Source organism: Hypanus sabinus, chromosome 13, assembly GCF_030144855.1.
Source record: "Hypanus sabinus isolate sHypSab1 chromosome 13, sHypSab1.hap1, whole genome shotgun sequence".
Taxonomy (NCBI): domain Eukaryota; kingdom Metazoa; phylum Chordata; class Chondrichthyes; order Myliobatiformes; family Dasyatidae; genus Hypanus; species Hypanus sabinus.
The window spans coordinates 49,309,330-49,453,508 of record NC_082718.1 but is presented as its reverse complement, the minus strand read 5'-3'; positions in this window follow the sequence as shown (position 1 = coordinate 49,453,508).

Here is a 144,179-nt window from a genome sequence, read left to right as displayed (position 1 = left end):
GACCCTCAGTGGCACTGAAACATTGGGGACACTAAACATTTGGTTTTCATCAGACTCTATTTTTGTTCAGGACAAGTTCCAAACTTCCCTTCCATTAAAGAAAATTTCTGCAGTTTGATCCAACAATATAAACAAAGCTGTAATTAGACTTTGGAATTTGAAGCCACTTCATTTTACTGTTTAGAAGAAAAAGCTCCAAATTTATTTCATAGAACAATTCACTAAAATATTATATTAGTGATATTTTTAGGCTATGTACCCATTTAAAAATACTTAATTTTTTAGAATTCTAAGACCATAAATCATATGGTCATAAAACATTTTTCAGCTTTTTATTCCCTTCTATCATTTCCTTTTTCTCCTTCGCCCACTCCTTCCTCTCCCTCTTTCTATGTTTACGTCAATCCATCGTCAATAGGACCACTTTGCATAGTAATGGACAGTTTTTCTTTTTAGTTGTATTCTTGTAACAATTGTGCATAGTCTATTACTAATTTTTGTTTTTCTATGAATGCTGCTTACCTGATGCTAAGTGACTGTGATGCTGCTGCTAGTAAGCTCTTCTTTCATCTGTGCATACATGGACTTGTGCAAATGACAATAAACTTGACCTTTTTTCTCAATCTTTCATTGACAAATGATAAATAAGTCAAGACAACAGGAGTCAGGAGGCATTTAATAGTGCTGTTAACTGTGCTGTTAACCATAGTCCACTGAACACTTCTTGTAGTAGGATACATTCAACAGCCAAAAGCACTAAAACAGTTTTAGAGCCCAATTGTGTTCACACATATGTATCTTTCTGTCTTTCGTGAAACTTCAGTTTTGAAGCTATTTGCTTACTTCTATTGTTTGTACAATTAGTTTTTTTCCTCTCTCCGTGCATTGGGTGTTTGACATCTTTTTTTAAATGTCTTCTTTTGGGTTTCTTTATTTAGTGGCTGCCTGTAAGGAGATGAATCTCAGGGTTGTATAATGTATGCATACTTTGATAATAAATGTACTTTGAACTTTGAACGTATCTAAGAATGTGGCAAGAAAAATGCGGATACAAAGGCCTGAAAAATATACCACCAACTTCTAAATGATAGAAGTCTGAAATAAAAACAGAACCTGCTGCAAACCCTCAGCAAGTCAGGCAGCATCTACAGAAAGAGAAGCTGAATTAAATGTTTATTGTTCCCCAAACACTGCTGTTAAGCAGAAGTAAAAGAGAGGTAACAATAATTTTTCAGTTTGAAGCCCTTCCATTAGAACAGAGGAAAATCTAAAGCAAGTTAGGTTTAGGTTCAGTGAAAACCTAAATGCTCTGTGGGTTGATAAATCTCCTGGACCTGATGAAATGCATACTCATGTTCTGAAGGAAGCTGCTGGAGAGGTTGCAGAGACATTAACGATGATCTTTCAAGAATCGATAGATTCTGGCATTGTACCAGATGACTGCAAAATTGAAAATGTTACTCTGCTATTTAAGAAGGGTGGAAGGTAGCAGAAAGGAAACTATAGACCTATTAGCCTGACATCAGTGGTTGGGAAGATGTTGGAACCGTTCGTTAGGGATGAGGCACATGACAAGATAGGCCAAAGCCAGCATGGTTTCCTGAAAGGAAAATCCTGCCTGACAAACCTATTGCAATTCTTTGAGGAAATTACAAGCGGGGTAAACAAAGAAGATGCATTAGACGTGGTGTAATTGGATTTTCAGAAGACCTTTGACAAGGTGCTGCACATGAGGCTGCTTAGCAAGATAAGAGCCCATGGAATTACAGGGGAGTTACTAGCACGGGTGGAGCATTGGCTGATCAGCAGAAAACAGAGAGTGGGAATAAAGGGATCCAATTCTGGCTGACTGCTGGTTACCAGTGGAGTTCCACAGGGGTTTGTGTTGGGACCGCTGCTTTTTAGTGTCGATGATTTCGACCATGGTATTAATGAATTTGTGGATAAGTTTGCCAATGATACAAAGATAGGTGGAGGAGTGGGTAGTGTTGAGGAAACAGAGCACCTGCAGAGAGACTTAGATAGTTTAGGGGAATGGGAAAAGAAGTGACAAATGAAATGAAATGTTGGAAAGTATATGGTCATGCACTTCGTTGGGAGAAATAAATGGAGAGAAAATTCAAAATGCAGAGGTGCAAAGAGACTTGGGAGTCCATGCCCAAGACACACTAAAGGTTAACCTCCAGCTTGAGTTGGTTGTGAAGAAGGCAAATGCAATGTTGGCATTCATTTCTAGAGATATAGAATATAAGAGCAGGGATGTGATGTTGAGGCTCTATAAGGCACTCATGAGACCACACTTGGAGTATTGTGTGCAACTTTGGGCTCTTTATTTTAGAAAGGATATTCTGACATTAGAGAGGGTTCAGAGAAGATCCACGCGAATGATTCCAGGAATGAAAGGGTTACTGTATGAGGAACGTCTGGCAGCTCTTGGGCTGTATTCCCTGGAGTTCAGGAGAATGAGGGGGGATCTCATAGAAATATTCCGAATGTAAAAAGGCCTGAACGGATTAAATATGGCAAAGTTATTTCCCATGCTAGGGGATTCTAGGACAATAGGGCATTAATTCAGGACTGAAGGACATCTTTTTAGAACAGAGATGTGGGGAAATTACTTTAGCCGGAGGGTGGTAAATCTGTGGAATTTGTTGCCATGAGCAGCTGTGGAGGCCGAGTCCTTGGGTGTATTTAAGGCAGAGTTAGATATGTTCTTGATTAGCCAGGGCATCAAAGGGTATGGGGAGAAGGTGGGGGAGTGGGGATGATTGGAAGAACTGAATCAGCCCATGATTGAATGGCAGAACAGACCCGATGGGCTGAATGGCCTACGTCTGCTCCTATATCTTATGTTCTATGGTGTTATGGGAGAGGTGGATAGAGCAAAAGGAAAATTTCTATTAGAGTGAGACTTGCCTACAAAACTGTCCAGTGAATAGATTAATGAGGAAAGTTAGAGAGAAAAATAGACAAAGCTGTGAGTTCAGCTCTGATCTATTACTAAATAAATGAGCTTGGAGCAAAATAAGAATTTTTCACATTTTACATCTGTGTAGGAGGTAGACTCAATGTAGTTATCAATGTACTGGAGAAAGAGATGAGGAGGGGCCTGGATAGAACCGAAACAAAGACTGTTCCTCACATCCCATGAAGAAATGGGCATTGCTTCATCCATGTAAATATCCATGGCTATACCTTTGGTTTGGAGAAAATAAGTGCAGTTGAAGTAAGTATAGTATGGCAAATGAGCCTGCTAAAAGAGAAGAAGTGGTTGGCCCTATTGTTCCGGAAAAGAATGGAGGGTCCTCAGATCACCCTGGTATGGAATGGAGGTGTACTCTTTACACATTTGTGGTGAAGATGAGCCAGGAAACTAGAAACTGCTAACGTGGCACAAGGCATCAACAATCAGAGGTATTGTTGAAGTATGTGTTAATGGATTGGACCAGGGCAGAATGGGTGGTGTCAGGACAAAAAGAAATTAGCTCAGTGGAGCAGGTGCTGGTTGAAGCAATGAGTCAGCCTGGATATTCCTGGTTTCTAATCTTGGACAGGAAGTGTAAGGAAGCTGTGCAAAACTGGGAGATTACAAAGCTAGAACACGAAGAAGGGAGATCTCTGAACATTTGAGGTCAGTGATTATCTGTTGACAAAAGCCTGGCATCTACTGGGAAAGTCATGGTCCAGCAGAGTGTCTGAGAGCTGATCCTTGGCCTTTGCAAGACAGAAGTCAGGTCACAAACTATAACAATGCTGCCCTTATCAGCCAACATCAGTGGTCCTTGGTGACTGCCTCCACCCTTCCTATTTGTATCATAGCCAGACCTGCTGCACACTTATCCATCAGAACTATTTCTTTCATTCCATGGGAACTGTCTAACAGACCTTTACTGTATACTCCTTTTTTTCTGAAAAGACCCAGCCCTGCATTTCATAGCTTTAATAGCCCCTTTGTATGTTTTCCCTCTCTAACCACCCTAAGTAATCCATCAACCAGAATTCACTCTAAAATAGGCAATCCTGACCTCATTCTATTAGTGATACTCCCTCCATTTGCACTGTCCCTCCCACTACCCTCTCTGCAATATAAAACCCATTTACTCTATCCCTCCTGGTACCCTCTCTGCAATATAAAACCCATTTACTCTATCCCTCCTGGTACCCTCTCTGCAATATAAAACCCATTTACTCTATCCCTCCTGGTACCCTCTCTGCAATATAAAACCCATTTACTCTATCCCTCCTGGTACCCTCTCTGCAATATAAAACCCATTTACTCTATCCCTCCTGGTACCCTCTCTGCAATATAAAACCCATTTACTCTATCCCTCCTGGTACCCTCTCTGCAATATAAAGCAATTGACTCCACCCCTCCTGCTACCCTCTCTGCAATATAAAACCCATTTACTCTGACCCTCCTGGTACCCTCTCTGCAATATAAAGCAATTGACTCCACCCCTCCTGCTACCCTCTCTGCAATATAAAACCCATTTACTCTGACCCTCTTCTACCCTCTCTGCAATAGTTTTCTTTCCTTGAAACATCACCTCTCATTCTTTCTCCGTGACTGCTGCCTGACTGCTGAGTGTTTCCAGCAACTCCTTTTCATACTGCTAAAAGTCAGTGGTAAATACATCAGTGTGCAGGATAATTTGAAAGCCATTCTATCTATTGCTTAATTTATTGCTTGTTTTTGGCCATAAGATGTAAAACCAGAATTAGGCTATTTAGCCCATGGTGTCTGCTCCGCCTTTTCATCATGGCTGATCCATTTTCCCTCTCAGTCCCAATCTCCTGTTTTCTCCCCATCTCGCTTCATGCCTGACTAGTCAAGAATCTATGAACCTCTTCCTTAAATAATTACTCCACAGCCACCTGCATCAATGACTTCCACGGATTCACCACTGACTGGCTAAAGAAATTCATCCCTCATCTCTCTTCTAAATGGACATCTCTCTATTCTGAGATTGTTTCCTCTGGTCTTAGACTCCTCCACCATAGGAAACTACTCCACATCCACTCAATTGAGGCCTTTCAACATTCAGCAGGTTTCAATGAGGTCACTGTAATGTGTGGATCTATTTCTTTTAGAACAATGACTCCTCTTAGCATTACATATGGACTGATAACTTAATGATTCAACAGAATGGAGTACACAGTTCACTTTTGCCTAAAAGGGGTATGTGGTAACATGATATAAACCTTATTATTATGTGATATATTATGATATAAACTTATGTGTGCTTTTATTTAATTGATATGTAGTTGCAATTTTACAAAATCACTTGAGCCCTGAACTGCTGGTAATAGCTGAGGAATTTACATTTTACAAAGTGAACCAAAGGACGAAAGCATTTCTGAATTCATTACAGAACTGTACAAACTTCCCCAGTACTGTGACTTTAGACATGGACTTTCTGATGCATAAAGGGACAGGCTTGTATGTGGCATGCATAGTCAAAGCACTTAAAAAAGGCTACTGGCAGAAAGAGACCTAACCTTAGTACGGGCATTGATCATTGCAATATCATTAGAGACTGGAGCGAAGAATGTAGAAGAGCTACAGAAAAAGAGGTTAGAATGTGAAACACATAAAATATCCCTGAATGGTGCAAAAAGCCAAAGACATTATCAATGTGGCAATTCTGCTCATGATGCAAATGACTGTTGGTTCAAAGGAAAAGTTTGCAGGAAGTATCCAAGACAGGGTCACATAGAAATAGTGTACAAGGTAGACAAAAAGCCCAACTAAACAGAACAACAACATGGAGTGAAAGTTTCAAACACAACGCTAAGCAAATACATAAAGTGACTGAATGTGAAACAGAAACAGACAATACAGAGTATGACAAAAGTGAACTGTCATGCCTAGAACTGTATTAGTATTACTGAAACAGATCAGAAAATCATTTGTATCACAGCAGATGTGTTTGGAGTAAAACTGAAAGAGGAGCTGGATATGCAGCTTTGTCTATAATTTCAGAGGCTGACTATAACAGACTGTTTTCTAAGCTACCATTAGAGAAGACCTCAGTGATGCTAAGGACCTACACAGGCAACAAAGTGTCCCCCAAGGCAAACAGAAAGTGAATGAATTGATTTGTGATGAATGGAGGCCAAATACAGTATTTAGGTTTTATGTGTTGAAAAGTGGAAGGCCAGCACTTTTCGGATGTGAATCCAACTAGACTGGTACAGAATCAAAACTCTCAATGTGTCATCAACAGGCAACTGCAGCCCAAACAGTTGCACTAACCAGGGATTGTCACAGTTGCTTAATGCTAATTGGAAGGTGATTGAGAAGGATATTGGTAAACTCAAAGGCTAGAATTGAACTGGATGAAAGAGTAACACTAAGATTCCACAAAGCACGTCCAGTGCCTTACAAACTATGTCCTAAACTTCTGAGCTTGGAGGCATCTGGAATTCTCTCCAAGGCTGAGTGGAGTGATTTTGCCATGCCCATTGTACCAGTGATCAAGAAAGTGAAGGCTGGAGCTGTTGCATATGTGGGGATTTCAAGGTGAGCATTCCACCAGTGCTACATACTGTGCAGAATCCTCTGCCATGAATAGAAGACAATTTTGCATCTTTGGAAGGTGGGAGAAGTTTACAAAGATTGACATGTCACAAGCCTATCTGCAAATGGAGATTGAGGAATCAAGCAGTAAGTTCCTCACAATCAACACTTACAAGGGGGGACTGTTCCAGTATAATCATCTTGTCTTTGGCATTGCATCAGCTCCAGCAATTTGGGAAGGAGCAATGGACCAACTACTCCAAGATATCCCAGGAACACAATGTTACCATGATCACATCACCATGATTGGCAAGAATGATGAAGAGCACCTCCAGAACCTTGGTAAAGTGCTTACCAGGCTGAGTGAGTATGGTCTGCGCGCAAAGAGAAAGAAATGTGAGATTTTCAGGACGAAATCTCATATTGTGGACATGTCATTGACAAGCATAGCTTACTTAAATGGCAAGAGAAGACTGAAGCAGCACTACAAGCATCCTAACCAGAAACTGTATCGCAACTCAAGTCATACTTGGGCCTTGTAACTGCTACCTCTGATTTCCCCCAAACATTGCTATGGTGCCACACCCATTGAGTGCACTGTTCAAGGTGGACAGCTTCCTTTTTGTGTATCAGAAGTCTGTTCATGCAATGACAAATCAAGCTCCTGCAACGCTGTTCATGAGCAGGAATCAGAGATCTCACATTGTCCTCTGGAAACCAGATCTATGGAGGAAAGTACAGAATAGATAGTTCAGCCAGTTGCCAAGTGAAGCAGCAAGGAGCTTCGAGATTGGGCAGGAAGTCCTAGCACGTGATTACCAAGAAGACAAGTGGAGACTCAGTAGGATAGCTACAAGAACTGGATCATTGATGTACACAGTGGATATTAGTGTCTATTGTCTATTAGAGATCAGACGTGGAGACATCATATGGACCAGATACTGGATGCACAACCAAAGAACACACCTGAGTCGATTACACCCAACAAGACGGAAACATCACAGCCACCAGACTTACCTCTCAGTGAAGATCATGTCACTGACAGCAACGTGATACCAGTAACCGAGAACGTTGTCTTACTCAAGACACCTGCCAAACCTGATGCCACTCCACAGGTCTGGAGGCGCTATCCTGAAAGAAACAGAACGTTGCCCAAAAGACTGAACCTTTATACCATGAAGTTAGTTATGGACTGTTATTGTCAAAGCATGTTTATTTGGAATATGGGTTTATGAAAAGGAAATTGAATGTTTTGTATATATACAGTTTTATGTTGCAGTAATCTAAAAGGGAGGAATTGTTATGGATGGATCTATTTCTTTTGGAGCAATGACCTCTCCTTAGCTCTATGTATTAATTTGTTGTCTGCGGTTGTGCTGTTGTCTACATATGCACATTGTTCTCTCTTTCTCTATCCCACTGTAATGTGATACACCAGTTTAAACCAATTCCTGTAGGCATACTTTTATTTATTTGATATGTAGTTGTGCACAGACACAACAATCCTGCTGTATCTCAGCTCCAGAATTAGGTTCAATTCTGACCGCGCTCCTTTGTCTAGAGTTTGTATGTTCTCTCTGTGACCACAAGAGTGTTTCCCGTGTCTGCTCTACTCTTTCCACATACCAAAGATGTGCAGATTGGTGGGTTAATTGGCTATTGTAAATTATCCTTGTTGTTGTTAACTGGGTGGTGTTGATGGAAATGTGGGGGGGGGAATAAAATGGGATTAACATAAAATGAGAAGCCCTTAGTCTAGTATGGGGAATAAAGAAGTTCCATCTCTACCTCTATGGACAAAAGTTTATGCTAGTCACGGATCACCAGCCCCTTGTGTCCAATTTCATTCCCAGGAAGGGAATTCCAGTAATGTCTACTACCCCGTTACAGCATTGGGAACTGTTCCTAGGGATTCACTCTTATGATTTCAAGGGTACCAAACAACACAGCAATGTTGTCACATCTTCCACTGCTGTTGGCAATTGAAGAAGAAAAGTCTTCATACTGTGACCCAGCACACAGCACACACTGTGTGTTCCACACAGCACTGGTGGAACAGCTACAGGTAAAAAATTCTGAAATACAAAGAGAAACCCGGAATGACCTGACATCATCAAAAGTCAATGACATCACCACGCAAGGATGGCCAGCTCATGGTAATGATTTGTTTCCAGAGTTCTCAGTGAGATGAGACCATCTGTCGGCATGTCAAAGAATGCTGATGGGTGGATCTCATGTTGTGGCGCCCTCTGAACTGTGCACCAGAGTGTTAGAGAATCTGCATGAGGGACATGAGGGATGAAGAGTCTCATCCAGAACTATGTGTGGTGGCCAGGATAGACAGACAGATTGAAGACATAACCTGAAAGCGTTTGGGATGCCAAAAAGTTTGTACTGCACCTCCACAGGCACAATCACACCCATGCGAGAGCCATTGTCACCATGGAGAAGAGTATATATTGACTTTGCTGGGCTACTCATGGACTCCAAGTTCCTGATTGCTGTGGACGCTCATTTAAAATGGCCAGAGGTCATACCCGAGAAGTCAACCACATCTGAAAAGACTGTTTCTGCTTTGAGGACTACCTTTGTCGGAAGTGTCTTACTTGAACAAATTGTGAGTGACAACCGACCACAATACCTATCAGAGTAGTTTAGACTCTATTCATGAAGAAATATGACATCAGATATTTCAAGTCTGCTCCTCACCACCCAGTAACAAAATGGGTTATCTGAAAGGTTTATTCAAACATTCAAGAAGTCTATTAAAGCTACGATCAAGGTGGGTATTTCTCTACAGCACAAGGTGGAGAATTGCCTTTTTGTGTTTCGGAACTCTGTTCATGCAATGACAACTCAAATACCTGCAATGTTGTTCATGAGCAGGGATCTGAGATCACATATAGTCCTCCTGAAACCAGATCTATGGAGTGAAGAGCAGAATAAACAGTTCAGCCAGTTGCCAATTGAAGCAGCAAGAAGCTTCAAGATTGGACAGGAAGTCCTAGTGTGTGATTACCAAGAAAACAAGTGGATAACCAGTAGGATAGTTACAAGAACTGGAATACCGATGTATACAGTGGATGTTGGAGCTCATACATGGAGACGTCATGTGGAGAAGCTACTGGATTCTCAACCAAAGAACACACCTGAGATGTCTCATCCAACAAAAAGGACACATTATAGCCACCAGTCTTAGTAATGGTCATGTCACTGACAACAACATGACACTGGCAACCAAAAATGTTGTCTTTGACAAGACACCTGCCAAAATGATGCAACTCCACAGGTCCAGAAGCACTATCTTGAAAGAAACAGAGCGCCACCCAAAAGACTGAATCTTTAGTATAGTGAAGTTAGTTATGGACCATTATTGAGAAAGCATGTTTATTTGAATATGGTTTGTGAAAGGGAAATGGAATGTTTTGTACATACAGTGACATGCAAAAGTTTGGGCACCCTGGACAAAATTTCTGTTACTATGAATAGTTAAGTGAGTAGAAGATGAACTGATCCCAACAGTCATAAAGTTAAAGGTGAAACATTCTTTTCAACATTTTAAGCAAGTTTAGTGTATTATTTTTGTTTTGTACAATTTTAGAGTCAAAAAAAGGAAAGGAGCACCATGCAAAAGTTTGGGCACCCCAAGAGATTTGAGCTCTCAGGTAACTTTTACCAAGGTCTTAGACCTTAATTAGCTTGTTAGGGCTATGGCTTGTTTACAGTCATTGTTAGGAAAGGCCAGGTAATGCAAATTTCAAAGCTTTATAAATACCCTGACTCCTCAAACAATCAGCAGCCGTGGTCACCTCTAAGCAGCTGCCTAGCTCTCTGAAAATTAAAATAAATGATGCCCACAAAGCAGGAAAAGGCTATAAGAAGATAGCAAAGAGTTTTCAGGAAACTGTTTCCTCAGTTCGTAATGTAATTAAGAAATGGCAATTAACAGGAATGGTGGAGGTCAAGTTGAGGTCTGGAAGACTAAGAAAACATTCCAAGAGAACTGCTCGTAGGATTACTAGAAAGGCAAATCAAAACCCCCATTTGACTGCAGACGACCTTCGGGAAGATTTAGCAGACTCTGGGGTGGTGGTGCACTGTTCTACTGTGCAGCAACACCTGCACAAATATGACCGTCATGGAAGAGTCATCAGAAGAAAACCTTTCCTGCATCCTCACCACAAAATTCAGCATCAGAAGTTTGCAAAGGAACATCTAAACAAGTCTGATGCACTTTGGAAACAAGTCCTGTGGACTGATGAAGTTAAAATAGAACTTTTTGGCCACAATGAGCAAAAGTATGTTTGGAGAAAAAAGGGTGCGGAATTTCATGAAAACAACACCTCTCCAACTGTTAAGCATGGGGATGGATCGATCATGCTTTGGGCTTGTGTTACAGCCAGTGGCACGGGGAATATTTCACTGGTAGCGGGAAGAATTAATTCAATTAAATACCAACAAATTGTGAAAGCAAACTTCACACCGTCTGTAAAAAAGCTGAAGATGAAAAGAGGATGGCTTCTACAACAGGATAATGACTCAAACACACCTCAAAATCCACAATGGACTAACTCAAGAGGCACAAGCTGAAGGTTTTGCCATGGCCCTCAAGGTCCCCTAACCTAATATCATCAAAAACCTGTAGATAGACCTCAAAAGAACAGTGCATGCAAGACGGCCCAAGAATCTCACAGAACTAGAAGGCTTTTGCAAGGAAGAATGGGTGAAAATCCCCCAAACAAGAATTGAAAGACTCTTAGCTGGCTACAGAAAGCGTTTACAAGCTGTGATACTTGCCAAAGGGGTGTTACTAAGTACTGACAATGCAGGGTGCCCAAACTTTTGCTTCGGGCCCTTTTCCTTTTTTGTTATTTTGGAACTGTAAAAGATGGAAATAGAAAAGTAATATTGCTTAAAATACTAAAGAAATGTGTCATCTTTAACTTTATGCCTTTTGGAAATCAGGTCATCCTTTACTCGCTTAGCTATTCACAGTAACAGAAATTTTGACCAGGGGTGCCCAAACTTTTGTGTGCCACTGCATACATTTTATGTTGCACACATCTAAAAAGGGAGAAAGTGTTATGTATGGATCTATTACTTTTGGAGCAATGTTGTCCATTTGCAATATGAATGGACTGATAACTTACTGTTATCTGTTGTCTATACATGTGTATTGATCTGCTCGCTCTTCCCCTGCAATGTGAATACACCAATTAGTGCCACTTCCTGTGTGCGTGCTTTTATTTAATTGATATAGCATTACATAGACACAACAGTCACCCTCATTCTTTTGAATTCCAGTGAGTAGAGGTCCAGAGCCATCACATGCTTCTCATGTGTTAAGCCTTTCAATTCTGGAACCATTCTTGCTTTCCTGCTTTGAACCCTTTCCAATGTCAGCATATCCTTTCTTAGACGGGGGCCCAAAACTGCTCACAGTACTCCAAATGAGGTCTCACCAGTGCTTTACATCCTTGCTTTTATGTTCTAATCCACTCAAAATGAATGCTAACATTACCTTTTATGGAATCTTGCATCAGAACTCCCAAGTCCCCATGCATTCAGGTTTTTTTTAAATTTCTGTCCATTTAGAAAATAGTCTTTGCTTTTATTTCTTCTACCAAAGTGCTTGACCATGCACTTCTTGACACTGTATTCCAACTGCCACTTCTTTGCCCATTCTTCTAATCTGTCTATGTCCTTCTGTAGCCTTTCTACTTTCTCAAAACTACCTCTCCCTTTGCCTATCTTCATATTGTCCACAAACTTGGCCATAAAGCCATCAATTCCATTATCCAGATCATTGACATGTAATGTAAATGTTGCAGACCTCTGTGGAAAACCATTAGTCACCAACAGCCAATCAGAAAAGGCTCCCCTTATCCGCACTCTTTCCCTCCTGCCAATCAACCAATCACTACCCATGCTAGCATCATTCCTGTACTGTAATTCCCTGAACTCTTAATTTGTTAAGCAGCATCATGTGTGGAACCTTGTCAAAGGCCTTCTGAAAATCCAAGTACACAACTTCCACCAATTTCCTTTTGTTGATTCTACTTGTTATTTCTTCAAAAAATTCTAACAGATTTGTCAAGCAAGATTTTCCCGTAAGAAAACAATGCTGACTATGTCCTATTTCATCATGTGCCTCCTAGTATCCCAAAACCACATCCTTAACAATTGACTCTAACATCCTCATAACCACTGAGGTCAGACTAACAGACCTACAATTTCTTTTCTTCTGTGTCTCTCCCTTCTTGAAGAGTGGAGTGACATATCCAGTCTTCCAGAACCAATTGATTCTTCTAAGATTAATACTAATGCCTCCATAATCTCTTCAGCCACCTCTTTCAGAACCCTGGGGTATAGACTTTCAGGTCGAGGTGGCTTATCTACCTCCAGACCTTTCAGTTTCCCAACAACCTTTCCCTGGTAATGGCAACATCACACACTTACCTCCTGTGATAAACACAAAGTGCACTGCAGATGCTGTGGTCAAATCAAGACGTACAAAAAAGCTGGATGAACTCAGCAGGTCGGGCAGCATCCGTTGAAAGAAGCAGTCAACGTTTCGCATCAAAACCCTTCATCAGGACTAAAGAAGGAGGGGGCAGGGGCCCTATAAAGAAGATGGGGGGAGGGTGGAAAACCAATCAGAGGAAAGATCAAGGGGTCGGGGAGGGGATAAGCAGGAGAGGTGAAGAAGGAATCTAAGGGGAAAGCACTATGGGTAGTAGAGGAAGGCAGAGTCATGAGAGGTGATAGGCAACTAGAAGAGGAGACAGAGTAGAGGTGGGGAAGGGAGAGGGAGGGAATTACTGGAAGTTGGAGAATTCGATGTTCATACCAAGGGGCTGGAGACCACCCAGACAGTATATGAGATGTTGTTCCTCCAACCGAAGTTTGGCCTCATCATGGCAGAAGAGGAGGCCATGTATGGACATATCCGAATGGGAATGAGAGGAAGAGTTGAAGTGAGTGGCAACCGGGAGATCCTTGTTGTAGGTGCTCGACGAAGTGGTCCCCCAACCTGCGTTGGGTATTGCTGGTCTTGAATGCCATAGACCTAGCAGCAAACTACAAATGGCCTTGTTTATCCATGACTTCAGGTTTGAAAGAACTTGATATGTTCTCAAAGGTACATACTCTATCATGCAGGTCTTGAAATCAATGTTAACTGTGGGATATTCCCAGTCCTCTGATTTAGAACATTCCTGTAAGTACTTCTCTGTCTCCCTTGACTATACTTCTGTTGTCTTCACTGGCACTGTGGTGTTAGGTCTCTGCCAATAGACCAGGAGTAGAAGTATCACCTTTCTCATTACCTGGTGTTGGGTGTGATGGAAGCTGCAGTCTAATCTCTCTTTGTCTGGCTGCTCACCTCTTCCTGTGGTAGTGAGTTCTCTTGGTAACCTGCTCAGCAGAGATTGCTGACTGGAGTAAGGTTAATTCATCTTCCTAGTACCTGATCTTCTCACAGAGCAATTGGGAGGGCAGGGATTCATATAGTTCTGAGCCCCACATTTCAGTTGCTGCTGTTACCCTGGCCCTCCCAACCACCCAGATCACACTGAGAACTAAACTCATGAGCAAGGCATTGAGTCCAGAGGGGTTTATTGAGCTCTGAGTAACTTGTTGCTTTGGAAGCACCAACTTTGGACCATGTCCCTGATGTCCAATCCTCTTCAGCAGTGGTGGAGGAAAGAGTTCACTCCTGGTTCAGTACAGCAAACGGCAGAACAAAATGCAAGTGGATGTGTAATAAATATACAGGAGAAGCAGGTATATTATCTGTGACTGTTTGAACTGGAGTGTTATAACAAACCAGTGATGTGTAATCACTAAGTGGTTATAAGTGTACCCTCAAGTGCAGTGAAGATTCAGCAGGGATGGCGCATCTGTCATATGAGACCATAAGACTTGGGAGTAGAACAAAGCCATTCAGCCCATCCAATCTGCCCTGCCATTTGATCATGACTGATTTATTTTCCCTCTGAACCCCATTCTCTTGGCTGTAAACTGTTGTAGTCATGCACAATGCGTTACTGAAGAAACACACGGAGGCAGAGAGAACTGAACTCAGAATGCCTTTATTGATCCAAAATCGCGCACTTACATCTCCCCTCCCATGGGCCCCTGCGACGCCAGACTGTCCTCAGAAGGTCCGCCCCAAGCGCGCTACCGCATGTCTGCCCGCGACTCCCAATGACGGTTTGAGCCCTGCCTGTGCGGGCCGACACACTGTGATGCTATTACAAATTGAGAACGTATCAACCTCCACTTTAAATATACCCAATAACTTAGCCTCTACAGCCATCTGTGGCAATAAATTCATAGACTCACCACTCTGGTTGAAGAAATTCTTCCTCATCTCTGTTCTTCCGATCTTTAGGCCCTCTGGTCCTAAATCCCCCCACTACTGGAAACATCTCCAAGTACACTCTATCTAGGACAAGATGTGGATATCTTGTTGGCTGCAATCAATAATGATGAGAGAATGGGCAGGATAACCCTCTTTAGTCTTAGAATAAGAGTCAAATATCAGAAATTCTTACACGGTTTTGACAGAAACAAAAATAAAAATCTTCCCACTTCAAGAGGAATCTGGAACACATTCAGAATCAGGGATGGATCATTTAGGACCAAATAAGGAGGTATTTCTTCAGAAGGTGGGAAATCTTCAGAATCCTTTAAATCAGAGGATCTCAACCTTTTTTTTTATGCCGTAGACCAACACCGTTAAGCAAGAGGTCCATGGACTCCAGGTTGGGAAACCCTGCTCTGAAAAATCTAAATGTTAGTGGAAGCTTTGTAGTTGATTGTGTAAAAAAAGACAGAGCTTGACAGATTGCTTAATATTAAGGAAATCAGTGGATATATAGAAGTATCGTAAGGAAATAATGTTTGAGGTTGAAGACCAACTACAATCTTTTTGAAAGGCAAGCCACGGCAGTGGGGATGAATGGCCCACTCCAATTTGTATTTATTATTATTTATTACTTTTATTTGCTAATGTCATGGTCAAATTATGATCTTTGAAGGTTGTATTATTTTGTATAAAATGTTGCAATTCACTTGTTCCCATTCCTTCCTTTGTATATTAGGGATTAGACTTTGATTTTATATCATTGTGAATTGGGAACGGAATTTATATTGTGTAAAATGTGATGTTTAGTTAATGCTATGCATTTTACCTAATCTCACAGCTCTTCACAAAGTTATAGAGTGGAGTAAGCTAGTTAGCCCATCATGTCCACACTTTTTCAAAACTCCCATCTGTTCCCTTCTACATTCCTTAAGTTATGAATAAGACTGAGATGATTATGTTGATAGTTTTGTCTATTATAGAACAGGCTGCTGTGCTGAGCTAAAGAGTGAACAAATGTTCTAAGAAATTATTTCCTACAATAATTTCTGTAAAAGTTCTTAAAATGGCAACCTTGATACCTCTGACCTCATGAACTACCACCTCATTCACCTCCTTATATTTTCATTGATGCTGCATCTCCCAGATACCCCCTTACCATTAACCCCTGTGTGCTATTTCCCCTTCTCACTCAGATATACACAGCTGCCTCAGCTGATCTGAACAAATTACAACATAAACAACAAGATTTCAGACATAAAAGTTCATTTGTCACATTCTAATTGCTCTAGCTAAGCTAATTAAATGCAGACTACCCAAAAGTATAGGTCGTTATGGTATGTATGCCATTGCCAGATCAAGCCCAGCCATCAGAGAACATGAAATCTCCATTTAATGATGTAAAGGGTATTTTATTTGTGTAGACGTGTGCAGTCCATTTCCTACAAACTGTGCATACTTGATTACTTTTAGGGCAGTTGTAACTTCAGTTGAACTCTGTTGTGAAACAGCTGTTCACAAAATGAAACAAGCTGAAGGTTGTGGAGCTACATCCAATGATGGGTGATATTACTCCGTTTTCTGAACATGTCCTTAATTGAGTGTAACCCTGACTTTTGTTTACTTTGACACATATGAAAATTTAAAGTGGAGTTTTAGAAGATCTTACTGTGTTCATAGAAACATAGACGTAGAAAACTTATAGCACAATACAGGCCCTTTGGCCCACAAAGCTGTGCCAAACATGTCCCTACCTTAGAAATTACCTAGGCTTACCCATAAGCCCTCTATTTTTCTGAGCTCCAAGCACCTGTCCAGGAGTCTCTTAAAAGACCCTATTGTATCCGCCTCCACCACCGTTGCCGGCGGCCCATTCCACGGACTCACCACTTTCTGCATAAAAAACTTTCCCCTGACATCTCCTGTGTACCTACTTCCAAGCACCTTAACACTGTGTCCTCTTGTGCTAGCCATTTCAGCCCTGGGAAAAAGCCTCTGACTATCCACACGATCAATGCCTCTCATCATTTTGTACACCTCTATCAGGTCACCTCTCATCCTCCGTCGCTCCAAGAAGAAAAGGCCGAGTTCACTCAACTTGTTTTCATAGGCATGCTCCCCAATCTAGGCAACATCCTTGTAAATCTCCTCTGCACTCTTTCTATGTCTTCCACGTCCTTTCTGTAGTGAGGCAACCAGAACTGAGCACAGTACTCCAAATGGGGTCTGACCAGGGTCCTATATAGTTGCAACATCACCTCTCAGCTGCTAAATTCAATTCCACAATCGATGAAGGCCAAGACACTGTATGCCTTCTTAACCAATGAGTCAAACTGCGCAGCTGCTTTGAGCATCCTATGGACTTGGACCCCAAGATCCCTCTAATCCTCCACACTGCCAAGAGTCTTACCATTAATACTATATTCTGCCATCATATTTGACCTACCAAAATGAACCACTTCACACTTATCTGGGTTGAACTCCACCTGCCACTTCTCAGCCCAGTTTTGCATCCTGTCAATGTTCTGTTGTAACCTTTGACAGCCCTCCACACAATCCACAACACCACCAACTTTTGTATCATCAGCAAATTTACTAACCCATCCCTCCACTTCTTCATCCAGGTCATTTATAAAAATCATGAAGAGTAAGGGTCCCAGAACAGATCCCTGAGGCACTCCACAGATGACCATCTGACATGCAGAATATGACCCGTCAACAACCACTCTTTGCCTTCTGTAGGCAAGCCAGTTCTGGATCCACAACGCAATATCCCCTTGGATCCCATGCCTCCTTACTTTCTCAATATGCCTTGTATGGGGTACCTTGTAAAATGCCTTGCTGAAATCCAAATACACTACATCTACTCCTCTACCTTCATCAACTTGTTTAGTTAAAACCTCAAAAAATTCAGTCAGGCTCGTAAGGCACGACCTGCCTTTGACAAAGCCATGCTGACTATTCCTAATCATATCCTGCCTCTCCAAGTGTTCATAAATCCTGCTTCTCAGGATCTTCTCCATCAACTTACCAACCACTGAAGTAACATTCATTGGTCAATAATTTCCTGGGCTATCTCTACTCCCTTTCTTGAATAATGGAACGATATCTGCAATCTTCCAATCCTCTGGGACTTCTCCCGTCCCCATTGATGATACAAAGATCATCGCCAGAGGCTTAGCAATCTCCTCCCTTACCTCCCACAGTAGCCTGGGCTACATCTCGTCTGGTCCCAGTGACTTATCCAATTTGATGCTTTCCACAAATTCCAGCACATCTTCTTTCTTAATATCTGCATGCTCAAGCTTTTCAGTCCACTGTAAGTCATCCCTACAATTGCTGAGAACCTTTTCTGTAGTGAATACTGAAGCAAAGCACTCATTAAGTACCTCTGCTATCTCCTCTGGTTCTATACACGTTTTTCTACTGTCATACTTGATTGGTCCTATTCTCACATATCTTATACTTTTGCTCTTCATATATTTGTAGAATGCCTTGGAGTTATCCTTAATCCTGCCTACCAAGGCCTTCTCATGGCTCCTTCTGGCTCTTCTAATTTCTTTCTTAGGCTCCTTTCTGTTAGCCTTATAATCTTCCAGATCACTATCATTATCTAGTTTTTTGAACCTTTCGTAAGCTCTTCTTTTCTTCTAGACTAGATTTACAAAAGCCTTTGTACACCACGGTTCCTGTACCATACCATCCTTTCCCTGTATCATTGGAACGTACCTATGCAGAACTCCACATAAATATCTCCTGAACATTTACCATATTTCTTCCATACATTTCCCTGAGAACATCTGTTCCTAATTTATGCTTCCAAGTTCCTGCCTGATAGACTCATATTTTCCCTTACTCCAATTAAACAATTTCCTAACTTGTCTGTTCCTATCCCTCTTCAATGCTATGGTAAAGGAGATAAAATTATGATCACTATCTCCAAAATGCTCTCCCACTGAGAGATCTGACACCTGATGAGGTTCATTTCCCAATACCAGATCAAGTACAGCCTCTCCTCTTGTAGGCTTATCTACATATTGTGTCAAGAAACCTTCCTAAACACACCTAACAAACTCCACCCCATCTAAACCCTTCGCTCTAGGGACATGCCAATCGATATTTTGGAAATTAAAATTTCCCCCCTTGACAACCCTGTTATTATTACTCCTTTGCAGAATCTGTTTCCCTATCTGCTCCTCGATGTCCCTGTAACTATTGAGTGGTCTATAAAAAACACCCAGTAGAGTTATTGACCCTTTCCTGTTTTAACTTCCACCCAAAGAGACTCCGTAGACAATTCTCCATGTCTTCCTCCTTTTCTGCAGTCATGACACTATCTCCAATCAACAGTGCCATGCACCCACCTCTTTTGTCTCCCTCCCTGTCCTTTCTGAAACATCTAAAGCCTGGTACTCAAAGTAACCATTCCTGCCCCTGAGCCATCCAAGTCTTTAATGGCCACAACATCATAGCTCCGAGTACTGATCCACACTCTAAGCTCATCTGCTTTGTTCATAATACTTCCTGCATTAAAATAGACACATCTCAAACCATCGGTCTGAGCGCGTCCCTTCTCAATCACCTGCCTTTCCTCCCTCTTGCACTGTCTCCAAGCTTCCTCTATTTGTGAGACAACGGCCCCTTCCTCCATCTCTTCAGTTTTGGTTCTCATCCCCTAGCAATCCTAGTTTAAACTCTCCCCAGTAGCCTTAGCAAACCTCCCCGCCAGGATATTGGTCCCTCTGGGATTCAAGTGCAACTCGTCCTTTTTGTACAGGTCACCCCAGCCCCAAAAGAGGTCCCAATAATCCAGAAATCAGAATCCCTGCCTCCTGCTCCAATCCCTCAGCCATGCATTGATCCTCCACCTCACTGAGCACTGTCACATGGCACAGGCAATAATCCAGAGGTAACTACCTTTGTGGTCCTGCTTCACAACTTCCTTCCTAACTCCCTGTAGTCTGCTTTCAAGACCTCCTCCCTTTTCCTGTTGATGTCATTGGTACCAATATTTATCACAACCTCTGGCTGTTCTCCTTTCCACTTCAGGATATCATGGACGCAATCAGAAACATCCCAGACCCTGGCATCTGGGAGGCAAAACTACCATCCGTGCTTTTTTCCTACATCCACAGAATCACCTGTCTGACCCCCTAACTGTAGAGACCCCTTCCCTATATCCCTAACGGTCTTGAATAGAAAACACCCTTTATTACTCATGTATTATTAACACCATTAAAGCTATTTAAAACTCGGGAAAAAGTCCTGTTGAGGCAAGAGTACAGTATTATTTATTTACTACTATTACTACTATACTACTACTACTACTACTACTAATAATAATAATAATAATAGTAATAATATTTGTGTTATTTATATTTGCACAATTTTACTCCATATCAGCAAGGGAAAGATCTGATAATTGACTCATAAGCAGGAAACCAGAGGTCCATGACCGAGTCCTCATCAGAGGTGGGGAGAGTCGACAACTGTAAATTCCATGGTGTTCTTATTTCAGAGGATCTGGCCTGGGCCCAGCACATAAGTACAATTATGAAGAAAGCACAGCACCACCTCTACTTCCTTAGGAGCTTGTGGAGATTCAGCATGACATCAGAAATGTTGGCTAATTTCTATAGATGTGTGCTGGAGAGTATATTGTCTGTCTGCATCATAACCGGGTATGGAAATACGAATGCACCTGAATGTAAAATCCTACAAAAAGTAGTGAATATGGCCAAGTCCATCAGGAGTAAAGACCTCCCCGCCATTCAGTACATGTACGCGAAAAGCTGTCACAGGAAAGCAGCCCCCTTCTTCAGGCACTCGTCTTGTGGCTACCATCAGGAAGAAGGTACATGAGTGTCAGGACTCACACCACCAGTTATTACCCCTCATCTAACAGGCTCATGGACCAAAGTGGATAACTTCACTCATCTTCACTTGCCCCATCACTGAACTGTTCCCACAACCTGTGGACTCACTTTCACGGACTCTTCCTCTCATGTTATCAATATTTATTGTTTATTTATTTATTATTATCACTTCTTCCTAATTGAATTTGCAATGTTTGGTGTCTTTTGCACACTGGTTGAACGCCCAAGTTGGTGTGGTCTTTCACTAATTGTTTTATGGTTATTACTCTATAGATTTACTGAGTATGCTCACAAGTAAATGAATCTCAGGGTTACATATAGTGACATATATGCACTTTGATAATAAATTTGCTTTGAACTTTGAACTTTGAAGTTTTGTCTTCTTTGCACCTTGGCTGTTTGTCAGTTTTAGTTTTCATTGACCTTGTTGTATTGCTTTGTTTTATTTTGAATGCCCCCAAGAAAATGAACCTCAAGGTGATATATGGTGGCATAAACATATTTTAATAACATATTTACATACGTTGAACCTGAAGAGCTGGAATGAAGATATTAATGGTGGAATAAAGATATAAAATTAGAGCACATGTTTTAAGATCACACAACCTTAGCACAATAACTAGCCCTTCAGCACAATAAGTCCACACCAACCCATGGAGAATCCATCCCACACAGGAAAAATGCTTCAAACTTGGGTTTAGTGACATTGTGAAGAAAATGGGAAGACTACTTCTGATTGTTACTAAAAGCAAGATCATAGCAGAGATTTAAATGAAAAAAAGCATGGAGAATCCATGGCCAAATTTTAAAGGTGGCGGTGGGCAAGGATTTGCATAGAACTGTGACTTTGAAAGACCTGTTCGAACATAGGCACGCACGTCACCAAGCCGTAGAAGTGTCCATTGTGTGTCAGTTGAATTGTACTGCAAAAATGAAATGCCACATCTGCTGGAGAGCTGCAATGAAAGAACTCCAATGAAATCTCATCACTCTCAAACACTAGCGCCATTTCTCCCTCCATAGCTGCTGTCTGACATGATTCTGATTTCAAGCATTCTGTGATTCTTTTGAAATTCTGGTCTTGGACAGTAGAGTGGAAGTGACTGAAAGAAACAGTAATGGCACATAGCCACTCAGACATTCAGTGTAGGACACTGCCTGATTGGCTTGTGATCAGTAGAAACATTTGTATGAGGGACTGGGACACAGCAAGGTCCAAATGAATGGATATCATACAGCAAAGACATCAACCCCATCCTTTGCAATGCTCAGGACAGTTAGAAGCCCAGCCTATCATGAAACCTGGTGTTTGCATGCGCAAAATTTATGTATTGGTGCAGCTACCCAGTAAGGGGGCCATCAGGACAAAGATTTTCATTGGTTCTCTTTATCCTCCCTTTCTCTAGAAACTTGTATGTGACATCACCCCTAGATACAATCCAAGTAGGGTCTCCAGATGAACTGGAAGATGGTTTGGGTGACTGCTGCATGCAGGAGCAGGATTGAGCGACATTAAAGGCACCTCACACCTACAAGTCACGTGGCCGATGATGATGTCAGAATAAAAGGGGCCTGATGTAAAAAGTCCAACAGCACAAGCTGTAGTCATAGTGCAGGAGGATAAAACTATTTGTAGGGAGCAACCACAATCAGTTTAAATTGTGTTTTATATACAATTTCAATGTTCTTCAAATCAACTTCCTATAATGGATGGGGAGGAGATAGGATCAAGACTTAAATGCAAGGAATGCAGTTCTCAATACACCTGCACATACACCCCTGCCTTCTTAACAGAAGGGAGCAAGGGTGTGCTGAGAACTCCAAAATCACTTAGTGTCCTTTCAGTGGCAGCAAAGAGTATTGTGGCTCACCCTAATTTAGTCTATAAAGACTGAGATTATTAATTGTGCAGTTTCCCTGTATAAGGCCATGTTTCATCAAATGCCAAATGTGTACAACTGTAAAAGGGTGTACTACAATTCTGTGGCAGAATGGCATAGCTGGTAGAGTTGTAGTACACAAGACCTTGGTTCAAAAATGGCCTCGGATGCCATCTATGTGGAGTTTTCATGTTCCCCTTATGGGTTTCCTCTAGCAGGTCCAGTTTCCTTGTACATCCCAAAGACATGCAGGATGGTACATTATCTGCCCTCTGTGAATTGTCTGTAGTGTATAGGTGAGTGGTAGAACCTGGGGAGAGTTAATAAGTATAACTGATGGGATTAATTTAGGATTTCTATAAATGCCATCTATAAAAAATGATGATATAACCATTGTTGTTAGAATCTCAGATGGAAATGATAGGGCATGCAGGAGCGAGATATACCAGCTAATTGAGTGGTGTCACAGTAACAACCCTGCACTCAATGTGAGTAAGATGAAAGAGTTGTTTGTGGGCTTTAGGAAGGGTAACGTGACGGAATATGAACCAATTCTCATAGAGGGATCAGAAGTGGAGAGAGTGAGCAACTTCAAGTTCCTGGGTGCCTAGATCTCTGAAGATCTAACCTGGTCCCAACATTTCGATGCAGCGTTGTTACCGTCAACAAGGAGCTACAGAAGCCTGAAGGCACACAATCAATGATTCAGAAACAGCTTCTTCCTTTCTGTTATCCGATTCCTTAATGGACATTGAACCCATGAACACTACCTCACTTTTTAAATATTATCTTTGTTTTGCACTATTTTAATTATCTATTCAATATATAAGCTTAATACAATTGATGCACTTATTTCTTTCCTTTCTATATTATAATGTATTGCATTGAACTGCTGCTGCTAAGTTAACAAATTTCATGACGATGCCGTTGATAATAAACCTGATTCTGATTCTGAAATGCCCACCCGATGGCCAGCATGAGCTCAGTGGCTAAGGGGTCTGTCTCTCTGCATGGTGACTCTTTGGGCTCATCTGAGACTGGATAATCTGACACCAGGTCAGAAGCCATTATTAAATGGATAACCAGATTAAGACAAAAAACTTTATTACTCTGTACACAATTACTAAGTCACTGCAACATTAAAATGCAGAACGACCAAGAAATACTTCTGTCTTCTCCTATCAGATTTCCTCTTCTCCAGCCCTTTACCCCTTTCAACAATCAAATTCCCAGCTCGTTACTTCACCCCTCCACCTCTCCCAGTGTCACCTATCGCTTGCCACCTTGTACTTCTTCCTCCCCTCCCCTACCTTCTTATTTCAATTTCTCCCCTTCCTTTCCAGTCCCAAAGAAGGATTTTGGCCTGAAACATTGACTGTTTATTCATTTCCATAGATGCTGCCTGGCCTGCTGAGTTCCTCCAGTATTTTGTGTGTGTGGCTTTGGATTTACAGCAGCTGCAGATTTTCTTGTATAAGAAATACTTCTACAAATATCACTATTTTTCAAAAGGACACTGAATGGTAATCCCTTCTGAATACCAGATTAAGATACAACCTTGAAGTTTTCCTTTTTTTGGTGCATAGTTACTCACTGGCTCTTATTTACATTGTGCATCATGTTGCTGAGAGTTTTCAAGACAGTTGTAGTAGCAAGGATGACAATAAAATTAGTTCTGCTTCTGACATACTGTAGGATGCCCTGAGTCATTCTCCTCACTCTCATTCCCCAACATTAGCTCTGTCCCCGATTAATGACTTCATGCATTGATTTCTGCTATTATCTATTAATTCAGAGATTATACATATAAAAATAATGTGCTCCTCAAGGCATCCAATCTACAATTATCTGATTGACAAATATTCTAAACTATCTACATAGGTCCAACCACTAAATTAGTACAGTAGTTTTAAGATTTCCTACACAAAGTTATAACTTCACTTTGTTACCAGCACAATCAACAGGACCACTCGACAATGGTGCAATGTGGTGCAGAAAGTACTGCCAGTGGTACAGAGCAAGGAGGCAAATGCTGGAACAACATTCAAGTAAAACTTTTATCAGGAACGGCATTATTCCCAGCTCCATTCATCGATATTATTGAGATTAACTCCCACACCCCTTAATAACAATACTATTTCTCTCCACACCACCAAGATGTTTGCTACAATGCATTGCAATATAACAGCATTTGGCCCATTTCCCAAACTTCACGTCTAAGCAAGCATATTCTCAAATTTAATTCACAGCATGTTAAAGGCCATTTTGAGTGGGAAAATGTTAAGTTCACAGACACTGAGTTTGTGCAGGCCTGATTAGAGAATAACTAATTATACCATTGTTTGTATTTCTCCTTTTACAAATAATATGCTGAAATTGTAAAATCTAAGCAAAATACTTTATTTTTACCAATCCTGAATAAATCATGTTCAAATTCAAATTCTTCCAAATGAAGTAAACAAATTGGAGGATAAATTACAACTGATTTAGCATCATAAATTTTCCATTTGTTTGAATAAATTTCTCCTTTCTTTCTGCTTTTGCATCCAATTTCACTGCAGTTAAGCGTGGTTTAAAAATCAATGCGCCCATGCCAGGCTCTGTTGGAAAGAATGTACAAGGACAAAATGCTTTATTGTCACATAAAAATTGTGGAATGCAAATTTGGGATTAAAAATAAATCATCAGTATGAGAACTATTGTAGAAAGCTAAAGAAAATTGAGTTTAGTTAACTTGAATTGATCAACCCCATGAATTTCAAAACAATTAGTCACTGAGAGGAAGTTTCCAATATTATTGATTTCTGCGCTAGCTCAATGGAAGGAGGTGCAGTATAACAATCACAGTACGGAAACAGGCCATCTCGACCCTTCTAGTTCGTGCCAAACGCTTACTCTCACCTAATCTCACCTACCTGCACTCAGCCCTTAACCCTCCATTCCCTTCCTGTCCATATACCTATCCAATTTTTTTGTAAATGACAGAATTGAACCTGCCTCCACCATTTCTATTAGAAGCTCATTCCACACAACTACCACTCTCTGAGTAAAGAAGTTAGGATGTGGTTGTCTTTCAACTACCTCCTCAGAGACAATGAGGGATGGAGAAATGCTGACATTTCTAATTGTGTCCACATCCTGTAAAGGAATAAAAGAAAAATGCAGGTGCCAATATTGTGATCTCAGCATAATGATTATTGTTATATCATCCCTTGGTTAATGATACCCTTGGTTTCTGTGCTTTTGGGTAGTCCAGAGAATTGAACTCCCAGCTGTGGGATGCACTCAATATATTCACAGAGCCAGATGAAGGATTCCTATTCACCACAGACAATCCTTGGAGAGATAGTCTGCAGATGTGAGCCCTTGATCCCTTCTTCTTTTAGGGCTTTGGAGCAGGTGTGCCCTGGTACCTATCCCACAAGACAGCTACGGAAGCATCTACTGCCAGGAGTATTGAGTAAATAAAGATCAGTGCACCTCAGCTAGTCTCTCTGTGTCAGCCTGCAGCAAGCCGAGAACTGCTCTGCAGTAACAACAGAAATGAAGACCAGGTGAGCAGCCTTTGAAATAGCACAGAAACTGTGAATCCAAGTTCAGTTGGTGGTGCTTAAAGCATGTGTTGTGCATAGATGATGCCATTTATAGTTTTGCAAACATGAGGAAATCTGCAGATGCTGGAAATTCAAGCAACACACACAAAATGCTGGTGGAACACAGCAGGCCAGGCAGCATCTATAGGGAGAAGCACAGTCGACGTTTCGGGCCAAGACCCTTCGTCCGATGTTTGCGTTCCACCATCATTTTGTGTGTGTTGCTATTTATAGTATGTTCTTTATGAACAATCTCTACCATATAGAAGAATTTGATCATATTTTAATGAATTACATGATTCTCATAGTATTTATTTTTCACAGTTTATTCACAAGTACACTGCTATCTGATTACATATCACTTAAAACACAATGGTATGTTTTGAGATCTAATTTCTGATAAGCAAATTAACAGTACTCAGAAGTGCAGATAACTTAGCAATTGGTTCATATATCCTCCTGCCACTGGGGCCTTGGTCACCTCCTGTGTGACAACTCGAATCAGAATCAGAATCAGAACCAGGTTTAATATCACCACGCTAGTGCCGCTGCCTGAGGAACATCAGGATTTTGCAGCAGCGGATGCTGTGGACAGAGGTCTCTGTACTCAAGCAACTGCTCCCTCCCTCTCTTTTCTCTCAATGGCAGGGAGAGTTTGCGACTGACTCTTAAGACAGAGAATCTTGGAATAAAAAATGACTCATCAGACTGTAACATCATAACCACGACTGTTTGTTAGTCTCCCTCTTTCACTGTGAAATGAGTGACATCTCCCTGTCCCTTGTCAGTGAGAGAAAGCGCCTGTGGCATGTCGAACTGTTGGGGAAATAATAGTTTTTGTTGACTGCAGATCATGGTCTCTCTGTGGGGGCTTTGCTGTTTCCTGGTGGGTGCTGCACGTTGATGCTTTCTGCTGAAGTGGGTGTGGGAGGGGGAGGTTGATGCTTTGCTGCTGCTTGTGAATGGGAGGGGGAAGAGGGTTATAACATCTTTTTGTCATTCATTCTTTTGGGATTCTGTTTTTTGTGGATGTCTGTGAATAGTAAGAATTTCAGGTTGTATATTGTTTACGTTCTCTGATAATAGATGCAACCATTTGAATCATTTGAAAATGCTGGAGGAATGAAGCAGGTCAGGAAGCATCTATGAAGGGAATAGACAGTCAACGTTTTGGGCAGAGACCTTTCATCAGGACTGGTAAGGAAGGGGGAAGATGTCAGAATGAGAAGTTGGGAAGAGGAGAAGGAAGATAAGCTAGAAGTTGATAGGTGAAGCCAGGTGGGTGGGTGAAATAAGAAGCCGGAAGGTGACGTAGAAAAGGCAAAGAGCTGGAAAACAGGAAGCTGATAGGAGAGGAGAGTGGGTCATGGGAGAAAGGGAAGAAAGAAGCACCAGACGGAAGTGAGGGGGAATTTACCAGAGTTTGGAGAAATCAATGTTTATGCCATCAGCTTGGAGGCTACCTGGATAGATATGAGGTGTTGCTCCCTTAACCTGGGAGTGGCCTCATCGTAACAGACATGCCAGAATGGGAATGGGGATAGGAATCGAAATGGTTGGCCACCAGAAAATTCCATTTATTGTGGGTGGAGCTAAGGTCCTCAACAAAGAGGACTACAATCTATGCCAGGTCTCATCAATGTGGAGGAGGCTACATCAAAAATACCAGATACAATAGGCAATATAACCACTATAAGCACAGCGAACGTCACGCTTGTGGGTGTAGTGTGAGAGTGGCTGAAATACACCTATCATGGATTAAGGGAGTTATCTGTGGCAGAATCCAATAAAACTCATTGGCTCAGAAATTCCATTATTACATTGGCCCACATACTACAACATGACATAGAGCCTTAGAGCACTACAGCGCAGAAACAGGCCTTTCAGCCCATCTTGTCCATGCTGATGAACTTCCTTTCAATTGTGCCTGACAACTCTGACTATGATGGACACATCACATCCATTGCAAAGAGACTCGTAAGGCAAAGGGGAAAATGAAGTAGCGGTCTTCCATAAAACAATCAAATTGTAAGGTATTTGGAGTATTGTGAGCAGTTTGGGCCCCTTATATAAGAAAGGATTTGCTGGCATTGGAGAGACTCCAGAGGAATTTCACAAGCATGATCCCAGAAATGAAAGGGTTAATATGCAAGGAACATTTGATGGCTTTGGCCAGTACTCACTTGAGTTTACAAGACTAAGAGGGGACTTTCACTGAAACACATCGAATGTTAAAAGATCTAGATATAGTGGGTGTGGTGAGGATGTTTCCTATACTGGAGGAGTCTAGGACCAGAGGGCCATTCTCAGAATGCAAGGGCGTTGCTTTAGAACAAAGAAAAGAAGTAATTTCTTTAGTTTGAGGATGGGGAATCTGTGGAATTCATTGCCACAGACAGCTGTGGAGGTCAAGTGAATGGCTATACTTAAGGCAGAGGCTGAAAGGTTTTTGATCATTAAGAGTGACAAGGGTTACAGGAAGAAGGTAGGAGAATGGGTTTGAGATGGATGATAAATCAGCCATGATTGAATGGCAGAGAAGACTTGATGGGCTGAATGGCCGTACCCTGCTTATGTATGTCTCATGGTCTTATGTCACCAGCCTACAGTATTTACCAAAAAATATATAGTAGAGTTGTTTCATTTTCCTTTACATTTCCTTTCCTCCATTGTCCTCAGACCAAAAAAGAAACCATTTTTATTTCTAGTACAGAGTTGTTCTTCAAGTCACAGTGTAGATTCCATCCAATCAAAGAGCCAGTATAGACAAGCCATTCAAAATGAAATAACTTCAACAAATGGAGAGAGCAGTACCAATTAGAATATGTGCCTTTTTTGATCTCACTGAAACTTTTGACTTCATCAACTGGGAGGAACAGTGGAGCAAACTCCAGCCCGTAGGAATTCATCTCTGTCTTATATGTGCATCATGTTGCATACAAAGTCATGACCTTAATCAATGTATCTACAGAAGAACAAATCTCAGTGAAGATCAGTGTCAAAAGCCTCCTTTCAGTCTTCCTTATTGCAAAGCTGTGCTTCACCTCCAAAAAAAATTCCATGGGATATTATTCAACCTATGGTAATAACAAGCCAGAACTAAGGTCACCCTGACTTCAGTAGCTGAGCCATAGCATGTGCTGGTGTGCTCTCATATTCTATGTTCCAAGTCATTGTAAACTGGTTTACAAAGTGTGCAAGAAAGTAGGCCTTAAGTAAGTTCAACATCTGAAGACAAAGGCAAGGGGTCACTGTGGGGAGAACCACAGTATAGGGTTCTTCCATTATTGGACAGGGAGGAGACACATTATGTGAGGAAGCCCCTCAATTATTGCAGTACCTCCCCAGAGAGCTACATGAAATGTAATTGAACTCAACGTAATGCATTGACTTTGAATGTAAGGATGAAAGTAATTGCACACTATTCTTGTAAATATTTTTTTCTATGATTAAAGTTTATTTCGATATAAACAAAAACCTGAAGGCAAAGGTCTTTTACTAACCTACCCTTGATGTACAAAATTAATGTTCATGCAAAAGCCTGGAAAATATGGATTAGATAGATATATAGATACTTTATTGATTCCAAAGGTAATTACGGTGTCATTACAAGTGCACAGATATACAAATATTAGAAGTAAGAAAGAATTTTAAAAAGTTACTTCAGTCTAACAGGAGGGGGTCTTCACCTCCCTGGCAATAGGCTATATAGAGCCTAATGGCCGAGGGTAAGAATGACCATATAGCACTCTCCGGAGCAGTGCAGTTGTTTTAGTCTATTACTAAAAGTGCTCCCCTGCTCAACTAAGGTGGCATGCAGAGTGAGAAACGCTGTCCAGAATTACCAGAATTTTCTATAGGGTCTTTTGTACTACCACAGCCTCCAGTGTGTCCAGTTTGACTCCTATAACAGAGTCAGCCTTTCTAATCAGTTTATTGAGCCTGTTGGCATCACCCATGTTGATGCCATTGCCCCAGCACACCACCACATAGAAGATTGTGCTAGCAACAACAGACTGGTAGAACATGTGAAGGAGAGGCCTGTCTACTCCAAAGGACCTCTGTCTCCCCAGGAAGTAGAGGCGACTCTGGTCCTTCTTGTACTCAGCCTCTGTGTCGGTTCTCCACTCAACTCACCACATCCACATCCTCACCATCAATAGTAACAGGGAACAATGCAGGCTTAGTTTTCCTAAAGTTCATCAACATCTCCTTTCTTTCATTATCTCTCATTTATTCACCGAAGACAGACTTTAATAATGAAATTCATCATGGATTTTAACAGTTGAGGCCCAAAGCTTGAGGCCTCTGGTTGGCAGGTCCAGAAGTTGGAGGCCCAGTGTCTGCCTGCCTTTGAGTCCGGGGCCAGGGACTGGAGGTCGTAGGTTTAGAGGTGGTTTGTCCTGGGTTTGGAGGCCTGAACGGTGTGTGTGTGTGTGTGGTGTTGGGTGGAAGCAAGGAAAGGGGCTCTTTTCAGTTGTTTTGTTTCATCATTGTTGTTGTGTTTTTCTGTTATTGTTGCTTATTTTGTTCCACTGAACACTATGGGCAAGCTATTTTGCTGCCAGAATATATGGTGACACTGCCAAGCTGCCACGAGCAGATCCTTTGTTTCAAGATTCAAGAACATTTACTATCAAAGAATGTATAAACTATACAACCTTGAGATTTCCTTGCTCACAAAGCAAGAAACCCAAAAGAACCCAATTAAAAAAAAACATAAAAATAAAAATAAAAGACCATCACCTGATGAGCAAGAGAAAGAAAAAAATACAAATCATTCAAACAATTGAAACAAACAACAGCATTTCGAACCAAAATTGAGTCTTCAGATCTGAACACTGGAGCAGCCCAGAGTAGGCCCAAAGCCTTGCTTATCAGTTCATTATATTAGTGGGCATGGAGCACAGTAGCAGGGACAGTCTTCATGGCATCAGTGCCGTGGAGATGACCACCACAGAGAACGAGTGAAATCGGCCGACACCCTGTCTTTTCAGTCTATCTGGGCTGGCAGTTAAATTGACCCAGCCATGAAAGGCTCTGGCACCCTGGAGAGAGGAGTGAAGGTCGCGGAGAGTGAAAAAAATCAGCTCTCGCCTTCAGTCTGGGCCAGTCTAACTGGCGCATTGTACCTCAGATGAGGACCCAGACACTGCTGCTGTGAAAGTCTCCTTACACTAGGACTCATGCATCACTGCTATGAAAGGCTCTGGACCCAGATTTCACTGCCCAGCGACTTGCTCTGGGCTCAGATTTTGCCACCCAGGCCAAAGCTGCTCTCAAGCTCTTCAAACCAGTTTGGTGCCCAGAGCAATCCAACCTTGCTCCTGGGCCAGTTGAACGAGCACCAACTGTCCTCTGTTCAGGCCCTGACTTCTCTTTTCAGTGCCCAGAGTGATCCAACCTTGCTCGCAGGCCAGCTGTACATGCATCAGAACTCCATCTGCATTGATTCCCTGATCTCGCCTCGCCATCTTTATTGTTTGCATCAATAATGCAACCTCAATTTACCTCAGAGAAAGGTATTTTTATTGATGCTTTTAGCCAGATCTCTTAGTTTTTTTTACTACTAGAAGACATTGCAAGTGCTCGGTAGTGCCATCTTAACTGAAAGTTAAATTATGTTGGTTGTTAAAGCAAATGATACATTTCACTGTATATTTTGATATACATGTGACAAGTAGGTGATCTGAATCGGAAACTAATACACTAGCACAGATTTTGGTCATCTGTAGAAAAGGATCCTTGAACATTCTCTAACCAATCTCAAATTCATGATCAACTAGGTAGTGGAGATCACTGTCCCATACAGCAATCACCAATCAGGTATCAATTCCCACCAGTTTGTAAGGAGTTTCTATGTTCTTCCCATCATCACATGGGGTTCCTCTGAATGCTCTGCTTTCCTTCCACATTCCAAAGAACTATGGTTAGGATTAATGAATTGTGGGCTTGCTGTCCGGGCAACATTTACACGCTATCCAGCACAATCCTTGTTGATTAGATTTAATGCAAATAACGCATTTCGCTATATGTTTCAATGATTCTACGTACATGTGACAAATAAAGCTAATCATTCTCTTTTCAGTATGTCTATGAGACCAGGAATTACCTAGACAAGCACCTGAGAGAACTAGTACAATATTAAAACAGCCTCCTCCACAAAATCCTCCAAATCCAGTGAAAGGTCAAATGAATTTCAGTGTCTTTTTCTAGGCTGTCATCCTTAGCATTGATGCCTTTTCAATTTGATGCCAGTCAATTTCAAAAAGCAGGTCACATCCCTGATACACTGTGTACCTCATACACCAGGTTCCGGAAACAGAAAGACAGAGGCAAGTACTCAAAGTTCAAAGTACATTTATTATCGAAGTAATATATGTTACCATGTACAACAATGAGATCCATTTCCTTGCAGGCATTTACGGTAAGTTTCCCTTAAAAAAAGTGACTTTTGGGAATCTCTGGTCTATGACAACTCAAAGTGGGAAAAGAATATTCGGGAGGCATATATAAAGATCACACAGAAGCACCATGAAAAAGACAGAAGGAGCACCCCATCTTGGAAGCTACCAACTACTTGCCCCATCTGTGGATGTATCTACCATTCCTTCAGTGGCATCACTAAATACTTCAGAACCCAACCTCTTCGCCCCATGCTTTTTATCATATTGTTTGGAAGAAACTGAACAGGGTCATCATCAGATACCAAAGGTTAACCGACCACAGCAACCAAACACCTCTCTTTCAAGAAGGAGCTAGATAGATATCTGATGGATAGGGGAATTAAGGGATATGGGGACAAGGCAGGGACTGGGTATTGATAGTGAATGATCAGCCATGATCTCAGAATGGCGGTGCAGACTCGAGGGGCCGAATGGTCTACTTCTGCACCTATTGTCTATTGTCTATTATTAATGTTGAGCATTTGTGGTCTGATCAGGAGCTGACTGGGGGAAGGCAGAGCTCTGAGGATCCTTCAACTGCTATTGTTGCAGGTCTAATCAAAATTTGTTGACAAATCTGAAATAGGAGAGAGATTGAAAAGTTGGCTGTGTGATGCCACAGCAACAACCCTTTACTCAATGTCAGCAAGGCTAAGGAACAGATTACTGACTTCAGGAGAACGAAAGCACAGGACCATAAAAAAGTGAATTTTTGGAGGATCAGTGACTTTAAATTCCTCAGTATTATTATTTCAGAGGGCCTGTCCTAGTCCCTATAAGTGCAATTATGAAGAAAGCATGGTAGCATCTCTTCTTCCTTAGGAGCTGCGAAGATTTGGAATGACATTTTGACAAACTTCTATAAATCTGTGGTGGAGAGTATATCGACTGGCTGCAACACTGCCTGGCATGGAAACACCAATGCACTTGAATGGAAATTCCTACAAAAAGTAGTAGATTTGGCCCAATCCATCATGGGTAAAGCCCTGCCAACCATTCAGTACATTTACACGAAGTGTTGTCACAGGAAAGCAGCATCCCATCATCAGGGATGCCCCCCACTCAGGACATGCTCTCACTTCTGCTGTCAGGAAGTAGGTACAGGAATCTTGGGACCCACACCATCAGCCTCTTGAACCAAAGGGGATAACCACTCAACTTCACTTGCCCCATCATTGAAAAGTTCCCACAACATAAGGACTCTTTATCTCATGTTCCTAATATTTATTGTCGATTTATTATTATTATTATTATTATTATTATTATTATTATTATTATTATTATTATTATTATTATTATTATTATTATTATTATTATTATTATTATTATTATTATTATTATTATTATTATTATTATTTCTTTATGTATTTGCACAGTTTGTTGTCTTTTGTACACAGGGTGAATGGCCAAATTGGTGCGCTCTTTCGTTGGTTATAATTCAGTTATGGATTTATTGTGTATGCCTGCAAGAGCATGAACCTTGAAATGAAGGAAAATGTATTTTATTCAAGATTGGATACCAAATGAGCCACTTAGCAACCCAGAGACAATGGAAACATTGAGAGAGTAACAGCAATTTGTAACAGTGTGTCCAAGTCCAGCATACCCCACCCCACCCCACACACACACACACACACACACACACACACACATTGAGTAGCTGATGTTATGGAGTCTAATGCTGAGCTGGCTGCAGGTCTTTATAGACATGCAGAGGTAATACTGGGTTGCTGCAATTGGATAAATTACAGTGGAAGCAAGTAAGGGAGCACTCACTGCATTAAACATCAAAATTATGGGGAAGATAATTTGGGATTTGAGAGGTGATATAAATCAAAGACGATAAACTCATTGAAAAGAGACTTAATAGTGAACAAAAGCCCGATTTTTCAAAAACATAATTCATCAAAAATTGCTCTAAATTTTCAGTTCAATTTCAGGATGAAGACAAACAATCTATAAAATGTACAAAAACTTTCCCACCATTACCCATATGTTTATTAAAAGTTTGTTCAATAGTTTTTGCTCACATAAATTGTCTTTGCCGGGATCTGCATGGGAGGCTTGAAGAATGTTAATGTATCTTTTCTTGAGCTCCCACTTCAGACCCTCTCAACCAATCCTTTCTGGTTTTTATTCCCACACACAAATCCAGTACCAACAGTGTCAATAAATTGGGTCATTTTAGCTATTCTTATTTAAGTATGTCTCAAACCACAGAGTCGGTAGTCATTAGTGGACTGCTAAAGGCATTGACAAGTAATTCAAAACCCTCTCAAATATCCCTTAATTCAACTACATTATTATAGTTATTTCAAATCAAAGGTGTCATCTATCTTATCTTTTAAAGAACTGGGCTTACTTATCTCACTCCCTTTATGTTTCCATCTTCCTTCACCACTCTAGTTAACCCCCAGATTTCCAACAGTCCAAAAGTGAATTATCTCTATTTTCTGTTAGGAATGACACTTCTGTGCTCCTCCGTGGTAGCGCTGCTATCTCACAGCTCCAGTAACCTAGGGTCAATCCTGGGCGCTGGTGCTCTCTGTGTGGAGTTTGTATGCTTTTCCTGTGACTTCTTGGACTTCTGGGTGGTCTGGTTTCCACTCACAGTCCAAAAACAATTAGCATTGGAAGAACGGTAACCTCAGTACAATGCCTCTGGAATAGATAGATAGTAAAATTGATGGGAATGAGGATAAAAGATATTACAGGAAATCTAGTGGGGCAGTAGGTTTCTCTCTGAGCACACATACTAGTTAGTCCAGTAGAGTAATGCAATTGGTTGAAACATGTAATAATTCACAATATCAATATTGAGTTGAGGTTCCCTTTAAGAGGTGGGTCTGGCGTGATGACGTATTTCCATGAAGTTGTTTTTACTGTGCTTTGAGTTCAGTGTTTGGAGTACAAAAAATGAGTTGTTACAGTTTTTCTTAAACATCAAATTCCTCACAGTTGTGAACATCTATAGGCCAAATGGTTGCTTTCTTTGTCATAAGAAAATAATGCAGACTCAATTTCAACTTCTCCTAGGTCTGCCATTGTTTCTCTGAATTTTTTCTTTGATAATATATAATTTACATCTGTAGGTATTACATTTGAAAATAGAATTTTCCTTTACAGAAAGCTCCATTTTTCTACAATACTTTGGAGAGCAATGAGTATTTTTTCAGCACTCTGCTATTAACAGTATCATTTTAAAATTTATTACAGTCTAAATTATATTCCAGTCTAAATAAAAATTGTACACAAATACATGATTAATATAACTGCTGAAATTACTTCACCTATTTGTTGAAGTTAGTAATTAATAAGCACATTGGTGGTATTGTATGTCATTCAAAATATCCTGATGGAATATCAATTCTAAATGAATGAAAAAATTTTAATTAGCATTCCTGGCACAAAGCTTCAAAATTAAGACCAGAACATTGTATGGAGCAATTAAAAAATCATGTGGGTTTTGCTGATCTCCACATCTAAATTCCCAATGTGTGTTTCGCTCTGCGATGCTCTTCAACAACAGTGTTAATTTGTAACATTCCTCCCTGAACTCCTTCTTGCTGCAGTTAAGATGAAAAATTCAACACCTCATTCAGTTCAGCTCTGGCCAAGAAATTGTACAGCGGAATTAAACTAGGAATTCTTAAAGCTGCGTAAATGACACAAGGCAGAATGGACCTTGTTTTGGGAGTAACACCCTCAGGATTGGCCACAGGAGGCTGCCTGCAGAATCTGATTAAAGTCTCTCAGAACATGTGGATGGAACTCCAGGTCAAGCAGCAGCTATGTAAGAAATGAGCAGATGATGCTTACGGTCAAGACACTTCTTCAGTCCTGAAGGTTCAGGTTTCTAGCAACTGCGTTTTTTCTTGTGTTTCTGATCAAAGTGATAAGCAGGTATTGGGGGATTTAAAAAAAAACAAACAGTGTGCAGCAGCATCTCACAGGGAAAGGAGAAACAATTCTTCTCCTCAAGGTTAGACCATAAGGAAAGTTAATAAATAGAAAGTGCATTTAAGGATTTCTGGTTTGGGTTGCCAAGGATCCAAGACTGGAGACTGCTACATGTGCAAAAAAAGCTGGAGTCCTGTCGCAAAGAATTATTGCAATGGAAGCATTGAACAGACTTTATGTTACCTCTGCAGAGGCAGATAGCTATTTCAGTCATGTGCCCGAGATGATTATACAACATTCTTCACCAGCACAGTGGGCTGTGCATATACTTTTCACCACAATGGACTTCATGCACCAATTTAATCCTTGTAACCTTGCATGATGTGGTCACAGACCTGAATACTTTACTCTAAACTGGACATAAGATTAGTGGGAGATGTAAAATGAGCAGCAAACTTAACTTCAAGCTTGTCACATCATCATACAAAGTTGAAACCTCCACGTTTCCTATATCATGAGCTAACAAAATTGCTGTCATTTAAAATATAATTGTTTGAAAAATTCCAAAGGCTGCAATGAGTTGTGGACACAGCTGAGTGCATCACGAACCAAGGCTCCCCTCCAGAGGCACTATTTTCACACTCACCTCTGCCACAACCAATATTCACAAAGACCACACCTACTTTGGATGTACTCTTTTGTCAGGCTGAAGAGACAAAATCCTCAAAGTTTGAGCCACCAGCTTCTATCAAGTTCAGCTTCTATCCTGCTGTTATAAGATTATTGGTCCCATAGTATAATAAGATGAACCCTTGAACTTGCAATCGACCTCATCATGGCCTTGCATCTTATTGACTTCTCTGTAATGGCAGCACAATATTTTGCTTTTTATTACTGCTTTTCCCTTGGACTTAGAGGTGTGATAGACTGCTCTGAATGGATGGCAAACAAAACACCTTGATACCTGTGGCAATAACAAACCAAGTTACTAGACCTGAAGTGTCACACTGATTTCATATAACATCTGCTCTTCCCTTGTATACTTATCATTTAATTTCATTGTAATAACAGTATATTCAGCTTCATCAAAGACAGCAACAAGAGTGCAGTTAATTTATAATGAAGCTTCACCAATGGCTGCTCTAGAAGCTATTTCTTAAGAGGTTAAAGAGATTTGGTACGTCTCCAAAGACTTTTGCAAATTTTGAGAGATGTGTGGTGGAGAACATTCTGACTGAACATTCTGACCTGGTTTGAAGCCTCCAAAGCGGAAAATTGAAAATGGCAGCAGAGGGTGTAACTTCAGCCAGTTACATCATCGGTATAGCCATCCCCTCTCTCCCCCACCTCCCTCACCTCCCTAACTATCAAGGACATCTTCAAAAGGTGGTGCCTCAAGAAAGCAGCATCCATTATTAAAGACCCTCAGCCTCTGGAACATGCCTGCTTTTTGTTACTACCATTGGGAAGGAGGTACAGGAACTTTAAGACCGACACTCAACATTTTAAGAGCAGCTTCTTCCCCTCCGCCATCAGATTTCTGACCTGTAACACACAAACACTACCTCATTATTCGTCTTTTACACTATTTACTTATTTTTGTAACTTATTGTAATTTTTGTGTCTTGTAAAGTACTCTTGCTGCAATTCAACAGATGTCATGACATATTTCAGTAACAATAAATCTGATTCTGATTTTGATTATTTTATTGCAAACACAGTGCTCAACTTTTATGCACCTCTGTCAGCATTCTATGTGAGATCCCTCAATACTTATGAATTCTGAAATAATAAAGAGTTAAAATTTCATACAATTGCCTTGATTAGCCAACCTTATTAGAAGCTATAAGTCATATCTGACACATTGACTCATTGGACTCTGCTGGCAATAAAGATGACTAGGTTCAGGAATTACAATATAACTAAAAGGAAGCAGGAATCTGAGAGAGAAATAAAAATCTGCTGCTTTAATGCAACCACACAGTTCTCCAGAGAATTAGCTAAAATATTTGACTATACATAGAGCCTTGTTTCAGAGAGAATGCACAATACTGGCAGTCAGAGACAAACATAAAGCCAGAAGTGTAATATATCCTACAGCCAACAAAAAATTAAAGGCTTTGGATAAGTAATGTAAAGAGGACCTTTGGCAAACTAATGGTTATAGGTTTTTTTTGAGTTACACACAGTACCTTTTAAAAGTAGTTTTGCAGCAATTCCAGAGATACAAAGGGAAATAGGTGCTTTTGCTGCTCTCTAAATGCCCCATTAGGTTTGACCTGGAGTCACACTGCTCACAGTGAGTCCCTAAGCTTCAATGCAGCAGAATACAGTATTTCACTCGAGATATGAGGATCTCAGTGAAGGCCCTTCTAGTTTACTCAAAGTTTATTCTCAGACTGGGCAAAGGCACACAACATTACGCACGATAGAATGCATCATCTAAGATGTCATGGACACGAGAGATTCTTCTGTTGCTGGAAATCCAGAGAAACACACAAAAAATGGTGAAGGAACTTGTAGTGCATTCAATATTTCAGTAATATTTGAGTAATATTGTAAATATATTGTTTGATTAAGCATTCTTTGTTTGTTTACATAATTCATTGTGGGTAATATGAAAGAAGTAAGTGAATGGCATATGTCATTATGCCACTATGTCAAATGTGAGCGCCACAGTGAAAAAAAGGTAAAACTAGAACTAAGAACACATATATTCTGGCTCCTGTGTTTTTCTTTCAATTAGGGTTAGGGTTAGTTTCCGGAGTTACAAGACATAAGAGAACACAGCAGGTCAGGCAGCATCTATGGAGAGGAATAAAGAGTCAATATTTCGGGCCAAAACCCTTCGCATTTATCTATAGTGCAGAATCAGCATATCAGAATGGATAGCATGGAGATTTCTACAAATGACTAAGCCCTGTCATGGAAAATCCATCACCAGTTACTGCGGGAGATGGGGAATAATGTCTGTTGGTCACATCGGTCCTTGTTTTCTGAATCCTTGGCCCTGTAAGAATTTAATACATTGCTTGGTCTTCAGAGCAATGGTACTTCACCAGGGAGGGGCTACACAAAGTGGTGGCTTGGGTTGCCATAATAGGCAACTGGGGGAAGAACCTCAGTGGAAGTGCAAGAAGGTGCATACAGATCAAATGAAAAGGATTTGTTCTAATTTGAAAGCTGGTCCTCTCCTAGAACTAATCCTTTATAATGTTGTGCCTGGTATGGTCAGAGCGGAGCTCTGTGGGTTCACAACTGTCATTTCAGGCTGCAGTGTTGGTGAACGGTATGACCTGCTTCATCCAGATGAGTAACACAGAATCAGAATCAAGTTTATTACCACTAACTTCAATGCTGTGAAATTTGTTGTTTTACATACCAGCAGTACTGGGCAAAGACAAAAAATGAATATAAATTTCAAAAATTAAATAAATATTGCAAAAGTAGGAATAACCAAGTGTTGATAGTGTTCACTTCTTCATCAATGGAGGACATTGATCAATTGGTGTAATGTCATATGTACTGAGTGTTACAATTGTTATGATCCCAGCCCCCTCCTTTGTGAGAATTGCAAGAGCCCCCGCTGAGGGGGGGGGGGGGTCAGTAGACCCAGAAAGTGAGAGAGAGAGAAACGTGAAAAATTGCACGTCCCACCCGGGATACAGAATAAGATGCCAGCAACTATTGTCTCATGGAGACCACGGGAAAAGCCCTCGGGCAAGGTGGGCTGGTTGAGAGAGAGATTGCATCATCCCAACCTGATTGACACCTGCGACCCCGTGAGGAAGTATAAAGGAGAGTCTCAGGGGAACAGCCCCTTAGACGCACCCAGAAGACACGAGAGAGTGATCCCGCAGCAGCGGGAAGCCATTCTGAAGGAAGCCACGTGCGTTAGATTCCGGGATTGGAATCTGTGGCTGGAATCACAGAAAACCGCTTTAACTAACATCGGGGAGAGGAAACCAACGCTCCCCTGATTTCATGGAAGATTCATCGAGACTCGGCAAGTTCTTTCTCTTCTCCCCCCCCAATCTCTCTCTCTCGGTCGCCCCACGCAAAACCCAGCGATTTTCAAAGGGGTGAGGCTGACAGCCTTCTGAGTGACTTTTATATTTCCAACGGACAATCTATTAGCCCCTAGACATCAGCAGAGCTCACTTCCTAATGATGATTATTAATATACCTGCGCTTTAGATTGAGTGTTGACAATGTGCCCTATCTGAATGTATGTATTAACCCTACTTTTGTGTCCCTTTACGAATAAAACGTTTGAAAATAGTGACAACGGACTTCAACAGACCTCTCTATCTTTGCTGGTAAGTTATCCAGTTACGGGATACGTAACAATTGGGTTGCTTGTCCGGGATCTGACACCAAATTGGGAGGCCAGTGAATCGGGCTTGTAAATCAAAAAACAACTTGAATCTGGTTACATGGGTAGCCAGATGGGAAACCAGCAAAGATGGACGTGGGTGAATTTATGGAAAACCCGACAGTTAGAGGCGGCCACCAAATCAGACTTGCTAAATTTGGCAAAGGGGTTGAACCTCACAGAAGTGAGGTTGTCCATGAAAAAGCGGGAGGTACGAAGGGCCATAACTCAGTATTACGTTGGGAAGAATGTGTTTGAAGCTGAGGTATTGGAAGATATCCCTGACAAAGTAACATCAAGTGGGACGGTTCAGTTCGAGGTGGAGAAATTAAAGTTGGAATGTGAACTTAAGTTAAAAGAGCTGGAAGTGGCTGAGAGAGAGAGAGAGAGAGAAAGGCAAAGACAGCATGAAATTCACCTAAAGAAGCTAGAAGCAGACGAGAAAGAGAAGGAACGGGCTGAGAAAGAGAAACAGAGGCAACATGACTGGGAAATTGAGAAGATGTAGAACGAGCGAAGAGATCAAGGGTTAGACCAAGCAGAGCGGTTTAATGTTAGTAGGGAGTTGAGATTGGTGCCCTTATATAAGGTCATTCTGGATTGTGAGCTGGTGTATGGATCAGTTGAAATAGGGGTGCCCTCAGAATTCCCGAGAGATGACGTGGACATCCTGCTGGGAAATGACTTAGCAGGTGGTAAGGTTTGGTCAGCCATGCTGCCGACCTGCCGACCGGAGAGTGTGGTGACCCCGTCCCTAGCGCCCAAGGACCATCTCGCTGGCGCGGTCACTCGCAGCCTGTCGAGAGAGAGAGCTGTGAACGAGAGCAGTTTAAATCTGGCCAGTTTTGATTTGGCCAAGACGTCTTTGCTGACCCTGTGCCATGAGGGTTTAGAGGGTGGTAAGACGAAGAGTAGTAAAGTGAAAGGGGGTAAGGGAGAGGAGATAGATCTGCCTTTAGCGAAGAGAAAGGTCCTAAAGGTAGGAGATAAAGATGAGAAACAGATAAAGCTGTTGAAAGGTCCAGAGTTGGACATGGATGATCTGTCTGGTTTGGCAGAATTGTTTGAAGAACTTGAGAGTTCTAAAGGTGTTCCCGATAACGAGAGGAGGGCAGTCCTAGATGGAACGGATACCCTTGCCTCAAAGAAGTCTGCTGAAAAGGCCGAGAAGGTTGTTTCAGCTCGCAGGGTTGCGCCTTCCCCGGGTGGGAGCTGCCCAGAGAGTAACTGGGAGGATCGGGGGAGGTTAGAATTTGAAAAAGGTACGGGTGTTGAAAGCCTGGAAGAGGCCAATGTCCCGTTTGAGTGTGTCCGAGATGGGGATGCCCGAGGGGCTGAACCTAGTAACGGAGCTCAGAAGAAGTCTGAGGTATCTGACCCAGTGGAACGGGGCGGCCGTCCTTGTGGGTTAGATGACCTCGGTTCAGTGGGAAAAGGGTTAACCTTGGTAACCGGGGAAAGTGTGAGCTGCCTGGCATCTGTACTCGAAGGAGTGGTCATCGGTTCAGTGGGAAAAGGGTTAACCTTGGTAACCGGGGAAAGTGTGAGCTCCCCGGCATCTGTACTCGAAGGAGTGGTCATCGGTTCAGTGGGAAAAGGGTTAACCTTGGTAACCGGGGAAAGTGTGAGCTCCCCGGCGTCTGTACTCGAAGGAGTGGTCATCGGTTCAGTGGGAAAAGGGTTAACCTTGGTAACCGGGGGAAGTGTGAGCTCCCCGGCGTCTGTACTCGAAGGAGTGGTCATAGGTTCAGTGGGAAAAGGGTTAACCTTGGTAACCGGGGTAAGTGTGAGCTCCCCGGCATCTGTACTCGAAGGAGTGTTCAAAGTTAATGCAGAATTTAAGAATGGGGGGGTGAGGATTGTTGGCGAAGGAAACGAAAAGCCTGTAGTTTCCAAATCGAAGGAAGAAATCTTAAACCTGGCAGATCGCTCACAGAGTGAGCCGAGGAATAGCGGGGCCCCCCACTCTATTGTTATGCCAGGATGGGGTGTGAAAAGGCTGCCTTCGACAGGCTACTTGAGCGAAGAGTTCGAATCAAACACCAGTAGCCTGAAGGGGACTGATAAAAGGGCCAGCCACCTGGGTAAAATCAAAGAGTTGGGGGTGGAAATGGTCTAAGTCTGGGGCATGGTGTTGCTAAAATAACCCCGATGAGCGGGGCGGGTGGGAGTTCACCACACAAAACTACTCAAGCTCCCCACGGGGGGGGGGGGGGGGGGTGCTCGCCGAAAAAGAGGCGACGGTTAATGGGGATGCCATTGTTAGACAGCCAGGCAGGTTGAACAGGTTTGTGCCAAAGCCTGTGAATGATAAAGACAGCCCTTTGGAGACCTGCCGGTTAAGTTAAACGACTGAAACGATTAGTATTCGCGTAAACTTTTGTAAATGCACCTAAGCTAAGGTCACACCTCCTTAGTTTTGTTGCTTAGAAAAAAAAATTAAATAGGTGGTTATTGAATTGAAGTCTGATGTACGGTTCGCAATGTTAAGATATGAGAGAAAGGGACACTGTAATCGTTAACTATTTAGATACTGACTTGAATGTATAAAGGTAGTATTTTGTGAAAAGAAAAACTTGTGTATTGTGTTAGATCCAAAACTCCTGTAAGACTGTGTACCACTCCGTTTTAACCGCTGGTAAAAACGTTTTAAGAGGGGAGGTGTTATGGTCCCAGCCCCCTCCTTTGTGAGAATCGCAAGAGCACCCGCTGAGGGGGGGGGGGGGTCAGTAGACCCAGGAAGTGAGAGAAAGAGAGAGAAACGTGAAAAATTGCACGTCCCGCCAGGGATACAGAATAAGATGCCAGTGACTATTGTCTCATGGAGACCACGGGAAAAGCCCTCGGGCAAGGTGGGCTGGTTGAGAGAGAGATTGCATCATCACAACCTGATTGACACCTGCGACCCCGTGAGGAAGTATAAAGGAGAGTCTCAGGGGGACAGCCCCCTCAGACGCACCAAGAAGACACGAGAGTGATCCCGCAGCAGCGGGAAGCCATTCTGAAGGAAGCCATGTGCGTTAGATTCCGGGATTGGAATTTGTGGCTGGAATCACAGAAAACCGCTTTAATTAACGTCAGGGAGAGGAAACCAACGCTCCCCCGATTTCACGGAAGATTCATCGAGACTCGGCAAGTTCTTTCTCTTCTCCCCCCAATCTCTCTCTCCCGGTCGCCCCAAGTGAAACCCAGCGATTTTCAAAGGGCTGAGGCTGACAGCCTTCTGAGTGACTTTTATATTTCCAACGGACAATCTATTAGCCCCTAGACATCAGCAGAGCTCACTTCCTAATGATGATTATTAATATACCCGCGCTTTAGATTGAGTGTTGACAATGTGCCCTATCTGAATGTATGTATTAACCCTACTTTTGTGTCCCTTTACGAATAAAACATTTGAAAATAGTGACAACAGACTTCAACAGACCTCTCTATCTTTGCTGGTAAGTTATCCAGTTACGGGATTCGTAACACAATCCAGCAACAATGAATATATGATTGAGACGGGGTTTTTATAACAAATAAAACATTTATTAAACACTGCTTTAAAAAAACCCAAAAAGTAAACAAACGACTAACTTAACTGGAAGTCAGCTGCGATACAGCAGCTCGAACAGTTCTTAAAGCAAGAATGCGAAAACAGTCCTTAAAGCAATAATGCAAAAACAGTTCTTAGGAATAGTAATGCAAAAGTCCAAAATGATTTACAGTCAGTTAAAGGAGAGGCTTTCCTAGTGAAAATAAACTCTTTTGTGGCATTACTGCTGATCCCAGTCAAAGTATGTTATTCCCCGCAATCAAAGGAAAATAAAACAGCTCAAAGGCACTGACTTTTCTTTGGCGATACTTTGTATCCAACCCTCTGCTCTTCTGGCAGAACAGGAGTTATCATGGATACTCGTTACTAATTCCTCATGTGAAGGTTAAACAAAGGTCAAATCTGGTTCACCGTCGACACCAACTTTCCATATCCTTTGGGATTTCTCAACTCCAATGAATCTTCACTCTCCACTGACCGAACTGGCAGTATTATAGCGAAACTGCCAGCAATAACCTTTGAGACTTAAGACAGAAAGTAAAACTCCACTTTTAAATGAAACTGCGTCATAATATCAGAATACGCAACAGCATGGAGTCAATGGCGAATTCAGCCACGAACTGCCCCCATCACAGGGTGGTGTTCTCCTTTTATATCCTGTAAACAAAAACTATCACATGACCTCTCACTGGCAGGAAAATGACATCACTCCACCATCACAGGACCATTACCTCATGTCCAGCATAGCCTCCATTACATCAAGGTCATGTGACAGGTACAAGATACCCACGGGCATGAAATATAAGATAGAGTGATAAGCTTTTCTTTCATTTCATTATAGTGCATTGAGGGAGCAGAAAGTAAAACAATGCAGAGTAAGTTGTTGCTGTAAAGAGAAAATGCAGTGCAGGTAGATGGTAATATACAACATCATAATGAGGTAGATTGTGAGGTCAAGAATCCATCTTATCATACAAGGGAAACATTCAACAGTCTCATAACAGCAAGATAGAAGATGTCCTTGAGCCTGGTGGTACTTGCTTTCAGGCCTTTTTAAAAAAAAAAATCTTTTGCAAAGGTAGAATGTCCAGGATAGGTGGGATCTTTGATTATGCTGGCTACTTTACCTACACAATGAGAGGTGCAGACAGAGTCTAGGGAGGGGAGGCTGCTTTTTATGATGTGCTGAGTTGTGTCCAGAACTCCCTGTAGTTTCTTGTGGCTAAGTGCAGAGGAGCTGACATACCAAGTAAGCCGTTGCTGAGCTTTCTTGGCCATGGAATTTATGTGGTTGGACCCAAACAGGCTATTGGTGAAGTTGAAATTCTCAACCGTCTGGACTTTAGGACTGTTGATGTATACTGGAATATGCATACCCTACTCCGCCCCCACTTCCTGAATGAGGCAAATTACTTATTTTTAATCATACATTTAGAGACTTAATCTTTGTGTGGGACATTTTTTGGGGATCAACATTTACGGAGGGAATTGGGAGTGTAGAAAGATGGTTGCGTGCATCTATGTTGGTGTGTACATATGCGTGCATGTGTCTTTCTATGCTTGTGTGCTTACAAGTGTGTGCGTATGTGTAAATGTTCATCATTGAAGCAATATCTATGCTGCTGTAGAAGTCACCTTGATATGGCTAGAGATGTTCTGACATCTTTCCTGGCATTGCTCTATGATGGGCTCTTACTCCTGGCATTTATCTCATTTAACGGCAATGTCTGTTTTGAGGAAGCTTGGTGTTCTCTCTCTTCCACGTCAGCCATATGTGTCACTGTGGTCCAGCTCTATGGAGAGTATGCCTTTAAGGGCTATCATCATTCCCTGACTGATGTGGAGTTAAGGGACAGCAGGGATGTGTTGAGACCTGATGGGATCAATCAGATCACTTTTTAATGCACTTTCTGCATATAGACCCAAATGGATTTCAATTTACTTGTATTTCACAATCTTTGGTTTGTATGGTGGCAATTCTAGCTAGTGGTAGCCATATCTTGCCATGAAAACCCCATAGACAAAGGAGAAACTCAGAGTCCTGATGATCTCAACCTGAAATCCCAAATGTTTACTTCTCTCCATAGATGCTGTCTAACCTGTTGAGGTCCTCCACCATTTTGTGTGTTCCTCCGAGAAATTCAATTTCTGAGCATTTTGCATTGAAAGAAGTGCCAAAGTTTCATGAGGAAATAAGCTGCAAATGACATTTGTTACAGTCAAACATGTATATAAAAAGTCACCAATTAAGATCAAATTTTGGGGTTTGAGGATTGGTTAAGAATGGATCAGAAATGTGAAAAGCATAGAAAGCAATGAGTACTTGTTAAAGGAGCCCTGTTAGAATGGAGGGAAGTACAGAGTAAAGTGCAGTGTTTATAGCTGTTTTTCATTTATATCAATGACTTGAATTCTGAATCTCAATGCAAATTTGTCAAACTTACCAATGATATCAATAGGTATAACTCAGAAAACACAAAATGTTTAGAAAAGAAATAAACTTAACATGCACGGGAAAGCATTACGTGAAATTCTATATATTCACAAATGTAAAATATTGGAGTTAAGAAGGAAAATCAACCCATATGTTCACCCTGAGTGGTGACAAAATAGTTAAAGGAAGACTGAACAAACTGCAGTGTTATTCATTGACTTGATCTTCAACTATTCTAAAAACAAAACTGCAGCAGTCAACAGCAACAATAAAAAAAAATGCATTCAATCAGCCAGAACAGTAGATTGCACATTTGAGGATGTGGTCAAAAGATATAGTCCCTTGTCAGACTTCAACTAGCTTTAATGTGTCCAAATTTGCCGGAAGCAAAGGAGAGATTCGGGGATGGCGCAAGTAGTAACTGCTTGACCCTTGGTGTCAGAGATACTCGGAAAGAAAAGAGAAACTTGGATTATTCAGACAACACAGAAGCCACTTTGGAGGTGATCTCATAGGGATACATAAAATAGTTTTGGTGGAAGGTCATCTGATCTGCTAACATTGTATCTCTCTCCACTGAGTGTTTCCAACACTAATTATTAAACTTTCCAACATCTGTTTTATAGTTGCATTTGTTTCAATGGTTCAAGGATAGATTTAGGCCAATACAACTGACACCAATGCAGTATATTATTCAAACTCTTTGGAATTCCCACCCATTAGAGACAAACTCTCTGTTCTTTCCACCTCCCCTCCACAACTTCAAAAGCACTTAGTTTTTCTCACATCCCTGCTTCTGATGAATGGTTCCTGACCCAGAACATTCTGTTCCTCGCCAAACAGCTGCTTCACTTGCTGAGTGCCTCTAACATTCTCTGCTTTTGTTTCGGATTTCCAGCGGCTGCAGTCTTTTGCTCCACCTGCAGTCTTCAGCAGCCGGCTGAAAGGAACTTGAGTTCAACATTCCTGCTCAGAAGCAGTGAGCACTTCCTGAACGCCCCACTCCAGCAGTATCCTAGATAGCATGCACTCTGCCGGCAGGAGTTGAAGCCTGAGGTAGCTCAGCCATGTCCACACTGAATGACGAGACGTGTATGAGGAGCCACCAGGCAAATCATTGCTCTCCTTTTCTCATGTTCTTATGAAACCAGAGCCTTGGAATTCAAAGGCAAGAGGTAAACCCTTGCTGAAATTTCATATACATGTAAGATGTACAATAAGAGAATAGCATATGCAATTATTTACTTATTTATTTATTGAGATCAAGCACAGAGTAGGCCCTACTTCCAGCCTCTCCAGCCACACCAGCCAGCAATCCCCCAGTTTAATCCTGGCCTTATCACAGGACAATTTACAATGACCTACAAACCAATGACCTACAATAACCTACAAACCGCCTTTGGACTGTGGGTGGAAACCGGAGCAGCCGGAGGAAACCCACAGTGGCAACAGGGAGAAAATACAAACTCCTTATAGGGAGCAGCGGGAATTGTACCTGAATCATTTGCACTGCAAAGCATTGTGCTAACCACTGCACTACTGAGCTGCAGTTATGAAGAAGAGGGTGAAATGTTTAATTTGACAAATCTAAGTGCCAAATGGTTTTGCCTTCTGTTGACTTAGGAAGTGCTCATTACCACAATTGAAGGCATTGAGTTCTGGAGGGCTTTGTTTGAGAGTTGGTTTAAAATTAGGGACAGAAAGAACTCCACTGCTATCTGAACCATAATTCAAAGCAGTCAGTCAATTAAACTGATAAACGCTACACACACAGCTACAGTAATACATTTGTTCAGTCTTTCCTTCAGGTAAAATATGCACCAAATAGTCCCTCTCAGAGGGCTGAATATTTCTGCATTTTTCCAAGAAGTGCTGACACCGAATCTCTTTACTAATCTGCAAAATGTGCATGTTTTTTTTTCTACTTCATATGCGCTCTGTGTAAGTGAGTTTTTGCACTGACATGGAGTTTGTATGGAGACTGTTAATAAAATTTTGATTGTGTAAAATAGTATAGATTAAGCCCAAAACAATCAATAAAAAATGCCTGTTTGAATGGTGGCCACGCCAGTCCTCGGTTGCTAGTTGGCTCTTCCCTTTAATGGTGGAAAAGACGGTTTAAGCTGGGAGCAGAACAAATGATGTTTGTTATAGAGTTAGTGAATCACGCAGTACGGAAACAGGCCATTGGGCCCACTGAATTCATGCTATCATGCACTCATTTTCACTAACACTACACTAAATTCATTTTGTTTTGCTCCCTACATTGCCATCAATTACTCACAGATTCTACCACTCACCAACACTTTACAATGGCCAATAAACCAACAGGAACTTGAAATGTATGGTAAGTAGGGTATTGAGGGAAAACCCAGGTAGTCACAGGGAGGATGTGCAAGCTCCATTTAGACGTCAGTGGAAGTCAGCATTGAAAACTGGTGCTTGGAGTTGTGATGCAACAGGTGTTCTGGTAGAGCTGGGTTGGCTCATCTGTATATTTTAACATATTTTGTACATATTAATGAGAAGCAATGTTTCTATAAAAGAAAGAGAGAATGTGAGCAAAGTGGAAATGGAGCAAAAAGCATGGTAATGTGTTGGGAATGCATGAAGAAAGAATCTTAACTATGGATCATCAGCAATTTTGTATCAGTATTGTTAGAGGAGATAAATTTAGAATGGCTGGAAAGGGAGATGAAAAATATAATAAATAAAATGGATGAATTATATATTTAATTTACAATGTCTGATCTGAATAGCTAACTCAGTCTCCAAACAAAATATTGGTCAGTCTGGACTAAGAGGAAGGAAATATTTTCACCTAAGGATTAGGAATCTTTGGCAATTCCTACCCAAGAAGACTACATTGGCAGAGTCAGTGAGCATATTCTGGATACAGATTGATAGAGTGTCAGATATTGAGGGTAAATCACGGTACACCAGTATGTCATGGGTAAAATCCTCCCAACCATTGAGGACATCTATATGAAACATTGCCATAGAAAAACAGCATCCATCATCGAAGATCCTCATCATGCTCTTTTCTCACTGCTGTCATCAGGGAGAAGGTACAGGTGCCTCAGGACTCCCACCACCAGGTTCAAGAACAGTTACTACCCCTCAGCCATCAGGCTCTTGAAGAAAAGGGGTAACTATGCTTACTTAAGGACTATTTTATCTTGTCATTTCATGCTCTTTATTTATTGATGTTTATTTATATCTGCATTTGCAGAGTTTGTTGTCCATTGTTTACAGTTACTGTTCTATAGATTTGCTAAGTATGCCACAGAAAAAGAATCTCAGGGTTGTATGTGGTGACATGTATGCACTCTGATAATAAATTTTACTTTGAACTTGGAATCAAAGGATATCAGGGTCGTCCAGGAAACTGGATAAGATATAACTTTATCCATTGGACATCAAACACAATGGGCTGAATGGCCTACACTTTTTTTTTATTCTCACAGTGCACAAATGTAGCTTTATTCTTGCAGCATTTATTTCTAGCTCTTTTGTACAACATAGCACTTACCCCGCAAATCTTAGGAGGTGGAGAGACTGATTAAATCCTATATAATTCTCAACCCAGGTTTTCTGCCCACAGAACAACTACCAAAATTGTACGAACTCTAACTAGAATGTAGCTCTGTACATTTATTTCTGGAAGGCACTGCTACCAAGAATGTTCAATGTTAGTTTATAGTCTGGCTAAAAATTCATGCCTATTAAAAATGGCGCTGGTGGAACACAGTGATGTTTACACACAGCAAATAAAATTACTAACTATTCTATTAATTACACTTTTTTTCTGGGCTATGATCACTGCAATCCACAGCTTGTAACTCCCTTTGAGTGTCGTGCTTTGGAGCTATCTGTACAAACTGGTGGTTTTGCAGCATCCTGAAAGATTCAGCAAACTGAAGTCTCAAGAGTGTAGGTACGGCCGCGGCAGCCATTGCTGGAGTGGTCTAAGGCCAGATTGAAGAGGCGGGATCCAGGCCTGTGGGCAAGAATCAAACCAATGTTTGACCATTGCTGGGGCGGACTTGGGGCTGGATCGAAGTGGTGGTGCTCAGGCCTGAGAGCAATAAACAAACCAGTGTTTTGCCAATTTATCTGCCTAGCCAGATTAAAAAGGACAAGGCATTAAAGCCAAGGGTAAATGCCAACTGTCATTCAGCTCACTACTCCATGAGGTTTACTCACCTCAGCATTGTACTGGCCCCATGTCTGTGGCCTGCAATTATCAGCACTCACCTCAGCTCTGAACTGGCTCATGGCTGTGGCCTGCAACTATCAGCACTCACCTCAGCAGTCAAATGGCTCCAACTGGCTCCGTGGCTGTGGCCTGCAACTGTCGACACTCACCTCAGCACTCAACTGGCTCATGGCTGTGGCCTGCAACATTGGTATTCACCTCAGAACTCAACTGGCTCATGGCTGTGGCCTGCAACATTGGTATTCACCTCAGAACTCAACTGGCTCATGGCTGTGGCCTGCAACTGTCGACACTCACCTCAGCACTCAACTGGCTCATGGCTGTGGCCTGCAACATTGGTATTCACCTCAGAACTCAACTGGCTCATGGCTGTGGCCTGCAACATTGGTATTCACCTCAGAACTCAACTGGCTCATGGCTGTGGCCTGCAACTGTCGACACTCACCTCAGCACTCAACTGGCTCATGGCTGTGGCCTGCAACTATCAGCACTCACCTCAGCAGTCAAATGGCTCCAACTGGCTCATGGCTGTGGCCTGCAACTGTCGACACTCACCTCAGCACTGAACCAACTTCGTGGCTGTGGCCTGCAACTGTCGACACTCACCTCAGCACTGAACCAACTTCGTGGCTGTGGCCTGCAACTGTCGACACTCACCTCAGCAGTCAAATGGCTCCAACTGGCTCCGTGGCTGTGGCCTGCAACTGTCGACACTCACCTCAGCACTCAACTGGCTTATGGCTGTGGCCTGCAACATTGGTATTCACCTCAGAACTCAACTGGCTCATGGCTGTGGCCTGCAACATTGATATTCACCTCAGAACTCAACTGGCTCATGGCTGTGGCCTGCAACTGTCGACACTCACCTCAGCACTCAACTGGCTCATGGCTGTGGCCTGCAACTATCAGCACTCACCTCAGCAGTCAAATGGCTCCAACTGGCTCCGTGGCTGTGGCCTGCAACTGTCGACACTCACCTCAGCACTCAACTGGCTCATGGCTGTGGCCTGCAACATTGGTATTCACCTCAGAACTCAACTGGCTCATGGCTGTGGCCTGCAACATTGGTATTCACCTCAGAACTCAACTGGCTCATGGCTGTGGCCTGCAACATTGGTATTCACCTCAGAACTCAACTGGCTCATGGCTGTGGCCTGCAACTGTCGACACTCACCTCAGCACTCAACTGGCTCATGGCTGTGGCCTGCAACTGTCGACACTCACCTCAGCACTCAACTGGCTCATGGCTATGGCCTGCAACTGTCGACACTCACCTCAGCACAGAACCGACTCTGTAGCTGTGGCCTGCAACTGTCGACACTCACCTCAGCACTCAACTGGCTCATGGCTATGGCCTGCAACTGTCGACACTCACCTCAGCACAGAACCGACTCTGTAGCTGTGGCCTGCAACTGTCGACACTCACCTCAGCACTCAACTGGCTCATGGCTGTGGCCTGCAACTGTCGACACTCACCTCAGCACTCAACTGGCTCATGGCTGTGGCCTGCAACTGTCGACACTCACCTCAGCACTCAACTGGCTCATGGCTGTGGCCTGCAACTGTCGACACTCACCTCAGCACAGAACTGACTCTGTGGCTGTGGCCTGCAACTGTCGACACTCACCTCAGCACTCAACTGGCTCATGGCTGTGGCCTGCAACTATCAGCACTCACCTCAGCAGTCAAATGGCTCCAACTGGCTCCGTGGCTGTGGCCTGCAACTGTCGACACTCACCTCAGCACTCAACTGGCTCATGGCTGTGGCCTGCAACATTGGTATTCACCTCAGAACTCAACTGGCTCATGGCTGTGGCCTGCAACTGTCGACACTCACCTCAGCACTCAACTGGCTCATGGCTGTGGCCTGCAACTATCAGCACTCACCTCAGCAGTCAAATGGCTCCAACTGGCTCCGTGGCTGTGGCCTGCAACTGTCGACACTCACCTCAGCACTCAACTGGCTCATGGCTGTGGCCTGCAACATTGGTATTCACCTCAGAACTCAACTGGCTCATGGCTGTGGCCTGCAACATTGATATTCACCTCAGAACTCAACTGGCTCATGGCTGTGGCCTGCAACTGTCGACACTCACCTCAGCACTCAACTGGCTCATGGCTGTGGCCTGCAACTATCAGCACTCACCTCAGCAGTCAAATGGCTCCAACTGGCTCCGTGGCTGTGGCCTGCAACTGTCGACACTCACCTCAGCACTCAACTGGCTCATGGCTGTGGCCTGCAACATTGGTATTCACCTCAGAACTCAACTGGCTCATGGCTGTGGCCTGCAACATTGGTATTCACCTCAGAACTCAACTGGCTCATGGCTGTGGCCTGCAACATTGGTATTCACCTCAGAACTCAACTGGCTCATGGCTGTGGCCTGCAACTGTCGACACTCACCTCAGCACTCAACTGGCTCATGGCTGTGGCCTGCAACTGTCGACACTCACCTCAGCACAGAACCGACTCTGTAGCTGTGGCCTGCAACTGTCGACACTCACCTCAGCACTCAACTGGCTCATGGCTATGGCCTGCAACTGTCGACACTCACCTCAGCACAGAACCGACTCTGTAGCTGTGGCCTGCAACTGTCGACACTCACCTCAGCACTCAACTGGCTCATGGCTGTGGCCTGCAACTGTCGACACTCACCTCAGCACTCAACTGGCTCATGGCTGTGGCCTGCAACTGTCGACACTCACCTCAGCACAGAACTGACTCTGTGGCTGTGGCCTGCAACTGTCGACACTCACCTCAGCACTCAACTGGCTCATGGCTGTGGCCTGCAACTGTCGACACTCACCTCAGCACTCAACTGGCTCATGGCTGTGGCCTGCAACTGTCGACACTCACCTCAGCACAGAACCGACTCTGTAGCTGTGGCCTGCAACTGTCGACACTCACCTCAGCACAGAACCGACTCTGTGGCTGTGGCCTGCAACTGTCGACACTCACCTCAGCACTCAACTGGCTCATGACTGTGGCCTGCAACTGTCGACACTCACCTCAGCTCTGAACTGGCTCATGACTGTGGCCTGCAGCCACCAGCTTCACTCATCCATGTGCTGAACTGGTTTTGTGGCTGTGGACTCACACTTGCTTACTCACAGTTCCATGTTTTGTGTGTTAGTTCTTTTCATTATTATTGTTTGCATGACTTGTACTTTTTTCACACATTGATGGTCTTTGTGGGGTGTTTTTTTAAATGGATTCATTGTGTTTCTTTGTTTAGTGGCTGGCTGCAAGAAGACAAATCTCAAGGTATTTTAGTATGCAGACTTTGGTAATTAATGTATTTTGAACTTTGAAGTATTAAGCAACCAACCATCAGGTATGGTCAGCTTCTCAGGCCTTCCATCTCCTTGACTGCAATAAATCACTAAGATTTATCTAAACCATTTTGTGCTGTTATCTGATACCTTTATAGGCAGAATTATGGAGTAAAACTCTAATAATCTGGCATCTTCAGACTTCAGTAGTTCTGAATCAGCAAATTTTATAGAATATTATAATCCATAGAATTGTACAATATAGTAACATGCCCTTGGGCCCAATTCATCCATGCTAACCATAATGAATATCTGCGCTAATCCCATCTGATTGCACCAGCCCTGTATCGCTCTATCCCTCTACCTGTCCAAATGCTTTTCAAACATCTTATTTTCCTTTACCAGCTCATTCCAGGTGACCACAACACTCACTGCGAAAAGCTTACCCTTCAAATCGTGAGCAATGACAGGTCTGGGATGCACTCACAGGTGCATGACACTCGAGTGGTCAGCATCCAACTTCTTTAAGGGACAAGTGGTGTACAACCACATGAGATTGAGCAAAATCTCCTTTAAGTTTCTCCCTTCTCATCTTAAACCTGTGCCCACTAGCTCTAGTCTTCCCTGCCCCCAAAAAGATTCTACCTTATCTATACCCCTCATAACTTACAGTCACCTACAGGGTCACCCTTCAACTTTCTGTATTCCAATGAGAATAAACCCAGCTGATCCAATCTCTCCAACAGCCTCTTTTTTCTTATTTTTCATGTTAGGCAGTTATATAGAATGTTCTTATGAACCTGGCGAATTAAAATGGAGTTATGCAAGCACTCTGGACCCTTGCTCTGACTATTAACTTTTCCATGTTCCTGTCCTCTGGTCACCCAAGTCCAGATCATGACCCTGACTTGGCTGCACACCAGGCTTCAAACCATTGGCCCTGGTAGCACACCTTATCTGAACTCGAGGCCAGTGCCTCTCACTCCAAATAAACGAGTGAGCCAGATACTGGACAATCAGGAGCCCTATTAACGCATGTTTCTGCATTCTCCAAATGAGTTTGCTCATTGGTGACTGATCCATTTTACAACGAAAAGTTCAATGTCATCCAAATGTGAAGGTGATGTGGCAGAGAGGAGCAGTAAAGTAATACTAGTGTTGGGTGGTAAATTCAGAGAAACTTTTGACTGGCAATGTATGTAGAATAAATGGACGATGAATAAAAACATTCCAAACTGTCAGTAAATATCCATAGGAACCAAGTACAAGACCACTCAACAATAATCAGCTCTGCTTGCAGGGTGTACAGAGTCCAATGAGATTCAAATTATGTGTACATGGGGGCTTGCAAGCTCTCTGAACTTCTGAAAAAGACACTTCCTGTTGAGCCCTTCCTGATTCTTTACCAGAGTTTAGTATTCTTTTTAGGCACTCTGGTAAAGTAACTAGAACTCTGATATGCTGGCAGTCAACATCAGCCCATTTCAGAGACAGCCAAAATATTGTATTAATTAAATGTTCCTTTGTTTGATATTTACTTAATGCATTTTACTGCTCTAACTAAACAGACCCCGGTTATTTAACAAGATAACTCAACGTCTTTCATGGCCTTTGTTTCTGTTCAGATAACTTAATCTTCATAAGTTTAGTATATGAATCAGGAATTAATTTATATTTTTCATCAGGTTATTAATGTAATTATATTATTAGTGAGGGTCTACAGAATGAAATTTGAAAATAGATTTCTAAAGTTCAACACATTTGGTTTTGTATACAAGCAAAAATGCATTTCAGATATTAGTCCAGATTTGAGACTAGATTTACAAAAATATTATCGCATTATCACAAAATATTTATAGCAAGGAAAAGACCATTCAGCCCATCAGCTAGAAATAACCCTATGGTTCCATTTCCTGCCTTCTCCTCATATTCCTACAAATTCTTCCTTTTCATCAAATTACTCACCTCTATTTGAATGCTATAATTTAACCTGTCTTGATTTTTGCTTCTGGGAGTGTATTCCAGATATTCATCAAAAAACCTTCCTCAGATATCTTTAGTTCTTTTATTAATCACGTTCATTTGGTATTCACTAGTTCCTATTCCATCCACTAATGGAAACAGTTTGCTCCATCCATAACCTTTGTAAAATATCTCCTTCAGGTCTCCTCGTAATCTCCTCTGTCCAAAGCAAACATCCAGGGATTTTCCAGACTATCTATTTACGTAATGTCCTTCTTCCATGAAATCTCTCCCACACCATTTTCTGGAAGTTTCTTAATGGCCAGATTATCCACCAGTTATGTCTGAACCAATGTTTTATGCTATACTTCTGCTCTCCACTTCTGACTATCCTGCTGGCAAATGTACAGTCTCTGGAAAATAGAATTGAAGACCTCAGAGCAAGATTGCAGTACCAGAGGGACATCAGGGACTGCTGTGTACTTTGCTTCATGGAAACATGGCTGGCCTCAACTTGTTGGACACAGTTCAGCAGCTTGATAGCTTCACCATTTTCCACAAAGACAGGACAGCTCAGTCTTTTAAAGGGGGAGGAGGTAGAATATGCTTTATGATTAATTCATTGCAGTGCACGGAAATGGCAATTTGTTCTCAGTCATGTTCACCTGACCTGGAACATCTAGTGGTCAATTATCATCTTTTTTATCTGCTGAGGGAGTTTTCCACCATCACCCTGGTAGTGGTGTACATTCCACCTCAGGCCAAGATGAAGCTAAAACTTGAGGAGCTGAGCTCTTTAATCAGCAGGCATGAAACAGTGTATCCTGATGCCTTCCTTTTCACTGTGGGAGATTTCAACCAGGCCAGCTTGAATAACTACTACCAACATATCACCTGTGGAACCAGAGGTGGCAACACACTTGACCACGGTTATACACCATCAAGAACACTTACTGTGCCAGGCCACTCTCATACTTTGGTTAGTCCAATCACCTGGCTATACTTGTACTTCCAGCATTTATGCAGAGACTGAAGACCACAACGCCAGTGGTGAGGACCAAGTATGTATGGTCAAGGGAGGCAGAGGAGTGTTTGTAAGACTGCTTTGAGTTGGTGGACTAGAAAATATTCAGGGACTCATGTTCAAATCTGAATGAATATGCCACAGTTGTCACCAAATTCATCAACATCTGTGTGGATGAATGTGTGCCTATGAGCACATACCAGACATACCTGAATCAAAAGCCATGGATGAAGCAAGAGATTTGTAGTCTGCTTCAGGCTAGGACTCTGACATTCAAGAATGGTGATCCAGAACTATAGAAGAAGTCCAGGTACAACCTATATGGAAGGCTATCTTGAGAATGAAAAAACAATTCCAGCTGAGGCTAGAGATAGAATTGGAAGCACGTCAGCTCTGGCAGGGTTTGCAGGCCATCACTTCCTACAAAGTGAAATCTAACATCATGAGAGGGAGTGATGCTTCACTCCCAGATGAGGTCAATGCTTTTAACACACTCTTTGAAAGAGGGAATAAAACTACATGCGGATCCCTGCCACATTTGGTGATGTTGTGAGCTCCATCTCGGAGGCCGAAGTCAGAACATCTTTCAAACCCTTGTGAACCCTCACAAGGCATCAAACCCTGATAGTCTAGCTGATCTGAAAACCTCTGCCGACCAACGGGTGGGAGTGTTCAAAGACACCTTCAGTCTCTCATTGCTGCATTAGGAGGTTCCCACCTGCTTCAAAAGGCTGACAATGAATCCAGTGCCCAAGAGGAGCAGGGTGAGCTCCCTCAATGACTCTGATCAAGTGGCACTCCCATCTACTCTGATGAGGTGCTTTGAAAGGTTGGTTATAGTTAGAATCAGCTCCTACCTAAGGAAGGACCTGGACCCCTGCAATTTGCCTCTCACCATAACAGATCTACAGTGGATGATATCCTACTGGACTTGCATCACTTGGGCACTAATAATACTTACGTGAGGCTGCTTTTTATTGACTACAGCTCAGCATACAACACAATAACACCTCCAATTCTAATCAAAAAACTACAAAAGCTGAGCCTCTGTACCTCCCTCTGCAAATGGATCCTTGACTTCCTCACTGGGAGACTTCTGTCTATGTAGATCGGAAATAACATGTCCTCCTCAAAACACCTCCAGGATGTGTGCACTCTCTCTCTATACCCGTGACTATGTGGCTAGGCCCAGCTCGAATGCCATCTATAAATTTGCCAACGGTACAACTATTGCTAACAGAATTTCAAATGGTGATGTGGAGGAGTACAGAATAGACCAGCTTGTTGAGTAGTATTGCAGCAACAAACTCACACCCAACATCAGTAAGACCAAGGAATTGACTGTGATGTTCAGGAAGGGGAAATCAAGGGAACACACACCAGTCCTCATCGAGGGATCAGAATTGGAAAGGGTGAGCAGTTTCAAGTTCTTGGTGTCAGCATCTTGGAAGATCAATCCTGGGTCCAACATTTTGATGCAGTTACAAAAAAGGCATTGCAGTGGCTAAATTTCATTAGGCGTTTGAGGAGAATTGGATGTCACTGAAGACACTGAATGGAATGGAATTGGATGTCACTGAAAGCTGTAAATTCAGCTTCGTCATGGGCACAAGCCTCTCTAATATCCAGGATGTGCTCAAAAAGATGGTACGTGATAGGCTAAGGACTCTCATCACTCAGAAGATGCCCTCTTCTCATTGCAACCATGAAGGGGTAGGTACTGGAACCGAAGACACATGTTCAAAATTTCATACAACACACACAAAATGCTGGTGGAACACAGCAGGCCAGGCAGCATCTATAGGGAGAAGCATTGTCGACGTTTCGGGCCAAGACACGAAGGGTCTGCCTGGCCTGCTGTGTTCCACCAGCATTTTGTGTGTTTTGTTCGAATTTCCAGCATCTGCAGATTTCCTCGTGTTTGCTCTTCAAAATTTCATGAACAGCTTCTTCTCCTCTGCCATCAGGTTTCTGAATGGGTAATGAACTCATGAACACTCTCCCAGTATTTTTCTCCTTTTTTGCACTATTTATTTAATTTTTATATATGTATGCCAGTGATAGTAAACCTGATTCTGATCCTGATTCATCCAGGCTTCCTTACTTTTCTAACTATCAATAACATACAGGATCCCATGCTTTTTTAAGCAAAATCTCAACTTGGCCTGCCACTTTCAATGAACAATTCACAGATACGTCCTGATCTCCATATTTTGTTATGGTTTTTTTTAGATTTGTGTCCTCCGTTGTACACTGCCCAGAGTCATAGAGGTGCAGTTACACAGAGCAGAAACATGTCCTTCGACCAAACATGCCCATGTCAACCAAGGTGACCACCTGATATAGTGTAGTTATAGAAGGTGCCTCTTCTCATTTGTCCTACCAATACTGTACACTGTGCTCTCCTCAGCAGTCACTTACATCTGCTATCTATCCATTTATAGCAACAGTTCATCTGTATTTCCTGGTAGTCTATCACTTCTCTTGTACTCCAGTTTTATAGGTTCTAAGGAGACTGGAGTGTCCAGTATGTGGACTTCAGTCTCTTCCACTGATAGCCAAGAGGTGATCATATTGAATTGTACAAACTTCTTATGGAGTTTAACAGATCAGAAACAGAATTGCTGCTTTCCCCGACAATTTGCTGTTTCCCCTGGGCCATGTAGGACTGAGAGAAGAAGGAATTTCTCCACCTAGAGGTTAGTAAATCTACACCAGAGAACTGTAAGACTTAGTTGCTGAGTATATTTAAGATGGACATCATATTAAGGAGAAAAAAAGAATATGGAATCTTTGCAGAAATGTCATTCTGAGGCAAGTCGTCATCCATGTTATTGAATGGTAAAGCAGGCATGAGGGGACTTCATGTTCTGACTTGTATCAATACAAATTTCAACTGACTAGTCTGTCATTCCTGGGTTTTATCCTATCCCTTCCCTGCTTATCATTCCCATTCCAACATGTTGGTCCATGATCTCCTCTAATGCCACAATGAGTCCATTTTCAGGTTGGAGGAGCAACATCTCATCTTCCATATGCGTAGCCTCCAACCAGATAGCATGCACATCAATTTCTCTAACTTCCAATAATTTCATCCTCTCTTTTACCATTCATCATTCTAGCTCCCTTCTTACCCCTTCTCTTCTCACCTCCTTCTGGTGCACCTCTTCCTTCCCTTTCTCCCATGGTCCACTCTTCTCTTAGATTCCTTCTTCCACCTATCATCTCCTAGCTTCTCACTTCATCTCCCTTCCTCACCCATTCACCTTCCCCCAATCTGGTTTCACCTATCACTTACCATCTTGTACTCCTGTCCCTCCTCTCACCTTCTTATTCAAGATCCTGTTCCCTTCCTTTCCAGTCCTGATGAAGGGTCTTGACCCAAAACATCGACTGTTTATTCTCCTCCATAGATGTCACCCAACTTGATGAGTTCCTCCAGCATTTTGTATATTGTTCTGCTGTTTCCTCCCTTGCTTCCCACAGCAACCTGTGAGACCATCCACCTGTACTAGGCAATTTGCCCACCTTAAGTGCAGTTATCCCTTGTATACCCTCTCTATATGTTATCCTACCCAGCATCTCATTTATATCTTCCTTTGCTGATACTCCAGCAACACCTTCTTCCTTATTGAAAACAACAATAAAGTATTCATTTTGTACCCTCAGCCTCCCTGAGCAAATTCCCCTTCTAGTGTCCAGTTGGACTCTTTTCTCTGACTATATGGCACTCTACAAAATAAGAGTGAATTTCTTGGAAATGGCATTAGAATTACAATTGAAACATTGAAATATTACCTGCTCTTATTGTATAATGTTGCTACTATTCCCTTATATTAATGCAGCTTGCCATTAAACATGATTAATCATTATGTGGAATCTTTATTTAAGCACAGAACAAAAGCACAGCCAGCCTAGATTAAATGACTCTTGTATAACTTTAGGAAAGGAAAGGAACATTTTTAATATAGTAAAGTGAGTTTTCTGCTTCTTGCTTAAGTTGCATATAAGGTATTGATTGCAACTTGGTTCACATTTTGAAGCAGTAATGAACTATCAGACGCAATGGAGCTTCACTATATGTCTAATACAATTCCAAGAGTTATTCAAAATACAAACCCACACCACCACATCACCAGGTTCATAAACAATTATTACCCTTCAACCATCAGTATCCTGAATCAGAGTGGATATCTTCACTCAGCTCAGCTCTGAACAGATTTCAGAAACTCTGGACTCATTCTCGAGAGCTCTACAACAGTATTCTCAGTATTATTTTTTTATCTACCTACCTACGTACCTACTTATTTATTGGCACAGGTTGTCCTCTTTTGTACACTGGCTGCTTGTCAGTCTTTGTTTGGATGTATTCTGTTGTATTTCCTTGTGGTATTGGGAATACCTGTAAGAAGATGAATCTCACACTAGTACTTTTTGGTGACATATACGTACTTTGATAATAAATTTATTTTGAACTTTGATTTTGAGACATATTTTATTTTATTCTCATTTAACTTGTTGATGAAAGACATAAAAGAAAATACTTTTAGTTAATGTACCACTTTTCAAGTAAAGCATGTTCCAAAATGGTCTACAGTCAAATACTCGCAGTGTCTTGGCAAGCAATTGAAGTTCCTTGACTTTATCACATCATCATCACTGAGGCCTGACATGGTCATTCTGTCAGAAACCTCAAAGCAGGTGATCATGGTAGAACTGATGGTTCCTTGGGAAGACCGTATTGAGCGTGAGAAAGCAAAATACCAGGAGATGGTAGAGCAGTTACAGAGACAGGGTGGAGGGCAAAATGTGAGCCTATAGAGTTGGGGTGTAGAGGTTTTGCTGCCTGCTTACTCTGCAGAACCTACACTCTCCTTGGCATTATCAGGTTTGCAAAGAGAAGAATCATCCGGACTGTCACAGAGGCTATTGAGTGAGGCTGCAGATGGCCATCAATCAAGAGGTGTGACCCGTGGACCAATGCTGCTGAGACACAAGCCAGGGTCTGATCAACCCTGGTTGGGTCACCTGGGCAAGGGTGTCAGATGTTGAGAGACCCGAATCCTCTGATAACCCCAGATTGCATCACTGATGATGTGTCCCAGGAATCCCTGGATGTATCTCCAGATCATGAAGTGTGGTGACTATAGATAAAGCACCATCCGCTCAGCAAGATCCCATGAACACCAAAAAGATATGTGATTTGGTTGAGGTACGTTACACTGCAGGATTCTCCTATTCCTCCATGGAATGGTTTTCCAGGAGTCTTTACTTCCACTTGAGAGTGCAGGGAGGTCTTGGGCTGCATGGAAGTTCTCCTTTTGTGGAAAAGCTAGGTTGGTGCCAGAAGTATGCTGAAACTGATAGCTGCTTTCTACACATCCTTGTACAGTGTCAGTCATTTTGCTGTATGTTCTGGTATACAGGAAATATCCATCCATCAGCAGGGACACCCACCAACCAGGAGCTGCTCTCTTCCCACTGCTGCCATCAGGACGAAGGTACAGGAGTCTCTAGATACACATCACCAGGTTCAGGAACAGTTATTACCCCACAACTATCAAGCTCTTGAACTCAACTTCACTTGCCCCATCATTGAAATGTTGCCACAACCAATGGACTCACTTTAAAAGACTCTTCATCTCGGAGTTCTCAATTTTTGTTGTTTATTTATTATTATTATTATTATTTCTTTCTTTTTGCACTTGTACAGTTTGTTCTTTTCTGTAATTTGGTTGAACGCCCTAGTTGGGCAGTCATTCATTGATTCTGTTATGGTTATTATTCTATAGATTTATTGAGCATGCCCACAAGAAAATGAACTTCATGTTTGTATATGATTTGAATATGTTGGGAATAAAATTTACTTTGAACTTTAAACTGTGAAATAAAGTTAAACTTTAATATTTTTTTGATCGTCTAGATTATGTATCCTGGTCACTGGAGTGGGATTTAAATACTACCTTCGTTAAGGAAAAGGAAAAACACTTCAGAATGTTTGAGCTGAATGCGATTGTCAAAACGTGATAAGTAATTTAAGAGAGTTCTGAAAGACTTGTGAAAGCTAGCAAAAGTTTACAAAGGAAAACAGAAGACATATATTATGTCCATTCAATTGGAAAAATGCCAGGCTCAGATCTTTCATTGAAAGAAACTCAACAAGCCTCAACAGTGAATCCACCAGAGAAAACTGCTTCCAATTAAACCAATGCTATCGATCCCTTTTCTAAATCTTAATGAATAGCTCATTCACAATTGTTTAAAATAGCTCAAGGAAAGAACCTATTGCAAAGGAGGAGGCCACAATTCTGATTAATCTCATACTACTGGAAAATTCTATGAAAATAAGTCTTCAAATAAATATAACCTAAGAAAAGGAAGAAATTTCCTTAATATTTATGTTTTTGCTTATAGTTGAGATCTGTTATTTTACCCTGAATAGATAACTGGTTGGTACTAGATAAATACAAATTTAGTGTTTTACTTGTTGAATATATTTAAAGATATTGAAAAGGACTGTTAACAAATCCTTTAAAATTTGGTTAAAAACAAGACAAATGTATTAGATGCAGCATTTTTGAAAACGTGGCATGATACCCAGAATATGACCAACAACGTGAGTTTTTCCACAGAGTACTTTATGGTTATTTATAACCCAACCATTAACAGGAATAAGCTAATGGCCTATTCTCCAGTGGTATGCAAATCCTCCATTTAACATAATTATAGGGACAAGATGTTCATAATGTTGGACAGCAAGGATCATGATTTCCTAGTGAGATATACCCTGCTTTGGTTGTTAAGAAGCTTTGTCATCACAAAATTTTTCCAAGGAAAATAATCTTTAAAGTTCCCAGGCAAGTTAACAAAGAAAGGTGGAGATGAATGAAATCAAATGGCCCCATTAATTCATCCTTCCACAGAAACCTGTGCTCTTTAATGATACTACTGAATTAACTCATGAATGACTTTTTAGAAGTTTGCTCCAGTGAGGTGCCAAGGTCTTCCACTTGGAACTTGTAACCATTGGACTGATGATTTGATAGAATCTGTACTAGCAATACATTATCCAACTTTGAGGAAACCCTTTAAGAGTCTTGGCAGAGCCCAATTTGCTTATTTTCATTAATTTTTGAATGTTGACAGAGCCAGGAATTATTGAGAAGGTGGTTGGTGAGAAGATAATGAGCTGCCATTTGAACCACTGCAAGTATTTGTGCTCCCACAGTTGGCTTGATGAGAGAGTTGCAGATTTTAGACTCAATAGCGATTAGGACATGTAATGACATGGCACATAATGATGATGAAGTGTGATGTAGGACAGGCAATATATTTCCAAGTCTGGATGGCCTGCAATTTGAAGGGGAACCTTTAAGTGATGGTGCTCTCATGCACCTGCTGCTCTTGTCCTTCTTGGAGGTAGAAGTCACAGGTTAAAGAGGTCCTGCTGGAGTTGCCTGGATGATTTTGTGTGCAGTATTTTGTATGTGGTACACACAATGGAGGAAATGAACATTTAGATTTGGTTGAGTATTATTGGAGCTGCATTCATCTAAGCAAGTGAAAGGTATTCCAACATGTGCCTTGCAGTTGGTAGAAAGGCTTTGCAGTGTCAGGATGTGAGTTGTGAGCAGTTGCCTATAAATGGAGGCTCAAAACATTTTCAAAACCGCTTGATCTAAGCACCACCCTCTGCAGCTCCCTTTGTAAAGGAACCTGTAAATGATTTGATTTTCTTCTTCAGCAAGCAAGATACAACATTAGACTAGATTGCAGTGTTCTAAGAAATGGCTTATATGAGAGGGCATAATTTTAAGGTGATTTGAGGAAAGTATATGGGTGATATCAGAGCTGTGTTTCTATTTACACAGAGAGAGATAGGTGCATGGAATATGTTTCCGGAGTGGTGGTAAAGGAGAAGGCATTTTAAACATTTAAGACCGTCTTAGACAGGACCATGAATGAATGAAAATGGAGGGTTATATGCGAGGGAAGCAGTAGATTAATCTTGGAGTAGGTTAAAAGGTTGGCACAACATTGTGGGCTAAGAGTTTGTACAGTACTCTTCAGTTCAATGTTTTATAGGCCCCATTTCAGCTGATGCATAGGGCCAAGTCTATCTGGATGGGTAAACTGTGATGTGCCAAATGGCCTCAGCAAAGAGTTGTGCGAGCTGAGTCTGATGAGTGAACCAAAATCCTTCCAAACCATGGTCTCATTTAATTTGCTCTCAGCAAATCTGTCAAAAATATCCAGGGGAAAGACCAGAAGCTGTTTATTTACATTTTGTTCTAAAACTACTGCACAGCCAGAGGTTTTTTACTGTGGAGCAGCAGCACCTGATTTCCATCCTGAAATCGCTTTTTACTGCTGGGTGGTCATGTCATATTCAGGATTAACACTTAAGATCCCACCTAACTTTTTGATACAGCGTCAGTAGCCCCTCATCTAGCTCTTACAATTACAACCACAACTCGTATTAAAATTCATGACATTCCAAAAAGCTGCCACTGATAAAACAAAGCCAGGAAATTCTGAAAACTCTCAATTAAGCAACATCTGAAATGGAGTTACGTTTCAGGTTGAAGAACTGGGACATTTATTCTATTGATTTATTTATTGGGATACAGTGCGGAATTTGAGCCATGCCACCCAGCAATCCCCCAATTTAATCCTGGCTTAATCACGGGACAATTTACAATGACCAATTAACCTACTAACCAGTATGTCTTTGGACTGTGCAGGAAACTGATGCTGTCATGGGGAGAACATACAGACTCCTTTAAAGGCAGTGACGGAATTGAAGCTGTGTCGTCTGTACTGTAAAGCATTGTGCTAACCACTATGCTATCTTTCCACCCTATACAGTCTTCTAATCACTGTATTGTTATCAAATATGCGGATATGTTATGGTCAACATAGAAGTCTGTCACAGAGCTGTGATTACATTGGTGCCTTAATAGATGAAGAGGGTTGAAAGGTTTAGAAAGAAAATTAAAAGTTGAATGAGAGCTTCAGACAACACTCGTGGAGCTAATCCCATGTATCATTGTGGGGCTGAGCCACCTGCCATTGGGCTGTATGTACCATCACTGAGCTCTTGTCCATTAAAGAGTGACATGAAATACTCTCATGTACTATTTGAATCTACAGACTCTCTCGTTCACGCTTCTCTAAAGACAGAAACAATACAATATAAAGTTGATTCTCAAAAACTTTGCCCAGTGTGGAGAAGTTTCTGTGCCACTCGTCTTCATGCAAGCCACAGCCAGAGAGGGTAATTTGATGAAGTTCTCAGACTTTTTCTTAATCTCAGGATTCTTCAATCATAAAACTAAAGGATAAGATCACATCTGATGATAAAAGACATTTGACCTACCATTACTCATCCCTCCAAATGGACCAAGCCACGGTCTTGTGCAGGAACTAAAATCTGACTTCTTTTGCAGGAGGTGTTAAACACATACTGTACTATGCACACATGTGCATATGAGTGTGTTTTAATGTTTACTGGGGTGGCAGTGGGGGAGGATGTTTTTTCTGGCTTCTGGCCCCCTGCACGCCCACCCCTGCAGTGTTGAAGTAAAATACCTCCATGAAGTTAATCTCAACCATTCCACTTACTTATCAACTCCAGGTGCTGGGCATTTATTCTGCATGGACGTTGCTGACAATAGTCCCACATAAGACTTACACCGTTAAGAATTTGTAACCCCTTGTCTTGCTCAAGCAGTCCACAACCACAGCTTATATTTATATACCTCCTCAAGTACACACCATCTTAAAAAGCTGCAGCTGCTGAAGCAAACCAGGAAATTCGGAAAACACTCAGATGACAAGCAATATCTGAAATAGAGTTTGTGCTTCAAGTCCAAGAACTGGGGTACATTGTTATCAAATATATGGAGATGTTACTTCATTTGATAAAAGTCTGTCACAGGGCTGCAACTACAAACGTTCTAAATTGGTGTCTTAAAGGAGGAAAGAGGTTGAGAGGTTTAGAAAGGAAACTAAAGAGTGGAATGCAAGCCAACTAATTATGCAGTAGTTACATTTTGTGAGTGATCCCGAAAGCTGAACAGGTAGAACACAGATAACTGATTAGATTGGTAAAGTCATGGAATAATTTGAAAGCAGGGAAGAGGGTTTGGTTAATGTAAATCTGTGAGCAGAGCAGCAATGGAAGAATAGGAGCTGCTGTACATTAGGCTATGGGGGTAGTGCTTGAGATGATTGGAAATTTATACAGAATGAAGATGAAATAAATGAGGGCAGACGAAGTGTGTGAAATGCTTGTATAGAGACCCCAAGGACATACATGAGGTTTTTTCACAGTAGATGGAATGAATCAGCACAAAGCCATGTACTGCTACAAAAGTTAAAATAATCTTACAAAGCCATATTGGGAGACACGAGTGCAAGGAGAGGAAATATCATTCCCTAGATATGACAGGATTCATAAAGAACAAGATTATGCACACATAGTCCAACCGAGCAACTGTGTCAAAGACTGCAAGAAGACACTTAGCATCAAAAAAAAATTAGGAACTAATTGCCAACTTTAGAAAGTGTTTGAAACTAGGGAAATGCCATTCACCTTGGGAAATCGGCACCAATGTGTAATCCATTGTAAGGTTTCACTGCTAATGTAATGGTTTCTCTGTAGCAGCAATGGTTGGGTTATGACTGGAGATAATGGGGCCTTTGGAATGTATGCTAGCCAACGAGAGAGATGTTGTTCTTTCTTGTGGGTCTGGGAGCAGGGATTTTGCAGTCACTTGCCAGGGAGAGATGACGAGAGAAGATGCGAACGGAGAGAGTTGGTAGACTACTGGACGGTGTAGACTTGGAGCGAAGGTCTGAAGGTCAGCAACGCTCAGAGGGGTCAGTGGTGGACGAATGGCCTTATCAGTGAGCTCCGATGTTGCACATTAGACTGTTTCATGAGAATGGGCCCTTTTTTTTCGTTTCTACTAACCATATACAGTAGTCAAATTAAGAATTATAAAGCACAGTCGTTTAATCGCATATTTCGGGGTACTGATTTGTAACAGGGGACACATCGCACAGCATCCATCCAAACAAGATTTCTTAAGTTTGGCCAAGCTGAGGGCCGTCTTCCCCAAGATTAAGCTGCTAGCTGAACTGAGAGTTACATGTGCAAGGAGTTTGATGCACAAGAAAAGGCAAGAGATGGGGTAGTGCAGGAAGGTCAAGGGTTTGATTTTTACTGTCAGCAGTTTAGGAAGAGAGGTGTGTGTCACACTATACGAGGAGAAAGGGCTATTTATGAGAATGTGGAAGTAGTGAAACTGAGTAGCCAGTTTTTTTTAAGAGGAACTGAGTATAAGAGAACAGGAGTTGGGTCTCATGGGCAAGCTGAGTCCATCACAGGCAAAGCCACCCCTCCCCCCCCTTTACAAGGACTGCTGCCACAAGAAAGCAGCATCCATCCTCAAGAACCGCCACCATCCACGACCATCGACCAGGAGGTATGGAAGCCTTAATATCAAACTATTAAGTTCAGGAGCAGTTATTACTCAACAATCTTCAATCTCCTGGACTACTGTAGATAATTCCACTCACCACAACTCTGAACTGATTCCACATCCTACAGGCTCGCTTTCAAGGACCTTACAACTCATATTCACAGTATTCATTTTTGCTTTGTTTACACTATTTGACCTCTTTTTCAATTATTTGTCAATCTTTGTTTATGTATAGCTTTCTTCATAAATTCTGTAGACTAACATAAGGAGCATTACTGCAACCTACTGTGCTGGAGTGTGGAATAAAAAATACTCTCACTAAATTCCCCCCACTCCCCAAAAACACAAATAGTATCAAAATATCTAATGCCTTTCAGAAAGTCAAATACACGTGATGGCAATGATATCCTAACAAACTTTCCAAGTTTCCTTTGCATCTCATAGGAACTGTATTTAAACAATATATGCTGCACTGTTTCTTGACAAGTGTACTCCCTACAAATGCCAGTATCATGCATATTAATTCTGCACAGGAAATTATTCAACCTAGTATATCCAAAATGTGTACATGTAAGTATAACTTCTTCCCTCCTTTTATATCCATCTCCAAGTTGAGTTCTCACCATCCTCTGAATTTTATATAAATGCCATCCTTTCTTTTCCTTATCCAAACTTGGTTGCCACAGTGATCAAGCAGACTTTTTCATTATGGCTTTCACCTCCCCTTTAAGCAAAAGCACCACTACATTTATATCCTTAATTTTAAGTGATTTCTTGGCTAGAGTGTTTGCCACTGCATTTCCTTTAATCCCAACATGGGCAGGGATCCATAACAAGCCTAGGTTCTGCAGCCTCAACAGATGTCGTCCAATCTCAAGAATGTCTGGCCTACAATTTGAAATACCATTTTAATAGATGTCAAAACCAAGAATGAATCAGTGCACAGAGGTATATAATCATAGTATACTTCTTTGACCCATTCCGAGGCTAAAATAATAGCAACCATCTTCCCTCTATTTTTCTTTCATCCTATTAAAGTGATTGCTCACTGCAAATCATCTCCACTTCACTAGTCTGGGTCAAGCCTCCTCTATATTTTCTGACAGGATGGGTGAACCAGTGATTGACCCAACAGTGCTTGCTTGCTTAAAGGAAGTTGTCCTTCAACATGAGAACAAGATCCAGAAGCGCAGGAAACTATTGACAATCTGCACACCACTCTCAACCAGCTCTCCATCTCGATACAACGACACTGCACCAGTCAACCTCCTCCCTCGTAGCTCCAGAATCTGGTGCCTGAACACTTCAATGGATCCCCAGCACAATGACACAGCTTCCTATCCCAGTGCATTTTCCACTTTGAGCTCCAACCATCTTTGTAATTTACAGACCGAGCAAAAATTGTCTTCACCATCTCTCTCTTGACTGGGCCACTGCTAACCGGGACAAGAAGATCCCCATTTGTAACAGATATGTGAAAATCACTGATGAGATGCATCGGGATTTTGAATATCTGGGTAGAGAAAGGTGGGCAGGAGATCAGATACTTCACCTGCATCAAGATTTATGCACAGTGCTGGATTACACAGTGGAATTCAGGACCCTTGCATTGGAGTGTGGCTGCAATGCAGAGTCTCTGCTGGCAGGTTACTACCACAGCCTTTGGAATGCTTGAAAGCTGAGCTGTCCACCCAGGAGGTGCCCACCAACTTCAAAAGCCTCACCCTTCTTGCCCTCTGTACTGGCGGGTATCTTATGGAACTATCCTCCGGATCATCAACCAGACCCCCAATTCCATTCCTGGAAACATGGCAAGCTGCTGGACGTTCATCGTCAATGCCTCCACAACACAGGCGGTTATAAAGAGTTCTCTGAAGGCCCCCCTCTCCTCCTCCACCAAGAGCAAGAGTGTCACCGCGTGTGTTTACTGCGGGGCCACCAATCACTCATGCATCAGATGCCCATTGTGTCTAGGGAAACAGCACTGCCAGGTAGAAACAAGGGGCCTTCTATCTGGAAATCTACCGCCAGCCTCGCATTCCAGCACTATAGCCCCACTCCCTCTCTCTGACCTCCACCACACCCTAATGACTCTACATGCACAAGAGGCTCTGGTGCTGCAGGTAACTTTCTGGACGGGATTCTGTGTGCAGCTTGGATGACCTACCAAACCTACCTCTCACCCCTTCTGTATATTGGCCATTGACAGATGTCTCTTGGTGTCTGGGATTGTCAGAGCGTGCACAGGGCCTGTACATGTGTGCATCAGAGAGGACCAGAAGCATGTCCAATTCCTCTTGACTGACTCACTCATCTTGGGTTATCCTTGGCGGTCCGCTCATGACCCTCACTTCAGCAATTCGTCCAGTTCACTGCTGGGTTGAGACCCACCTGCCTGGAAACTCAGTTGACTTCAGCTTCTAAATCCTTAGAGATAGAAGAAGCCCTCAACTTCACCAAACTCCCACAGAATACTACCACTTAGCCATTGTTTTCAGTAAAAGGAAGGCCTGCACCCTGCCGTCTCACAGACCACAACTGCACAATCAAACTCCTCCCTAGCACCACCCCTCCCCAAGGTGATCTGTCTTCCTCTCCCCTCTTGAGAACCAAGCCCTGACTGACTACTTTGGTGAAGCGCAACAGCACAGCTTCACGCCATCCAGTCTGTAGCTGGTGCAGGATTCTTCTTCGTCACAAAGATAGAGATCTCAGTCCCTGCATCGACTACCATGGACACAAAAACAGTCACCATTACGAACCGCTACCCTCTGGCTACGCTTGAAACATGCCACAGGGCCCAGATCTTCACCAAGCGGGACCTGCTTTGCACATAAAATCTGCTCCACATCCACCAAATGGATGAGTGGAAGACAGTGTTCATAACATCCACTGGTGAGAGATCAGCATTCAGGAGGGAGATTGAAAACCTGGCTGAGTGGTGCCTCAACAACAATCTCTCACTCGATGTCAGCAAGACTAAGGAGATGATTATTGACTTCCAGAGGAGGAAACTGAAAGGTGCTGAGGCTCAGCACATTTAAATTCCTCAGTGTTATGGTTTCAGCGGATCCGACCTGGGCCCAGTACATAAGTGCCATTTGACAAAGCACAGTCTCGTCCACCACAGATAAATCCCTCCCACCATTCAGCTTATCTACAAGGAGCACTGTCTCAGGAAAGCAGCATCCATCATCAAGGCTCCCCACCAGCCAGGCCATGCTCTCATCTCACTCCTGCAATCAGGAAGAATTAGCAGTGTTCTCATTTGTTCTATATTTCATTTAAATGTGTCAATTGCTAATCAGTTAAATGGTAGATTTTCTTTTTCAAACTATTTCCATGAAACTTGGGCTAATTAGGGACAGCCATATAATTGGGCCAAAGTGAATTGGGCTCGATGTGCCCCAGTTAATCAGAACTTACTGCATTTGGACAGGCAAGCACAATTTTCACATTGAATCTCCCTTAACTCGGACAAGGGGCAGGGACAGTGAACAATCCGGCCTCTAACATTCCCAAGACCACCGAACCCAGGTTACCATGGAAACTAGTTACAGGTGTCTCCCCCCCTTTACAAAGGTAGAGTGGTCCTATGAAACCTTTCTTAAGCCAAAATGGCGTAAAGCGAAGAACCATTAATTTATATGGTAAAAATTGTCATAAAAGCAAAAATCCTCTTTGTAATGTGAAAACAGGTTACTAATGTAGGTCTTTTGTAAAAGTGAAGTGGCGTAAAGCGAACATTAGTAAAGCGAGGGACACCTTATTTCCTTTCACCATTTTCACTGCATTGTAACACAGCTTTTACTGAATACGAAAATGTTGAGGTGTGACCAGTCAGAAAGAGGTTAAGGCCTGACATCACAAGGCCACTGTGACATGGGCAGGACGCATCACAATGAGATGCAGCATCACCACAGGTTTCATCTCTGGTTGCCTGGAGACCAGAGAAAAACAGATGCAAAGCAGATATTATAGGTTGTAACACGTCTACACAGATGGTTCAGAAGATCGAGTGACAGCTCGTTCACGTGTTTGTTTATGCTCCAAACTCTCAGCTTGAACAGTTAGTCAGGGTGTGCACAACACCACAATGAGTGTGTGGTGAGAATGAGGGTTGTCTGAGGTTACAATGGGATGGAGACCACTTGGGATAGTGGGCCCAGGAATTAATTTAGTTGCTGCGGCAACTAAACTGGACGAGTATTATTTTGGGAAGTTAAACCAAAGTATAACCAAAGTTAAACACACAGAGTGAATGACAGGGCCCAGGGAGAGTTGTAGAACAGAGGGACCGATGGGGAGATGTATAGAGTTCCCTGAAAGAGGCACGCAGGTAAACGGAGTAAAGAAGGTGTGGACGGATTCTCGTGCTGTGTAAATCCGTGACTCTCAGTGTAAATGGTTCTCACATTGTCTTGTTATAAGCCCGTGAATTTACTTTCTCTTCCTTCTCCCAGAACAACTTTTAGAGCATTAGGGAGCTTTTCAATGGAGGATGAGAGGTGGAGGTGACCTGATAGAGGTGTACAAGATGACAAGAGGTATTGATCGTGTGAATAGTCAGAGGCTTTCTCCCAGGGCTGAAATGACTAGCAAGAGAGGGCACAGTTTTAAGGTGCTTGGAAGAAGGTACAGAGGAGATATCAGGGTTAAGTTTTTTACGTAGAGAGTAGTGAGTGTGTGGAATGGGCTGCTGGATAGGTACATGGAGCTTAGAATAATAGAGGGCTATGGGTAAGCCTAGGTCATTGCTAAGGTAAGCACATGTTCAGCACAGCTTTGTGGGCTGAAAGGCCTGTATTGTGCTGTAGGTTTTTTATGTTTCTACTTTTCTAAGAAGGTACAAGAGCCTCAGGACCCATACCACCAGTTTCAAGAACAGCTATTACCACACAACCATCAGGTTCTTGATCAAGAGGGGATAACTTTACTTCACTCACTACATCACTGAACTGTTCCAACATCCTATGGACTCACTTTCAAGGACTCTTCATCTCATGTTCTCGATATTTATTGCTTATTTATTTATTGCTATTTATATTTTTTCAGCTCAAGCTGGTAAAGCCTAAGGTATGGGTGTAGCCAAGCACAATCATCTATCAATTGCTAGGAACTTTAGGACTCTTCTAGTGATGTTTAGTATTGTGGATTTCTGAAGATTTACATGGATATTACTGAGTAGTCTTAATTGTTTAAATGGAGCTGGTATCAGTTGTAGATGTTACTATCAGGACAACATATATCTTGTTCATGTTCCAAAGTCTTTCAATTTCCTCTTTCAATTCAGCATATTTCTGGTGTTTTTCATTTATTGATTTCTGTAAGTTGTGTGTGTTTGGAATGGATATATCTATTAAACAAGTTGTTCTTGTTTATCCTGTATTATTATATCTGGACAGTTATTATGGATTGTCCTATCTGTAATAATGGATTGGTCATAATATAATTTGTGATATTTTGACTCTAAAACTGGATCAAGCTTGTATTTATAGCAAGGTATGATTTCATTTTGAGTTTATATTTTAAAGTAAGCTTTTGATTAATGATATTTGCTACTTGATTGTGCTTGTGTAAGTAATTATTATTATTTTGAATTTTCTCCTGTGTTTTATATTTGCATAGTTTGCTGATTAATTGTACATCAGTGTTGTCTTTCTACAGCTTTTCAGGGTGGTCTTTTACTAATTCTATCGTGTTTCTTGTATTTACTGTGATTGCCCACAAGAAGACGAATCTCAGGGTTATATAGAGGGACATATATATGTACAATATGTACTTTGATAATAAATTTACTTTGAACTTTGGCTACTAAGAATCTTTTTGGACTTTCCAACAGGCCAGCTGTCTTACAAACTACGTTAATGAAATCCTTTGGGAACCCATGCCAAGACAGTTGGATGACCCCCGAGGGCATTCCCTCAGACAACTACAGCACTTCTTTGACTTCTCCAATTTCTACCACCATTTCATCAGAAACTACAGCCAAGTCATTGCTCCTCTCACCTCCCTCAGGGATAACCTGGTCGACCATGCTTTTGAGAAGCTCAAGAGGTGCTTCACTACCTCTCCTGTTCTCCACCATATTAACCACTACGAGCCTTATGTGGTAGAGGTGGACACATCTGATATCGGTGGCGGAGGCATCTGCTCACAGGAAGATTCATCTTTGTGCCTTCTTATTCAAATTCAACTCTACACAGCACATTTATAGAGTAGAAGATGGAGCCTTGGAGAAATGGAGGCTTTGGCAGATGTGACACTGAGTCCTTCCTGATCTGGACTGACCACCAGAACCTCATATCCATTCAATAGGCCCACCAACTCAACCCCTGCCAGCCTCACTTGTCCCTCTTTTTTGAGCATTTCAACTTCATCAAACAAAATTCAAAGTAAATTTATTATCAAAGCACATAGGTCACCATATACGTTTATGTTCATTTTCATGCAGACATTCACAGTAAATGCAAGATACGCAATAGAATCAATGAAAGACCGCACCCAACAGGATAGACAAACAACCAGTGTGCAAAAGACAACAAATCAAAAGAAAGCAAAAATAATAATAAACAAATAAGCAATAAACATTGAGCAATAAGCAATGGTAAAAGAGAGGATGAAAACATTGAGAACGTGAGATGAAGAGTTCTTGAAAGTGATTCCCGATGCTGTGGGAATAATTCAGTGATGGAGCAAGTGAAGTTGAATGAAATTACTCCCTCCGGTTTGACAAAGCCTTTGACAAAGCTCCACATGGAAGGTTAGTTAAGAAGGTTCAGTCGTTAGGTATTAATGCTGGAGTAATAAAATGGATTCAACAGTGGCTAGATGGGAGACGCCAGAGAGTAGTGGTGGATAATTGTTTATCGGGATGGAGGCCGGTGACTAGCGGGGTGCCTCAGGGATCTGTTTTGGGCCCAATGTTGTTTGTAATATACATAAATGATCTGGATGATGGGGTGGTAAATTGGATTAGTAAGTATGCCGATGATACTAAGGTAGGAGGTGTTGTGGATAATGAGGTGGGTTTTCAAAGCTTGCAGGGAGATTTATGCTGGTTAGAAGAATGGGCTGAACGTTGGCAGATGGAGTTTAATGCTGAGAAGTATGAGGTTCTACATTTTGGCAGGAATAATCCAAATAGAACATACAGGGTAAATGGTAGGGCATTGAGGAATGCAGTGGAACAGAGAGATCTAGGAATAACAGTGCATAGTTCCCTGAAGGCGGAGTCTCATGTAAATAGGGTGGTGAAGAAGGCTTTTGGAACGCTGGCCTTTATAAATCAAAGCATTGAGTACAGAAGTTGGGATGTAATGTTAAAATTGTACAAGGCATTGGTAAGGCCAAATTTGGAATGTTGTGTACAGTTCTGGTCACCAAATTATAGGAAAGATATCAATAAATTAGAGAGAGTGCAGAGACGATTTAATAGGATGTTACCTGGGTTTCAGCACTTAAGTTACAGAGAAAGGTTGAACAAGTTAGGTCTCTATTCATTGGAGCATAGAAGGTTGAGGGGGGATTTGATCGAGGTATTTAAAATTTTGAGAGGGATAGATAGAGTTGACGTGAATAGGCTGTTTCCATTGAGAGTAAGGGAGATTCAAACGAGAGGACATGGTTTAAGAGTTAGGGGGCAGAAGTTTAAGGGAAACACGAGGGGGTATTTCTTTACTCAGAGAGTGATAGCTGTGTGGAATGAGCTTCCTGTAGAAGTAGTAGAGGCCAGTTCAGTTGTGTCATTTAAGGTAAAATTGGATAGGTATATAGACAGGAAAGGAGCGGAGGGTTATGGGCTGAGTGCGGGTAGATGAGACTAGGTGAGATTAAGAGTTCGGCACAGACTAGGAGGGCCGAGATGGCCTGTTTCTGTGCTGTGATTGTTATATGGTTATATGGTTTATATGGTTCAAGAGCCTACTGGCTGAAGTGTAATAACTGTTCCTAAACCTGGTGGTGTGAGTTTGAGGCTCCTATACCTTCTTCCTGATGTCAGCAGAAAGATGAGAGTATGGCCTGGGTGGTAGGGGTCCTTGATGATGGATGCAGCTTTATCCGTGATGCACTGAGATGTATCCACTACTTTTTGTAGGCATTTTCATTCAAGGGCATTGTTGCTTGGCCAAGCTGTGATGCAGCCAGTCAATGTACTCACCAATTCACATCTATAGCAGATTATGAAAGTTTCAGATGATATACTGAATTATTGCAAACTTCTAGAGGTGCTGCTGTGCTTTCTTCGTAATTCCACTGATATTCTGGACCCAGAACAGATCCTCTGTAATGATGACAGAGAGGAATGGCAGTGGTGAACTGGTTCTCCAAGGTGACACACTAAATTGCCCTCCCCAAACTTCCATCAGCCACTTTTTCTCCAACGTGTAGTTCATTTCCACAATTTCCCTCAGTTTCCTCACAATTTCCCACAATTCCCACAATTTCTCATCTGTGTCAGACTGGGGTCCATAATTCTGCCCCCACTTCTGGTGAGTCTTCTGCTCCATCCTCCACATCTCTGTGATTTTGGCCTCTGATTATCAGATTCAGACCAATGGTCAGGCACAAAGAGCCAATCAGCAAGTGCAGAAGTTTCTATGACGCTTTGCCACTTCTAACCCTTCCATACGGAGGAAGAATCTGCTCTGATTCAAGCTGTCCCACAATCCCAACATCTCCTCTGCCACGGGTATGTCACCCTTTGAAATACTTCATGGTTACTGACCCACATTGTTCCCTGTGGAAGAGCCAATGGTGGAGATTCCATTCGCCACTCCTGGACTGCTTGGAAGAAGGGCATGGAGGGCCATCCTATCTGCCAATCATGCCTATTGCTGCCAGAGCAACTGCCATTGGCATACTGCAGACTACTCTAAACTGTGTCTGGTTGTCCACCCAAGATCTGCCCTTGCACACCAACTCAACAAGCTCCTGCCTCTGTTCGTTGGTCCTTTCAAGATTACCCATCACATCGATCCAGTCACTTGCCATCTTCAGCCTCACCATCCCTCAGGATCACAGCTACCTTCTACACGTCCTACTTCAAGGCCATTGTCCATAGAGCATTCAACCCCTCCCTAAGCTTGCACTTCCAAACCTAGGATGGAGTAAGGTGGTCCAGTGTACATGGTTCACCAGTTGGTGGATTCACATCAGCATGGATGAGATGCACGGTCTCGAGCTGGAGACCCATCTAGGTTGTCCTGGGCTGGCAGAGGATGGCTGTAGGAGGGGGAGGTCCTGTCAGGCCTGCACATGTAGGCTCTATCCAGCTAATAGGCATTGCCTGCCACTCATTTCTAACTCATCACCTGTCCTCTACAGTGCTTGTTCACTCATACCTGCCAGCTTCAACCAGTTGCTCCTAACCTTCAGTTATCTTGTTGCCTGTGGTGGTTAGTTTCTGTTCTCTCATGTTTTATGGCCCCTCATGGCTATCTGTTTTGCAGTTTATTATTAATGTGACTGCTCACCAATAACTTGTCTCCACAGCTCTGTTTGGATCAAGCCTCCTCTACATTTCCTGACAATATGGTAACATATACTCACTTTGTTAATAAATTTACTTTGACTATAAATGAAAATGGGAACAGAAAATTAAATGCTGCGACTCAGACCTAAACAGAGACAATATTCAGGTGTTCGTTGAGTTTAAAAGAATATTTCACTCCTAACTTTCTGCACCACATATGAAGTTCAGTTTCTCAATAAGACCAACTGTCACATGAGAACAATAATTCTGATTATAGACAATAATGCTCTTTCATAAGGCCAAATAAAATCAAAATGTCATGTCTGGCTTCCATTCTTGTCTCTTGATAGTAGGATGGTAATGAAGCAACTAAAGTATTTCCTGGCCATCACTCTTTATAACAAAATGCATTTTCACTGCTTGCTGTTTGGACTCTCACACAGGGGTCCATTATCTGGAAGCTCTCAAAGTTACAAAGTGGCTTTTCCTCAATATTTAATAATGGAATTATTTGTTAATGAGAGTTTCAAAAGACAAAAGACTACTGAATACAAAGCATTATTGTTTGCAGATAATTTCTCTAAAAGGAAAATGGTCTAATCTTAGTTGCCATCTAACAGATTTGCCATAACTCCAAACTGCAATAGCAGAACCCCATCGGAGAGGAATGTAAATTTGAGAGCGGCCGTGTATGATTAAGGAAATAGTTTATTTAAACCATTCTCTTTATGGCAAAGTCTGGAATCAATATGCTTGCACAATAAGCCATAAACCATATGTCAGCAATCTTTTATTTCTCTTGGAAGGGCAAATGTTTTTAAAATGCACAGTCAGCTGTGTTCTTCAATGCAGTGTTTGTATGTGCAATTATACCTAGATCATTGCACAAAATATAAAAAGAGATTTAGTACTGGACAGAATATTTTAATTGCATATATGGAATAAAAGTCCTGTATGAAGACTGGATGGCAGGGTGTACTCTTATACTGACATTTTGCTTCTAACTGGTGGCTATGTGATAGGTTCATATTATCTCAGGTCATTTCTTGATAAACATTTTCTTCTGTTGCACTGTCAGGACAGATAGAATGATTTCAGTTCAAATTGCATGTTTAGGTTTCCTATCCCAGCAGATGACCAACAATTGCTTCATGATTTCTAGGTTCAGGAAAGGAAGTTTGAAATACACTCATAATACAAAATGAGTGTTCCCCTAATTGTCAGCCTTGCTAGGAGATGATGTACAGTGCCTGCTTTAGGAAACCAAAATTAATTGCATCAGATGCTCTTCTGCTGAAGCATTAGGGACGAATATCCATGCGGTTTGGTGATAATATCTCCTCCTTGCTGATTATCAATACTGGTGCACGTCAGAGATGTGTGTTTAGCCCACTGTTCTACCCTCCCTATACTCATGACTGCGTGGAAAAATGCCATCTATAAACTTGTTGATGAAACAACCATTTTTCGCAGAATCTCTGATGAAGACGAGAGGGTGTACAGTTGCAAAGTAATTCAGTGACTGAGTGGTGTCACTGCAGCAACCTTGCACTCAACCTCAGTAAGATCAAACAGCTGATTGTGGACTTCAAAATGGGAAGCGTGAGGGAACACAAACCAATCCTCATAGAGGGATCAGAAGGGGAGAAAGTGAGCAATTTCATGTTCCTGGGTGTCAATATCTCTGAGGATCTAACCCGGTCCTAGCATATCGATACAGCTGTAAAAAAGGCAAGACTGTGGCTATATTTCATTAGGAGTTTGAAGAGATTTGGTTTGTCACCTAAAACACTCAAAAAATTCTACAGATGTACCATGGAAAGCATTCTGACAGGCTGCATCACCAGTTGGAATGGTGGGGGGGGGGGGGGGGGAACTACTGGACAGGGCCGAAAGAAGCTATAGAAAGTTGTAAAATTAGCTCATCTTGGGTACTAGTCTCCATTGTATTCAAGACATCTTCAAGGAGCAGTGCCTCAGAAAGGACCTCAGGTCCATCATTAAGGACCTGCATTACCTTCTCATTGTTATTATCAGGAAGGAGGCACACAGTCAGCTTCTTCCTCTCTGTCATCTGATTCCTAAATGGACATTGAACCCATGAACACTACCGCACTTTTATTTCTTATTTCTGTTTTTTTTATTTTAACTATTTAATATACATATATGTTGTGGTGAACTACATATACCTGTCTGGACACGCCCCCCCCCCCCCCCCCGCTGACTGCTCCTGTGGCTCCTCCCACAGACCCCTGTATAAAGGCGATTGGAGGCACTGCTCCCTCCTCAGTCTCCAGGATGTAGTATGGTGGTCACTTGCTGCTTGTGCTTTCTTCCAGCCAATAAAAGCCTACCTTAACTCACATCTCCAAGAGTTATTGATGGTGCATCATATGTATATTAAATTTTATATATATATATACTTACTGTACTTGATTTATTTATTTCTATATTATTATGTATTTCATTGAACTGCTGCTGCTAAGTTAACAAACTTCCTGACATTTGGCAGTGATATAAAAACCGTTTCTGATTCTGAATATACAATATACTAACATCTGAATATAATTTATTTATTCATTTATTTATTTATTATGTTTCCAACTGTCAACAAATATATCAAAACAAAATATTCCATTTCCCAGAACTGGTAGGAATTATATCTTTTGGCTGAAATGTTCTTGTGGTGGTCTGATGATGGAAATTTGCTTCTATGATACTTTCCTTTTGTAAGTGTACTGTGATACCTGAACCAGCCAGTATTCTGAAGTACAATCCTACACAAGGTGGTGGATACAGCCCAATCGATCACAGGTGAAGCCTTCTCCACCACTGAGTACACTTAGTTGAAACGCTGCCACAGATTGCAGCTTCCATCATCAATTCTCTTCTTACTGCTGCCATTGGGAAAGAGGTACAAGAGCCTTAGGTCCCACATCTCAGTTATTATCCTTCAACCATCAGGCTCCTGAGGCAACATGGATAATTTCACTCACCTCAACTCTGAACTGATTCCACAACCTGTGGACTCTCTTTCAGTGACTCAACAACTCAAGTTCACAGTGTTATTTATTTACCTATCTACCTTAGTATTTAGTTATTTGCATAATTTGTCTTTTTCACATTGTTTGTCAGTCTTCGTTTGAATGTAGTTCTTTGATTCTATGGTATTTCTCTGTTCTACTGTAAATGCCTGCAAGAAAATTAATCTCAAGGTAGGATATGGTGACATATACATACTTTGATAGTGAATTTTACTTTGAACTCTGAACAATGTCTGAAGATGGATTGATCTAGGTGCCTTATTAATTAACTCTATTTGAATGAACTGATATGATTTTCTCTCCAATTAGCTCTGATTAGCACCCCAAACAATTGCTGTAATCAATTGGATATTTCCATAGATGCACTCTGGAAAGCTTCACCCCATCAAACACGTCTTAGCTAGCTGAATTCCGATGATACCTGTAGGTCCATGACAATCCCTAAGTCTTGTAACTATTTCTCTCCTGATTCTGTGGGAGAGACTCTGAGGAAAAATACTGCACTCTCCCTCAGGAAAATCAAACTAAAGATAAAATACAAGACAACTAAAAATTCAGTCATGCCCACCCCCACCAAAAATGATGATGTGTTGTTGAATATTGGGTGCATATATAACATTTTAGGGGATCTTAGCTGCAGCTGGGAAATCCATCTGATCCTTTTGCAGCAGATTCCCATTCTCAGTAGCACTTCGGTTTTATTGGTATAGGACTCCCTAAAATATGATTCAACAATATTACCTGCAGCAGATTTTCAACTTCACTGTTTTGAAAAACACAGAATAGCTGCTTTACTATATATGAACACTATTTCCTCTGAAATCATGTCTTTCAACGGACCAACATTCACACTGCATTTTTTTGTTCTCACTCAGATCTATGATCTCTGCTGAGCTCAAATGCAATCGCATACATATTTGGACTGCTTCCCCTGTGAAAGTCAGGGTCAAAATTATTCTCAGCTTCCTAGCCTGACAATCACTCTAGGCAGCTGCCCAATCAAATTGAAGAGGCCAATTGAAGAGCAGGAGTAGACTGACCCGCCTTTCATTGTGATCTGGGCTGAACCACACTGGCCTCATGAGAGACACAAGAGACTGCAGATGCTGGGATCCGGAACAACAAGCAATCTGCTGGAGGAATTTGGTAAGTCAAGCAGTATTGGTGGGAAGAAAGGAATTGCCAGCCCTGCATTATGAGCCTCATGGAGAAAGGTGTTCCAATGACTCCCACCCTTGGAGGACTCTAACTGCCCATTTGGAAGATGATCCCAAGGCACTATTTTGGACATTATCCATCTCTAAGCCAACTCCATTGAAATAGCTCATATGGTTATATCACCAAGCTCTCGTGAGAATTTCTTGTTTATCAACTGAATTCCAATATTTCTGTATCATCATGTTGATGACATGTCAAGGTATTTTGTTTCAATTGCTCATGAGATGAAGATATCAGTCTCAAAGTTGGCATTTATTTCCCTTCTTTAATTGGTCCTGGACAATAAGTCAGAGAAGAGCTGACAATTAAACTTGAGTATCAGTGGAGTCATGGATAGCAAGGAAGATTGTCTAGGGATACAGTGGGACATAGATCAGGTAGAAAGTAGGATAGAGTGGGGAAGGATGGAATTTAATCCCGAAAAGTTCAAGTTAGGTCCTTCCTGACTTCTGGTAGAACATTCAGGGATGGGAAGAGTGCTGATGTTCAGAGAGACCTTGGTGTTCAAGTCCATAGCTCCCTGAGAGCAGTGACACAAGTGGATAGGGCAGTGAACAAATCTACTTAATATGCTTGCCTTTGTAGGCTGAGGCATTAGTGGGAAAGTTGGGATATCATATTGCTGTCGTACAAAATAGCAGTTAGACTGAATTATGTGCCATTCTGGTTGCCATGCTATAGGAAGGATGTGACAACAGTGGAGAGAGTGCGAAGAGATTCACCAAGATGTTGCCTAGAATGGGGGGCAGTAGATATACTTAGAGATTGGTTTGGCTGTTTAATTTTTTATCACTGGAATGTAGGAGATAGAAAATTAACTTTATAGAGGTTTATAAAATTTTGAGGTGCAGAAAGAGGATAGATGATCAGAAACACAAGAAATTCTGCAGATGCTGGAAATCCAGAGCAACACTCAAAAAAATCTGAAGGAATTCGGCAAGTCAGACAGCATCTATGGAAGTGAATAAACTGTTGACGTTTTGGGCCAAGACCCTTCATCAGGACTGGAAAGGAAGGGGAAACATGCCAAGAACCTTTGTCTCTGCTGCATCTGCTGCCAGGATGAGGCTTCCCTTTCCAGGGCATTAGAGATGTCCTCCTCTTTCAAATAAATGGGGTTTCCCTTCCTCCACCATTTATGCTGCCCTCACCCACATTTTCTTCAGTTCCTGGACATACACACACTCATCCCATCTTCCCGTTGCCTTAACAAGGATTGAGTTCCTCTTGTCCTAACCTACCACCCCATGAGCTTCTGCATCCAGCGCATCATTCTTCACAATTTCTGCCAGCTTCAATGGGACCCTACCACCTCTTTACTTCACACCCATTCTCAGCTTTCCATGGTGATCGTTCCTTCCATGATACCTTTGTCTACTCGAGCCTCCCCATTAATCCCCTTCATAGCACTTACTTCTGCAAGCAGAAGAAGTGCTGCACCTGCCCATTCACCTCTTCTCTCACCTCCATTCAGGGCCCCAAATAGTCCTTTCAGGTGAGGCAACACTTCATGGGCAAATAAAGACCAGAATGCAACCCATGTGCTGAGCCAAAACAAACGGGGGAGATCTTAAATGTATTCTTTACATCTGTATTTACTTGGGAGATGGGTACAGAGTATACGAATGGAGGCAAAGCAGCATCAACTTCATGGACCCTATACAGATTACAGAGCAGGAGGCGTTTGCTGCCCTGAGGCAAATCAGGATAAATAAATCCCCAGTGGCTGACAAGGTGTTCCCTTGGACCCTACAGGAGGAAAGTGCGGAAATTGCCAGGGCCACAGCACAGATATTTAAAACATCCTTAGAGACCGGAGAGGTATCAGAGGATTGGAGGATGGTCAATGTTGTTCCACTGTTTAAAAAAGGCTCTAAGCATAAACCTGTAAATTATAGGCCAGAGAGTCTGACATCAGTTGTGGGAAAGCAGTTGGAAGGTATTCTGAAGGATGGTTTATATAAATATTTGGATAGACATTGATTAATTAAGGATAGTTAGCATGGCTTTGTGAGTGGCAGATCATGACCAACCAATCTTATAGAGTTTTTTGAGGAAGCTATCAGGAAAGTGGATGAAGGCAAGGTAGTAGATGTTGTCTACATGGCCTTGATAAGGCATTTGATAAGGTCCTGCGTGAGAGGCTGATCAAGAAGGTTCAGTTGCTTGGGATTCAGAATGAGGTCATAAATTGGCTTTGTGGGAGAAGCCAGAGAGTGGTAGTAGAGAGTTACTTCTGACAGGAGGCCGGCGACTCGTGGAGTGCTGCGGAGATCAATGCTGTCTCCTTTGTTGCTTGTCATCTATGCTCTGGATGATAATGTAGTTAATTGGATCAGCAAATTTGCAGATGACACCAAGATTGGGGAGTGTAGTGGACAGTGAGGAAGGCTATCATGGCTTGCAGAGAGATCTGGACCAGCTGGAAAAATGGGCTGAAAAATGTCAGAGGCAAATTAATGTAGACAAGTGTAAGGTGTTGCACTTCGGTAGGACCAACCGGGGTAGGTCTTACACAGTGAATGGTAGGGCACTGAGGAGTCTGGTAGAACAGTGGGATCTGCGAATGCAGGTCCATAATTAATTAAAAGTGGTGTCACAGGTTGATAGGGTGGTAAAGAAAACTTCAGGCACATTAGCCTTCATAAATCAATGTATTGAGTAGAGAAGATGGGATGTTACATTGAAGTTATATAAAATGTTGGCGAGCCCTAACTTAGAGTATTGTGTGGAGTTTTGGTCACCTAAGTACAGGAAAGATGTAAGCATGGTTGAAGGAAGAGCAGAGAAAATTTACAAGGATGTTGCCAGGTCTGGCGCACCTGAGTTATAAGGAAAGACTGAATAGGTTGGGGCTGTATTCCTTGAAGATTGGAAGGAGATTTGATAGAGGTATACGGAAGTATGAGGGGTATAAATAGGGTAAATGCAAACAGGCTTTTCCCACTGATACTGGGTTGGACTACAACCAGAGGTTAAGGGCAAAAGAAGAGAAGGGGAACATGAGGAGAAACTTCTTCACTCAAAAGGTCATAAGAATGTGGAATGAGCTGAGAGCACAAGTAGTGAATTTCAATGTTTAAGAGGTTTGGACAGGTACATGGATAGTAGGGATATGGAGAGCTAGGGTCATTTGGAGTAAGCAGTTCAAATGGTTTTAGCATTGTCTAGAAGGACCAAAGAGCCTGTTTCTATGTTGTATTTCTCTATGACTTTCTATGACACTATAAATCTCTACTGTAGCCAACGCTCCCATTGCAGCCTCCCCTTCATTGGTGAGATCAAGCGTAGATTGGGGAACCACTTTCTCAAGCACCTTCACACCATCTGCAAAAAGCAGGACTTCCCAACGGCCAAACATATTAATTCCAATCACCATTCCAATTCCAACATGTCTTGTCCATGCCTTCTTTTTTTGCAATGATGAGGCCATACTCAGGTTGGAGGAGCAGCAGCTTGCATTCCATCTAGGTGACCTCCAATCTGCTGGCATGAACATTAATTTCTCCAAACTCTGGTATTTTTTTCCCCTTCCCCTTTCCCTCTTCTTCAATTTCCCACTCTGACACTCCCCCCCCCCCCATTACCTGCACTCCTTACCTGCCTATCATCTCCACCTGGCACCTCTCCTCCTTCACTTTCTCCGATGCTCCACTCTTCTCTGCTATCATATTCCTTTTTCTCCAGTGCTTGCTTTTTCCAATTATCACCTCCCAGCTTTTAACTTCATCCCCTCTCTCACACCCACCTGGCTTTTCCTATCACCTCCTAGCTTGTACTCTTTCCCTTCCCCACACCCTCTTAATCTGGCATTCTTTCCCACGCACCCCCACCCCCCCAGTCCTGTTGATGAGTCTCAGCCCAAAACATCGACTGTTTTTTCACTTCCATAGATGCTGCCTGACTTGTTGAGTTCCTCCAGCTTTTTGTGTGTAGACGGTCAGAATTCTTTCCCCAGGATGGGAGAGTCTAGAACTAGAGGATACAGGAGTAAGGTGAGAGTGAAAACTTTATCAGAGATCTGAAGGGTTTATTTTTAACACAATTCTGGAATGAGCTGCCAGAGGACGTAGTGGATATGCATTGAATTATAACTTCTAGAAGGTACCCGGATAATAATATGTGTAGAGGGATATGGGATTCACATTGATAGGCATTGTAGTAAGCATGGACAAGGGGCGTGACAAAGGACTATTTCTGTGATTTATGTTGCAATGATTTTATGATCTTATGAATAATGGTGAGCTGGAATCTCAAAGAGCTAATGGAAAAGGATTGTATATCTTCTTCCATAAGGAGGACATCTGTGAACCACACGGGCTTAATGATAAGATGGTAAATTCCTCAGTGATTGTAGGTCTCTTGATGAAGGGTCTCGGCCAGAAATGTCGACTGTTTATTCTTCTCCATGGTTGCGGCCTGACCTGCTGAGTTCCTCCCACATTTTATGCGTGCTATTCTGGATTTCCCGCATTTGCATAATCTCGTTTTCAAACCTCTGGGTGCCAGTTTGGTGACTTAAGCACAGTGTTAATTATAAAGCACATTGGTGTGTGCTGAGGTTGTGCTCAACAGTAAGTTAATGCAACATTTTATATAGAGTGGGAACCTAGGGTACTGCTCACAAGAGATTCTGCAGATGCTGGAATTCCAGAACAATGCCTACAAAGTGCTAGAGGAACTCAGCAGGTCAGGCAGCATCTATGGAAAAGAATCAACATTCAGTGTTTTGGGCCAAGATCCTTCATCAAGACTAGAAAGGAAGGGGGATGATGACAGAATAAGAAGGTGGGGAAGGGGAAGGAGGATAAGGTAGAAGGTCGAAGGTGAAGCCAGGTGGGTGGGGGAGAGGGAGTGAAGTAGAAACTGGGAAGTGAGCAACACTTCATATTCCATCCAAATTGCCTCCAACCTGAGCTCAGGCATTGTTGCAAATAGCAGTTCTATTTACCCCAATTGTTTACCCCACCCATTACCTTATCCAAAACAGCTGTCATTCAGTAAGGGCTGTCACGTGGGAAAAGGATGAAGAACATGTACTAGATAATCACTTGTGAAGAGTGACAAAAAGATCTAAACAGGGCTATCATGAACTCCATTAGGTCTTAGAATTGTAAAGGTTGTTTTGATGTTGTATATTCTAGCCTACGGAGCCAGTGGACATGGGGCTCCTTGGTGTCAATCTACTGCTTGTGTTGCCTATTGTGTGAGTTCTTCTCCTGAAGAGCTCAGAAAGAGAAATACTAACTATCTTGCATTGTGCCTGTGTAATAGCTGAATAACTGTGACTTCAGTGTAAGTGCATCAGTGTATATACATCAGCATATACAGCTATACCGGTTTGAAGTCACTGGTGTATGTGAATGTCAGTTCGACAATAACTGATAGAAATTGTAAGTGAATCGTGTGCATGTGCAAGATGGAGATGTAAAGCATGTCAGCTCTGAGTGCATGGTGTTGTTGCACCTTTCTTGGCACTGCGTAGTTAGGTCCTTAACTGTGTCACTTTTGCCGATGAACTCTTTACCAATCTCCATCTATTGCCACTCTGCTACAGATCTGGCTGATTCTCCCCATCCTCCTAACCTTAATAATCCAGGCAACCAGAGGTATGTCAGGAACCCAAGGCTCCCTCTTCCTCCCTGATCCATTTCTGTTGGTGCCCACTTTTTAATTCTGGATTTCTCAAAGAACTCAAACAGATCTTTCAAAATTGACTTTGTATTTGTGAGTCCATGCTGATTCGACCTAATCCAATTACTCTTTGTGGGATGTTCTGTTATTACATCCTTATCATAGATCCCAGCAATTTCCTTTCCATTGATATTAGGCTCACAGGTTTGTAGTTCCCTGCTTTCTCTCTCTTTCCTTTCTTCAATAGCGGGATTAAGATCCACAGAAAAAGCCCAGAATCTAGCTACAGCGTCCATTGTCTTTAAGCACCCACCTTTCAAATCCTGAGATGTAGATCACCAGTTCCTTGGCATTTATCAGCTTTCAGCTTCTCTTGTTCTGTTGTACATTTTGAACAATAGGAGATCCTCATTGATCTTGATTCTCTGATATATCCAGTAAGTTTTGTCTCGCCTCTGCCATGAAGGCAGAAGCAAAATAATTGTTTATTCCCTATCTCTGTCTCTATGGGATCACACTTGCCCTCTCATGTCTCCTCCTTCCTCCTTCCTCACGATACAGAGAATTACCTCATTTCCCTTCTATAGCACAGAATAGGCCCTTCCAGCCAGCCCTCTGAACTGTGCCGCCCAGCTACTCCTGAAATAACCCTAGCATAATCACTGGACAATTTACAATGACCAATTAACCTAACAGCTGGTCTGTCTGTGGATTGTGGGAGGAAACCGGAGCACCCAGAGGACATCCAGTCGGTCACGGGGAGAACATACAAGCTCCTTACAGGCAGCGGCAGGAATTGAACCTGGGTCACTGGTACTGCAGAGCATTGTGCTAACCACTACTGGGCTGCCCGCTGACGATCTGGTGGAATCATCAAATCACTTTGCATATGTATTGTACAGTAATTCACAACATTCTTCACCTTCCTGACCTCTTCCCAGAAAGATCTAAATTATGCATAGAACACACACAAAATACTGGAGGAACTCAGCAGGCCAGGCAGCAGCTACGGAAAAAAGTACAGTTGACATTTCGGGCCACAGCATGTACTATTATCAGCTTCTTTTTCTGGTGCTGGGCCTTGCTAGGACTGAGAAAAGTGGATTAAACCAGAGCTAAAGACACTGATGGCCTGATCTCCAGGCCATATCTGATAAGATTCTTTATTATCCACCTGAAGCAATTAATGTGGCTTAACTAGCAGCTCGAGTTTAAATGAAGAAAGAAATGGCCGAACATAAATATAATCCTTTGTTACTCAACCTTTGTGTGCTATATCATAATCTCTGTACAGGCTATAGATGTGCTCGAAGTGGAACTGATATGTGTCTCCATCAATATGTGATGTGCATAATAAAGTAACAGACATGTTGAATTTGATTCTAATGTTGATCCTACTGCTGTAAAAAGAAACACATTTTAGAAAAGTGTGCATTGCTGGATATAGCACAGTGCAGTCTACTTCACATACACTTGGTGGTCACTTTACTCAATACCTCCTGTACCTAACAAAGTAGCCAGTGAGTGTATGTTCGTAGCCCATCCACTTCAAGGTTCAATGTGTTGTGCATTCTGAGATGATCTTCTGCACTCCACTGTTGTAACACCTGGTTATTTGAGTTCCTGTCAGCTTGAATCAGTCTGACCATTTTCCTCTGACCTCTCTCATTAACAAGACATTTTCACCCACAGAACCTTCGCTCACTGAATTTTTCTTGTTTCTCACACCATTTTCTATAAGCTCTAGAGACTGCGAAAAGTCCAGGAGATCAGCAGTTTCTGAGATCCTCAAACCACCCCATCTGACACCAACAATCATTCCATGGTCAAAGTCACTTAGGTCACTTTTCTTCCCCATTCCGTTTGGACTGAACAACAGGTGAACGTCTTGACCACGCCTGCATATTTTTATGCATTGAGCTGCTGCCACATGATTGGCTGATAAGAGATTTGCATTAAATGAGCAGGTGTACAAGTGTACCTTATGAAGTCACCGCTGAGTGTATACAGTGCCTCATAAAGTAGTACACATGTTGAATTTGCTTCCAGTATTGATCTCACTGCAGTAAAAGGAAACACATTGAAGAAAAGTGTGCTGTACTGGATAGAGCGCAATGCCGTATATTTCACATGTGACTGAGAGCAAAAGTGCTTCATCAGAATGGTAATAGATTTGCCAGACTATTAGCAGAATCTTTTACAGTACATGTAGTCTAAGGAGGAAAATACTCTTCCTATCACAATACCATTGAATCTTCCTAGAGCTTGCTGGTTTTAACTTGTACCCACTTGGTGTCATTGCTAATGCTGACAGTACTCCTTAACAGGGGATGGTGAGACCTTGAAGATAAGACATTTCAAAATCACTTGATAAAGTTTGAAGCGATGCATGGAAAATTTTCTACGAGGGTCAAAGTTGCAGTCCCGAGGGAGCAGTGAAGCCAGGAACAACTGACTGCCAGCGGAAAGCTGGCCAAAAGACCAAGGAGTTGATTGCCTGCAATTTTCTGCGGTCAGCTCACTTGAATAGTTAGCATGTGCGCAGCTCTGTCCTGGCGCCAGGACTGGCTTATTGGGCACTTGGAGAATCTGGCCAGAGGCTCCAGTATAAATGAGCATGCCCAAATAATAGTAAGTGATTGCAGATGGGAGCAAATATTGGTTCAGCTTTCAATAAGTCTCATAATGGATTTCAATTACAAGTGACTCCTTGCCAAGGCAGCTTGAGCCAGGTAAAATTATATTTCAGAGAAGCCCAGTGTGTAGGTCTAAAGTGGGGTCTGTGGCAGGTGACAGTGGCATTTTAGCTGCTTGCAAAGGGATGTGGTAGTTGTAGAGTTAGACTAAGAAGATTCTCCATAATGCACTTGAGAAAAGACAACCAACGTGGTGCCCATCAAAAGTCATCAATACTCAATAGCATGTATACTCTTTTTGGGAATGAAAGCACAAGACTGTGCATCTTAAAGGATATCACAGGTGAGAACACTCAATACTACTAGCTTGATTGGAGGTTTCGCTAATTAGCTTCACCCAATCGCTTTCTCAAGGGATAGCCCACATAAGCTCACAACTTCGTACGCATATCTCATTTGATAGGCACAGCACAAGTTTGAGATGCAGTTTAGAACCATTGTTATATTCACATATTCCAGAGATTATATACACCAATCATGCTAGCAAAACATATTTGCGTAATGTTGTCGAGAAAATTATCTGTAATGCCAAGGATTGGGGACATTCCAGAATCTGGCAAAGGAGAACCAAGCAAAAAGCAAAGGTAGATTACGATGGATGCATCTATTCATAATATTGCTGTATAACATTTGGTTAGACTGCGCTTGGAGTGTAGCATACAGTTCTGGTCATCCCATTACATAGAGGATACGGAAGCTTTGGAGAGGGTGCTGAAGAGGTTTACCAGGATACTGCCTGGGTTCGAGGATATGCGCTATAAGGAGAGATGAACAAAGACAGTTTCTTCTCTAGAGATTCAGAAGCTGCAGGAAGACCTGATGATAGTTAATAAAATTATGAGAGGCATAAAGAAGGTAGACATCTGCAATCCTTTCCCAGGGTAGAAGTGTTGAGGATAAAATGAGAGGTTGACTGCTTTAAAGGGATTGTGTGGGACATTTTTACAAAGGGGCATTCAAAAAGATTTTAGCAGGCAACAAAAAGAAATAGATCATGTGATGGCAGAAGAGATTAGTTTAATTTGCATCATGTTCAGCACAGACTTGGTGGGCTAAAGGACCTGTCCTGGTGTTGTACTGTTCTGTAATGTATGTTCTATGCATAAAAATAATTCAGTGAGAGAAAAGAAAAGCAGACTGTAGAACATTTACTGTATGTAAATGGAATTGATTAACCAAAATCTATGTTGGTCTCTTACATACTGAGAAAGGAGAAATTCTACTGGGAAATAGGGAAAGGATAGAGAAAATGAAAAAAAAAATGATTTGTGTTTCTCTTAAAGGAAGCAAACACAGAAAATCTCCCAGAAATAGTGGAATGATTCCACAATGAATATGAAGCTGGCAGAACTCAGCACTGGTGAAATAAGGTATCAGAGAAATTAATATTAAGTCACCACTGCCCGGTGACCTGCATCCCTGGAATTTAAAGGAGGTGGCCATGGAGAATCAAAATGTACAGAGTGGCATCTTTCTAAAATCCATAGATTCCAGTAGAGTTCACAAACTTTGGAAGTTAGCAAATGTAGCTTCACTATTTAAGAAAATATGGGAAGGAAAACAGGAAAGTACAGACCAGCTATCTGATACCAATGGGAAGATCTGAGAATCCATTTTTAAAGAAATGATTGGAGGCTGTGGCGGTGGGAGCAATGCTGAGACTGCTGTTCAAGAGACCTTAGATGTTCAGCATCTGTATCAGTAATTTAGAAGAACTAAGAGTAATATAACTATATTTGTTTGTTGGGCACCAGTGAGGCTGAGGGATGCAGAGATGTTTCCATGCATATAGACAGTCTAAGTGAACATATAAGTTATGGCAGATGGAATTGTCTGGATATTTCCACTTTTGTGAGAATAATGTACAAAAGCAGATGGTTATTTTTTAAATAGCAGGAGATTCAAATATGAGGGTGTTCAAAAGAATCTGGATGTCAGTGCATATTAATCATGGAAAAGCAAACAGTTAGGAAGTCAAACAGCATGTTGGTCTTAGCTGAGTCCAAGAATAATGGTGTTGTGCTGCAGTTATATAGATCCCTGACAAGACTATGTCTAGACTACTGTGTACAAGTCTGGCCTCTCTACTTAAGGACGAAAATGCTTATGATAGACAGAGTGTGATGAATGTTCACCAGATTTATTCCTTGGGTGGTAGGTTTGTCATATGAGATGAGTTTAAGCAGACACCACCCATACTGTTGAGAAGAATTAAAAGTGCATTCATTCCAAATTTGCATTGGATTTGACAGACTAGATGTGGAGCTGATGCATCCCCTGCCCTGGAGTGTCTAGAACCAGGGGTCATAGATAAGAGTTGGACCATTCCTAACAGAGATGAAAACCTGCTTCACTCATAGGGTAGTGAATCTGTTGAATTCTCCACACATGACTGCACTGGGGGCTCATTTTGCTAAACATATTCGAGGCACAGACCAGTAAGTTTTGAACTTTAAGGGGATCAAAGGATATGGGTTTCAAAAAAAGTTCAACATGACCTTATTGAATGGTGGAACTTTCATGAGGCTTACTGGCCTAATCCTGCTTCTACCTCTCAAGTCCTTAGGATACATTTGCACAATGGCCAGAAGCTTGAGTTCAGGTCTAGTTTTTTAATGCATTCCTCTGATCGTTTAGTGAACATTTAATTTCTTTTTTTAGAGCAACACACACAAAATGCTGGAGGGACCCAGCAGGTCAGGCAGCATCGATGGAAGTGAACAAACTGTTGATGTTTCATGCTGAGACCCTTCTAAGGGGGAAGATGGAGAATAAACAAGGTGGGGGGAGACCTTCCAGCTATCCTTATTCCCCTCTCCTCACCTTTTTATTCTGGCATCTTCCCCCTTCCTTTCTGGTCCTGAAGAAGGGTCTCAACCCAAAACGTCAACTGTTCGCTCACTTGCATGTATGCTGCTTGACCTGCTGGGTCCCTCCAGCATTTTGTGTATGTTGTTTTGGATTTCTAGCATCTGCAGAAAGTCTTGTTTTTATAATGTTTATTTAGCTATTTCTGCCCCCTCTCCCTTCCCCACCACTACAACTTATTTCTGTCAGCGTGCTTCAATATTAACTCTGATGTAGAGTGCCATGACTTCTATCCCAATGTTACACTCTAAGATACTGGAAAGATGTCAGTAATTCAAACTAACATAGAGTATTTCATTAAACATAAGAAAAGCTTACAGTGCCAAGACAATATCCTTCCTGTGGCCTACTTTAATAAAACAGACAGATTTTCAGGCCAGCTTGACATTAAACAAATCCTTACAAGCATTCTCTGCCACTTCTTCATTGCATGATAGCAATGATCTTGAGTTGCTTTTGTGCACATATGTAGATCTCCCATATTTATTCTGACAAAACTTTCCAGAGGAAAGAACATGAATATGAGCTCTCTTCGTAACTTCCACATGTCAGAACTCGTTTTTATATGCAGAATACTGAAACAGTTGTCCGACTCAGATAGAGCAAAAACATCTTCTACATTCTTCATTGGGTAGTGGTTCCACTTCAGAGTTCCATTACAGAGTCTTGGGTCTCGGCAGGTTCTCAGTTTGACACTTGATTTCCTAACACTCTCCAAGCAAGTTACTCAAAGTATAGGCGTCTCTACTGTGCTTAAAATCATAGCCATGGTCAATCCCTCTGGTTCAGTTTTACTTCTTGTGAACATGCTTTGTAAAAATGAATGGCTGATCTCTTACCCTCAGTTAAGATAAGCTGATATTGGTGTTGCGACTTCCATGTTTTGTTAAAGGTATCTATGTGTTCAGATGAAGGTTGTACAGCTAAAGTGAATTTGAGCATGAAGCAATCTTAATGTTCCTGCTATGATGAACTTTAATTTGTACCGTCTGTGAGAGTATACTAGTTCCCTTTTTAAATGTGATATCCTTCTGATCAGCTACATTGAAATCTTTATCATATTTTTCCAATTTTTTGGGCTCACCATCTTCAGAGCACAGCTGGCTCTAGACCTCAGTATAACCTTGCTGTACATCCTCAACATGATTCATTAGTTTTGACTATATTACCTCAAGCTTGTTGGCTTGTTTCAGGAGGAGGTTACAGATTGCTCCAGAGTGAAATCAAAGGGTCTCTGGTGTCTCTTGCACCAATATCATGTCATTGATAAATCTGGTGGTGTGCCTTTTTTTTAATCTCAGGCCACCTTGTTTGTTATACCACTGCACTGTTTTCAGTGGATGCTCTGAATTTGATGCAGTTTTTTCCTTGCATTGTTCATCCTGTGTATTCCAATATCCTCTTCATTTTGCACAGCTTGTAGGAGACAGAATCTAATCCATATCATACTCAAATTTCCCCATCCATTGTCATTTTCTTCCAACTGCTTGTTGTTTAGCAACCTTCATTATACTTTCCCTTTTGTCTCATGCTTTTCAGCATGTACTTCCTGCTGGTGGTCATCCAACATATCTAGCCTGTCTGTGGATGGCTGTTTAACTTTGCAAGTCTGTATGTAATTTTCTAGAGTTAACACTGTCTAATCTAGTAGCTGTTCCCTCAGGCTGAACTCTCGGATTCCACAAATAATTCAACCTCTGACGAATGAGACCTTCGAGTATGTAAAACTGCGATTATCTGGTAACAGTTATAGTTCCGTTAAGAAAGTATCCAAGGATTCTCCTCACTCCAACTTCTAAGTAAAATACTGATAGCAGTGGAGTGTTTTATTTCTAGCCAGTTGCAATGAGCTTGCAATCTATCTAATGCATTCTCCATATCCTCATTTGAGAGCTTTCCCTTGTGATCAATAAGATACATTTAATGTTTCCACTTCAGTATGATCTGATTTATTTGACATAACCAATGCCATTAAGAGATTGAACAATATCTTCCATTATCTCTGGTCATTAATAAAGTTGCTTGCTAGAAATCTCATAGATTGAGTTATTTTATTTGGTCTAACATGAACTATTCAATCGACACTCAGCTCACTGTATTCTTTCTCATGTCCATGTGTTATCTTAGGAGAAATGGCTGTCAGTGACAAGTGGTGTTTTGCAGAGGTTGGTATTGGGACCACTTCTTTCCCCATTATATGTCAATAATTTGGAACTTGGAATTGATGACCTTGTGGCCAGGTTTGCTGATGATGTGGACATAGGTTGAGGGGCAAGCAGTGGTGAGGAAGCAGGGTGGCTGCAAAAGGATGTAGGTTAGGAGAATGAGAAAAGAAGTGGCAGATTGAATGTGGTATAGTGAAGTATATGGTCACACACTTTGGTAGAAGAAATAAAGGCATTTTCTAAACAGGAGAAATTTGAAAACCCCGTGGTGAAAAGGGATTTGGGAGTCCTTATGCAAGATTCCCTAAAGGTTAACTTGCAGGTTGAGTCATTGGTAAGTAAGGAAGGCAAATTAAATGTTAGCATTCATTTTTAGAGGAGTAGAATATAAAAGCAAGGATGTAATGCTGAAGTTTTATAAGGCATTGGAGTATTGCAAGCAGGTTAGTTCCCCTCAGTGAAGGAAAGATGTGGCATTGGAGAGGGTCCAGAGGAGGTTCATGAGAAAGAGTCCAAGAATGAAAGGGTTAACAAATGAGCAGTGTTTGTTGGCTTTGGGCCTGAACTCGCTGGAGCTTCGAAGAATAAGGGGTAGAATCTCTTTGCAACCTATTGAATATTGAGATGCCTAGACAGAGTGGATATGGAGAGAATGATTCTCCTCATGGGAGAGTCTAGGACCAGAGGGCATGGCTTCAGAATAGAGAGACATCCATTAAGGATGGAGGTGCAAAGAAATTTCTTTAGCTGGAGGGAAGTGAATCTGTGGAATTCACTGCCATAGATGGCTGCAGAGGTCAGGTCATTGGGAATATTTAAAGCAGAGATTGATAGGCTCTTGATTAGGAAGAGCATCAAAGGTCACATGGAGAAAGCAGGAAAATGAGGTTGAGAGGGATAATATATCAGTCATGATGGAATGGGGGAGCAGACTCAATGACCCAAATATCCTAATTCTGCTCCTATGTCTTATGGGTCACACCAGGTTCAGTTTCAGACTCTTTTTATCACGTACATTGAAACATGCAGTGAAATGTGCCAATTTCATTAACAACAAACACAACCTAGGATCATTCACACATCAGGTCCTGATGAAGAGTCTTGGCCCAAAATGTCAACTGTTTACTCATTTCCATAGGCACTGCCAGACCTTCTGAGTTTCACCAGCACTTTGCGTGTTTAACACTACCTAGGGATGTGACGCAAGTGTCCCCACACGTTCTGGGGCCAACACAGCATGCTCGGCAGAACAACATAGAACATACCAAACCACAAAAATCAACAGCAAAACAAGCTCCTTTCGTCTCTCCCACCCTCCCTCTCACCCATACACATGGAAAGTCCTCCAACTCCAGGGCAGTCCTTCAGCCTGGAGTCTCTAGTTTCAGGTTTCAGACTATTGACAAACCTTCAGTTCTGATCTTCAGTATTAACTCATTAACTAATGACAGGACTCCAAACTCCAAGCATGCCAACTGACTGGTCCTTATGCCTCCTTGTGCTCCTTGCTTACACAGACTCCTGGTAACTGGCCACTGAACCAGGAGAGGAGGCTTGAACTGCAGATGTCCTTCATCACCCATCCACATCAATGGACTTCGAGAGTGGAATGCGGAGCATGCGGCAAAGTCCTGACCTCTAACTCATCCACATTCCTGTCCCAAACCCTAATCTGACCTCTAAATTTCCCACATCACCGTTCCTAAAACCTAACCTGATCTCCAACTTCCCTTTCTGTCGTCAAAACCTTCAGATTTAAGCATATGATAACTTCATTGACTCCCACCTCTGACACCAAGTCTCAGTAACTCTCTCTAAGTGAATGGAAAAGAGCAGATAATCCAACTAACGTTATTAAGTAACAGAAAAGTTTATAGAAGCAAGACAGCTTTCTTACTGTGGCTATCTCCAGAGATATCAAAATCAGAGTGAGGTTTTGAACTGCAGTTTCTGTTGCCATAAAGACTATGGTCTAATCAGTTTTGTACATAGCAGACCCAGAACAGTTGACTGGTTTTGATGGAGTTAGTTAAAATGGGGAACCTGGAAACACTCACTCCTCTTCTTTGAAGAGTACAAAGTACCATGAAATGCAGAGCAAAAGTGAGTCCTTCAGCAAAGCCGCATTATATTTCAGCACTGCACTGGAGAGTCAGTCTCCACTATGTGTGCTGTTCCTGAAGTCTGTAATATTTAAGGTACAGTAGCAAAATTAGGCCATTTGGCCCATCGAGTCTTTGCCATTTCATCATGGCTGATTTATTATCCCTCTCAAACCCATTCTCCTGCCTTTTCCGCATAACCTTTGACATTCTGGCTAATCGAGAATCTATCAACCTCTGCTTTAAATATACCCAATGACTTGACCTCAACAGCAACCTGCAGGGATGAATTCTACAGAATCATCCCCCTCTGGCTAAAGAAATTCCTCCTCATCTGTGTTCTAAGTGGATATCCCTCTTTTCTGAGGCCGTGACCTCTGGTCCTGGATTCCCCCACTCAAGGAAACTCAAGTCTTTCAATATTCAATAAGTCTCAAGGAAGTTCTTCCTCATTCTTCTAAACTCCAGCAAATAAAGGCCCAGACCATCAACCACTCCTCATACATTAATCCTATCATTTCTGGATTCATTCACTTAAACCTTCACTGGACTCTCTCCAGAGCCAGCAGAACCTTTCTTAGATAAGGGGTCCAAAGCTGCTCATAATACATCGTGTGGTGTGATCAATGCCTTATAAAGCCTTAAAATTACAACTTGCTTTTATATTCTAGTCCTCTTGTAATTAATGCTGACATTGGATTTGCCTTCCTTACCACTACCTGACTCTACCTGGAAGATAACATTTAGCGACACACAAGGATTCCCAAATCTCTTAGCACCTCTGAATTTTGAAATCTCTCTCCATTTAGAAAACAGTTTATGCCTTTACTCCTTCTCCAAAGTGCATAAACATACACTTCCCTGCATAATAGTCCATCTGAACTTCATTGCCCATTCTCCTCTTCTGTCTAAATCATTCAACAGACTCTCTGCTTCCTCAACACTACCTGCTCCTCCATCAGTCTTCATATCATCTGCAAATTTGGCCACGAAGCCATCAATTCCATCATCCAAAATTGTGGCATTGTGGTAAACCATGCATATAGGTTGTAACTGGGTTATCTGTCTGGACATGCCTGGACACGCTCATCTGCTGACTGCTCCTGTGGCTCCTCCCACAGACCCCTGGATAAAGGTGATTGTGTCACTGCTCCTCCCACAGTCCAGGGCAGTCATCCAGTATGGACACGGATCCACTTTATTGTTAATAAAAGCCTTTCAGTATTTACTCTACTTCCAATCTTTTGGAGTAATTGAAAGTGTATCAATTTTATTAACAATAATTTTAAGGCATGGAGTATGTCCTGAGACCCAACAAGTTAGACCTCGACTGAGGCCAGAAACGCTTTCAAACTGTGGCTAGCCTGCTTCGAATCATAGCTGGAGGAGATTGAAATGACCGAGTCTGCCGCAAAGCGCAGCGTTCTCCTCTCCAGGGTCAGTCCACGGGTCTACTCGATGATTAGAGACCAGCTGAGTTACAATGGCGCGATGAGCGTCCCCGGAAGACAATACCTTCGGCCGGTAAGTACCATCTACGCACAACATCGCTTAGCAACGTGGCAGCAGCGGGCGGGAGAGTCGAGCGCTGAATTTGTCCAGGCCCTACAGACACTCGTGCGAGACTGCGATTGCCGGGGCTGACGACCAAACAGCATGCGGAACTCCTAGTAAGAGGTGCCTTCGTCACGGGGACCAGGTCAGTGTATGTACACCAGCAGTTGCTGGAGCACGACGATCTTACCTTACGTTCGGCAATTGAGCTGGCTGACATGCTGGAGGCCACTCTTCACAACTCTGAAGCTCTCTAGACAGGTAATCTCCTGACGGCTTCATGGTCGCCGCAGACCCCGCAACCCGCCGGCGAATCGACCACGACTGCTGCCAGTCGCAAGTCCGCGAAATGTTACTTCTGCGGACTTGAGAAGCACCCCCGGAAACGCCACCCAGCCCGAGAAGCTACCTGCTCCAGCTGCGGAAAGAAGGGCCACTTTGCCAAGGCCTGTAAGTCCAAACTGCAAGTGGGATTGAGCAGCGTCACAAGCAAGGCATGGGGGTCACCATCTTGCCTGCACACCGCCATCATGTGCAAGACATGGGGGAGGCCATCTTAGTCGACACCACCTACGACCCCTGGGTGCTTACCGGCTACTCCACCATACCGGACCAAGACAGCGATTCAACTCTGGCCTCTGTGACCCTCGACCAAAGCGCCCCACACCAGCTCACAAGGTCAGTGATGGACATCCTGGTGGAGGGGCACAGGACTAGCTGCCTGTTTGACACGGGCAGCACTGAGAGTTTTATTCACCCGGACACGGTGCAACGCAGTGGACTCGTGACACGGCCAGTAAGCCAGAGGGTCACCATGGCTTCTGGGTCGCATACAACAGACATCCAGGGAGGTTGTGTAGCGACACTAGTGATGCAGGACACAGAATATCGGGACTTTACATTACTGGTCATGCCTCAACTGTGTGCCCCTGTGCTATTGGGGCTCGACTTCCAGAGCCACCTGAAAAGTGTGACTATGGAATATGACAGGCCCCTCCCACCACTCACTGTCAGAAATGCCCGGTTCTGCAGGACTTCATCACATACCCCACTACTGACCACACACACACACTGACCTGCACATCCCACCCAACACCATGCCAACAGCCGTACTACAGACACCACTTGCGGCCTCTCCACCCTCAAGAACCCTCCCCCACTGCTGTTCGCCAACCTGACCCCCGACTGTAAACCTGTGGCAACTAAAAGCAGGAGGTACAGCGCGGGGGACAGGGCCTTCATTCAGTCAGAGGTGCAGCGGCTGCTCAGGGAAGGGGTCATTGAGGCAAGCAGATGTCCTTGGAGGGCCCAAGTGGTTGTTGTTCGGAACGGGGAGAAAAATAGGATGGTCGTGGACTATAGCCAGACCATCAATAGCTTCACGCAGCTTGACTCGTACCCCGTACCCCGCATCGCGGATATGGTCAACCAGATAGCTCAGTACAAGGTGTACTCGACCATAGACCTAAAATCCGCTTACCATCAGCTCCCCATCCGCCCAGAGGACTGCCCCTCCACCGCCTTTGAGGCGGGCGGCAGGCTCTATCACTTCCTGCGCGTCCCCTTCGGTGTCACGAATGGTGTCTCTGTCTTCCAGAGGGAAATGGACCGCATGGTGGACCAGTACCGACTGAAGGCCACATTTCCATATCTGGATAACATCACCATCTGCGGTCACAATTGGCAGGATCATGACAACAACCTCTGAAAATTTTTCCAAGTGGCCAAAGCTTTCAATCTTACCTATAACAAGGACAAGTGTGTGTTTGGAACTACCCAACTTGCTAATCCTTGGGTCTGTCATGGAGAACGGAGTCATTGGCCCTGACTCCAACCATATGCTCCCACTGTTGGAACTCCCTCTTCCCAACACCCTCAGAGCCCTCAAAAGGTGCCTGGGCTTCTTTTCATATTACGCCCAATGGGTCCCTCACTACACAGACAAGGCCCACCCCCTGGTCAAGTCCACCGCATTTCCCCTCTCCGCCGAGGCCCGCGCGGCCTTCAGCCGCATTAAAAGGGACATTGCCAAAGCAGCAATGCATGCGGTGGACGAGGCCATTCCCTTCAAAGTAGAGTGTGACGCCTCCGACTTCGCGCTGGCTGCTACCCTCAATCAGGCAGGAAGGCCAGTAGCATTCTTCTCTCATACCCTTCAAGGCCCTGAAATTTGGCACTCCGCGGTGGAGAAAGAAGCCCAGACCATAATGGAAGCTATTAGGCACTGGAGGCACTATCTCACTGGCAAATAGTTCACCCTGCTGACCAACCAGCGCTCAGTTGCGTTCATGTTTAGCAACCAACAGCGGGGCAAAATCAAAATGATAAAATTTTGAGGTGGAAAATCCAACTCTCCACCTACAACTATGACATCATGTACAGGCCTGGGAAGCTTAATGAGCCCCTATCCCTGGGAACATGTGCCAGCACACAGATCGACCGGTTATACACCCCCGGGAGTTAACCGGCTTTTCCACTTCATGAAAGCCCGGAACCTGCCTTACTCCCTTGAGGAAATCAGGATGATGACCAGGGACTGCCAAGTCTGCGCTGAGTGCAAACCGCACTTCTACAGACCCGAAAAGGCACAATTAATCAAGGCCACCCACCCATTTGAGCGACTGAGTGTTGACTTTAAGGGCCCCCTTCCCTCCACTGACCGCAATGTCTACTTTCTCAACATTATCGACGAGTACTTGCGGTTGCCATCCCCTGCCCCAATACCACTAATACATCCGTCATAAAAGCCCTGCACCAGCTCTTCACTCTGTTCGGATACTCATGCTATATCCACAGTGACAGAGGGTCCTTGTTTATGAGTGACAAGCTGCGCCAGTACCTGCTGGCTAGGGGTACTGCTACTAGTAGGACCACGAGCTATAATCCCCAGAGGAATGGAGAAGGAAAATGACACGGTGTGGAAGGCCACACTCTTAGCCCTTAGGTCAAAGGGACTGCCAGTCTCTCACTGGCAGGAGGTCCTCCCCAAGGCATTCCACTCCATCCGTTCCCTGTTATGCACGTCCACCAATGCCACCCCTCATGAGCGACTATTTTCTTTTCCCAGGAAGTTGACCACCGGGACCACTTTACCGGCTTGGCTGATCCAAGCTGATCCCCGGGGCTAGTGCTGCTCCGGAAACATGCAAGGAGCAATAAATACTCCCCGATGGTAGAGAGGGTTCACCTACTTCATGCAAACCCCCAGTGTACCTACATGGTTTTACCTGACAGGCGGGAGGACACAGTCTCCATCCATGACCTGGCACCCGCAGGAGCACCAGACCCCTACGCTGAACACTCCATGGTGACTATTAACCCCGTACCCACCGATATATATACCCATGAGACACCCAGCACTCCAAGACTTACACAGACACCACACGACACTCCCATACCGGGCGCCTCGCACACACATGAGGGATTACTGACGCCTAATGGGCTGGCACCTCAAGTCAGGCTGGAGCCAGCACAACCACTGTTGCCGATGCAATCATCACCGGTGCTACGTAGATCGCAGCGACAGACTCGACCGCCTGATAGACGTAACCTGTAAAAAGAAGCTGTCCAAACACCAACTCCTGCAGAGCACTGGTCACTGGCAGCCAACTGGAAAAGGCCCCCTTTGTTCCCACACTTTGCCTGCTGCCAATCAGCTGATCTTTCCTATAATAGCACATGAACATACCTTGTTAAGCAGCCTCATGAGTGGCACCTGAAGGTCTTCTGAAAATCTAAGTTAATATCCATTGACTCTCCTTTGTCTATCCTGCCTATTATTTCCAAAAATATTTCCAACAGATTTGTCAGGGAAGATTTTCCCTTAAGGAAACCGTGCTGACTTTGGTTTATTTTATCATATGCATCCAAGAACCCCAAAACCTCATCTTTAATAATAGGCTCTAACATCTTGCTAACCACTGAACTCAGACTAAATGGCCTATAATTTTCTTTATGTCTGTCTGCCTCCCTCCCTTCTTAAAGCATGGAGTGATATTTACAATATTCCAGTCCTCCAGAACCATTCCAGAATCTTGTGATTCTTGAAAGTTCACTGATAATGCTTCCATAATCTCTTCAGCTGCCTCACTAAGAACACTAGAGTGTAGTCCTTTTGGTCCAGATGGCCTTGACCTTCCTAAGCACCTTCTCTTTAATAATAGCATCTACACCCAGTTTCAAATTTCTGGCATACAGCTATTGTCTTCACAGTAAAGTCATTAAGTTGACGAGTGGGATATGCAGTGAATAGTGGGGTACCGCAAGGCTCAGTGCTGGGACCTCAGTTGTTTACAATATATATTCATGATTTAGAAGAGGGAATTAAATGCAGCATCTCCAAGTTTGCAGATGACACAAAGCTGGGTGGCGGTGTTAGCTGTGAGGAGGATGCTAAGAGGATGCAGGGTGACTTGGATAGGTTAGGCGAGTGGGCAAATTCATGGCAGATGCAATTTAATGTGGATAAATGTAAGGATATCCACTTTGGTTGCAAGAACAGGAAAACAGATTATTATCTGAACGGCGGCCGATTAGGAAAAGGGGAGATGCAACGAGACCTGAGTGTCATTGTACACCAGTCATTGAAGGTGGGCATGCAGGTACAGCAGGCGGTGAAAAAGGCAAATGGTATGTTGGCATTTATAGCAAAAAGGATTTGAGTACAGGAGCAGGGAGGTTCTACGGCAGTTGTACAAGGCCCTGGTGAGACCACACCTAGAATATTCTGTGCAGTTTTGGTCCCAATCTGAGGAAAGACATTCTTGCCTTAGAGGGAGTACAGAGAAGGTTCACCAGATTGATTCCTGGGATGGCAGGACTTTCATATGAAGAAAGATTGGATCGACTAGGCTTATACTCACTGGAATTTAGAAGATTGAGGGGAGATCTTATTGAAACATATAAAATTCTAAAGGGATTGGACAGGCTTGAGGCAGGAAGATTGCTTCCGATGTTGGGGAAGTCCAGAACGAGGGGTCACAGTTTAAGGATAAAGGGAAAGCCTTTTAGGACCGAGATGAGGGAAAACTTCTTCACACAGAGAGTGGTGAATCTGTGGAATTCTCTGCCACAGGAAACAGTTGAGGCCGGTTCATTGGCTATATTTAAGAGGAAGTTAGATATGGCCCTTGTGGCTAAAGGGATCAGGGGGTATGGAGAGAAAGCAGGTACAGGGTTCTGAGTTGGATGATCAGCCATGATCATACTGAATGGGCTCGAATACTGAATGAATCAGGCTTGAAGGGCCGAAGGGCCTACTCCTGCACCTATTTTCTATGTTTCTATAAGTTAAGTTCATCTACCATTTCTTTGTTCACATTACTACCTCCAGCATCATTTTCCAGCATCTTGATATCCATTCTCACCCCTTTTTTACTCCTTTTATATTAGAAAAAAAACTTCTTCTACCTCCTTTTATTGGCTAGCTTATCTTCATATTTCATCTTTTATCTCCTTATGGCTTTTTTGTTGCCTTTAGCTGGTTTTTAAAAACTTCCCAATCCTCTATTTTCCCTCTAATTTTTGCTTTATTATGTGCCCTCTCTTTTGCTTTTATTCTGTCTTTGACTTCCCTTGCCAGCCACAGTTGCCCCATCCTCTCTATAGATTACTTACTCTTTTTTGGAGTGTATCTATCCTGCGCCTTCAGAACTGCTCCCAGAAACTCCAGCCATTGCTGTACTACCATCAATACAGCATATTGGTTGACCCCACCTTAAAAATTATATCATGTTCATTTTTTTTGCTGCTATTTGTTTAGTGAGAGGATTGCTACAGAGTTTGGCTGTCTCTGGAGTCAGCCACAATAAAAATTCTGTCTTGACTCTTTAAACTTTCCCATTATCTAATAAATTACTCTTGCCAAATGGTGTGACTGTGAAGCCTATTACAGTGGATCCACTTGACTATATAACAGTGTGACATTAGAACTGTGTAACAGTGTTGTGTGATAAGACAGTGGAGCCCTGTGACAGTGGAACAGTGTGATAGCAAAACCGTGTAATGGCATTGTGTGATGAGGCAGCAAAGCCAAGTGACAGTGAAACTGTGTGATGCTAGAGTTTTCACAGCCTCATGCTGGCAATGATAGACTGCAAATGCTACCCGAAGTCTTGCTGGTATTCAGATCTCCTTATGCAGCCGACCTGGCTGGACTGCTTAACATTTGACGGTGCACACTCCTTAGCCTTCTCCTACAGTTTCCTGTTTCTGAGTGTTCCATAGCAGAACCTACGTGAAGCCTTGCCACTTGCTCTCCTCTCCCTTCCCCTGCCCTGATTACAGGTCACTCGTGCTGAAAGACTGCTCACAAGAAGATCCCACCTCTGAGCTAGTTTAAACTGAGTGATCTTCACTTGACTGGTTTGTAGCTCTCGGCTATCTTGAGATTGTGATGAGATAAGTGGGGAATGAGCAATGAGCATATCAGGCGAGATGGATGAGGGGATGTGGGATATGAGCAGGATTAGATTTGAAGATACTGTCACCTTCTACAAGTTTCGACAGGCACAACCCACAGCTGACCTAATGACTGAAGTGATTACACGTCACCTTTATCTGCATCAGGGAGGGAACTATGTTAATGAGGGACTCACATGGATATGGGAAATGTGGCTTGCATAGAAGCATAGAAATATAGGAAAAGAGTAGGCCCCAAACCTTCTGAGCCTCTCATTATTCTGGCTGATCTGTTTTTGGTCTTAGATCTACACTCCTGCCTGTTCCCCAGAACACTAGGCCCACCTCTGGATCAAAGGCTTGCATGTCCTGGTTGTAAAGTTGGGGGTGAGTAGAAGTTGTGACATTTTCAGCAGGTAATCTGTATGAAGTCAGAAATAAGCTTGGCTTAAGAGATTCTTGGTTGATGAGTGATGAGAGTTCAGCAGGAGTTTGTATGCAGTGTCTCAGGCTAGTGACTTAGGAGGGGAAAACGGGTTTTGAAATTGCATTTTCCGAGCTTCAAACAGGGTAATGGGCTATGAGAAGGATTAAATGTGAGGACACTGTCACTTTCTGGCATTGAGTGTTTCAGCTGTCTCCTCTCACTTCTTCCACAGGGACTACATGTACCTGTTTCTTACCAACCCTATTCCCTGTTGCCATGAACAGTCCATCAGGCCTCAGACACCAAGATTACTGTCCACCGGATTTCCCTAGAGGTGCAGGGATCTTAGCATCTAGTTTGTCTGTTGATCTGACAATGGCATACTCTGCCCTTTTTACATACATTGGTCAGCCACCTGCCTGTGGCAGAGCCCAAAATCAGCAAGCACTTGGTATATTTCTCAGACTTTACAGACACTTCCCTGTCCTTCACTTTACTTCACCCCCTCCCCCTTTCCCAGTTTCACCAATCTCCTGCCACCTTCTACTGCTTCCTCCCTTCCACCACCCTCTTATTCCGACATCTTCTCCCTTCCTTTCCAGACCTGACAAAGGGTCTCAGCCCAAAACTTCAAGTGCATATTCCCATCCATAGATGCAGCCTGACCTGCTGAGTTCCCCCAACACATTGTATGTATTGCTCTGGATTTCCATTATCTGCATTACTCTTGTGTTTATACTTTGCCATTCTATTCTCAGTGCAAGGAAGCTGGAAGCTATGTGCAGTAGTTCCCACTAAATGAATGGTTCCATGCTGGCCCAAATTGAAAGAGCAACATTCCTGAATAAAGCAAAAGTGAAGGGAAACAGGAATAATCATTAAAACATGGCTGGGGTGTGACTTTTCTTTCATGCCATCAGATAGCTGGTTCAATGGTTCCATTTAATCTCAGAGAATGTATACAGCATACAACCTGAAATTCTTACTCTCTGCAGACATCGACAAAACAGACAAAAAAACCCACAGCATCCCAAAGCCCCCCTTCCCCTGCCACGCACAAGCAACAGAAAATATCAACACTCCCCCCACCTGCCTCAGCTAAAGCATCAGTACCCAACCACACAACAGCCAAGCCCCCAAAGAGGCCATGATCTACAGTCCATCAAAAATAAAAGCACTGCCCATCGCAACGCTTCAACATCTGCAGGCTCTCTCACTAGCGGGAGAGAGGGAGGTATCACTCCTTCCACAGGCTAACAGCTCACTGTTTCGATGCTACAGCCCGCACCGTAGTTTATTTTGTCAGAAGCGAATGCTGCTATCTTGAAGTTCCTATTTCCATGACGCTTCACTAACTGAACCAAATACAAAACAAGTCAGCAGCGACTACATGAGATCAGTTTATCATCATGAGGGTGTTGATTCTTCACTGTTTGATGATCATCGTCATGTTACAGTCCCTGCATTATAACGGAATACAATCCATATGCTAATTCTGCAATAAATTCTGCCTAATTTCTGCAATAAATCAGAATGAAACAGATAGCATTCCAAAATAGTGATACACTAAATGTACTGTTTTCTGCCTTTTTCCTTATTCACTTAGTAAACTCTCATCCAATCATTTCTACTAATGTGATAAACTCTTTATAGGGTCTTCTGTCTTCACTTTATTCCTAATACATGAAATCTGGTTATGTAGAATCCCTCAGAAATTATAGACTCAGAGTTATGCTAATGTTTTCACCCTACAGTCTGAATATTCAATCTGATGAAAGATCTTTGCCTGGTGTGCAGACCATTTCCTTCCTTTGACTGTGCAATGTAATTATAGGAGTATGAACTCCCATAAACCACACCCTGAACTATAGCAAGAGGAACCAGAACAATTGTATCTACTCCTGCTAAATAAATATCACTTTTCAAAAATATCTGTAATGTCTGGAAATGTAATTTAACCATGAAACCCCACACATAGCTAACATCTTGTTTACCATCTATAATACTGGCTTAATTGAATGAATATTGAGAATCTACTATCATCATCTGACAGGAGAGGTTTATGAAGGGATTAAAGGAGCTGCCCAATATCAAGAAGGACTTTGAAGGAGTAAAACAGGAAAATGTTCCTTCCAGGGATCAATAATCAGACCTATTTAATCTGATTGACAATAGATGAGTGAGATTTTCTTTTTGCTCAATGCATGGTTATTATTTGCATGGGGCAGTGGAAGCAGATTAAACAATAGCTTCCAAAGAGAATCAGAGACACAGGAGGTATTGCAGATGCTAAAAATCTAGAGCAATACATACATTGTGCTGGAGGAGCTCAGCTGGTCAGGCAGCATCGGCGGATGGGAATAAACAGTTGACATTTTGGGCTGAGACCCTTCATCAGCACCGAGAATCAGAACAATTTGAAAGCAGATTCTACAACATAGGAAATTGGTAAATGATTTAAAAATTAAATTGAAGATCTAAGAGAAGGCCTGGAAGAACATGACTACAAAACTAGTGGTTTCACAAAGCTCCTTGTTTTTCAGCCACTGTACCAAGGCCCCAATATGAAAATGAATAGATACCAAACTTGTTCACTCCATGTTGTACACGGGCACAATTGGATAAATGGCCCCCTGTTGTGTGCCCCTCGAGTACCTGGTTAAACCTACTTTGAATACGATTGACCTTATGAGGATAATCTGAACTTTCACAATCATGATGACATGGGAAGAATCCTTTCACTTGTAGGCAAACATAAAGCAGATGCTCTATGTTCCTAAAATCCTCTTCATCACCACAGAAATCAAACAGCATATGAAACCTGTTTTAATGTCACTAAAATTCTTTACTATTAGCTGCTGCTGGTAGCATTTGTGTTCGGCATCATCCTGGTGCTCTCTAAAGCCTTGGGCCTTTCATTTGTTCTGGACAGGAGCCAGTCCATCAACAGGATAGTGCTCAGGCTTGGCAGCCAAGATTTCCCCTCAAGCTAAGAAGAAGGCTCCTGCTCTCCAACAAGGCAAGCAGGTCAGGGAAAAATCATTAGTATGGCCAAATGGAAACAATAATGATCTCTGTTTCCTGCTCCCATTTAGACCCCGGATTTGTGAATTAAAAATAAATAGGAGAAACTCATACTGTGACTTTTGTGATCAAATGATTTACTCGGTCGGGACACTGCTTTTCCAAGGCTTATAGAAGAATCATCTCAGTCTTTAAATGTCATCTCGTATTGGAAATTTACCCACATCATTCTGCATTTTTGCTAGATGATGTAAAGGTGGTATTCTTGTCACAATAATGTCTGCAAAACAAAAGAAACTGAGGGAAGTGTTTCATACTTCCAACTGAGCCTGAAAGTGACCAGTGCAGATTAAAAGCCTCTCAGATTTATTTTGTGAAAATATCTGTAGTGAACAGGTTTCGTTCACTTCATTCAGTGTATTGGAAATCCTCAAACAAGCTGAGAAGATCATTGTCAAGAATCCAGAGTATGTTGTATGAGGCATCATGAAGATTTTCCTCAGAAATTTTTCCTTCTGGATCCTACTCATGTGCTGAACCCATTGATAAATCCTCTGGAACATACATCTGGTTCAAACGATCATGTTCAAACAAAGATTGTCTGATCAAAGACCAATCCTGTTCACATCAAGTACTCCCTCCTGCACTTTAGAACCGGGGTCCCTGAATACCTTAGATTATTGGTGGCTGGGAAAACTGCAGCTAATAAAGTTGCTTCTGCACAGACACTGAAGAGACAATGTACTTTCACTGTCAATCATTTTGCACATCTTAACTCAAACAAGTTTTCAGTTGCATAGTAAAAATACCAGACAATGGTTGTTCATTAAATATAGCTCAGCATTTAATACCATCATTTCCACAATCCTGATTGAGAAGTTGCAGAACCTGGGCCTCTGTACCTCCCTCTGCAATTGGATCCTCGACTTCCTAGCTGGAAGACAACAATCTGTGCGGATTGGTGATAACATATCTTCCTCGCTGATGATTAACACCGGTGCGCCTCAGGGGTGTGTGCTTAGCGTACTGCTCTACTCTCTATATACACATGACTGGGTGGCTAGGCATAGCTCAAATACAATCTATAAATTTGCTGATGATACAACCATTGTTGGTAGAATCTCAGGTGGTGACGAGAGGGCATACAGGAGTGAGATATGCCAACTGGTGGAGTGGTGCCGCAGCAACAACCCGGCACTCAATGTCAGTAAGACAAAAGAACTGATTGTGGACTTCAGGAAGGGTAAGACAAAGGAACATAGAGGGATCAGAAGTGGAGAGAATGAGCAGCTTCAAGTTCCTCAGTGTCAAGATCTCTAAGGATCTAACCTGGATCCAACATGTCGATGTAGTCAAAAAGAAGACAAGACAGCAACTATACTTTATGAGGAGCTTGAAGAGATTTGGCATGTTAAAAAATACACTTAAAAACTTCTATAGTTGTACCATGGAGAGCATTCTGACAGGCTGCATCATCACTGTCTGGTATGGAGAAGCTACTACACAGGACCGAAAGAAGATGCATAAGGTTGTAAATCTAGTCAACTCCATTTTGGAATCTAGCCTACAAAGTACCGAGGACATTTTTAGGAAGTAGTGTCTCAGAAAGGCAGCGTCCATTATCAAGGACCTCCAGCAACCAGGGCATGCCCATTTCTCACTGTTACAGAAGCCTGAAGGCACACACTCAGCGATTCAGCAACAGCTTCTTCCCCTCTGCCATCTGATTCCTAAATAGACATTGAAGCTTTGAACCCTACCTCACTTTTTTTTAATGTACAGTATTTCTGTTTTTACGGTTTTTTTAAATCTATTCAATATATGTAATTGATTTACTTGTTTATTTATTATTATTTTTTCTCTGCTAGATTATGTATTGCATTGAACTGCTGCTGCTAAGTTAACAAATTTCACGTCACATGCCGGTCACAATAAACCTGATTCTGATTCTGTACAACAAGAAGTCTAATCGTCTGTCCTCAATATTCACTGGGATTACTGGTGAGTGTCCCATCCTGGAGGTTACACTGACCAGAAATTGAACTGGGCCACATCAATACTATGGCTCCAATAACAGATTTGAACTTAAGCATCCTGCAGTGGGGGAATTATTTCCAGAAACTCCAAAACCTTTACACCATCTACTAGGTAAAATTGAGAAGATGGAATACTCCACATTTGCTTGGAGAAATGCAGAGCTAAAACCTTTCATAAAACTTGACGTAATCCACAATGTAGTAACCATTTTAATTGGCATCTTATCAACCATCGTAGTCATTCACTCTCCCACTGGTGCAGTTAAAGCACTGAGGTGAAAGATCAACAATGATCTTGAACAGTAGAACAGCGATGAAGAGGATCTGTATCTGCTTCTCATGTTTCTAAGTGCTTTGCGTGAAGGGTAGGAGAGCAGTGGACAGACTCAGGTAAAACCCTCTCCCTCCTCAGTGATACCTCAGCTGAGCTTTCCCGGTCTGAAGACCATGAATTGCTGTCTGTTCCACTTGCTTGATCTCTTGCCCTCCCCTGACTGTTTCTGGGGGCTTGCCAGTGGCACCTGGTCATCCTCACACATTTTAACTCCCACCCATATGTTTGAATGTCCTCCAGGTTCATGGGTTCAGCTCAAGGCTAACAACCCTGACTGGTAAAACAAAATTGTTATGGAAGCAACAATGGAGAATCCTTCCACATCTGAATGCAGCAGCATTCTTGAGTCTCCACGGGACTCGCATGGCTGACAGTAGAGAAAACTGCCAGGGAGTTGCTGGCACGATGACAGAAGCTCTGAACATCACTACACCACTGAAGCTGGAGGACCTTCATTGCTGCCCTAAATGTCAACGGGGCTAACGGGCAGGAAGTAAGTAAGGCTATGAGCAGCTGTCCGTTTCAGGCACACAGATAAAGTTCAAGAGATTAAAATGCTTCATCTGCCTCTTACTGCTTTGGCACCTGGGTCTCAGCAGCTGTGAAAATTACCACATGGGTGATTGAAAGAGCTTTCCTTCCACATTACACTTGTTCCAATGCCTAACAGAGGAACTCGCTGACTGACTCTAATCAGCCACCTGGAAACAACGTCAAACAGATGCCAGGAACAAATGCTAATCAACCACAGGTCCACATTGCCCAAGGGTCCCAGCTTCCTCTGCTTGGCATTATTTCCAGCCATTACTGAATATTGTGGTCTGCCGAGATCACAATAGCTTTTGCTTTTGCTTCCTTTTTCTTGGTCATTATTTTCAAGATTTGCAATGGGAATGCAATGGAAACGTTACAACCAAGAGAAATCAGTTGTGACAGATTGAAGGCAGAAACCAACATCAAAGAAGGAATATGAAGTGATTAGCAGCAAGTTAGTTCATATCATTTGTACTGTGCCTCCTACAGTATGATAAGGGACTACTTTATGGTGTAGTGACACTTTGTGGCATGCGTTATTAGGCAGATATTGATACATACATCTGTGTTCAGAGTTTGGTTGCTGCCAGTAAAGAACCATGAAACTTAGCTCCTATCTCCAGCATTTTTATTAACAGCATTGTTGGGTAACCAGGCCACATACACAACAAATTGGCGACGAGGTTAATGAACCTACATCATATCAGAACGCTGTGTTTTAATTGATAACGATACTCGGAGGAAGAGTGCAAGGAATGAGCCAAGGAGTGGGAGAAGGAGGCAGAACAAGGCCGCGAGTCTGAAAGGAAGTGGGAGCACAGCCGGGATCGGGAACGTCAGGAAACCAAGAGACACAGTCGGAGCCGCAGCACGTGCAGGAAAGACCACAGCTGGTGCTGAACCCCAGGGCCGAGGGTCTGCCTGTCCCAGAGGGGAGATAAAAAGGAGCAACGCACACTCATCTAGATGGAGTGAAGACTGGGTAATTTACTTTGAAAGAGTGGAGTTATATTGTGATGCTAACGATGTTAATGATGAAAAGAAAGCCAGTGCCTTACTTAGTATTATGGGAGCAAAAACATATGGGCTGCTATGGAGCTTGTTAACCCCTGATACACCAGCTGACAAAACGTTCAAGCAAATAGTAGACACTCTCCAACAGCATTTAAACCCCAAACTGCTGGTCATTGATGAAAGATTTAAATTTCACAATCGGAATCAGAGCAAAAATGGAAGCATTTCTGAATATTGTGCTGAATTGCGCAAATTATCCAAACATTGTCAATTTGAAGCAGGTCTATCAGACACATTGAGGGACAGGCTAGTGTGTGGCATGCACTGTGAAATTACACAGAAGAAGCTTCTGTGTGAAAGGGACCTTACATTAGAGAAGGTGCTGAACATTGCAATACCAACGGAAAGAGCCACACGAGGTGCTTCTGAGATACAACAAAAATCTCTGGAATATGCCACAAGTAAAATGCCACTGAACAGAAATAAACAAGAGAAATGTTACCATTGTGGGAACAGATCACATGACCCAGGTGACTGTTGATTTAAAGACAAAGAATGCAGAAACTGTGGCAAATGGGGCCACACTGGCAGAGTATGCAAAGCTCGTCAACAGCAGAAAAAGGGCAAAATGCAGAAAAACAAGAAACCCCAGAAAGAAAAAAACAACAAGGTTCACAAAATGAAAGAAGGCAGAAGGCAGAAGCCTTAGATGAAAGTAAATTGTCTTGTCTGCAGCTTCACATGTGAAAAACACAGATGATCGAAGAGTAATATGGATCATTCCACAAATGGCAGGCATGAGACTGAAAATGGAGTTGGACACAGGCTCAGCTTTAACAGTGATCTCTGTACAGGAATACAAATGACTGTGTTCGCACATACCTCTGAAATGAACAAAACTACTGCTAAAGACTTACACAGGACAGAAAGTGCATCCCAAAGGTAAAATTAAAGTGACAGTGACCTACGGAGACAAAACACAGCAGCCGAACCTCTATGCACTGAAAAATGGAGGATCACCATTGCTGGGACGTTAATGGCTCTGGAAAATCCAGTTGGATTGGCACACCATCAAGACACTAGATGTGTCAGCAAAGGAGGGCAGCTCGGTAGGGAAGATGTCCACAGCTCTCCTCTCACTCATTGTCGACTATTACAACAATGAGGAGGAGCAAGACAACATCGACGATGAGGATGAATGCAATATCCATGGCCATGACTCGAATGAAGATACAGAAAATGCAAGGGAGACAGATATTGCCAATAAGCAGGATGATGAAGGCTACCTGGAAGTAAAAGAGCAGATCCACCAGGAGAAATTGACATCTTTCAATAGACAGCTACAGCAGTTACAGGAAGGCACTTTGCAGGAGTATCAGAAAAGGATGAAGAAACTAGATTAACAATACAAGGAAGGAATACGAAATGCAGAGCTTTCTCTGCAACTGGAGACAGAACAAGAGAAGAGGACTTATATTAAAGAGAAGAAAGTAGTAGTGAAAGAATCTGAAGATAAAAAGATTGAGTTAGAAGAAAAGAAAAAAGATGGAGAATGAGAGGCTAACAATGGAATTCACAGGAGATTCTATGGAGGTAAAGCCAATAATGACTAGGAAGCTAAGGAGACCTAATGACTCTGTTCCAATTACAGACAAAAAACAGAACCTGCGCTGTTAAATTACTTGTTAACAGATGAACAGATAATGGAAGATCAGCAAACTCTCAATAAGCTTAAATCTCCAAAAAGGTCAGCATCCCTGTCTTCTCCTTAGCATCTTCCCAGCACTCCTGCTGAATCACCAGCACAAGATATGAAGCAAGAATAGAAGATGGAAAGTTATATTATGTTAAGAGATGGTACCATAAGGGTCAGGCTATCTATTTGGAATCTAAGGAGAATACAAAGATCGGCTGTGTAATTAGCTCAGCTGGATCAAATGAAGTATGGGTAAGGAAGACAAGTGATAGCACAAAGGTGGATATACATCCAGGACAGCTGCACAGAGCATTCTTCGGTATACGGAGGTGAACTACTGCCTAGAACTCTTAGCAAGGTGGAGACGCACATCTTCTTCACTCCCTATGCTCAGAGGTCAACTTTTTATGACTTTTATATGGAAATCTGTATTAAAACAAACAAGTTATTGACAGACATTACCCAGAGATGCAGAGAAGACCCCCCAGAGACTTGAGTTATAAATGTGTCTTAGACCAAAGGTAAAAAAAAAAGTGAAAACAAAAGGGGGCTTGTTATAATTTGATATTATTAAGTTACTAAGTAAACAATGGTAGGCGTTTGTATGTTAACCATTTAACCATATAACCATATAACAATCACAGCACAGAAACAGGCCATCTTGGCCCTCCTAGTCCGTGCCGAACCCTTAATCTCACCTAGTCCCACCTACCCGCACTCAGCCCATAACCCTCCACTCCTTTCCTGTCCATATACCTATCCAATTTTACCTTAAATGACACAACTGAACTGGCCTCTACTACTTCTACAGGAAGCTCATTCCACAAAATGAGGGTAGACATATTTGTTTAGCTTACTAACCCAGTAAACAAAACAGTTTATACACTACTAAAATAAAAGGGGAGGAGTGTACTGTATACCCATAGTATAATAAGGGACTGCTTTATGTTGTAGGGACACGTTGTTGCTTGCATTATTAGGAAGGTATTGAGCATGCGCTATTAAGCGCGTATTGATCTGTACGTGTGGGCCGAGTTTGGTTGCTGCCAGTAAAGAACCATGAAATTTAGCTCCTGTCTCCAGCATTTTTATTAATAGCATTGTTGAGTAACCAGGCTACATACACAACATCATTGATTCAGTCAGTTTTACAGCCTGCCAGGAATGTTATACAAATGAGGTGGCAGCCTGATGAAGCTACAACGTTGGCCACAAGCAGGAGTTTCCAGTGGCCAAACAGTTTAATTCCGATTCCCATTGCCATTCCAATATATTAATCCATGGCCTCCTCTTGTGCCAAGATGAGGACCAATATCTTATATTCCGTCTGGGTACTTTCAAACCTGATGGCATGAATATCGATTTCTCCTTCTAATGAACAAAAATCCTTCCCGCCCCCCGCCCCATTCCCCACTCTGACCTTTTACTTCTTCTCATCTGCCTATTACTTTCCCAAGGTCCCCTCCACCTTCCCTTTCTCCCATGGGCCACTCTCTCTTCTATCAGATTCCTTTTTCTCTAGCCCTTGACCTATCCCACCCACCTGGCTTCACCTATCATTCTTGAGCTAGCCTCAGCCCTCCCCCTTCCTTTTAATTCAAGCATCTCACCCCTTCCCTCTTAGTCCTGAAGAAGGTCCTCATCCCAAAGAGTTGAATGTTTACTCTTTTCCATATATGCTGCCTGACCTGCTGAGTTCCTCCAGCATCTTATGTGCATTGCTTGGGATGTCCAGCATCTGAAGATTTTATCATGATGATGATCCACTTGCTAAGCACGGAATATACAGAATCAAGCAATCCCATGATCAACAGAATAATTCAAAGCAATTCACTGCTCCATATATAGGTTGGGCAGGTAAACAATGGGGTAAGAGGAGGGATGGTGGGGTAAAAATAAATCTCCCTCTCTGCTAGCCTGCAGGTCACCCTTGGGCAAGGTGTAACACCTGTTTAGCCGCCCAATCAGGGTCATATGAAGGCATGGGCACAGGTGGTGGATGGTCAATGAGCAGCTGGTACATATCACAAGTCCTAGTGATGCAATCATCTCTGAAGAGTATTGATAATGACTGGGGACACCCGTCTTGTAAAGACCTTGCCTAGAAGGCAATGACAAATCACTTCTGTAGAAAACTTTGCCCAGTACAATCATGGTCATGGGACCATGATTGCCCACCTCATGCGACATGGTACATAACGAATGGACGAACGAAAGAGGAAGGGGAGGGTTTCAAGAAAGTCCTCATGCTTAATGATGACAGAAGACAACACTCCAACTACAAGGCCAAAGCAAATGGAAATAGTTCCCATCAGAAGTGCAGAGTGTATGATTTCACACATAGTTTATACTGTACAGATAATATTAAATTAATTAATCCATTCAGTTATTTTTATTATCCAGTCTAGAAGTTGCCCTTCATGTCCAATGATTGAGATTATTCTCTTCCATCAAAGAAACCAGTTTTCAGCTATAAGATACTGCAGATGTGAGAATCTGGAAAAAAAACCAAACTGGAGATTGTGAGTTTGGGAGGTGGTGTTGGTAAGCACCTGAAGTGCACTTTGTAGTAATTTCTCAGTCCACAATGCACAGTCTCAACTCTAAATGTGAACCATTCCTTTCCTTCCACAGATGCTGACTGAATTGTATGACCGGACTGGCTTTTCCTTACACTGGAATTTCTATGTCTCATGTAATTATTTTCCTTTCAACGTCAAACTAAATGTTTTAAATTCCCAACAAAGTTCTTGTCATTATTGGATCAAGGGGAAAAAATGTTTCTGCCCCATGTTATTTTTTTCCACAAGGCCAAAAGAATTTTCCACAATTCCTTTGAAGATCATTGTTTCTTCTCATTATTAGTTGAGGTATAGATATTACTGAATAAAAGGCCATTCAGCCCACTGAGAGAGGTCTAGTTTCTCAATTAAAGTTTTCTCCATCAATCCCAATTTCACACTATTTTTCTATTTTCCACACCTTGTTCATATATCTCTCTTTTAAATATAATCTTTGTTTCAACTGCAGACTACGTTGGTTTATTCCAGATTCAAAAGGCCCATGCAATAAAAAGTCTTTTCTAGTTTTGGTAAAACACACCCCAAGCATTTGCTCAAGGTTTTTTTTGGCAATTTAGTTTTTTTCATTCACTTTAAGATATTATTTTCCCTTGTATATCTGACTCTATGGTGCATACTAAGTTTAGACTAGAAAGCATACTTGTTAGTGCAAACTCAGTCAAGTGTGCAAAGCATTGAATTCCTACAGTTTTGTGGTCATCAGCTTACTTACCTATATATTCTTAAATGTGGCACTCTGCATGAAGAGAAAAATATCAGTACCTGGTTTTGCCTGAAATTTGGATTTATTTATTTATTTATTGAGATACAGCACAGAATAGGCCCTTCTGGCCCTTTGAGCAATCCCCTGATTTAATCCTATTCTAATCGCAGGACAATTTACAATGACCAATTAACCTACCAGCTGATACGCGTTTGGACTGTGGGAGGAAACACATGCAGTCACGGGGAGAATGTACAGATTCCTTACAAGCAACAGCAAGAATTTAACCCGTGTCACTGGTACTGTAAAGCATTATGCGAACAACTGTGCTATATGAAATGCCCTCTCAACTTTGGTGCCTGTGTATAAGGTTACTTGCTAACTTCAAATTCATCTGTGGATTGAATGTTTTATAACCACAGCATAGAGTACATAAAGGATATCTGGTATTTATATAGCACCTTTCATAACATCAGGACATCTTTAAACACATTATACAGCACATAATGAATTGTTTAGGAACTGCAGTCACTACTGCTGGAAGTGCATCATTCAATTTGTATACAGCAACATAACACACACAGCATGTAATAATAAACAGATGCTCTGTTTTAATAACGTTGGTTAAGGAATAAGTATTTCTTTCAAATAAAGCAATGGAAACATTGGCATCAAACAAAAGGAGATAAGATTTTGGTTTAATATCTAATGCAAAATATGAAACCTTCTGCATTGTAATATTAAACTGAAGTTATAGCACGTTGATGAAGTTTTCTACTAATAACACATTTGCTACATAATTCAAGTTTTAATTGTAAACTTCAGAGAAGATTCAAAGTGGAGAAATATGTTTATGTGCCCACATGCACAATTAGATTTAAAAGTAAAACACTGCAGGACTGGGAAACATGAAATAAAAAGACCAAAAATTACTGAAAGGTAACATTTTTGAAGTAAGGAAGAGAGTTGATGTGTCAGATCAATAAACTTTCATCAAAAACCTGATGAAAAATCATCAACCTGAAATGATAACTCAATGTCTTTCTGCTAAGATGCTAATTCTGGTGAGTTTATAGATTGGTAAATTGAGCTACAATGTCTCTGTATGACTCACCTCAGTAGTGCTAGGGTTCATCACAAACCAGTCCTTTGCAATGCCCCCACCCCAATCACCCTACCAATCACGTGCTCCTCAAAGGTGAGATAATAACCTTAATTGTCTGATTTCCTCTCATGGAGTTACAGATTTGTCAGTATTTGCAAACTCTTGGAAAGTTTGGATGATTAAACTTGGAATAACTATTTTATCACAAAGGTTTCTATCAGAGTCATAACAAAATCTAATGCAGTACCTCTGCCAAAATGAGCACATGAACTGGACAACCATGAGCAATTCAACCCTCTTTCCAAATTTACTCAAACAGAAAGGAAGTTGTTGAAGTCAAACTCGGGACCATCAAATTACTCACAGACCCCTATGATCTAACAGCAGGTTACATTTCTGTTCAGAACCAGTTTGCAAAGAGCCAATCTTCAAATATCATATAAAGGTCTCAAGAACAAAACATGTGCATTCAAGATGAACAACAGTACTGATTAGTTTTAAAAGTGTGTTGCTTTGAACATTCCTGCAATTGTGTGGCTGTTATAAATCAGTCACTGGTAACTTGGTAGGAGTGTGCAATCCATTATGTGAAACAAGGAAGTTCAGCAGAGTGAAATAATTATTGGAAATTGCAGAAACAAGCTTTAAATTTCAGAAATTAGCAAAGATTAGCTAAAGATGCAGATAGGTTTTGGCATCGATATTCTTGAATTGTTTCTTAGCAACGTGATAGACTAATTAATAATTGGACTTTTGAAGTAGTCTTACTTTACTGTCAAAAATGTTCAAGTTAGTGTCATCTAACTTCCTGAAAAAAAAACGTGCAAGCTCAGCATGTTTCAACTTCTCACAGTGAAAAAGCAATAAAAATCAGCATGAGAACATACGAAGCAGGTGGGTAGAGAACAGTCTGCCCATGTTTCATCTGTGTAACGTATTCCATAGTCATCAGGGACAAGCATGAAATTTACTGAATTTCCTGTGAATTATGCTTATGCCAGAGCTCATTTGGCAACACGTTATCTGAATCGGAAAATGGACATAAAAGCCTGAGTTTTGTTACCACATATAACATGACTGGAGATGATTCCCCTTGAACTGCCTCAAGCCACTGACATGGCTGGAAGAACCGGGTAGATACAAGATCCTTTTGGTTTTTTTCATTTCAATTCCAAAAAGATGTCAAACTTCTAAAGCTTCAAGCTAATTATTTGCAAACCTGTAAAGTAATTATCTGTAAAACATTCTTTTCTAAAAGTTTTTATGTTCGTATAAAGAGATGCAGCACATCTTAACGAATATGCTAAATACCAGCTTGCAATGCCACATTTTCAGTGTTGGTTGGAAGCACTATGACCATTCTGTGCTGCAAATATTGAATCTTTTATTGATCCATTGAGCAATTCATATTCGGAGCTCTTCCCCATGTCAAATAATTACTCCTAAATTCTGCAGTTAGGTAAGTAGGTTGGCAGTGGTCAATTCCGTTTTCTCTTGAACAAGAAAAAGGAGAGATGTTGTCAGGTTAATCAACACAAATCTTGTTAACTCTATTTATAGAGTGAGATGGGTGGAGGAGGTTTCTGAATAATCTCTTTGTGGAATTGGCACATTACTTGAAGCCTCAGTGACTAAAATTAGCACATGAAAAGTTAAAAAAATACAAAATCCAGAATGGTAATATCTGCTACTGTTTATTCCCCTCTTCCCAATCTCAACCAATTATATTACATTCTTCATTTCCTTGAGAGCGCTGCCTTTTGGGCTGTTCTGGGGCACGATGCCAATGTTGACGATTTCCATGATGAGGAGGAGAGGTTGTGATTTGTGGGCAGTTTGCCTCTGTATATATGCAGAAGCACAGTTGATTAGGTACATCCTGAAGATGCTTACAAAGAAAGGTCTTCCATTAGTTTCCAAATGATTTTTCCTGCTCCCTAAACCTATCTTTTCTGAAGCAGTGTTTTATTTTAAGTATGGATATCCCCTCTGAACCATATAAAATGTGGAGTAGACAATAAAGAAGATTCCATCCAAGAAGGATGTGAAGTTCTGACGGAGACAGAAGAGAGACTGCGGATGATGGAAATCTGGAGCAACACACACAATATCCTGGAGGAACTCCACAAGCCAGGCATCATCTACAGAGGATTTCAGGCCAAGAACCTTCACCTGCAGCAATTTATGAGAATAGATCTGGGGTGAGGGATTTCAGATCCAAGATTAGACTGGAAGTGCCGCTGTTGGACTTGGAATGAAGAGGGTTGAGAGGGTATTTGAGAGAAGAGTATAAATTCATGGCTGATTTAAACAGAGTAACAAAAGAGAAGCTGCTCCCATTTGTGGACGGTACAAGAAACAACTACACAGGGAAAGTCTGATCAAAAATACAAAGGGGAATGTGAAGAAAATATTTTTATGTAGAGGCTGGGTGTGATTTGACATACATTGGCTCCAAAAGGGGATCAAAAGAGAGTTATTCAGAATGTGGGGTGATACAGCAGCAGAGTATCAGCGATTCAGATTCAATTCCCACCACTGTCTGTGGGGCCACATGGGTTTCTTCAGGTGCTCCAGTTTCCTCCCAATTCCAAAGATGTATGGGTTAGTAGGTTATTTGGTCATCTGGGTGTAGTTGGGCAGCTGAGCTCATTGGGCCAGAATTGGTTACGTGGGTGCAATCGAGTGGCATGGGCTGGAAGGGCCTATATTATGCTGCATCTCAAAAATAGCAAAAAAAAATAAATTAATTAATATTTTTTAAAGACTTGGAGAAGCGATGGAAGGAAATTAATCTGTGGAGCTAAAAGAGAAGAGGTGAATAGGAGGGAAAACATTGCTCACATAGGAGACATTTCAGACTCAATGATTTGAATGGCCTCACATCCTGCTCAATGTTTCTGTAAACTCCAGTAAAAGCCCTGTGCATGTTCATGGGGTGAATGAGGTCGATCTGGTTTATGGATGAGTGAGGTTTATCTAGTAAACCAAATTAACTCGTTCCAGTGGCGATATCTTCAGATAGTCAGAGAGGTAAATTGCATAAACATAAATTAAGTGTTAAGTATGAGATTGCTGGAAGATAAATAAATGATTATTTTTAAAGTAACAATGAGATTTTGCTTGCTTATGGACAGAATCTTTTCAAGTCACTCAGACTGATACAGCTAAGAATGATTTTAAACATTTTATGCCGTCAAACAAAAAAAACAGTTCTCTATGTTTCAGATAAGGAAACGATTGTTAATTTACTGTTAGTCATTGAGACAGAGAGTTATACAGCACAGAAATGAACTATCAGCCCAGCCTGTCCCAGCCGCCCAATCTTTCTACCTGAACTAGTCCCATTTCCCTGCATTTGATCCAAGTCACTCTAAATCTTTTCTATTCACATAACTATGCAAATACCTTTTAAACATTGTAATTGCACTGTCACCACTTCATCTGGCAGCTCATTCCATATATTCATCACGCTCAGTTACCCCTCAGGTTCCCTTTAAATCTTTCCCCTTGCACCTTTAACCTATGCCATCTAGTTTTAGACTCCACTACCCTGGGAGAAAGACAACTAGTTGTAGGGGAAGAATCTGAGCAGATGGCAAAAGATCATGGTAACAGTCACATTCTAGGTGAAGAAGCTGCAAATATGGACCAGTAACTGAGAACTCCCATCACAATTAGCTCTATGGGCACTGTCTTTGAGTTCTGAGCTAAGGACCCAATGGGTCAATGTAGGTTCCCCAGACCCTGACATTAGATTACTTCACAAAATGAGATTGTGGCCCCGAAACTGATTGGTTGGCACTACTTCAGCAGAAACTTGGGCTTTGCTGGGTCAGGGAAGCTCCCAGTCATCATGCAGCAGATGTACAGGAGACAGCTGTGCCTCTACCCACTTACTTGGCTTGTGTACCTGAGGAACTGAGTACTCTCTGGGCAGTAACACCAATGAAATCAGCCCAATGGCTGGCTGCCCAGCAATGCTTTGTAGATGAATCAACATTTCCTTTAACTCAATGCCAGAAACACCAAAGCCTTAGGCAACATGTTACACGCTCATAGAAAATTTGCATTCATGCAACCTCTCAAACTCGAATGATCCACAGTGGAACCTTCTTTGTTATGCTGTTGTCAGGGCCTTTTCGATTCCCTTCTCCAATACTCCTGTCTGTGTTATCTGTGATACAACTTTATATATTTATTTAGAGATACAGCATGGTAGCAAGCCCTCCCAGCACAACGAGTGCACGTCGCCAGTTACAACCATGACACCAATTACCCAACTTAAGGAGAGGTAGCTGGAACTAGATGAACTCTGGATCATTCGGGAGCCTGAAGGGGTGACAGTTAGGACATACAGAGAGGTAGTTGTGCAGAACACAGGATCTGGGTGGCAGTCAGAAAGGGGAAAGGGGTTGAGCCAGTTCAGAGTACCCCTGTGGCCATCCCCCTCAACAACAGGTATATCACTTTGGATATCGTTGGGGCGGAGGATGACCTAACAGCGGAAAGTCACAGTGGTCGGGTCTCTGGCACTGAGTCTAATAGTCTAACTCTGTGACTCAAAAGGGAAGGTGGGGAGGAGAGGCGAGCAATGGTGGTAGGGGATTTGTTAGTTAGGGGAATGGACACGAGGTTCTGTAGGCACGAATGTGAATTGTATGTTGCACTCTGGAGGCCAGGGTCCGGGACATCCTCAGACTGATTCCGCAGCGTTCTTAAGTAGGAAGGAGAACAGCCAGAGGTCATGGCCCATATAGGTACCAATGACCTGGGTAGGATGAGTGACAAGGTTCTGCATAGGTAGTTCAGGCAGTTAGGTGTTAAAAAGCAGGACCTCCAGGATTGTGATCTCAAGATTGCTACCTGAAGGGACAGACTGCACCTGAACTGAAAGGGGACTAATATCCCAGTGGAAGGTTTGTTAATGCTGAATAAGGGGTTTAAACTAGAGTTGCAGGAGGATAGGAACCAGAGTGCCAAAACAGATAGTAGAGAGGTTCTGGGAGCAGATGTTGGTAAAACCTCAAAGTCAGGAATAAAATGGTTGAGAATGGTGCAGCTAGTGTCCTGAGCGGGGCATATTTCAATGCACTAAGTACAGTAGGAAAGGCAGGTGAGCTCAGAGCAAGGATCGACAGCTGGAATTATGAAATTGCAGCCGATTAATGAGACTTGGTCGCAGGAGGGGCAGGACTGGCAGCTCAATATTCCGTGGTTCCATTATTTGAGACTTGACTGAGCAGGAGAGATTAAAGGAGGAAGGTTTGTATTACTAGTCAGGGAAAATGTCACAGCAGTGCTCCTTCAGGACAGACTGGAGAAGTCAACTAGTGAATTCACCACTTCTACTGAGAAGTAAGAAAGGTATGACCATGTAAATGGGGTTATATTACAGCCCACCCAACATTCGTAGCGATTTAGCAGAATGAGTTTATAAAGAGATTGCAACCTGTTGCAAGAAATGTAAGGTTGTTATAGTAGGTGATTTTAATTTCCCACATACTGACTGGGAATCCCATACCATAAAAGGACCAAATGGGATAGAGTATGTCAAATGTGTTCAGAAAAGTTTCCTTTATCAGTGTGTAAAAGTCCCAATGAGAGAACGTGTCATACTGGATCTGCTATTAAGGAATGAGACAGGGCAGGTGACAAAAGTTGGTGTAGGGGTAAACTTTGCTTCCAGTGACCACAATATCATTAGTTTTAAAGTAACTTGGCAAAAAGATAGTTCTGGTCTGCAGGATGAGATTCTAAATTGGAGAAAGGTCAATTTTCATGGTATTAGAAATGGCCTGGCAAGTGTGGATTGGGACAGGCTATTTACTTGCAAAGGTGTACTTAGAAAGTGGGAGGTCTTCAAAAATGAAATTTTGAAGGTACAAAGCTTGTATCTGCTGTCAGAATAAAAGGTAAGGATAACACATTCAGGAATCCTTGGTTTTCAAGAAATGTTGAGATTCTGGTTAAGAGAAAACGGAAAGTGCTTAGCAGGTATAGGCAAGTACGAACAAATGAGGTGCTTATGGAGTACAGGAAATGCAAGAGAATACTTAAGAAAAAGATCAGGAAAGCCAAAAGAAGGCATGGAGTTGCTCCAGCAGATGAGGTGAAGACAAGCCCCAAGGGATTCTGCAGATATGTTAAGAACAAATGGATTGCAAGCCACAAAATTGGTCCTCTGGAAGACCAGAATGGTAATCCATGTGTGGAGCCAAAACTGATAGGAGGGGTATTAAATGAATTTCTTACATCTGTATTTAATTGGGAGATGGGTACAGAGTCTACAGAAAAGCAGCATCAGCTTCATGGATCCTGCATAGATTCCAGCGGAGGATATGTTTGCAATCCTGACCAAATCCTCAGGGCCTGACAAGCTTTTTCCCCTTGGACGCCAGAGGGGGCAAGTGAAGAAATTGTCAGGGCCCTAGCAAAGATATTTAAAACATCCTTAGGACAGGAGAGGTACCAGAGGATTGGAGGATAGCCAATGTAGTTCCACTGTTTAAAAAAGGGTCTAAACATAAACCAGGAAATTATAGGCTGGTGAGTCTGGCATCAGTGATGGGTAAGTTATTGGAAGGTATTCTAAGTGATTGTTTATATAAGCATTTGGATAGACAAGGACTGATTAAGGATAGTCTGGATGGCTTTGTGCGTGGTAGGTCATGTCTAACCAATCTTATAGAGTTTTTTGAGGAAGCTGTCAGGAAAGTGGATGAAGGCAAGGCAGTAGATGTTGTCTACATGGCCTTTAGTAAGGCACTTGATAAGGTCCTGCGTGGGAGGCTGATCAAGAAGGTTCATTTGCTTGGGATTCAGAGTGAGGTAGTAAATTGGATTAGACATTGGCTTTGTGGGAGAAGCCAGAGAGTGGTATTAGAGATTTACTTCTGACAGGAGGCCGGCGACTAGTGGAGTGCCTCAGGAATCAGTACTGGGTCCTCTGTTATTTGCCTTCTATATCAATGATCTGGATGATAATGTGGTTAACTGGATCGGCAAATTTGTGGATGACACCAAGTTTGGGGGTGTAGTGGACATGGAAGAAGGCTATCATGGCTTGCAGAGAGATTTGCATCAGCTGGAAAAAATGGGCTGAAAATGGCAGATGGGATTTAATGCAGACAAGTACAAGGTTTGCACTTCGGTAGGACCAACCAGGGTGGGTCTTACACAGTGAATGGTAGGGCACTGAGGAGTGTGATAGAACAAAGAGATCTGGGAATACAGGTCCACAATTCATTACAGTGTTGTTGCAGGTAGATGAGGTCATAAAGAAAGTTTTTGGCACATTAGCCTTCATAATTCAAGGTATAGAGTACAGAAAATGGGATGTTATGTTGAGGTTGTATAAGACATTGATGAGGTCTAATTTGGAGTATTGTCTGCAGTTTTGGTCACTGACCTACGGGAAAGATGGAAACAAGGTTGAAAGAGTACAGAGAAAATTAACAATGATGTTATCAGGTCTGGAGGACCCGAGTTATAAGGAAAGATTGAATTGGCTAGGACTGCATCTTTAGAATGTAGAAGATTGAGAAGAGATTGGAAAGAGGTGTACAAAATTATGTGGGTATAGATAGGGTAAATGCAAGCAGGCTTTTTGCACTGAAGTTGGTTTGGGACTACAACCAAAGGTCATGGTTTCAGGGTGAAAAGTGAGAAGTTTAAGGGGAACATGAGGGGAAACTTCTTCACTCAGAATGTTGTAAGAGTGTGGAGTGAGCTGCCAGCACAAGTGGTACTTGCGAGCTCGATTTCCGTATTTAAGAGAAGTTTGGAAAGGTACATGGATGGTAGGGATATTGAGGGTTATGGGTCTGGAGCAGGTCAATGGGAATAAGCAGTTTAAATGTTTTTGGCATAGACTAGATGGGCCAAAGGGCCTGTTTCTGTGCTGTTCTTCTTTATGACTCTACCCGAATGTGGGAAGAAACCGGAGCACCCAGAGGAAACCCCATGTGGTCATGGGGAGAGCATACAAATTGTTTACACGCAGCAGCGGAAATTGAACTCAGGTCGTTGGTGTTCTGATAGCATTGTGCCAACCACGACACTACTTTGTTGCCCACAACTCTTCGCATTTCAGTTAAGTACCATCCGTGAAGGTGCCATTCTTTGCAAAAGACGGTTAATAATTCCTGCCACATTCCACTGCATCAATGAGTCCCATCAGATTATTTCTAAATCTACATTCTCATCTTCAAATCCTCCATTTCCACATCTAGTTACACCTGAACAATATATTCTAATCATCTCCTCTTCTGCGTCACTGCTCCATAACTGTTGATAACTTTCAAATATTTAGCTACCTCTTCATCAAATAACCTGGCCTTCACCATCTTCAGGCAGAGAATTCCAGGAATTTGCTATCTCCGAGAGAAGGCGTTTCTTGGTACAATGGGCTAGAATAAGATGAATGTAAAAGGTTATTTATGTTACTGCAGGTTTACAGAGATATGCAGCGAATGCCATGAATGCATCCAACACAAAGAAAAGAATCATGTTTGCTTGATATGGTCTGCAGCACAGTTACTGAGCCATCTTGGTAATACAGATACAATCTACAATGAATTGTTTATCTAAATATTAAACAATGTATGTTGCTTGAAGTTATGGATTTAATAGATGCCACTGCATATTGATAAACATTCAGATATTCATTACTGGAGGATTTACACACTCACCAGATTTAAGATTTTCAATTGATTAACATTGTAATATTATATTGTTAAGCTTCCTTGCACCTCATTTCAAGCACACATATTTATTTAGATATCACTCATTGTTCTGAACATCAACCATCATATTTTACTGACATAAAAGATACACAGAACTGACCTTGCAGAATAAAAATCAATTCCTTTTTATTTTGTCAACAAACAAACCAGGCCTGTGACTATAGGGAGTATGTTGCTGGTGCTATTGTACATCTCCTGTCACAGGACTATACCTTGGGGTTTTTTGTACTTAATGTCCACCTACTTGCTTCAAGAACAATGAAGACCACTGACCTCCACAGACAACCTTATAATGCCTGTTCTTGTGCACAATGCTGCAGTATCAAGTCACAACATTTACTAGTAAACGGAGTCAGATTAATTATAAACAAACATCAGACCCACGTTCAGGATATTTCTTGTTTTGTGTGTGAGACAAATTCTCGGAGATTGTTTAGCAATCCTATACTCTACCTGGAAACCATGCTTTTTTCAGGTATTTGATTGTAGTACTGTGAAGTTTTGATACATCAGAGGAGCTATATAAGTTCAAGATGCTTCTAAGAATTGTGCTTGACGTGGATGCTTGTGTATTTGTCCCCAAGTACAGTCTGCCACTGAGAATGCACATGACCTCACTTACTTCCTCATAAATAAGAACATATTTTCATCAATGGGGCTTCTTTCATTTCCATTTTCTTAAGAAAATTCTATCATAGTAGCTCCAAGTTTGTTTCTTAATTCTCACTGGCTTTAAATTCTTGAGAAATGGGGTGGATTGTTCACCCACACTAACAACTACCTTACCAAGACTAGAGTTTGAAGAAAGGAACACACTTATAAGCTTTTCGATGATGAATGTTTCAAGATATTCACATGGAAGCTTAGTATAAGTGACCAAATTGTAGTTTTGACTGTGCAAAAATAATCACTTGCTGCTGTCAGAAGCCATAGAATATAGACAAACTCTCATTAGACTCCGGAAGTACATTTCTTATCCTTCATTCACAAGTCCTTCTTTCTGTCATCAGATGCAATACCATATTCCTAAAGCATAACAACATCTGGAGTTACTGTGAAAAAATTACCTACAATGCCAGCCCTTATTCATTTGGTATCAGTCTTTGTTTTAGTCCCACTAAAAGCACACGAACACAAACAGCTAGGTAGATACTCCAATGCACGACCAATGACTTTCTGGGCATTCAACTTTTGAATGAGAAACAGAGTCTTGTATGTTCCTTCACAGAGACAAACTGATCTAACAGATGACAGAGGAGGTGAAGCTGCTGCTCAGAAAATATTAACCTTTTGTCAATATCAGATCAATATTTTTACACTGATGCTTGAGGGTCTTACAATGCACAAATTGACTGATGGGTTTTCTACACTGCAATAATGATTACCCTTCAAAAGTACTTCAAGAGGCTGGTCACGGCACTCACAAACTCCAGCCTCCCAGCAAAGGAACCCACTGCAATTTATCTCAATTAATTTTGATACTGGATCCCTACAAGGCTGCATCCTCAGCTCCTTACTCTACTCCCTGTACACTCACGAATGTGTGGACAGATTCTGCTCCAACTCCATCTGGAAATGTTTGGATGACCCATATCTCAAATAATGATGAGTTAGAGTAGGGATAGGAGATAGGAAACCTATGTGGTATCATAACAACAACCTTTTTCTCAATGTCAGCAAAACAAAAGAAGTAATCATTGATATCACGGTGGGAGTGGGGAGGTGAAAATGATTTGCTTTACATCAGTCGCATTTTTTAAATTTTATCGAGACAGAGTACAGAGTAGCCCCATCTGGCCCTTCGAGCTGAGTTGCCCAGGAACCTCAGGTTTAACCCTCACCTAATCATGGGATAACTTACCAAGACAAATTAACTTACCAAATGGTACTTCTGTGGAAGGGAACTACAGCACCCAGAGGAAACCCACACAGTCAAGGGGAGAACATACAAACCCCTTACGGGCCAAGTGGGTAAAGGTTCTAGGATGTCAAGGTCAAGACTGAAAGTTTCAAGCTTCCAGGAGTGAACATCACCATATCCTGCTCCAACCATGTTGATACCATGGCCTAGAAAGCTCATCAGTGCCTCTAGTTATGTAGGAGGAGAAAGAAATTTGGTATGTCCCTTTTACACTCATCAGTTCTTATCCAGATGCATCACACTTGGTATAGTAATTGCTCTGCCCGTGATCACATGGAAATTCAGTGTTGTGGACACATCTCCACACAACATGAGAAACAGCCTCCTTCTCCATAGACTCTGTCTATCCTTCTCACTCCCTCAATAAAGCATCCATCACAATCAAAGACTAATGACTAGTCCAGAATCCATTACCTGAATATCAATTGGATGATTTCAGAGTACAGTTATATGTCAACCATATAAGGCAGCCTGGTCTTTTACAATAATGTCATAGTTTCATGATTGTCGCTAACGATCCCATTCTTTCTATTTATTTAACTAAATTTACACTCAGTCGTCACTTTAAAAGGTGCACCTATACATCAGCTCATTAATGAAAATATCCAATTAGCCAATCATGTGGTAGCACGTCAATGCATAAAAGGATGCAGACATGATCAGTAGTTTTTCAAGCATCAAAATGGGGAAAGAAATGTGATCTAAGTGACTTTGACACTGGAATGATTGTTGGTGCCAGAAGGGGTGGTTTGGGTATCTCAGAAAATGCTAATCACCTGGGATTTACATGCTCAACAATCTCTAGAGCTTACAGAAAATGGTGCGAAAAACAAAAAAAAAAGACATTCAGTGAGTGAAAATACCTTGTTAGTGAGAGAGGTCAGAGGAGAATGGTCAGAATGATTCAACCTGACTGGAAGGCGGCAGTAACTCAAATAACCACAAGTTGCAACAGTGGTGTGCAGAACAGCATCTCTGACTGCACAACCATAAGATATAGGAGCATAATTAGACCATTTGGCCCATCAAGTCTGCTCTGCCATCAAATCATCAATGGTCAACCCAATGCCAGCACTTCTCTTCTAAGAGGAGGAGCCCAAAACTATACACAATACTCAAGGTGAGGAATCACCAGTGCTTTATAAAGCCTGAGCATCACATCCCTCCTCTTGTATTCTAGACCTCTTGAAATGAACGCTAACATTGCATTTGCCTTCCTCACCACTGATTCAACCTGCAAGTTAACCTTTAAGTCCATTTGCATTTCAAAATTTTGGATTTTCTCCCTGTTTAGAAAATAGTCTGCACTTTTATTTCTACTACCAAAGTGCATGACTATGCAATTTCCAACACTGTATTTCATTTGCCACTTTCTTGCCCATTCTCCTAATCTGTCTAAGTCCTTCTGCATCCTACCTTTTTCCTCAACACTACCTGCCCCTCCACCAACCTTTGGATCACCTACAAACTTGGCAACAAATCCATCAATTTCATCATCTAAATCATTTATATACAGCATAAAAAGAAGTGGTCCCAACACTGACCCCTGCAGAACACCACTGGACACTGACAGCCAACCAGAAAAGGATCCTTTATACCCACTCACTGCCTTTGGCCAATGCTCTAACCATGTTAGTAACTTCCCTGTAATACTACAGGCTCTTAACTGGTTAAGCAGCCTCATGTGTGGTACCTTGTCAAAGACCTTCTGAAAGCCTAAATACAAAACATCCAGCGCATCTCCTTTATCTATCCTACTTGTAATCTCAATTAATTCCAACAGGTTTGTCAGGCAGGATTTTCCCTTAAGGAAATCATGTTGACTTTGTCCTATCTTATCCTATGTCACCAAGTACTCCATCATCTTGTCCTTAACAATTGACTCTAATATCTTTCCAACCACTGAGGTTAGGCTAACTGGTCTATAGTTCCCTTTCTGCTGCCTTCCTCCTTTCTTAAAGAGTGGAGTGACATTTGCAATTTTCCAGTTGTCTGGCACCATGTCAGAGTCCAATGATTTTTGAAAGATCATTTCTAATGCTGCCACAGTCTCTAACACTTCCTCTTTCAGAACCCTAGGATTCAATTCCTCTGGTCCAGGTGACTTATGCACCTTTAGGTCTTTCAACTTTTTGAGCACATTCTCCCTTGTAATAGTAACTGCACCCACTTCTCTTCCCTCACACACTACAATCTTGTGCCTTCCACAGTGAAGATTGATGCAAAATACTCATTTATTTCATCTACCATCTCACCTCCTTGTCCCCCATTATTATTCCTCCTGCCCCATTTTCTAGAGGTCCTATATCCACTCTCATCTCTCTTTTATTTTTTACATACTTGAAAAAGCTTTTACTATCCACTTCGGTATTATTTGTTAGCTTGCTTTCATGTTTCACTTTTTCCCCTTCTAAAGATTGTTTTAGTTGCTCTCTGTAGGGTTTTAAAAACTACTGATCCAGTAAATCCGGCTTTGGATAGAAAATCTGCAGATGCTGGAAATCCAAGCAACTCACACAAAATACTGGAGGAACTCAGCAGGCCAGGCAGCATCTATGGAAAAGAGTACAGTCAATGCTTCAGGCCAAGACCCTTCGGCAGGTACACAAGTTTAACTAATGTGGTATAATTCATAGGATACCGTCAGTGGTAAAAAAAGTTACTTCATACCCTGTAGGCAAAGTACATCACTTCAAGATCTTCACTTCCCTCCGTTGCATTATATTCTATAAAAGAGTGGAAATTTTAACCAATTGTTGAATTTTTTTTATTGTTCTTCTAGATAAGGGAAGTGGCAAGCATAGAGTTACTACACTAACTTCTTGCTGAAGTTCTGTTCAGACCCATGCCAAAATCTTGTTCTATTTCTATTGCTTTCGAACCAGCTGCAAAGAAATGGACTGCACAGCTCAACCAGCTTCCCACTGGGCGTGGCTCGCAGAAGAATTTGTCCACTGTTTTCATTCAAACCATGGAAACATTTTCACAAGCGAATTGGAGAATTCACATTGTCGACGCCGGTTTACTTATTCTTTTCTTGGATCATTATGTGTCCTGGCCAATGTATATGTCTCAATTAACAACTCAAATTGTTTGTAAATCTACAAAAAAAAGGATGCTGGAGATCTGCAATAAGAAAATGCCAGAAACACTTAGCAAGTTCAGGCTGCTACTCAAAACTAACTAACTTTCTTTCTTTCTTTCCCAGAACTGACAAAGGTCCCAGGATATGAAATGTTAACTATTCCTCCCTCCTAGATACTGTCAGGCCTGCTGTTTCCAGTGTTTACTGTTTATATTAAGTTGTCTAGTCATTCTCATATTGCAGTTTGTGGAATCAGACTGTACTCAAATTGTCTGCTGGGTCTCTCAGTCCCACAGCGCCTACAGTGTGAGATTCTTTTTAAGTTGGAGAGTGTTTTGCAATTTCTTGAGGTCATGGATGCTGCCTTATAGAAGAAAGTCTGTCTTTCTTTCTGGGAGACTCATGCGGAAAATACAAAAATCTGAAATGTGTCCTTTCTGCTTTGTGACTGTGGTAAACTATGTATACCTGTCTGGACACGACCTTCTGCTGACTGCTCCTGTGGCTCCTCCCACAGACCCCTGTATAAAGGCAATTGGGGCACTGTTCCTCCCACAGTGTCTGAGATACCGTGCTCCCTTTTTGCTGCTAATAAAAGCCTATCGTTCACTTTCTGTCTCCGAGAGTTATTGATGGTGCATCAGTGACATTTACACCTAGCTATGTAGAATTAAGAAACAGAGACTACAAAAGCAAGAAATCAGAAATAAAAGCAGATAATCTGGAAATAAGCAATAAGTCCAGCCTTTTCAAATTTGTACTCTCATGAGAATCCAGTTGCAACTTATTTTAATGAATTGATAATTGCTCTCATAAAAATACTAATTATTAACTCTTGCCCTCCTATTGCAGGAGCCTTTCAATTACATTGGATCATTTAACAGGGGAGAAATTTGACTGATCCTCATAAGTGTTCAGTGACCTAGCTGAATCGAGGTTTTCTCAGTGGACTGTTGGTACTTGGTTCCGTTGTGATATTTCCAACCAGTGAAATATTCGAAGATTAATTTCCAGAATTCTTTGGGTAATGCCCTCACTCCACTCACATATATGGAGTTAATCTTGAATTCCTGTCAATGTTATGTGACACAGTGTGAAGAAATCCCTAAGAAATTCCTGGAAACCATTCATCATATCACCATGGTTACCCAATACACTCTACACTGAACAACAAGGATTTTGTTTTCTGAATAATTTTGGGAGTGTTTTATAGATTTTAGTTTGTTGATCATGAAAATCACCTCAAAATTTTCCTGCCACTCACATTTTTTAATTGCCTATTCTTGTTGTTTCAATTCATAATTCAAGTCAGAGTAACCGATGTCAAGATTAAGGAAGGCATTTTTGTTGGTCCACAAATCAAACAGGTCATCAATGACAGGGAATTTGAAGAACTTCTATTCAACTGGAAAAAATCGCATGGAATGTATTCAAGGATGTTGTTGAGATTTCTCTTTGCAACTACGGAGCATCAAACAACGTTCAGCTGGTTGACAACAAGCTTCAAGCGTACGATACCATGAAGTGCAAAATATCACTAAAGATTCATTTTCTGCATTCCCATTTAGACTACTTCCTTGCAAATCTTGGCGCTGTCAGTGATGAACATGGTGAAAGGTTTCACTAAGACATTGCAGTGATGGAGAAAAGGTATCAGGGCAACTGGAATCCAGCAATGCCAGTTGTTTACTGTTGGACATTTAAGTGAGAAGCCTCAGACACTGTAAAAATGAAAATCATTAATAAAACATTTTTAGTGTGGTTGAACTATTGGAAAGCATCAGCACTATTATGTAATTAAATGCATTATATTCAATAAAAGTTCATTTCTTATTTCGGCAAATTCCTACGTGATACAAGTAGTCTGAAATTATATTTGTGTTCAGCTTCAAACAATCTATCATAAACAAAGAAAATTCAGAGGAAGCTACACTTTCAAAACAAATTGTTGTCCAGCGTAGTTAGTTACAGTTCAAGAGCAGTTTGAAGAAAAAACACTCGGGTATCTTCAGCAATTTCTTTATACATATCCCACAAACAGCAAGAAACTCTGTTTGGTAAGTTTTAAATGGCATTAGTTATAGAGGAATATTAATCAGAATAATTAATATTCATCTTCACCAAAGATCTATAACACTTATTCTAGCAGACAATTATTGTCCAGGCATAAGTTTGGACATAAGATTGTGCAGAGAGAATAAACTAAATGATACCAGGGAGAGAAGCTGGTACAGACTATGACTGTCAGCCACTTACTTTTATAACTCCAAATGTAATGCCTTGTTGGCTAAAGCTTTAATTTAACCTAACCAGGAACTTTTGACATTACAGCCTCCCCTCAATAATGCAATTGAATAATAGCCAAGATTCTGTTCCCATTACCTCATGATGGGTTGAAACCCGCAATCTCCTGAATTAGAGACAATTTAACCTCAAAGTCCATGCTGATGATAGAAGACCACGTCTCAGGGATTTTTTCCCTACCTCCGTCTGTAATGTATTTTTTGGCTCTGGCGAGGAACGTATAGGTTAGGGGAGCCTGCTGGGGCTGCATCACATGGTGATAGTGATCCCATTGAAGTTGTGATGAGCAAGAATTCACCCCTGGAAATATACTTTTTTCCTTTATTGTATGCAGCCATCAAGAACTCTTTTAATAAAAACAGTAAGTATTAGGGGTACTCAGACAGTATCCGTAAAGAGAGGAACAGTTAATATTTCAGGTCAATGGCTCTTCACCAGTAATGGAAAAGTGAAAACACAACAATTACATTGTAAGTTGATGAGATGGGGAGGCTTGAGAGAGCAGAAGGAATACTTCAGATGAGATTGTGAGAAAGGTTTAAAGTAAATTTAAAATCGAAGTACATAACAGCGTATGTCACCATATACTTCCCTGAGATCCATTCTCTTGCAGGGATTCACAGTAATACACAGAAATCCAATAGAATCAATGAAACACTGAACACAAACACTGACAAACAACCTATGTGCAGAGAATGGCAAACTGCATATATACAAAAAAAAGCAAACAATAATAGATAATAGATTGATGGATGGATGGATAAATAGATAGACAGATAATCAAAAAATGAACAAACAAATGAATGAATAAATAAATAAATAATACTAAGAATATGAGCTGTCGAGTCCCTGAAAGTGACTCCATAGGTTGTGGAATCAGTTTAGTGTTGAGGTGAGTGAAGTTTTCCACACTGGTTCAGGAGTCTGAAGAGTAACAACTGTTCCTGAACCTGATGGTGTGGGATGCAAGTACCCTTCACCTCATTCCCAATTCCAGCAGTGAGAAGAGAGCATGTCGTGGCTGATGGGGTTCTCGATGACTGACGTTCTTTTCCTGTGGCAGCGCCCCTTGTGGATGTGTAAAATGGTGGGGAGGGCTTTTCCTGTGATTGCCTGGGCTGTATCCACCACTTTTTGTAGGGTTTTCTGTCCTTGGGGATTGGGGTTTCCATACCAGGAATGATGCAACCAGTCAGGAATCACTCCGCTGCACATCCGTAGTGGTTCATCAAAGTTTTAGATGACATGCCGAACCTGCACAAAATTCTAAGTAAGTAGAGGTGCTGCTGTGGCTTCTGCATGAAGGTGCATTCATTTTCTGCCCATCAAAGTGAGTGTTAGGGAATCTTCTGTCTCTGACAGGTTTGTTTTTATATTAATTGTTAACTTGGCAAATTTGGTCTGTAATGCGACTGATCGTATTTCCATTTCTAACTCGAAGGTTGAATCTTTAAATACATAAATAATATTGAAAAGGGGTTCTTTTTTGTTAAAGTGGTAAGTCACAAACAAATTGATGCAATCAGAAAAATACGCAGAGTATAGTAATTTGATAAATACGCTCAGTGGCCACTTTATTCAGTAATTCCTGCACCTAATAAAGTGGCTACTGAATGTGTGTTTATAGTCTGCTGCTGTAGCCCATCCATTTCAAGGTTCAACGTGTTGTGCATTCCGAGATGCTCTTCTGCACTCCACTATTGAAACACCTGGTTATTTGAGCTATTGTCACCTTCTTGTCAGTTAGAGCCAGTATGGCCATTCTCCTTTGACCTCTCTCATTAACAGGGTGCTTTCACCCACAGAGTGGCAGTTCACTGGATTTTCTTTCTCGTTTTTCGTACTGTCCTTGGTAAACTCTAGAGACTACTGAGCATGAAATTTCCAGCTGTTTCTGAGACACCCAAACCACCCTGTCTGACACCCACAATCATTCCATTGTGGAAGACTCTCAGATCACATTCCTTTCCCAGTCTGATGTTTAGTCTGAACAAAAGCTGAACCTCTTCTTCTTCTTGTAAAGTTTAACGGTGGTTGGCAGGCCAATATAAGATGCATTACCACAACCAACTGAGTTAGAATGAGGAGCAAAGAGACAGTAAGCATACCCACTATATCCTGCTACACAATACCTACTATTTGCCTGCTACACATCGTGAAAGGCAAAAGTGTAAATCCACAGAGGAAAAGAATATAAAACTGGGATTCAAGCAACACTCAGAGTGAAGTGGACAGAATGGCATCCAGCATGAATGGACTTGCCACTTATCAATCCATGCATAAATGTTGTCAAATCCTTACAGTAGTCTGAAGCAGTTTGCTTTACTTACTAAGTAGTCACTAATAAATAGTTCACTTTCCACTTCCACGCTTGTAATGAGATGAGGTCATTGACAAAACAGCTGAGGAATGATGGGCCTAGCAGTTAACTCTAAGGAACTCCTGCAATTCTGTTTTGTGGCTAGGATGGTTAACCTCCAACAAGCACAGCCTTGTCTCTCAGCACAACGTATGACTCCAGCTGTTGAAAGATTTTTCTCTTTAACGATCTATTGACAGCAGTTTTACCTGGATAGTCTGATGCCACTGTCAGTGAATGGACCCCCTTTACATTTATGCCTTTTGTATTACCTCTTGCTAATCTTTTATTAGTTGTCCCATAGTTCAAGGTCAATTATCAGTTGGCTTCCAGAGTTAAAGCTGAAGCTCTTAAAGGTTAGTCAGAGTTAAAGGGCTCCTCAGTGTGGCAGCTCATCTAAGAGAAGGAAAACTCTGATCTCATCCTCCACTGCCTGCAGCCATACACATTCATGGGGAAGGGCTTGTGATGCACCATCAATAACTCTGGGAGACGTGAGGCGAGATATAGGCTTTTATTGGCTGGACAAAAGAATAAGCAGCAATTGACCTCCATACTACATCCTGGAGAGTGAGGGAGGAGCAGTGCCTCCAATTGCCTTTATACCGGGGTCCATGGGAGGAGCCACAGGAGCAGTCAGCCGGGGGGAGGGGGGGGCATGTCCAGACAGGTATATGTAGTTCACCACATTCACCCCCCCTTTGTTTTAAAAGAGAGTCCCCATGGGGTGAAGTTTCTTACAAGTATATTTACAGGTTAAGTCTATGAGGTGGTCGAATCTGTCACTGCGATCTACATAGCACCGCCTGTGATTGCACCGGAGACAGTGGTTGTGATGGTTCCGGCCTAACTGGAGGTGTCAGCCCACTAGGCGTCAGTGATCCCTCATGCGTGTGCGAGGCACCTGGTATATGTGCGTGCGAGACGTCTGGTATAGGAGTGTCGTGAGAAGTCTGTGTAGGGCTCGGTGTGCACGGTGTCACCTCAGGTACAGGGTTCATAGTTACCGTGGAATGTTCGGGGTAGTGGTCTGCTGCTCCTGTGGGCGCCAGGTCGCGGACAGAGACCGTGTCCTCCCGCCCATCAAGTAAGACCACATAGGCATACTGGGGTAGGTAGGCATGTAGTAGGTGAACCCTCTCAACCGGCGGGGAGTATTTATTGCTCCTCGCATGTTTCCAGAGCAGCACTGGCCCTGGGGATGTCAGCCAAGCCGGTAGGGTGGTCCAAGTGGCAGACTTCCTGGGAAAAGAAAATAGACACTCATGAGGGGTGGCATTGGTGGACGTACATAACAGAGAGCGGATAGAGTGGAGTGCCTCGGGGAGGACCTCCTGCCATCGAGAGACCGGCAACCCCTTTGACTTAAGGGCTAAAAGTGTAGCCTTCATTACTGTGGCATTCTCCCTCTCCACCTGTCCATTTCCCCGGGGATTATAGCTCGTGGTCCTACTAGTAGCAATGCCCCTAGCCAGCAGGTACTGGCGCAGCTCGTCACTCATAAAGGAGGACCCTCTATCACTGTGGATATAGCAGGGATATCCGAACAGTGTGAAGAGCTGGCGCAGGACTTTTATGACGGACGTGGCAGTGGTGTCGGGGCAGGGGAACTCGTCAATAATGTTGAGAAAGTAGGCATTGCGGTCGGTGGAGAGAAGGAGGCCCTTAAAGTCAACACTCAGTCGCTCAAATGGGTGGGTGGCCTTGATAAGTTGCGCCTTTTCAGGACGGTAGAAGTGCGGTTTGCACTCAGCGCAGACTTGGCAGTTCCTGGTCATCATCCTGATGTCCTCAAGGGAGTAAGGCAGGTTCCGGGCTTTCAGGAAATGGTAAAATTGGGTGACCCCCAGGTGGCAAAGATCTGCATGGAGGGCGTATAACTGTTTGAGCTGTGCGCTGGCACACGCTCCCTGGGATAGGGCATCAGGGGGCTCATTGAGTCTGCCAGGCCGGTACAGGATATCATAGTTGTAGATGGAGAGTTCTATTCTCCACTGCAAAATTTTATCATTTTTGATTTTGCCCCGCTGTTGGTTGCTGAACATGAATGCAACTGAGCGCTGGTCGGTCAGCAAGGTGAACCTTTTTCCAGCGAGATAGTGCCTCCAGTGCCTAATAGCTTCCACTATGGCCTGGGCTTCTTTCTCCACCGTGGAGTGCCGAATTTCAGGGCCCTGAAGGGTACGAGAAAAGAATGCTACTGGCCTGCCTGCCTGATTGAGGGTAGCAGCCAGCGCGAAGTCGGAGGGGTCACTCTCTACTTGGAAGGGAATGGTCTCATCCACTGCATGCATCATTGCTTTGGCAATGTCCCCTTTAATGCGGCTGAAGGCCACGCGGGCCTCGGCTGAGAGGGGAAATGTGGTAGACTTGACCGGGGGCGGGCCTTGTCTGCGTAATGGGGGACCCATTGGGCGTAATAGGAAAAGAAGCCCAGGCACCGTCTGAGGGCTTTGAGGGTGGTGGGAAGAGGGAGTTCTAACAGGGGGCGCATACGGTGGGGATCAGGGCCAAAGACCCTGTTCTCCACGACATACCCAAGGATAGTTAGTCGGGTGGTTCCGAACACACACTTGTACCTGTCATAAGTAAGGTTCAGGGCTTTGGCCACTTGGAAAAATCGTTGGAGGTTGGCGTTGTGATCCAGCCAGTCGTGACCACAGATGGTGATGTTATCCAGATAGGGAAATGTGGCCTTCAGTTGGCACTGGACCACCATCCGGTCCATTTCCCTCTGGAAGACAGAGACACCATTTGTGACACCGAAGGGGACGCGCAGGAAGTGATAGAGCCTGCCGCCTGCCTCGAAGGCGGTGTAGGGGCGGTCCTCCGGGCAGATGGGGAGCTGATGATAAGCGGATTTCATATCTATTGTCGAGTACACCTTGTACTGAGCTATCTGGTTGACCATATCCGTGATGCGGGGTAGGGGGTACGCGTCAAGCTGTGTGAACCTATTGATGGTCTGGCTATAGTCCACGACCATCCTATTTTTCTGCCCGTTCCGAACAACAACCACCTGGTCCCTCCAAGGGCTTGTGCTTGGCTCAATGATCCCCTCCCTGAGCAGCCGCTGCACCTCTGACTGAATGAAGGCCCTGTCCCCCACACTGTACCTCCTGCTTTTAGTTGCCACAGGTTTACAGTTGGGGGTCAGGTTGGCGAACAGCGGTGGGGGAGGGATCTTGAGGGTGGAGAGGCTGCAAGTGGTGTCAGTAGCGCAGCTGTCGGCATGGTGCTGGGTGGGATGTGCTGGTCGGTGTGTGTGTGGTCAGTAGCGGGGTATATGACGAAGTCCCTCAAAACTGAGGATTTCTGACAGTGATTGGTGGGAGGGGCCCATCAAATTCCATTGTCACACTTTCGAGGTGGCTCTGGAAGTCCAGCCCCAATAGCACAGGCGCACACAGTTGAGGCATGACCAGTAGCGCAAAGTTCCGATATTCTGTGCCCTGCACCACCAACGTCGCTACACAACCCCCCCAGATGTCTGTGGAATGCGACCCAGAAGCCATGGTGACCCTCTGGCTTACCGGCTGTGTCACGAGTCCACAGTGTTGCACCGTGTCCGGGTCAATAAAACTCTCAGTGCCGCCCATGTCAAACAGGCAGCTAGACCTGTGACCCTCCACCAGGATATTCTACACATACCTGTCTGGACATTCCCCCCCCCCCCTCGCTGACTGCTCCTGTGGCTCCTCCCACTGACTGTGGCTCCTCCCACAGACCCCGGTATAAAGGCGATTGAGGCCTGAGCCCTGCCCTCAGTCTCCAGGATGTAGCATGGTGGTCAATTGCTGCTTGTTCTTTCTTCCAGCCAATAAAATTGATGCACCATCAATAACTCTTGGAGAGGTGAGGCGAGATATAGGCTTTGATTGGCTGGAAGAAAGAACAAGCAGCAATTGACCACCATGCTACATCCTGGAGACTGAGGGCAGGGCTCAGGCCTCAATCGCCTTTATACCGGGGTCTGTGGGAGGAGCCACAGGAGCAGTCAGCAGGGGGCATGTCCAGACAGGTATATGTAGTTCACCACATTTTGGGAAGAAAATCAGAGCAAAAATCTGGAGCTAGAGACCTGTGTAGATTTTATCACTGACTAGGAACTCCTGCAACACTGCTGGTGCGAAACTGTATTGGCCTCTGTAACGGTCTTTGGATTAACCAGCTGCATGGAGAGATGGAACCTACTACATGGACCACAGTTCATTCTCCATATTGTGCTGCCCTGGCGTGCGTATCATGTAGACTGCTAGAACACCGTATCCATGGTTGACACCAACCAGCGGAGGGCCCCGTTTTTTAAAAAAGGATGAGGAATTTCAAATGCTACTTTTCAATCAAAGGCTCAGCATACTGTACTAGAAAGGGAGCTAACACCAGTTTGGTGAGATGATCTTAATCACATCATCAAAGTTAGTCTTTGGATTCTGTCAGCTCGCTTAACGTCAACACACAGAATCTGCAAAGAGCAGCGTACAACTCTCAGTTGTTTGTTTCTTGCTAGAGCTAGATAACACTGGACAATTCCTGGAATATTCCTCCCCCCCCTTAATTACAAAATGAAAGATAATCTGCACTCTTTAAAAGAATGTAACTATAAACAAGATATTATGGAAATGCCATTGAACTCCTCCCTTATCCGGTTGTCATACACAACTGGCCTTTGCCTTAGTAGATAGTGTTTCTGAGCTGTTCTTTCTCTTGTAAGTGAAGTGGAGCATGCATTGTTGAGGTTTTTATGTTGCTTTTACTGCTGCAAAGGTCTGTGTCCAAAGCTGTGTTTGGGACATACTGGAACTATTTCTGTTTCTTCCTGGTATGGGCTACTTCTTTTGGGAGAATCTAGAACAAGAGATTGCTGAGAAAACATAAGGAGTCACCCATGTGAAACGGAGATGAGATGTTTTCCCTCTTCTCAGATGGTTCTGATTTAATGGAACTCTTCTGGAAAGGACAGTGGAAGCAATGTACTTTGAAGATTTTTAAGACGAAGGGAGATAGATTCTTGATGAGCAAGGCATGAACGGTTACTGGGGAGTGGGTACGAATGCAGAATTGAGGTTACAGTCAGATTAACAACAACCGTATTGAAAGACAGAGCGGCACTGAGGATCAAAATGGCTTATTCCTGCTCTTAATTTGTTCCTATGTCACTTTGTTAGTGATTCATCATTATCAGCATTACTTGCTGATAATTCATCTGAATTTTAATAATTCTTATATTAAACCAACACAAAAATACTTTTAATAAATACCCTAATTGTTTACTTTGATTGTTTTCAGAGAGATTATACAGTAAAACAATAGGAGCTTTGATGCACCATCAATAACTCTTGGCGACATGAGGCAAGATATAGGCTTTGATTGGCTGGAAGAAAGAACAAGCAGCAATTGACCACCACACTGCATCCTGGAGACTGAGGCCGGGGCTGTGTCTCCAATCGCCTTTATACTGGGGTGCGTGGGAGGAGCCACTGGAGCAGTCAGCAGTGGGGGCGTGTCCAGACAGGTATATGTAGTTCACCACAAGCTTCTCTAATATACTCATTCTTTAGAGTGAAAGAGTGGTGAGGTTTTTGGGATGTGAATTATTTTGTTTCCTATGGGCAATTTGCCAAAATTACCAAAACCTGCAAAAATGATGCAAATTTCAACCAGCACAAATCACGCTTCAGAGGTCTTGCACAAATTTTAAATGACATGCTATAAACCAACTGTTAAAGTGACCGCACCTCTGGGTTGATTTAATCGTGAAGGCATGTGTGACTAATTGTCCCTCCTTGCAGAGCTTGTTATGGTGGGTTGAGATTGTTGTTAGGAAGGTGTCTTAAGAGTCAGTTGTCTTTTAGATAAGAGCAGACCAGAAGTCATATTTTAAAAACTTTAAACTTGAAACACAATTAAGCAGCAGTTTTAAATTTTTATTTTTTTCTTTTCTTAGTTTTCATGAGCCGAATTCGTTCAGACTTAAGCAATTTTAAATGTGGTTTAAGCCTAGATCAACAATTGTGTCCTTTGGTCATGGATTTTAACAGTAATAGGTTTGGCAGTGAAGTCCATGCAAAAGGACAAATAAAATTCCAGTTTAAATGGGTGGATAGTCCAAAATCAGCAATTTTACAAACTGATTTCCCCAGGGAAAACTCCTGTCGATTTTATGATTCTTAAAGGTATACAATCAAACTGTGTCTTGTTGCTTGTGGTTGCTGCTAACAGGCATTGGACAATGATTAGGTGCTGCTCTAACAGT